The sequence below is a fragment of the Schistocerca nitens genome, chromosome 8 (genome assembly GCF_023898315.1).
Source record: "Schistocerca nitens isolate TAMUIC-IGC-003100 chromosome 8, iqSchNite1.1, whole genome shotgun sequence".
NCBI classification, from domain to species: Eukaryota; Metazoa; Arthropoda; class Insecta; order Orthoptera; family Acrididae; genus Schistocerca; species Schistocerca nitens.
The window spans coordinates 385,613,138-385,757,316 of NC_064621.1; the positions used below are offsets into that span (position 1 = coordinate 385,613,138).

A 144,179-nucleotide genomic window follows, 5' to 3' on the forward strand; every position below is an offset into this window, starting at 1 on the left:
CACAAAATTTACTTGTTCCACCTCTATCATAGACGTACTACTGCTATCTGTCCATTCCTTACCCTCTGCTCACAGTCTTCACACACCATCCTTTGCTCTCCATTCATTTCTCCTGGACACATAACTTTCCATGTTGTCATTTTTTCGCCTCTTTTCTTTACAAAAGGTGCCACTCTGGCCTTTTCCTCTACATAAAATTTTACATAATGCATATCAAAATTCCCTTACAACATACATTAAAAAAATCAATATCTACTATCATGTTCACACTCAGCTGAGAAATAATCAAAAAAGTATTATCAGTTAACAAATCATTCAATTTTACATGAATGTTACTTCATACCTAATCGCTTTGACACCCTTCCGCTGCTCCAAAGATATTTGTTGTGACTCGCTGATCTTTCAAAGTGCCGCCACGCAGTTACGCGCGTCCTCTACATGCGGCGCTGTCTGCCAGCCATGCAGCAGCCGCGCCACCTAAGCGGCCAGCCAGCCAGCGGCCGCTAGATTTGGACTCAGAGCTGATTTGAGTGTTACCGTGTACACATGTCTTACTTTGTCTACTTGCTCTGTGACTTACATGTATTGTGTCGTTTTTGAAATATGTGTGCTCAACATGACGTTGTAACAATTGGCAACGAGGTAGTGGATTTTTTCTTTTCATTGTTGACCCACAGGTTTCCATGGCTACTGTCGAGCAACTATTGCAAGGTCTCAATGAACTGCAAACGCTTCTCACATTGGTGATTCGTGATTTCGTCGTGGCATCTAATGTGGGGCATCTCTCGTCGTTGTCTATACCTCCTTTTCCTCCTTACGATGAGACGGCGGAAGATTGGTCTGATTACGAAAAACGTCTTCGACAGCACTTCTTGGCATTTCACGTCACGGATGAACAAACATGTAAGTCTCTGTTCCTTTCATGGATTTCACCTCAATTGTATCGGTTGTTGTCGCAATTGGCTCCTTTGAAAGATCCTGCGTCTTTGTCCTTTGCTGAACTGTGCTCACTTCTGTCCGTATATTTTCAAAAGCATACGCATGTGGTAGCCTCTCGTATTGCCTTTTATCGTTGTCAAAAACAACCGCATCAATCCTATCGCGCTTGGGCTGCTGAACTTCACGGCCTCAGTAGAAAGTGTCAATTTGTTACTGAAGTTCACAAAGAATCCTACGCCGATTCCATGGTACGGGATGCTATTATCTGGTCGGTGCCCAACAAAGAAGTTAGGCAACGTGTCCTTCAGTTGGCAAATCTGACTCTCGACGAAGTCCTATCCATCGCTCAGTCTTTGGAAAAATCTCGTGCCGCTGGGGTGCAAATAGAGGCGTGGGGTGACGTTGGGGAAGTACAACCTCTGTGCGCTGTTGACGAAGCGTGCGACATGTCCCCGCCGGTCGATGTGTCCGCAGTATGCTCCCATGCGCAACCTCGGCCTAACCGTAAACAAACCTCTAAGAAACTGCAGCAAAACCCACGGCAACTTCCTTAGTGTCCGCGGTGTTTTACGCAACATTCACGAGAAGATTGTGCACAACGTTGGGCCACGTGTTACGAATGCAAAAAGAAGGGTCATGTGTCATCTGTTTGCAAATCTGACCGCATACGTGACGTTCATGAACGTGACGCTGATTCTGCTTCTGTGTTGTCTGTCAATGGTACTTCTTCCCTTTCAGGGAAGTTATTCCTCACTGTCCAAATCCTTGGTCGGGATGTTCGCATGCAGGTAGATACTGGTTCTGCTGCCACTATCATTTATTCTCAGACGTATTTTCAGTTGGGTTCTCCAATCCTATCACCTGTCACTCGGCAGTTACGGACAAACAATAAACAGAAGATATCTCTCTTGGGACAATTTAATGCTGAGGTATCTTACAAATCCGACGTTTGCACTGTTCCCATATTTGTGGTCGACCAGAGTAATGCAGAGAATCTTTTTGGTTTCGATGCCTTTCGCGTTTTTGGGTTCTCCATAGATGACTCTGTCAATATTGTCTCTGATGCTATTCCTTATGCTCAACTGGATTCCTTGTCGACGACATTTTCGTCCCCGTTTTCTCCTGGGTTAGGCTGCGCTAACGATTTTGAAGCTCACATCACGCTCAAACCCACTGCTCAGCCTAAGTTTTTTCGGGCTCGGACCATTCCTGTGGCCCTTCATGATCGGGTCAAACGGGAGCTGGATCGTCTCACTACTTCCGGGGTCTTGCTTCCTGTCACTTTCAGTGAGTGGTCCTCTCCTGTCGTCGTCGTTGCTAAGCCCAATGGTAATATTTGTCTCTGTGGCAATTTCAAAGCCACTGTAAATGCTCAATGCTTCATCGACACTTATCCTATGCCCCGATCTGAAGAATTGTTCACTAAATTTGCTGGAGGCCAGTATTTTTCTAAAATTGACCTGTCAGAAGCTTGTCATCAACTTCCTCTCGACACTGCTTCCTGGCAGTTTCTGGTCCTTAACACGCCTTTCGGCCTTTATCAATATCAATGATTGCCATTCGGGGTTGCCAGCGCCCCTGCTCTCTTTCAGCGATTCTTGGAACAATATTATTGCTCCCTGTCCCTGAGTGTATCAATTACATGGATGACATTGTTGTCACTGGCTCCACCACTGAAGAACATCTTCAGAATCTCTGCACACTTTTTCATGTCTTACAGATTGCCGGTCTCAAGTGTAATCTTCAGAAATCAAAATTTTTTCAGGCATCTATCATTTACTTGGAGTTCCAACTCTCTCAGGATGATATTCATCCGCTTCATCAAACTGTCACTGCGATCGATGCCCATCCTCGCCCTACATCTGTTAAGGAACTGCATGCTTTCTTGGGGAAAATAGCATACTATCACAGGTTTTTACCGTCTGCGGCTTCAGTGGCTCAGCCGTTGCATCGCCTGTTGCATAAAAACGTGCCCTTCACTGGTCCGCGTCATGCGATGCGGCTTTCCAAAAATTGAAGACTATGCTGAAACAGGCCCTGTGCCTGGCTACTTATCGACCTGGCCAACATCTCTTTCTTGCCACGGACGCCTCTCAATACGGGGTTGGTGCAGTCCTTGCGCACCGTTTTTCTGATGGTTCTGAACAACCCATTGCTTATGCCTCCAAATCGCTCACGGATGCCCAGGGAAAATATTCTCAAATTGAAAAAGAAGCTTTGGCCATTATTTATGCTCTTCATAAGTTTGGTGTTTTTCTTTATGGATCCAATTTTCCTCGTTACGGACCACAAACAACTTGTTTCCTTGTTTCATCCATCAACGTCGCTTCCCAACAAGGCTGCACACCGCCTCCAGCAATGTGCTCTTTACTTGTCTCGTTTCAATTATGATATTCATTTCTGGCCGACAGCTCAAGATGCGAATGCTGATACCCTGTCTCGCCTTCCCATGGGTCCTGATCTGGCATTTGATAGGGATGAACTTTTGTGTTTGCACCTGGATGTTGCCGAGCTGCGGGTTGTGGACGGGTTCCCCATCACCGGGGACCGGCTGGCGATTGCTACGGGTTCTGATCCTACTCTCTCCCGGGTTTTACGCTGTATTCAGAAGGGTTGGCGAGATCGTCTGTCCGCTAAGACTTCTGATCCATTGTGGAACTACTATGCTTTGCGCTAGCCTCACGGCTAGGGATGGTGTTATCCTCATTTCCACCGACAATGCTTCGCCACGTGTTGTGGTACCTGCGTCTTTGCGGGCTTCGGTCTTGCGCCTCCTTCACCAAGGGCACTGGGGTGTCTCTCGCACAAAATCTCTGGCGCGTTGTCATGTGTACTGGCCCGGCATCGACTCTGAAATTGCACACATGGTCACTGCCTGCGGCCCTTGTGCATCACAGGCCGTCGCCCCGAAGTCATCTTTGTCACCGTGGCCTTCGCCTGAGAAGCCCTGGGAGCATATTCATGCTGACTTCGCGGGACCTTTTTTAGGTACTTATTGGCTACTCGTAATTGACGCCTACTTTAACTTTCCTTTCATTGTCCGTTGCATGTCGCCTACCACCGCGGCAACCACAAGTGCTCTTGCCTGCATTTTCTCTTTGGAAGGCCTTCCCTCTACTCTTGTTACTGATAATGGTCCACAATTTGCCTCTTCCGAATTTGCGGATTTTTGTGCTCGTCATGGCATCAGGCACATCACGGCCCCTCCGTTCCATCCACAGTCAAATGGTGAGGCTGAATGACTGGTCCGCACATTTAATGCTCAGATGAGGAAACTCCTGACTTCTTCTGCTGCTGATGATGTACTTCTCCAATTTCTGGCTTCTTACCGTTTCACCCCCCTGGGCGACCACAGCCCAGCTGAGCTCTTACATGGCCGACAGTTCCGCACGCTACTTCATCTTCTGCGGCCTTCCACCTCACAGCCGCAGGTGCCTTAGCTTGGCCAGTTCACAGCCAGCGACCTTGTATGGGTACGGGGATATGGCAGATGGCCAAAATGGAGTCCTGGCCGCATCTTAAGACACCATGGCCAATGCCTGTATGAAATCCAGACTGACATGGGTGTTGCAGTGCATCATTCGGACCAGCTTTGGCCTCATATGCTGGCATCTACATCTACATGATTACTCTGCAATTCACATTTAAGTGCTTGGCAGGGGGTTCATCGAACCACAATCATACTTTCTCCCTACCATTCCACTCCCGAACAGCGGGCGGGAAAAACGAACATTTAAACCCTTCTGTTCGAGCTCTGATTTCTCATATTTTATTTTGATGATCATTCCTACCTATGTAGGTTGGGCTCAACAAAATATTTTCGCATTCGGAAGAGACAGTTGGTGACTGAAATTTCGTAAATAGATCTCGCCGCGATGAAAAACGGCTTTGCTTTAATGACTTCCATCCCAACTCGCATATCACATCTGCCACACTCTCTCCCCTATTATGTGATAATACAAAACGAGCTGCCCTTTTCTGCACCCTTTTGATGTCCTCCGTCAATCCCATCTGGTAAGGATCCCACACCACGCAGCAATATTCCAACAGAGGACGAACAAGTGTAGTGTAAGCTGTCTCTTTAGTGGACTTGTTGCATCTTCTAAGTGTCCTGCCAATGAAACGCAACCTTTGGCTCGCCTTACCCACAATATTATCTATGTGGTCTTTCCAACTGAAGTTGTTTGTAATTTTTACACCCAGGTACTTAGTTGAATTGACAGCCTTGAGAATTGTACTATTTATCGAGTAATCGAATTCCAACGGATTTCTTTTGGAACTCATGTGGATCACCTCACACTTTTCATTATTTAGCGTCAACTGCCACCTGCCACACCATACAGCAATCTTTTCTAAATCGCTTTGCAACTGATACTGGTCTTCGGATGGCCTTACTAGACAGTAAATTACAGCATCATCTGTGAACAACCTAAGAGAACTGCTCAGATTGTCACCCAGGTCATTTATATAGATCAGGAACAGCAGAGGTTCCAGGATGCTTCCCTGGGGAACACCTGATATCAATTCAGTTTTACTCGATGATTTGCCGTCTATTACTACGAACTGCGACCTTCCTGACAGGAAATCATGAATCCAGTCGCACAACTGAGATGATACCCCATAGGCCCACAGCTTGATTAGAAGTCTCTTGTGAGGAACGGTGTCAAAAGCCTGTTCCGAATGCCGCTACACCACCTTCGGCTCTACCTGATGCTTGGGATCTTGGCATCTCTCATTACTCACAACGCAGCCCTCTCATCATCATCATCTCGGTGCCAGCACAAGAACGGACGCCACCAGCAGATGTGCCCATGCAGGAACCGGATGACCATCATCTGTCAGAGCAACTCTACTCGTCTCCTTCTCCTATGGACGCCAACACATCGCCCATGTCTCCTGTTATAACAACCGGACTTGCCGCAATGGGCAGATTGGTGCACAGGGCCCCAGCAGATTTGACCCCTACGTCACCTGTCATCTCGACCCGTTATCATTGGGGACACTTCCGTCCATACGGGAAGCCTCCTCCTCGAGACTTTACGGCCAGTCAAACAACACCTATGGATGTTAGCAATCTACGGGCCACCTCCATCAAGACCAGTGCAAAAAATTCAAAGGGGGGGAAAAGTGTTGTGACTCGCCGATCTTTCAAAGTGCCGCTGTGCAGTTACGCGCGTCCTCTACATGCAGCGCTGTCTGCCAGCCATGCAGCAGCCACGCCACCTAAGCGGCCAGCCAGCCAGCGGCCGCTAGACTTGGACTCATTGCTGATTTGACTGTTACTGTGTACACGTCTTACTTTGTCTACTTGCTCTGTGACTTACATGTATTGTGTCGTTTTTGAAATATATGTGTTCAACTTGATGTTATAACAATATTAGCACTTGATACTGGTAACATGACCATGACGGTTTTGTTTGACATGGCTTAGGAACGTTCTTGAAAAATTGCACAAATCTTTGAGCCAGTATCTATGAGTTACTCATAACCCACTCCCCTACTAATACCTTTACAATAGGATTAATGTCATCTACTGTTGGCACAGGCTCGACTTTTGATAACAAATCTTTAATTACTGTCTTTCTATCAAATTTCAGTTCACCTACTGGATTTTCAGGTGTCTCTCTTCCTACAGGCAAACACTGTACCACTCGAAGCATCCTGTCGAAAAGCAACATTCCACTACTCACCGTGAGAATCTACAAAGCAAAGCATTCTCATTATCCAGCCTTAAGGACAGTTTATATTCAGATTCCCTCAGAATGTGAATTTATACATAATATTGCTTTCCTCCAGGTGCACTGTTGCACATTGTTTCGTTTGTTCAGGTTCATTAGTCTATATCCCAGAAATATTTTCAACTTTACTCTTGTCCACTTCCTGCCAGGAGAACACAATTCTGCTATCCTAATGCACTCAGTGCCTGTTCTGTAAATAGCCTATCAATGTCACAAGTGTCATTTGCCTGAAGCTCACACAGAATTTCAGTATGTATTGAAGTACAGCTGCTGCGGTCATTCTGCATGCTGAAAAGTACCTGCACAGCTGATATGTCCGAGTGACACTCTTCAAGGTCAATGATATCTCTGTGTTGTACAGTGTTGCTGGAACACCCTGGTAACAGGACTCCTCTACCTTGTGCCACCAAGGTCACCTGTGGCGCAATGCTATTTATAGTTCTGTGATCTGTTTGACACCAATTATTACTTCAGAAATGCAGAAGTTCATTGTTTAGGTAGCGATGAACATTGATGCTCCAATGAGAAAGTGCCCTGTCTTATTGGGGGAATTTCTTGGAATCAGCATTCAGTTGTGCAAACAACCACAACTGTGACATATCAAAATAAGAGGTATTTGTCACCATCTCCTCCACAATGTCATTTTGCGAATTGGTGTTATTTTTTTCTCAATGGTATTTGTAATGTCGGAACCTCAGATCTCCTTATCTCAAACTGATCCCAAGGCGAGTCACCATTTAGTTTAATGGATCTTTTGCAATATGTTGATTACCATATACCATCTCTTCACAATGACTTTGTTTGGTCACCCAGTGTGGGAGTTTTGTTTGCTGCCATGTCCATGCATTAAGATGCACTTGCCTAAACCACCTTCCTGTGGCTGTATGTACCGATTACCTCCACCCTGCCCATGCAATCACTCCATCTTTTTGGGGAACCGTACATTTGCAGCATTGCAACCAACTCTCTCCGAATATAAAGCAGCAACATGAGTTCTACACCAATTACAAACAGTTCTGTTGACATACTCCTATCAATACATTTGATTGTTTTCCACCACTGCTTGTAGAAACTATTTATAGTTCTGTGATCTGTTTGACACCAATTATTACTTCAGAAATGCAGAAGTTCATTGTTTAGGTAGCGATGAACATTGATGCTCCAATGAGAAAGTGCCCTGTCTTATTGGGGGAATTTCTTGGAATCAGCATTCAGTTGTGCAAACAACCACAACTGTGACATATCAAAATAAGAGGTATTTGTCACCATCTCCTCCACAAAAGAAAAACGGCCATATGGCTTCATCTGTGACATTGTGCAGAAAGCATTAACCTACAGCAAGTCTCATTCATGTGCCTTGATTTCATAAGGATTTTCAGTGCCCCACAATCTCACATTGTGTTGATTAGCCATTTCAGATAAATGGAAGGTTGCTTCATCACCAAATATCATCTTGAAGCTGGTAAGTTCATCCTCAGATCCTCCCTAATTGTGATGCAGAACTGGAGGCACTGGCCATATTCTCCCAGGTTTAACTGTTGCACGAACTCCAGATGGCACAATTTGAAATGTAACAACTGTCGGAAAACCATCTACATAGTTTGCTGCAGTATATCAAGCTCGTGGCTTGTGGGGGGCATTGATTTTTTAGGAGTGCATACAAAACTTTCCCTCAGCCTTTCCATGGTTGCATCTGGCACACCTGGTTGAGTGGTACTGTTCTGTTTACAGAGACAACCACTGTTCCTAAATTGCCAATATCAATGCACAATGCTCTGTTTACATGGAAGTTCATTTCCATAATTCCTCCAGAATGCTCGCTGCAGTGTTGTAACAGATAAACATCTCGCATATTCCAACACATTGAAATTCTTTTCTTGCTTTGTCAAGGCACTGCATTAACTTGTGTGCACAATGCAAATATTTGTACATTTAATACTTTGGAAAATATAGAACTTTAAAAATGAATAAATCATTTATAGCCTTGTTCTGTATGTCAGGCAAACTATTTTGCAGTGGCATTCTTGACTTACAATTTCAACTTTAATATTTCTGTGTAAACATGAGTTCTCATGCTACTGAGCTATACGTTTGCATTTTTATCTGTTTTTAAACTGGAATTGTGAGTGTTTCAATTGACATTACTCATCTCTGTCTTTAAACTGGCATCATCTTTTTGCAATTCGGACTTGAGATTACCTAGTGTCTCAATTAACGACAACAGTAAAACATTTTACCCATCAGTCTTGATATTGGAAGACAACTGCTCTTCTGCTGGCTTTGTCATTGCTCGATTGTGATGAATGCCAGTAGGTACTGAATTGGTCAGATTGAGTACAAATGGTTCAATCTGAACTTGCTCCCCTGACAAAATGTTAGGAGATTCTACTATTGTTTCATCTCCATACTGCATCCCCGTCGAGTACATATCGGAACTAAAAGTTAATTACTAGTCAGCTCCAGCTTAATTCAATCCATATCAATAATTCCTTCAACTTCACTTGTGACAGAAATCTACTGGTTTTTTTACTGCGATTCTTTTCTGAACTGTTACCAAGTGTGCCCAACAGTTGAAAAATAATCTCAGATCTTAGCTTTCGATGACTGCTGCTCCCAGACACTCGTAGTTGCATCGACCAGTGTCTCTATGCTGGTGAGGACGCTGTCCCTCTACATGAAGCCACCAGCACATTGCTTGCCAGTTGCATCCATACCTCTCGCTGACCAAAATGCCAATCTTATCTGCACCTAGGTAAGTGCTTGGGCTGATTTCATTCTCCCTTTTCTGCCTTTAAAAGGGGTGGGCCAAAATCACCAACTGTGATTTCCCAGTGTTGCTTTCTAAACCCACAAAAGCTTAAAGAATTCACAATAGGCTTATTACTCTCTTACTCCTTCTACAGCGGTGTTCTATACTGATTTCTGGCACCGTGATGCACTAATTTGAAGCATGGTTGACTTCCACTCAGTTGCTTCTACAACATAATATGCAACAACTTGTTGGTCATTGTAAGAGGATGACTAACAGAGGGTTTTGACTGAGTTACAACACAGACCTACCTTCTGGTGCTGTCTATTTGAAGTCCAACCACAGATACTCAAGTATTGACCTACCTGTGTTATTTGTGAAGCTGTTGCTCTTGTGCTGTGCTCCCATATGTATACAACAATAGTCAGGGAGGGGTCAGTACACCATCAAAGAAGGAACCAACCAATCAGGTAAAATCAAATATATTATTGAGGCCCTTCGTCCTCCAATTTGTTTGGTGTACATACACCACAAAATTTATGCGAAACTGACAATAGTTTCCACAATACAATGAGCTTGCACAATTCTGATTAACATTTTAACTAATTATGTATATGAAGATCAATTTTTGTCTAGATTTATGTATTGCAGATCACTGTGCATTGTTCATTGAGTTGCCACTGACAGACAGGAAAATTTCAAGTGTGCAAACCTGTATGAGAAGGAAATTTAGCAAAGAAAACTTGTTAATATTTAGTAATGAGCTACACGAGAAAAAAATGGCCTTTGATCACTGTAACTCAAGTGATGAAAACTTTGAAAAATTTCTAAATAGTTGACTTGGTGTCTTTAATGAAACATTTCAATATAGACTCTGCAGCAATAGAGTAACAAAGTGGATCATCCAGAGCATACAAATCTCCAGTGTAAGGAAAAGACAACTGCTCAGAAAATTGAAATCTAATAAAGATACTAAATTCACTGACTATGGTAGACTCATAAAATTATATTTAAAAGAGTTGTCAAGGCAGCAAAACAACTGGCAAATAACAAGCTAATTTTAAACCAGAAGAATAAGACAAAGACTGTGTGGCCAGCCATTAAATCTGAGTTAGATGTCTATACAAAAGAAATTTCAAAAATTAACATTGAAGAAAACACTACTATAAGTCCGTTTCAAATACTAGAGTGCTTCAATGAATTCTTTATGAATGAAGCAAATTCTGCTGCAAGTGTGACAGATTCTCATAACAAGGTAAATCTCTTAAAAAAGTTACTAAAGCAGTAGACATCAAACTTGCAAACCCTCTAGCGCAAATAATAAATAAATGTTTTGAAGAGGGCTGTTTCCCAGAGGAACTGAAATATGTCAAAGTTAAAGCACTTTTCAAAAAGGGGTTAAGAGAGGTCATGGGAAATTATTGCCCTGTCTCAATTCTCCTAGTCATACCGGAAATATCTGAAAGACTTGCCGTTGCCCAAATCCAAACCTTCACTGAAAGATATTCTATTATTTTAAACAATCAATCTGGTTTTCAACAAGGGAAGACCATCACAGATGCAGTGAACAGTTTCATTGAGAAAATAGTACATCAGTAGACAAAAGCAATGAGGAGGCAAGAATTTTCTGTGACCTCACTAAGGTATTTGATTCTCTAAACCATCCACTGCTTATTTACAAACATGGAAAGTAAGCACAAAGGGCAATACCTTATAAAGGCTTAAATCCTACTTACCAAACAGAAAGTAAAGAGTTAGCAATTCTTTAAATGGGGCAACTGACTAGAAAAAGATATCTCAGGGTGTTCCACAAGGCTCTGTACTAGGCCCAGTCTTGTTTCTCTTCTACGTTAATGACTTACCATTACATCTCAGCTTCCCATCAGTTCTGTTAGCAGTTCTGTGTTAGGAGAAAATCAGAAACCAGAAAAACTTCCCAAATCTTTGATCAGCGCCCTCAATACCTTAAGGATCTGGTTTCAGCTACATGGGTTGAATCTAAACATATCTAAGACTTGCATGATGCAATTCAAAACCAAACAGACAAATTGTGAGGAGATTAAAATTATTCGCAACACTCAAAATCACAGAAGTAGTTGACTCAGCCCAATTCTTAGAATTAACACTGGATAAAAATTTGAGCTGTCAGGCACACATTGAGGACCCATCAAACAAACTGAGCAGCTTTACATTTGCAGTGCAAATGTTATCAACTGCAACTGACATGGACACACAAAAACTAGCATATACAAGCTACTTTGAGTCAATTATTAGGTATGTAATTTTTTGTGGTAACTCAACAAACATAGTGTGGATACTAAAAAAATAGAAAAAAATCATTCGAAATATGTGCACTGTAAATCATAAAGAACCACACTGTCCACTATTTAGAAAACTGAAATTATTATCTTTTTGTATAACAGACATGAATTATTTGAAGGAAACCATTTCATTCTCTTATCTGTAACAAGACAGAAAGAAAATTTTATGCTTCCCATGCATCACCTCATACCTTATTCACAGGGGCCTCAGTACATGAGAATGAAAATTTATAATAAATTAAAAGAGAACAAGTTAATGCAGGTGAATTTAGGTACACTTAAAAGAAAGCTATATGAGGTGCTGACACTGAAATGTTATTACTCAGTGAATGAATTCATGCAGAGCAAACTGGAAATTTGAGATGGATCTAACATGTTATGTACATGAAGAAATATAATTTTAATATTATTATTTATCTTAGTACTATTATTTATTAGTGTAAAAATCAGTGTAACTGTGTAACAAATTTTTGACATCTGTCCCGTACATAAACCAAATGGATTGAAAATGCAAGTTATGAAATAAATAAATCACAATTTCACAAGAAAAATGCTCCTTACCAGATTAGATACTTGCACCCAATTACAATTACTTTGCTGCTCAGCCCTTAGACATGAACTGTCAGAATAGTTTTGGGATCTACCAGCAGTAAGTCAGCAAATTCTCCAAGAGACAACTAGACAATAAGCATTGCTCAACTTACTGACATTCAGGTGAGTGATTATGCATGATGTGTCTTATGCTATGTTTGATTAATCTATCTCTATCTATGGCTGGTAAATTCTGTCACCAGCAAAATTATACTTTGAAGCACCAATTAAAAGAACAGTCTATGATACTGTACATATTCAGACTTAATCATCAACTGAAAAAAATACAAAGCTTATGATGTAACTAAGGTGGACTGTTATCTAACGTAGGTCTGACCTCAGGTAACCCTGAAGCGTTCTCTGCACAATGGTCTGTCACCCCTTCTTATAACTTTTTGCCCTTATGTGACATCAGGTAAGCCACTTTATAATTTTTATAGGATGTCCTACATCAGTTCCTTCATTGGAAACTCTTCTGGAACACTATCAGAAATATTTCTCCCTTAATTATTATTCTTAAAAAAAGTTTTTTTGTTTTTGTTTTTTTTTTTTGGGGGGGGGGGGGGGGACGACGACGACTATTTTTCTTTCCTTGGTTGTCCATGCCTTTGACTTGTCCACCTGCTTATTGCCAAGAGGTGTCTGCTGTCACAAATTGCCCCCACCAAGATGATTTGGAGGCCTTGGGCATTCTGTTGAGCCACCTCACATTAATTGATACCTTCAGGATCTGTGTGCTATCACAAATCCTGATTACCGTACTGAATTAAAACTGAAATATCTCATGATTTATAGCTCTGATCATCGGGCGGTTTTCACCAAATGCTTTAAAATAAATGACTGCATTCATAAACCTTGTCTTCCAACCTCTTTTTCCTGTAACCTAATTCTTATGATTTCATAAACAGATACATCAGCAATGAATGAGGTCAACAACTGTGCTTATCACTGGTGTGTCATCTCACAACGAGTCACAGATTTTCCTCAGATTTCACACAACTGTAGTACATACTCCATCAGTCCAAAAAGTTTTGGGATTGGAGCAATAAAAAATAGAGAAAAGTTAATATTGTTACTCTCCCACCAACTGAGTACAATGCACAGCATCTTCATACATCCACATGAAACTGTTGGAAAAGTCATCCTTTGAGATGATGTTCAACTCATGCATCACATTGTTTTGAATGTTGGTTATGTCATGAAAGTGTTGACTCTTCATGTGCATGTGGACCCCCCCCCCCCCTCCCCCCCAAGACAGTGTTGTGCTGAACATGTGGCCACAGATTGTCAATGTTGTTGTATCAGAAATCGCAATGGAGCAACAAGCAATGATTCAGTTTCACATTTTAATTTGTATAATGGCTACAGAGACATTTGAGGTCATGAAAAAGGCTTCAGCAATATTTGTTTACATTGTGTATATGTGTTTGAGTGGTTATTTGTTTTAAAGGAAAGGAGTTGCTTGAGAACAATGCGAAGTCAGGGTGTTCCACAAGTTGATCCAGTGAAACATTGAGAAAAACAGTGACCTCAGGTGATGCTCATCAGAAATGGTCTTTGGTACAGCTTCTCAAGGATGTCTGCAGTTGTTCAAAAACCAAAGTTTATCTGAAGAAGTGGAGAGGAGTTTCTGAAACACACTGACAATGAAACATTTGAATGTTTCAAGGAAGCAATAATTTTGCATCAGCAGGTGACTATCATTATACAAAATTTTAGTTACACACTTAAAATATATATACAGTACCTAATTTTGGTACAAGGGCTTTTGGGATGATTTGGGAAAAAAGGAGGGGGTGGGGGGCGAGACTCATACACAGTATAGGCAGACTTCTAACCTGCTGCATTAGCCAGGTGTCATAATGCCATTGCTCAATTTCATATGACACTCATCATGCTCACAAGACTTTCAGCCAAAGTATCCCTTAACCACTTGAGAAATGCATCACACTAGAGCAGCAATTGTTGCATCTAAGTACGAACTACAATTGTGCAAAAAATTAGCAAAATTGTTGTGCCACTTGAATGTATGCTTTTACTGTAAGTAATTTAACTGATTTTAGAAGTGTAGTTGAGCTTTCTAAAATTTTCTGTATAGAGAAAGGTGGCACCTTCTCTTATAAGTGCAATAGATATGTTTCAGTATCCTGTTATTATTGACAGATGGTGATTGTTCTGAAGGAATCCCCTGACTAACTTAAGTGATTGAGTGTTCATTCCAATGAGTGGTCCATCCAATCAATTGGAGGGTTTTTGGATGTGAGAAATATGTTTCCTTTACACCACATGAGCACTTAATAGGTCAAAAGTTGACCTAAATGAATCCTGCATACCTGAACAAATCTAGCACAGCTGAGGTGCAGCAGGTGACCCAGTTGTTGCCCCCTAGTTATTATTTTCCCTCCACAGCTATCTACAATTTAGTTCATAGCACTTTATGATTCAGTTTCTCTCTTTTATAGAAGTTTCTACTAACCAGGCAGTTAACTGAAGGTCACCATTTCTGTGAAACACAATGTACTGCCATCACATCCCACTATGTTTGTTAAAGGAAACCTAGAGCAAACAATTATACAGTGAGATGGTTAATTATTATTATCCACCCTAGCAAAAGAGAGTTGCAATTTTTTATGGCAAGTTGTCAGATAGTACTCTTGAAGTACACTCCACTTATTCCATGCAAGTAGCAGAGTTAATGCACTCATCTCTCTGCACCCCTCTGATACAGCCGAAGAAAAATTTTCACAAACAGGACTATGCCTTGAACTCTTCATGAAGCTATCTTTGACTACACAGCATGCCGGTAGTGACATAAGGTAGGAAGATGATTTCATTTGATAAATAGGACATGAGATTTCTATATTCAATGCTTGAAAAAAATATTTATAAGGTTTTTAAATAATTTATTATTAAGTATTGGCACCAAATATTGCAATGACAAAGATAAAAATCATTGACGGAGCATACTACTCTCCGAACATACACAATGAGTGCAAAAGCACTATCAACATGATATGCATAAGCTAATGCATAGCATTATTTTAAAAGAAAAGTGCTTCATTGTACTAATCAGATTAATAATTAATCTGACATCATGTATAAGACATCTGTTTTTGTACAAAAACTGTTTCTAAAACTTGAAACTGTACTAAGATAAATGGAATTTAAAATAACTGGGAACCTGTATCATCACAGTTCTGGCAGTGTAGCCCAAAGTTTAAGAAATACTTAGTCTGTGTACAATAACAATCATCAAAAGCTGGAAGTACTTCCTCACATAAACCTAGCAGCTTATTTATGTACATTAAAATCTTTGTAGAGATGTTAAAAATAAAAAAAAAAAAAATCATTCATTCTAATTGCATGATACTATCAAGGAATGCCACAATCAGGAATTGCTTCATTTTTTATTATTATATTTGCAGGAGATTCTCCTTCACAAAGTTCCTTTTTAATTTCTTCACCACAATCTTCCTTCTTAATTTTCTTATCTTCATGTTCTATCTTTTTTAATTTCCGTTTTACTACTCCTTTCTTGTTTTTCATTTCTTCATATAACTTCTGCATTTTTTTTACATTGCGACGTTCGACAGTCCAATCATTTTTCTCATTTTCTGAAGACAGTGTTGGGTCTTTTGTTGGGTCATACTCAGGTATTGGAATGTTCAACACTTTCATTAGCATATTCATTAGTTCATCAACATAGCAGTGAATTATTAGGTCTGCTTTTTCATCCTGGAATGGGCACATATTCATTTTAACATGAGATTTAAATGACATTACAAATGATACCAATAAGAAACATATATTTAACAAGAGTTCTCATTACAATAAAAATTAAATACAACAATTACAAGTGCAAAATAAAAAAATAATTTTATAGTGGATAAAAGTGCTGCAGAAGAATGCTGAAGATTAGATGGGTAGATCACATAACTAATGAAGATTAGCTGGGTAGATCACATAACTAACGAGGAGGTATTGAATAGAATTGGGGAGAAGAGAAATTTGTGGCACAACTTGACTAGAAGAAGGGATCGGTTGGTAGGACATGTTCTGAGGCATCAAGGGATCACCAATTTAGTATTAGAGGGCAGCGTGGAGGGTAAAAATTGTAGAGGGAGACCAAGAGATGAATACACTAAGCAAATTCAGAAGGATGTAGGTTGCAGTAGGTACTGGGAGATGAAGCAGCTTGCACAGGATAGAGTAGCATGGAGAGCTGCATCACACGTCTCTGGACTGAAGACCATAACAACAACAGTGGATAAAAAATACACTGTTTTAAACATTACCGTAACTACATGAGTAAATGTTAGTAGTTTACATCCACTTAGTTCAAAGTGACATACATTTAATGTCTTATGTATATACTGAATTTTCTCTCTTATGCAATTCATCTCTAGAAGAAGAAACTTCCCTCCCATCTTCCACCACCTTTACCCTGCTTTTCCCCCTGGGATATCTTAAATATTTTGGCCACTGCCGCTGTGTATGAAGTTCTCGCTCTAACCAGGAAAGATCCAAATCCATTGGCCAGCTAAAGGCTGGATGTTTGCTCTCTTTCGTGTTTTATCTTCTCTAGTGTCATTTTAAATAGTAATATTCACATTTCTTGTTTTCAACTCTGCTTTGACAGCATCAATCACAGCTTTCAGCTCAGTGGTCTACTTCCCTTTTTTGTATAACAGAACACACATGGAAAATCCTCACTGAGCATCCCATTCTCTTTTGCACTGCGATACACTACAATAATCCACAACTTCACAATTAGTAGAAATTCAAGCAAAAACTGGGAGAAGTAAAGATAACCACACAGTTAATACACTGAGCTGCTACACACCAATACGATTCGGAACATGTATCTTAGTTTTTAGATGATTTCCACAGAATGTGTGTTCAAGAGCTGAATACAGTGTTCAGTTTCTTTTTCATGTGCCTATCAACCACAGACACGTTTCTCGTTAATGTTAAGTGGTTGTCTTTACTCATTTGATGTCTTATTTTCTAATCAGATACTCTCATTGTCATATTAATTTGGTTTACATCTATAGTCTGCAAATCACTGTGAAGTGTGTAGCATAATGATCATTTAAATGACTCTGTGTGCACTAAAATTAACCTAATCTTGTCTTTGCAGCAGTCAGTGGTCATCAGTCAAAATAGATGTATTATCACAAACAGTAAAATCATTCAGGCAGCTCACTTCCCTCACCTGATCATACGAAATCTCAATCAAGTAATTCTTAATCTTTGCCCCCCACCCACCCGTCAATTCCATCTCAGTCTGGACTCCTTTATCACCTATCTTGCCTTGAAGATAGTAACACTGTACATTATTATGCACATACACCGTCCAGTCAAGACTGGATTAATAAAAAAAATAGAGAAAAGTTAAGATGGTAGCTTTAATGCTTTGGGTGTTCTACATTGTCTCCCCCCACTTGAGTCAATGCACAGAACATTTGTACAATTATGTGAAACTGTCATAAAAGTCCTTCTTTGGGATGTTGTTCAACACACTCTTCATATTCACTTGAATGTCAGTTATGTCATCAAAGTGAAGACACTTCATATGAATTTCTGCACTTTCATCATTTTGTGGTAGATTGATATTGACATCACCATGTCTTGCCACCTATGGTGATTTTTCCAGGAAAGAATTGTCTGCATATTGCACTTCAATCAAGTCATGGCACATGTCCATGCATTGTCACTTTTGTTTGCAAGTCAAGGTGTGCAAGACAAATTTCACACACACTTTCCTCTTCTTAAAAAAATTCTGGAGATTATCTTGAACATTCGATTAAGAGATGTTGCTCCACTGTGATTTGTGGAAAAAGATGATGACACATTACATATGTGCTTCCACTACTTCACACTGCCTGACACTGATCAAATGCACATCTCTTATTTACAGTTGTTTGTTCAAGCTGCCATCATAGTTACTGCACAAACCCTGTTTACGTGCCGGGAATAAAATCGGTCTCAGAATTATTGGACAGACATTGTATCAGACTGACTATTACCATCATAGAAGATCATTAATGTAAAATCTTAGAAAAATAAAAGTACTTGGCGAGACACTACTGTGTAATGTTGGAACAACAATTAAATGGAAATAATTTTTACGAATTCCTAAAACATCTACAAAACTTACATGTTTAGTGGGTTGTAGATTGCAGATTACAAGGCGTCCACCAAATTTCTTCGTACTGAGTGGTAAGTTTCCACTTGGAACAATCTGAAGTGTGGTTCCAAGGGTAATACTTAGATCTGCTAGGCTGTTCAATGTTCATATTAAGATCAGTAGTGTAAAATTTGGTACTACACTTTTATACATGTACATACAACTTTAAAATACTGTTACGGACATATACAATGATAGAGCTTCACTTCACTGAGTTACAGTTACTCTAATAACTTATTAGTAAACTTTATGGTGCTCCACATTTTTATTCCACAGCGTCACTTTAATATTTATATGAACTTTACTAATGCTGATCAAGTCATTTAGGCTTTTGTACCTGCTAACTCAAGTGTTAACCATAAGATTCACTATGCATCACATTGCTAATGCTATTAAAACAATGTTTTATGTTTAAATATGTTGACCCTCGTACTTTATAACAGAAACAGGATATTATGGCCTCTAAAAAGTTTAGGTAAGTTGTTCCAGGTTGTTTTCCGAAAATTTTTTGTCAAACAAATTGTAGTTACTTAAGATAAACAAATTAAAATTAAACATTATGTATACAAATGGTAGTCACCCCTGTTTCTACCCTGTTATTTTAGCAATCTGTCAGAGACAACTAAGAATGTGAGTCTTAAATACACACATCAAAAAAGCTTTGCATTACCTCGGTTCTGAGAGTTCCGGAACCTGTACGGAAAATTGGAATAGAGATCAACATAAACATCATTTCCGCCCTTTTGACTGCTCATGAAAACCACACATTACATGTTGTACCACCATACAGCGAGACCTTCAGAGGTGGTGGTCCAGATTGCTGTACACACCGGTACCTCTAATACCTAGTAGCACATCTTTTTGCATTGATGCATCCTTGTATTCGTCTTGGCATACTATCCACAAGTTCATCAAAGCACTGTTGTCCCACTTCTCAACGGCGATTTGGCATAGATACCTCAGAGTGGTTGGCGGTTCACGTCGTCCATAAACAGTGATTTTCAATCCATCCCTGGCATGTTCGATAGGGTTCATGTCTGGAGAACATGCTGGCCACTCTAGTTGAGCAATGTCGTTATCCTGTAGGAAGTAATTCACAAGATGTGCATGAAGGGTGCATGAATTGTTGTCGTATGAAGACGAATGCCTTGCCAATATGCTACCAATATGGTTGCACTATCAGTTGGAAGATAGAATCCATGTATCGTATAGCCGTTATGGTGCCTTCCATGACCACTAGCGGCATATGTCGGCCCCACGTAATGCCACCCCAAAACAGCAAGGAACCTCCACCTTGCTCCACTCGCTAGACAGTGTGTGTCTAAGGTATTTAGCCTGACCGGGTTGCCTCCAAACATGTCTCCAGAAATTGTCTCGTTGAAAGCATATGCGACACTCATCAGTAAAGAGAACGAGATGCCAATCCTGAGTGGCCCATTTGGCATGTTGTTGGGCCCATCTGTACTGCACTGCATGGTGTCATGGTTGCAAGGATGAACCTCGCCATGGACGTTGGAAGTGAAGTTGCGCAACATGCAGCCTATTGCGCACAGTTTGAGTCGTAACACAACGTCCTGTGGCTGCACGAAATGCATTATTCAACATGGTCGCGTTGCTGTCAGGGTTCCTCCGAGCCATAATCCATAAGTAGTGGTGATCCACTGCAATAGTAGCACTTGGGCGGCCTGAGCGAGGCATGCCATCGACAGTTCCTGTCTCTCTGTATCTCTTCTATGCCCGAACAGCATCACTTTGGTTCACTCCGAGATGCCTGGACACTTCCCTTGTTGAGAGCCCTTCCTGGCACAAAGTAACAATGTGGACACGATTGAACTGCAGTACTGATTGTCTAGGCATGGTTGAACTACCGACAACATGAGCCGTGAACCTCCTTCCTGGTGGAATGACTGGAACTGATCGGCTGTCGGACCCCCTCCATCTAATAGGCACTGCTCATGCATGGTTTTTTACATCTTTGGGCAGGTTTAGTGACATCTCTGAACATCAAATGGACTGTGTTTGTGATACAATATCCACAGTCAACTTCTGTCTTCTGGAGTTCTGGGAACTGGGGTGATGCAACACTTTTTTTGGTGTGTGTATAATACCAAACCTTGGTATCACCCCAAAATTAATTCCACACACAATGTGTGTGGGTGTAAAAAGCCTGTACCATCACACATAAAAACAATAGTGACAGAATTAAATGGTTTAGTTAGGTATAGGGAACTTCTGCATTCCAATGCCAAAGTGCCCGTTCAATTCCTTACTGTATGAAGTTGTAGTAATTTCATAATGAGTGGCTCAGCTGGACAACAGATTGAAAGTAAAACTATGCAGTATCATGACGTGGTGTTGGTGATTGCATTCTACTCTCTACTATATAGACCATAATACTATGGAAGGAATAACTGTTGAATTTTCAATGTTTACCAGAAACTCTGTGCTCTGGAGGAAGTTCATCAGCAGAGAAATGAAAGTGTTATCCTAAATCACAAACAAAGGGTAGTCTCTACATGTGATGTCTTTGTTATTACATGCAGTATGAAAATGTTATCCTAAATCACAAACAAGCAGTAGTCTGTATCTGTGATGTCTTTGTTATTACAAGCAGTAGACTGACAGATGTGTCGCCATCGATGAATTGACTAAGGATGAGGCAGGAATTAACTGTGAACTACACTAACGACCACGACTTCGAGTTACTTTACATTAAACAAGGAAAGCTGGGGCAGACTGGATAGTGATGCATCACATTTATCTTCCAGTGCTTTGCATTTATACCCAATCCATAAGTCAGATACTGATATGATTACGTTATTGGGGCTACAGCATATAGTTTAAAGAGTTGCTTCTCTTTTGTTAAAGTATACATTGTCTCTTGCCACATCACTGATGGTTCTTATTCTTTATGGGACCAAGTGACACGAAGTTCGATGAAAGGGGGAAACATAAGAAGGGGGAAAAGTTTAGACTTTCCTCATACAAGTTGTGACATCACCAATGCTGGGATACAATAAATATAAACTACTTATTATCACCACAGTTACAACTTCTAATGATAAATGTGACAAAAGAACAGGATAATGCAACTTGTCAGCTCTCTATGAACATAAAAAACTATTCCATATTATTCAGCTTCTCTAGAAAACCTTAATATCCTCAATCTGAATTACACATTTGGGCTGTCCTGACTATCATTTAACTTTGTGATATAATAACTGATTATTGAAACAAAGTAGATTGTAACACCTTGCAACAAACCCTTTGACCCAAACCTAAATTTATATCAAGTGAATTCCTCCTTTCCGTATACACGAGACATAATTACAACAACAGCACAACACTGCTGACTGCTTGCTGATTCCATAGACACCATAAAATCTTTCTGAAATGGTATTCCTGTAAGAAATCCACGTTTCATACTTTGAGACCAGTTTAATTCCTCACTTCATATTTTACTACCATGGATTGAAGATATAACAACAGAAGGCCATAATAGGATAACAGGTTTCATTGGTGACCTACTTATTTGGCTAGTTCTAAAATTGTTTCATGTATTAACAAAGGAAGCTGTAGTGCAATATTAAAATTAAATAAAAAAAATAGTTTTGAAAAGTAATATTTATTCAGCAGATGATGAAGGACAAAACATCTAGCTTTACACATATAACTGTAAGACAAACGCATAAGGTGAATTAACATGGGGTGATCATTAAGTCTATCTCTGATTACAAAAAATAATTATTTTTAAGGAATTATGCTAGATACAGCTGTGTGACTGATAGCATATTGTAGTTTAACTTGGAGGTTTTACAGACACATTTCTACATTTGCTAAGTTGCCTCAGTTACAGGCATTTCAACCATAGGTAGTATTTCCATAAGACGGAGCACTGTCACTCTTGAGGTAATTTGTTCACCGTTCTGGGATGAGATGGTACAACATCAGGCCCAGCATACATCATATGTAACTGCTCTTGCCTTTTTTGTGGGGGGTTACATTAAGGAAAACTGGTCCGAGCTGGTGTAGAGGTGGTGACGGAAGAGATGTTGGCAAAGACTTGGAGAGAGATTGAGTACTGCTTCTACATTATACGGGCAACAAACAAAGCACCTGTGCAACTGTCTCCATGAAGAATACTATGAGTTAAGCCACCATTTGCAATAACTCGCTTAGCTGTATTGAGCACAGTTGCTTAGAAATACATTTTAGTTATTTCAGAAATACTTTATGCTAATCTTGTAACACTTAAGTATAAATCACAACATATTAATTCACTGTAACTTCAGAAATATTACAGACTTTTAAAATCAATTTTGGAATAAGCAAGGGTATTCCTTAAAGATGAGACAGTGCAACTCAATTCTCAATCACTCTAATTTCATAAAAACTTCATTTATTTTATTTTTATAAGATGGCAGACAGGTTTGTGAAAGCAATAGTGGCCTCAAATGGGGTTGCTATCACATTACTATACATTCAAACAAATTTATTTCTTTTAAGTTAATACTATTAGAGGGTGAGCCAGAAGTTATGCAACCTTAAATTCAGAAAATTCAAATCAGCATTGAACAATGAAAACAATGAATTTTTGACAGTGTAATGCAATTGGATAGGTAAAAATCTACTCATCAAGTGGTGGGCAGAACACACACATAAAAGGAGGTTATAATTATGCAAGCTTTTGGAACCAGTGGCTCCTTCTTCAGGCAGAAGGGTTGTAGGGGAAGGAAGAGGGGTGAAGGAAAAGGACTGGAGAGGTCTAGGAAAAGCTGTAGATTTTGGAAACCGTGGGTCAGGGGAGGCTTACCAGATGGGACAAGAAGGGAAGCCCCGCCCAGTAAGTCTCTCCTGACCTGCAGTTTTGGGTGATTTTTCCAAAATCCACCCCTTTTTCTAGACCTCTCCAGTCCTTTTCCTTCACCCCTCTCCCTTCCCCATCAGCCCTTATGCCTGAAGAAGGAGCAACTGGCTCTGAAAGCTTGCCAAATTATAACCTTCTTTTATGTGTGTGTTCTGCTGCTGCTGCTTGGTGAGTAGGTTTTTTATCTATCCAAATACAAATATTTCAAAAACAAAGATGATGTGACTTACCAAACGAAAGTGCTGGCAGGTCGATAGACACACAAACAAACCCAAACATACACACAAAATTCAAGCTTTCGCAACCAACGGTTGCTTTGTCAGGAAAGAGGGAAGGAGAGGGGAAGATGAAAGGATGTGGGTTTTAAGGGAGAGGGTAAGGAGTCATTCCAATCCCGGGAGCGGAAAGACTTACCTTAGGGGGAAAAAAGGACAGGTATACACTTGCGCACACACACACACACACACACACACACACACACACACACACACACACACACACATCCATCCGCACATACACAGACACAAGCAGACATTTGTAAAGGCAAAGAGTTTGGGCAGAGATGTCAGTCAGGCGGAAGTACAGAGGCAAAGATGTTGTTGAAAGACAGGTGAGATATGAGCGGTGGCAAATTGAAATTAGCGGAGATTGAGGCCTGGCAGATAACGAGAAGAGAGGATATGCTGAAGGGCAAGTTCCCATCTCCGGAGTTCTGACAGGTTGGTGTTAGTGGGAAGTATCCAGATAAGTCGGACGGTGTAACACTGTGCCAAGATGTGCTGGCTGTGCACCAAGGCATGTTTAACCACAGGGTGATCCTCATTACCAACAAACACTGTCTGCCTGTGTCCATTCATGCGAATGGACAGTTTGTTGCTGGTCATTCCCACATAGAAAGCTTCACAGTGTAGGCAGGTCAGTTGGTAAATCACGTGGGTGCTTTCACACGTGGCTCTGCCTTTGATCGTGTACACCTTCTGGGTTACAGGACTGGAGTAGGTGGTGGTGGGAGGGTGCATGGGACAGGTTTTACACCGGGGGCGGTTACAAGGGTAGGAGCCAGAGGGTAGGGAAGGTGGTTTGGGGATTTCATAGGGATGAACTCAGAGGTTACGAAGGTTAGGTGGACGGTGGAAAGACACTCTTGGTGGAGTGGGGAGGATTTCATGAAGGATGGATCTCATTTCAGGGCAGGATTTAAGGAAGTCGTATCCCTGCTGGAGAGCCACATTCAGAGTCTGATCCAGTCCCGGAAAGTATCCTGTCCAGGGCCTCGCTGCGATGGAGCACTTCCTTTCACGCCAATCACCTGCCACCCTACGTAAGACCTCTTTCCTCAGTACCTTAGCCAGCTTCATCCTGACCCACAACTTATTCACTTTCGTAGGCCAGACATACCAACAATTAAAGGGAACAGCCATGGGTACCAGGATGGCCCTCTCGTACGCCAACCTATTCATGGGTCGCTTAGAGGAAGCCTTCTTGGTTACCCAGGCCTGCCAACCCAAAGTTTGGTACATATTTATTGATGACATCTTCATGATCTGGACTCTCAGTGAAGAAGAACTCCAGAATTTCCTCTCCAACCTCAACTGCTTTGGTTCCATCAGATTCACCTGGTCCTACTCTAAATCCCATGCCACTTTCCTTGACGTTGACCTCCACCTGTCCAATGACCAGCTTCACATGTCCGTCCACATCAAACCCACCAACAAGCAACAGTGCCTCCATTATGACAGCTGCCACCCATTCCACATCAAACGGTCCCTTACCTACAGCCTAGGTCTTCGTGGCAAATGAATCTGCTCCAGTCCGGAATCCCTGAACCATTACACCAACAACCTGAAAACAGCTTTTGCATCCTGCAACTACCCTCCCGACCTGGTACAGAAGCAAATAACCAGAGCCACTTCCTCAAACCCAGAACCTCCCACAGAAAAACCCCAAAAGTGCCCCACTTGTGACAGGATACTTTCCGGGACTGGATCAGACTCTGAATGTGGCTCTCCAGCAGGGATACGACTTCCTCAAATCCTGCCCTGAAATGAGATCCATCCTTCATGATATCCTCCCCACTCCACCAAGAGTGTCTTTCCGCCATTCACCTAACCTTCGTAACCTCTTAGTTCATCCCTATGAAATCCCCAAACCACCTTCCCTACCCTCTGGCTCCTACCCTTGTAACCGCCCCCAGTGTAAAACCTGTCCCATGCACCCTCCCACCACCACCTACTCCAGTCCTGTAACCCGGAAGGCGTACACGATCAAAGGCAGAGCCACGTGTGAAAGCACCCACGTGATTTACCAACTGACCTGCCTACACTGTGAAGCTTTCTATGTGGGAATGACCAGCAACAAACTGTCCATTCGCATGAATGGACACAGGCAGGCAGTGTTTGTTGGTAATGAGGATCACCCTGTGGTTAAACATGCTTTGGTGCACAGCCAGTACATCTTGGCACAGTGTTACACCGTCCGACTTATCTGGATACTTCCCACTAACACCAACCTGTCAGAACTCCGGAGATGGGAACTTGCCCTTCAGCATATCCTCTCTTCTCGTTATCTGCCAGGCCTCAATCTCCGCTAATTTCAATTTGCCACCGCTCATATCTCACCTGTCTTTCAACAACATCTTTGCCTCTGTACTTCCGCCTGACTGACATCTCTGCCCAAACTCTTTGCCTTTACAAATGTCTGCTTGTGTCTGTGTATGTGCGGATGGATGTGTGTGTGTGCGCGCGAGTGTATACCTGTCCTTTTTTCCCCCTAAGGTAAGTCTTTCCGCTCCCGGGATTGGAATGACTCCTTACCCTCTCCCTTAAAACCCACATCCTTTCATCTTCCCCTCTCCTTCCCTCTTTCCTGACAAAGCAACCGTTGGTTGCGAAAGCTTGAATTTTGTGTGTATGTTTGTGTTTGTTTGTGTGTCTATCGACCTGCCAGCACTTTCGTTTGGTAAGTCACATCATCTTTGTTTTTAGATATATTTTTCCCAGGTGGAATGTTTCCCTCTATTATATTCAAATACAAATATTTATTAATGTACTTATAATGTATCCACTCACAATATACATTTTCTCATAACAGATAATGGAAATATCCTGTGTGTCCTGCAACACTAGCATCAACACACTTCTTCAATTAGCTGCTACTTTTCAGATTATAGCTACAATTAGGATGAATTTCGTCTTCGATGTTGTGCTTCAGTTGGTTGTTTGTGTTAGGGTTGTTCTTATAGACATTATCCTTCAAATGTCCCCAGAGGAAAAAGTCGAAGGGAGCTAATCTGGGGCTCTAGGTGGCTGTACGTCACGTGACATGATGTGTTTCCCTAAAGAATTCAAGCAACACTATCATTGAGCTATTTGCTTGTGCACTGTTGCTCCATCTTGCTGCAGCCTGCAGTGCTGTTCAGCAGCCTCTAATAATGCTACAAATTGCATGATGATGTCCAGGTATCATTAAACTGTTACCATTTCTGAGAAAAATTGGGCCTACAATTCTTTTGGGCAAAATTGCTGCCAAATTCCAACCTCCTGTGAATGTAAAGAGGTCTCAGGGAAAATGTGAGGGTTTTCTGAACTCCAGTTTTTATCATTCTGGCTGTTTATATAGCCACCTAGATGAAACCTTGCTTTATCAGAGTAGAAAACATAATCTAACACACGAACGCTGTTGAGAATAAAATGCTAAAACCACTAACAGTAACATATTACTTTTCCTCCAACAGATTTTCAAAGTTCATGCATAACGTGAATGCAATACAGATGGAGTTTCAGCTTCTCTGTGGCTCTAAAACCACTCCCATAAGACATTTACAGTTTGCTGACACAGTTTTTGTATCAATTTTCTTCATGTACATAGCAAAGATGAGCAAGTATTTTACAATGAGGCACCACTTGACACCGAAGATCAGCTGGAATGTTCACATCCATTCACATTACCAGTTTTTCTGAAACAAGTGAGTATGCGTGCAATCCTTGATTTGTTAGGCATTCTTGTTTCAAGAAAAGCTAAAATTTTTCCTAATATTTTAAGAAATACTGTGATTTGAAGTTACTTTCAAGACGGCATTACATTTTCCTGGAGATAATATTAAGTCTCAACTTTATCTTTGATAAGGATAGAAGCTGAAGTAATGAATTAAAATTTGTGCAAAGGCCAGGACTTGAATCCGGGTCTCCTGCTTACTATAGCCCGATTCACATAGGATGGCACCTCCGCGCATAGGGGGGGAGTGGTAAGAAAGCGTGGACAGACAAGAAATGTGCATGTGTGGCAGTAGAGAGCAGGCACACAAAGTCCATACTGCCGAACTGCGTTGGTGCGTGCAACAGTCAGGCTCATTTGCCTACGGTATATCATACTATACATTCATATCTATGAGGGCAATAGTAAATATTAAAACCAATTTCAATCACTTGTCACGAGAGAAATATTAATTCGAGTCTAGACGACATTCCGTCCACAGATTTACACTGTGTGACGTCGGGAGGCGAGAGCAGCTGACACAGCTTTGTGAAGATGTACAGTAAAATTTTTCTGAAAATGATATTTGTCTAATGACAAGATCATGGAAACCGCTTGCAATAATTATCATTTATTGCGATTTGAACTGTATTATAAGTAAAAATTTAAAACATAACAAAATTAACTTTAAGCACAAACCGAAATGATTTATATTTGCTTGACAACAGTTTCTACTCAATGGAATTTTTAAAAATGTGTAAGGTGTGTCTGTGGATGTGATTGACTGTAGTTAAGTGTAATCAGTGTGCGTAAAAAAGAATTAGTGGTAGAAAAGACTAATGTAAAAAACTATTGTAAAAATGGTCAGTAAGGTGTCATATTTTTCGCTTTTAATGGGCATTATAAGTGTAAACTAGCTCATTCGACAGTACAGTGAGAGATTGCATTTATAATACATTGAACAAGCACACAATTAACCATCACCTGTGAATAACTCCAGGGAATGCTGACTGATAACACTGAAAACCACCAACATCTCTACAAGTAACAGTTCCTGTCATTTTAGGGCCTTATCTAGTTCGTGCCTTGAAAATTACAGGGGTTTACATGTCGAAATATCAGACTTCTGACTAATTTATCCAGCTGCATTCTTGCATATTATTAGAGCATACAACTTGGTGGGAGTAGCTTAACTTCTCCTTGGACAATGTGTTGAACATTATAGTCTGCATAATTCAAAGAATATAAAGTCCTAATCAAGAATGTTAGGAAGTTCTCATTCTCATTATTATGTATACAACTGATATGTTGGCACACATTTTTTAAACCACAAGTCTTTAAAATTAAGAAATATTACTTTGTTTCAAAATCTACATCGTAATACCATCGTCACTTCTGTTGCTGAACAATCTGATTGTAAATTTACAATGATATGTTCAAGGCTTATATCCATCATCACTTGCCTGTCAAATTCTTCTAAAGCTTTTCAGCATGCTGTACATACTGTGCCCACGCTACAGGTTGGGTTGTTGTCTATTGCCTCACACACAAATGATTTAGTGTATGTTATCTTGAATGTTATGCTTTTGTCTCCCACATAACCTTAATCCTTTGTCCAAATTAATTTCATGGGGCTGCACTGACAGTGACACATGGGTAAATGCAAAAATGTGTGACCCATGTACTTCCAAAGATGTCAAGCTTGTAAGTTCTGTCACATGATTTTTATAAACTAATGAGCTGCAGGAGATTGGCACGAGTCGGGTTTATACTGTGCTTAATATTTTTATTTTTCAGCCAAGGAAAGATATCCCCTTTTCTGATGTTTGTACTTGGTTTTGTCTCAATGACCGACTTCGAAGCAAGGTATGACAAGAATTATGAACCACGTCACGAAACTGACAGCGTTCATTGCTGAACATTAGTCACTGCTGTTTTTCTTACTTGTAAATACAAGTTTATTCTTAGAAACAAAACCAGAAAAAAAAGTCAGCATACAGAATAATTATCAGAGAACCTATTGCCATGAGAACTTTAAGATTGCCAGTACCATCACTCATTTTCCAGCAGTTCTTCCTGGAATGATTCTAACTGACCCATGTTTCAACAAGGTCATACACTGTTGAATTACCTCCTTCTCTTGTATCGTAAATCTTTATATAGGATGTAGTTTGTGCTGCATCTATATCACTTCTTTGAACTAAAATCTCTCTTCTTATCATATCTGGAACCAACATCTTTTAAAATTCTTTACATTGACAAAGAGCTTAAAATTGAAGCCAATTTTCTCCTGTGTAGCTGTAACAAGTTTTTGTGATGTCGGGCATTCATCATTCACATTGAGCACTTTAAAAGATTGCTGTTAAAACCACGCACTTGTGTTACAGATTCCTTACGATTTCGATGCTTTCCAGGCGACACAAAACGAACTTTTTCTATGGTTCCTACAGCTCTGACACTTTTGTTTACAATTCTCTTTACAGTTCTCTTGCTGACACCACATGGTTATGGAGTCCATTATTGTCTCTTCAGTAGGAGAACTGCTTTCAAATTCACATTTGAAAAAGTTATAAATGCGGTAAAAAATCCCCCTCGCATATTTGTGAAATACTTTACATTTATTGCCGTCATCTGACTTTTTTTTTAATCGCACTTAAAAATTACAATACAATAATTCTGTTGTTGTTATGAAGTACGGCAACAGTGCAGCATGTTAGGAGTGAGATTCTTGCTGTCTAGCTGTAACCTGCTGCCAGAATGAATATTTATTGCCTGCCAGTGGCTGGTGGAGAGGGATGTGCAAAAAGGCTGAAAATTGGACCGCCTTACTACATGACATGGACTTTCATAATTTTGTTACATTCTATCCTGGATTTTTGAGTGAAAATAGGCAAATGTGATATCCTATACACCACCCTGGCACATCTGTCTAGTACACAGAGTGTGGTGTCACCGCTAGACACCACACTTGCTAGGTGGTAGCTTAAATCGGCCGCGGTCCATTAGTACATATCGGACCCGCGTGTCGCCACTGTCAGGATCGCAGACCGAGCGCCACCACAAGGCAGGTCTCGAGAGACTTACTAGCACTCGCCCCAGTTGTACGACGACGTTGCTAGCGACTACACTGACGAAGCCTTTCTCTCATTTGCCGAGAGACAGTTAGAATAGCCTTCAGCTAAGTTAATGGCTACGACCTAGCAAGGCGCCATTTGTACCATTGCATGTACCTCAAGATAGAGTCTCACTTGTATCATCCAGAATGCTGTATACCAAAGGACAATATAAAAGTTAAGTGTTCTAGTAGCTATGTTCTTTTCTTTATCACATTCATTACGAATCTTGTTCCAGACTTAATGCCAGACGGCGTGAGTTGACGCGTGCCCTTTCGGCTACTTCACTGTGGACTGGCTGCCTAATCAGTCCACTACACAGAGGATCTAAGTTCAGGTCCTGGCCTTGGCACGAATTTTAATACATTACTTCAGCTTCTAACCTTATCAAAGATAGAGCTGAGACTCAATATGTCTCCAGGAAAATGCATTCACAATTCTGTCAGATCCATCGATCACCTACATATAAGGTACATGCAAGTAACTGGTGCTCAGCACTACCAACAGAAACTGCAACATGTAGCTTCACCAACCAATTATGACACCACAACTGCTAGGTCACTGGCATTGGCAGAAATGAAAAAACAGGGAAGTTGATGTGAAGTGTTCCAGACAAATCTGATATGTGATGAAACCGAGTGACAGACCCATCGGACACCATTTTACCAAGTGAACACGCATCATTTTGCTTGCAATTCTTGCTATATGGGGGATAAGTAGGCTGCGTGCTTGCTGATGAACAGAGTATCTAACAATAAATCGATACTTAAATATACAGCTCTAAAACTGGCAGTATACAGGGTGTTTCAGGAGGAATAGTAAATATTTTAGGAGGTGGTAGGATAGATGAATTGCAATAAAAAAACACCATATAACATGTGTGCAATTTTTATTGAGTATAGAGATAAAGCTGTTCGTATGCAACACAAACAAACTTAAAGCAAAGGCAAATGAGGCCGTTCACAATGGATTTTCAAAAATTCGACCGCCAACTTCAATGCACTTTTGACTTCTCTTGATAACACCACATGTAGCTCTTCTGAGGTCATCTTTGCGTTCTTTTATGAGGGCTGCACTATTTGTAATCTGAAGGATCAAATCAGCTCTTGTGGTTACGTTTTCTTTGTAGACTTCGCATTTCAACCATCCCCACACACAAAAATCCAAAGGGGTAAGGTCCAGGGACGTTGGTGGCCAAGAAACATGCCCATATCTACCGATCCATCTTCCGGGGAATGTTAGGTTTGGATGATGTCTCACCTGACGACTACAATGTACAGGAGCCTCATCAATCTCAATTAACACATACATTCTTGTAGCCAGAGGAATCTCTCCCAATAATGCTGGAAGCTCATTTTCAATAAAGTGTAGATAAGAGGGTCCTTTAAGACGACGTGGTAACAAAATATGCCCAATTAACTGATTGTCTATCAAACCACTTTTACAGAGAAGTGATTTGAAAATGTGTCTCCACAATGGAAGATGGGTTTTCTTCAGACTAATGATGTGAATTACAAGTGTTATTGATGCCGTCATGAGTGAAAGTGGCTTCATCAGTGAAAAGTAAAAATGGAATTACCTGGCGATTTTCAAGTATCCAATGACAAAATTCCAATCGTCTATCTTCATCTCTGATCAAAGACGTTGAATGAGCTGCAAATGATATGGATGAAACCCGTGCATATGTAATGTCCACCATACTCTTGTATGTGGAACACTGATACGTGGAGAAATTCTATGTAAGCTTGTTGAAGGACTATGTTCTACCGACTGTATAATGTCTTCTACTTCATCCACAGTTGTACATTTACAGGTTCAGATGCAATATGACTGCTGGGTACTGTACCAGTGTCACACAGTGTGTTGAATACACAAGTAAACACTCTTGACTCTGGTAGTCTGCGGTTACGAAATAGTACGCCATATTTTCTACATGTAGTAGTGGCATTTCCATTACAAAACCCATACAGAAATACCATACTGGCATATTCAGCATGTGTAAATATGTGAGACATGTTTACGTGCTACGGTCCAATAGACTTGGCCAACAAATCACAATAAAACTTCAATGGAAACTAAAGCACAACTTCACAACATGAACATCAACACTCTACTGCTGACATTTGATAAGCACACCCACAGCGACCTATAGAAACTGGTGTACCAACACACAAAATGTAAATACACTGAACTCAGCTGTATCTCTGTACTCAATGAGAATTGGACACATGTTATATGGCATTTCTATTGCAATTTCTCTATCCTACCATCTCCTAAAATATTTACCATTGCTCCTGAAACACCCTGTATTTACAATGCGCAGCCGTTATTTTTATAGGTAGGTATGTCGGTATTTACGTCTGTCGATATGTCGATACTTTTTGTCAATATATTGAGAGCCGATAATGATATTTTTTGAAATACTGATATATCGGACTCCCAATATTTCTAAAAATATCAACAGTCCTATCACGTAGCTGTGTTAGACACAATGCCAGGATGGTGGTGTGGACAACACTTATGTCAAGTAGGCAGGAGACCCGGGTTAAAGTCCCAGCCTTGGCACAAATTTTAATTCATTACTTCTGCTTCTATTCTTACATTTCAAGAATGAACACACGTTCAGCCTGGGGGAACATGTTTGCTCACACATAACTAACCCAACAGTAAATCTATTCTAGAGATAGTTGATGAATGAAGACAATACTTTCAATGAACCTTCTGTTAATTATGAAGGCTTGCTGAACAGTAATGCCTCCATTTTTTAATTCTGTTCTGAATACTGGTTGAGGTATTACATGTAATGAATATTACTCGGTCAACTTTCCCACTTCACTGATGCAACTTGCAACCCTTTGCTGCATGAGGGCTCTGAACTGTAGTGTGTGATATGACAGTGTGTAACATACTTACGTTAGTGTGTGAGAAACAGTGTGTGTAATCCCTCTGAAAACTGACAGAATGAATTAGAAGAGATTGACAGTATTTACATGGCATGTAGTTTGAAAAACTGATAGCACTCTTGATCTCCGGGACCCAAAACTTAGAATTGACTGCAGCTATTAAAATTCATCCTGTGATACTGATGAAATCTGCAAATTGGATTTGTGGCATTGAAAGGGGGCCCTTGATTTTATTTTTATCAACCCTAAGCATAGATAACTTCACAACTCAGATGGTTGGTTGCCACTTGGCCATGATTGCATAAATTCAGCACATGTTGAGAAGTCCTGAGATCATTGTGGTCCTGACCTCCTTAGCAAACATCATATGCATAATCTGTTTTAAATTATTTTTCCTGAGGACATGCAGCTATACAGTTTGACTTTTGGATAAAATATTTTGGAGATAACATGGTTCCTACTCAGATCTCCAGGTGAGGACTATGCAGGAGGGTCACCACCAGGGAAAACAAAAGTGGTGTTCTACAAGTTGGAGTGTGGAATGTCATGTGCCTTACGCTTGTGGTGCAGTTGTTCACTGCAGTGGACAGCTGTTAATGTTGCTTTTTTAACCAGTTCTGAGGCTGCAAATGCATACATGGCACAGTACCAGTAGGGATTATCCACTGGAGTGGACTGCATACATTTGCTGTCTCAGGACTGATTAAAAATGCCACAGGTTAAGTGGGCAGATAGGTTAGAGATTCGAAAAGGGATACGGACAAGTCAAAATTTAGACACACTATCTGGTCAAAAGTATTGTAATGTGGAACTGACAACCATATATCATGAGAGATAGACCTGTTAGTATAAAAGGAGGTGAGGAGAATGGTGCTGTCAGTAGAAAAAGCAGAAGCAGCAAAATAGGTTGGTCACAAGAGCTCAGTAACTTCGAACATGGTCTTGTCATTGAATGTCACCTGTATAAAAAATCCACCTGGGCTGTTTCAATCTTCTAAAGCTGCTCAAGTTGAATGTAGGTTCCACGATCTCACCACGCTATGCCATCAAGACTCATCTGCTAGCCCATGACGTCCATTCCAGAATCATCTGTTAGGAACAGCACCTGCTTCCCTGTAGAGAGTCTGCAACACAGATGTAAGTGCTGAAGCTCACAGTGTGCCAAATGGCATCCATTGGAAGTACAGTGACTTACTTAGATTGCAGCCCAAGCTACATGCTTCACGTTGGTAGCTGCACCGTGACGATTATGTATTTGTTCTCTGTGCTTCGATTTATGACTGGACTTTGTTCAGATTACTCTAATCGGATCAACTGTTAAGCAGTGCTTGTACTTTGGTGTCCATAAATAAGTATTGTGGGGTGTTTAACTGTATAGTTGTCACTACACTGGGGGGGGGGGGGGGGGAGCGGAGAGAGAGAGAGAGAGAGAGAGAGAGAGAGAGAGAGAGAGAAGGTCAGAGCACTGGAAGACCCAAGTCGAAACAAGGTCCCTAGAGTAGAGGGTGTTCCTGCAGAATAACAGAGAGCCTTGGGAGAGCCAGGTATGACAATACTGTTCCATCTGTTGTGCAGGATATGCGAGGCAGGTGAAACACCCTCAGACTTCAGGAAATATGTAATAATTCCAATTCCACAAGAGGCAGGTTCTGACAGATGTGATTATCAAATTAACAGTTTAAGAAGTCGTGAATGGAAAATACTGAAATGAATTTTTCCAGAAGAATGGAAACACTGGTACACAATGACTTCAGGGAAGATCCGTTTGGGTTTCACAGAAATGTAGGAACAAACAAGGCAATAACGACCATGTGACTTGTCTCAGTAGATAGATTAAAGACAGGTAAACATATTTTTATTACGTTTGCAGATGTAGAGAAAGATTTTGGTGGAGTTGACTAGACTACAACCTATGTAACTTTGAAGGTAGCGGGTATAAAATATAGGAAGCAATAGATTATCTATAACTTGTACAAAAACCAGACTGCAGTTTAATGTGTCAAAATACATGAAAGGGAAATAGCAGTCGAGGAAGGATCGAGACAGGATTGTTCCCTATCCTAGGCGTATGTCTGAAGTCACTGAGCTCTCCTGACCAACGCATTTTGCTACTTCTGCTTTTCTAGTGACAACACCATTTATACTAGTAGGTCTATCTCTCATGATATCTAGTTATTCAATCATTAAAAGCTGTGAAGGAAACAATTGAGAAATATGGAAAGGGAATTGAAGCTCAAGGAAAAGAAATAATAAATTGGAGGGTTGTTGATGACAAACTAATTCTGTCAGAGATGGCATAGTACTTATAAGTTAAATGGAATGGACAATGTCTTGAAAAGAGGTTATGAGATGAACCTCAACAAAAGTAAAACATGGGGTAGGTTACACGGTCGAATTAAATCAGTCGATCTGAGGAAACTAGATCAGGATATGAGACATTAAAAGTAGTAGGTGAGTTTTGCTACTTGGGAAGCAAAATAACGAATAATGGCGAAAGATGAGAGGATATAAAATGCAAAGTGAAAATGGCAAGGAAAGTATTTCTGTAAAAGAGAACTCTGTTAACACAGAATGTAAATTTAAATGCTAGGAAGTCTTTTTTGAGGGTATTTGGAGTGTTGCCCTGTATAAAAATGAAGTGTGGACAATAAAAAGAGAATAGAAGCTTTTGAAATCTGGTGCTGTAGAAGAATGCTGAATATTAGTTGGGTAGAGAGAATAACTAATGAGGAGGTACTGAACCAAAATGATGAGCACAGAAATCTATGACACATCCTGACTAGAAGAAGTTTTTGGTACCTGTTTCTCTGAATACGGGGCAGCACAATGTATAATTTCAACTGGGCATAGGCGGATCTCTTACATTACTTAATCAAAATACTTACAAACTGCTTGGCAGTCCACGACTGCTCCCTTCAAATACATGTGTGACGACTTATGATCATGCTAAACTTGACTTTTAGGAATATATGTCTTAAATGCTACTTAAAAAAAAGACAGCGGCATTTACTGTCCTCCACGCAGCTTCAAGTCAGAGCATTTTCACTTTGGATGCCTTTGATCTCTTTGGACAGAAAATACAGGACAATGTGCAACACCTGGCTTCTCACACATCTTTTACTGATGTTAATGTCTTGTTGTTGTTGTGGTCTTCAGTCCTGAGACTGGTTTGATGCAGCTCTCCATGCTACTCTATCCTGTGCAAGCTTCTTCATCTCCCAGTACCTACTGCAACCTACATCCTTCTGAATCTGCTTAGTGTATTGATCTCTTGGTCTCCCTCTACGATTTTTACCCTCCACGCTGCCCTCCAATGCTAAATTTGTAATCCCTTGATGCCTCAAAATATGTCCTACCAACCGATCCCTTCTTCTAGTCAAGTTGTGCCACAAACTTCTCTTCTCCCCAATCCTATTCAATACCTCCTCATTAGTTACGTGATCTACCCACCTTATCTTCAGCATTCTTCTGTAGCACCACATTTTGAAAGCTTCTATTCTCTTCTTGTCCAAACTGGTTATCGTCCATGTTTCACTTCCATACACGGCTACACTCCATACAAATACTTTCAGAAACGACTTCCTGACACTTAAATCTATACTCGATGTTAACAAATTTCTCTTCTTCAGAAACGATTTCCTTGCCATTGCCAGTCTACATTTTATATCCTCTCTACTTCGACCATCATCAGTTATTTTACTCCCTAAATAGCAAAACTCCTTTACTACTTTAAGTGTCTCATTTCCTAATCTAATCCCCTCAGCATCACCCGATTTAATTTGACTACATTCCATTATCCTCGTTTTGCTTTTGTTGATGTTCATCTTATATCCTCCTTTCAAGACACTGTCCATTCCGTTCAACAGCTCTCCCAAGTCCTTTGCTGTCTCTGACAGAATTACAATGTCATCGGCGAACCTCAAAGTTTTTACTTCTTCTCCATGAATTTTAATACCTACTCCGAATTTTTCTTTTGTTTCCTTTAATGTATTATGTGATGAATTTAAAATTTTAGATTATGCTGCACATATTACTATTTGCCAAGATGCATGTCCAAGTTTTATAGAGCATGCTCTGTCCCTCACACAATTCATGACAAAGTAGCAACAGAGCTACGTTGCTTACAAGGCATTTGTATTTTGCAGCCTATTACTGCAAGTCAGTGGGTGTCACCTCTCATTGTAATAAACAAACCTAATGGAGACATTATAATTTGTGTGGATTTCAAATCTACTATAAATGTCCAGACCGCATTTGACACTTTTCCTCTGCCTCATCCTGAAGATCTCATTGACAAACTTCAATCTGGTACATATTTCTCCAAAACTGATCGAAAGGATGCCTTCCTCCAGATACCAGTGGATGAAGAAACCCAACAGTTTATGGTGAACACTACTCACATTGGCCTCTTTTGTTTTCAACATTTATATACCGCAGCTCTTCTGCTTCTGCATTATTTCAAAAGTAATTAGACCATTTATTGTGTAAGGTTCCATGTTGTGCCACATATTTGGATGATATTTTCATTTCAGGAACATCGCCTGAGGATCACCTGAAAGCCTCAGAAATTTCTTTACTGTTTTGGCTTCAGCTGGTCTTAAATGTAATTGTGACAAGTGTGTAATTTTTGTTCCTGAGTTGGAATATTTGGGCCATGTGATTGATAAATCAGGCATTTGCCCAGCTCAAAAGCATTTGGACACTATTCGTTGGCTAACAGTGCCAAAGAGTGTGACTAAGCTACAGACTGTTTAGCAGAAGTTGTCTTATTACATTAAATTCATCCTCAACCCAGCTCAAATCCCTGCTCCGCACCATTGCCATCAGCAGGAGCATGGGCCATTCAATGGACAAGGAAATGTCAATGCACTTTTAAAAAACTTAAGGATGCACTTCTCAGTGACCCATGCCTCATGCCTGTCAATCTGGTGAAGCCACTTACCCTTGCAATGGACGCTCCTAATGTTGGCATAGTGGCAGTGTTGTCACACAAAGTGGGCTCCTCAGAATGACCCATTGTGTTCCCATCCAAGTTACTTACTGGGACTCAATGTAATTACAGCCAGATAAAGAAGGAGGCTCTGGCTATCATCTTTGGTGTGTCTAAATTTCACCAGTATCTCTATGGAAGACGGTTTATTGTAATCACTGACCACAAGCCATTGACTTCTTTGTTTCATCCATCCAAGAATATATTGGACTGCACAGCTCAGAAACTTCAACATTGGGCATTAAGTCTTCCAATTATAATAATGATATTGTCTATACGCCTACCACTAAGCATGAAAACGCAGATACATTTTCACGCCTGCCAGTAAGTGAAGACCTAGTTTTTGATTAATTGGAAGATTCTTGTTGTCAACTGGATTAGTCTGAACTCGAAACATTGCTGTTCTTCCTGATCAATGTTCAGATCGTTGCTTCAGCCACTGCATGTGATCTACAACTGAAATGGCTTTCTAAATTCATCCAACGTGGATGGCCAACCCACAGATTTGAGATCACAGATCCTGTTGTTTGCCGTTACTTTTGGCAACGTCAGGCATAGTCAATACAGCAAGGCATTATTCTGGTTCACTCACCAAATGGACATACTCAAGTCTTAGTTTCTCACGAGTGTCAAGCTTCTGTTTTATGCCAGCTCCACATGGGACATTGGGGTCTGGTCAAGACCAAACAGCTCACTCACAACTCTGTAATTGATTTGGACTTGATAAGCAGATTAAATGCATCACTGTGCACTGTCGTGCGTGTTTTGAGAATTTTGTAGTGCTTTGGCAATGGTGTTTCAATTGACCTCATCCTACTGTTCCACGGGAATGTATTCATATTGAATTTTGTGGGCCATTCCAGAATGCGAGATGGACGACTGTAGTGGATGCGTACAGTAGATTTCCATTCTCTGTCCCTATGCACTCCACAAGATCAATGAGCACCCTTCGTGCACTGGAGACTATTTTTTGTTAGATGGATTACCGAAAGTGATTGTTTCTGACAATGGACCTGAAGTCACTTCGGCAGAATTTCAACAGTTTTGTTCCCTCAATGGAATCAAGTAATTGACTAAGGTACCTTTTTCACCATAAAGCAATGAGGAAGCGTCTCCTAATGGCAAGCCCACAGAGCTTCTACATGGATGTCCTCGTGGTATTATTTTGAGTTTATTGTATCGCCGTACTATGCCATCTCCTCAGTAGTTTCAAAGTCCACAGAGTCTGACAAGGTGTACTTCCATGTATACAATCAGCGACGTGCCTGGGAGCCGTGCACTGTGGTCGTCGTTCATGGTCGGGCACATTACAATGTTGCATCGGCTTCTGGTCACATCTGTCGCCGGCACCAGAACCAGTTGAGGCCTCACTCGTAGGAAGATTATGGTGATACTGCTGTGAGATTTCCTTCCACAGATTACAGCCGATCACCATTCTGGCCTTTAGCAGTTCACTAAGTCGACCTTAGAGCCACAGGGCTTCAAGGCATCTCCTCCAGCCTGTCCACCCCCCCCCCCCCCCCATCCTCCTCCTCCTCCTCCTCCAGGGTGCAGTCACCTCCACACGCCTTCAAGTAGCCTTCACCAGTGGCACCAACATCTCCACTGCTGGCCCACATGAAAGTGGACGTGCTGTTGCCGGACGACACAGCCCCCATGGACCTGTACATGTAGACAATATCTCTGTTGCTGACAACCTCCAGGGACACCTAGCCTCCTGGCGCCCCAGAAGACCTGCCAGGGGTGTGCACCCTGCCGATGGTTTCCCAGTGGATGTTTCTGTTGTGTTGGCAGAAGAGCCAACACTGTGTTACTAGTGGAGGCCGAAATGCATGCGTTTTAGCTCACGCAGGCTGGTGTGAGGAGTGAAGGACTATACTGACGTGAGGTCTGGAACATGACAAGGAATTAGAATTCAGAAAGCGGACGTAATTAGTTTGATACTTAACTTTAATCCATTAATGATGAACATCGCTCTTGACGGTACATGATTCACAATATTATCTGCTCAGAATAGTAACTGAATATGGTGCCTTGCTAGATCGTAGCAAATGACGTAGCTGAAGGCTATGCTAAACTGTTGTCTCGGCAAATGAGAGCATATGTATACAGTGAGCCATCACTAGCAAAGTTGGCTGTCCAACTGGGGCGAGTGCTAGGGAGTCTCTCTTAGACTAGACCTGCCGTGTGGCGGCGCTCGGTCTGCAATCACAGAGTGGTGACACACGGGTCCGACGTATACTAACGGACTGCGGCCGATTTAAAGGCTACCACCTAGCAAGTGTGGTATCTGGCGGTGACACCACAGTTTCCTCATGTTCACATGACGAATGTCGGTGTGCGGGCTGGTGGTCACCATCCACCACAGTTCCACTGCCAGTTTCCTCATCTACATCTGGCAGCAGTGCCCCCCCCCCCCACCTCCTCCCCACCAACATTCTCCACATAGTTCTCCTACGGTAGTGCTTTGATTTGGGGAGGGAGGTGTATGGTGACAGTACTCACAACTTCAGAGAGTACCACACCACAATCAATAAGTTGCACTTGAAACACTCGTAGGGCAGCAGCTGTATGGGTTGGCAGTATAAACTATACCGAGGTCCGCCAGGGGCCGGAGCTGCCAAAACATGGGCCTCACATGTGTGGATAGCAATTGGTTTGTGCTGAGTTGTGTACAATCTCCAGTTACCGACAAGTCTACAAGCTGCAGTGTTCGTCCATCACCTTCGAGACTTCGACCTCTTAGTCGTCCAGCTCTGGATTCTACATGGGCATCACTCAGTCACAGTGAAAGGACTTTAATATTTTAGAGGACTTATTATTAAACATCTAATTGTGCTGGACATTTCACAAGAAGAAGTATCATTTAAGTTGAGTATTTCTTCATATTTAATAAATATCATTTTATTACTAATTGTTGGGAATTTTTCTGATTGAAGACAATCTATGCTTTCTTCCTACATTCCCTGCACAGAATGTTCTTCAAGCCAATAGTGAACATCTGTGGCTTCGTAATATGGCGCATTATCAGCCATAAAAATTTCACAATTATTTGGGAACATGACGTCCAAGAGTGGCTGTAAATAGTCTCCAAGTAGTGGAACATAACCATTCCCAGTCAATGATCAGTTCAGTTGGACCAGAGGACCCAATCCATTCCATGCAAACACAGTCCACACCATTATAGAGTCACCACCAATTTGCACCGTGCCTTGTAGACAACTTGGCTCTATGGCTTTGTGGGATCTGTGCCACACTGTAATCCTACCATCAGCTCTTACCAACTGAAATTGGGACTTATCTGACCACGCCAGGGTTTTCCTAGTGTCTAGAGTCCAACTGATATGATCACAAGCCCACGAGAGGCACTGAAGGCAATGTCGTGCTGTTAACAAAGGCATTCATGTCGGTTGTCTGCTGCCATAGTCTATTAACACCAAATTTCATTGTACTATTCTAATGGATACATTTGTTGTACATCTCACATTGATTTCTATGGCTATTTCACACAGTGTTGCATAACACTGACAAATCTATGCAAACACTGCAGTTCTCAGCCATTAAGTGAAGGCTGTTGGCCACTGCATTGTCCGTAGTGGGAGATAATGTCTCAAATACGGTATTCTCGGCACCCTCTTGACACTGTGGCTCTCAGTACACTGAATTCCCTAATGATTTTTGAAATGGACTGTCTCATCTGTGTAGCTCCAACTACCATCCTGTGTTCAAAGTCTGTTAATTCCTGCCGTGCGGCCATAATCATTTCGGAAATCTTTTCACATGAATCACCTGAATACAAATGACAGCTCCGCCAATGTACTGCTCTTTTATATCTTGTCTATGTGATACTACCACCATCTGTATACAAGCGTATTGCTACCAAATGACTTGTCACCTCAGTGCATAATAAAAAGTATATATTCTACCACTCCAAATTAGCATCAAAAACTGAACTTATTATCCAGCTACTAGTACTACTGCTTCTATGAATACTATTCATTTCTTGTTATTTTTTATCAGGCTCATCTTTTCTTTGCGAGCCTAATAAATCTAAACAATATTCTTGGTCAGAACCTATGCTCATTCTGCACTTATTTCCATACCCTACGATTCCCAACCCTGTGACCATTCCCGCTGTAAGACTTGCCATATGCGTTCTCCTACTACCAAATATACAGCCCTGTAATTGGCAAAACACATACTATCAAAGGGAGGGCCACCTGTGAAATGACATGTCATGTACCAGCTGTTATGTGAACACCGTTTGGCCTTTTACATTGGAATAAATATCACCACATTATCAATTAGGATGAAGGGGCTTAGAGGGTGCATACTAGCAACATACAATATTCTGTTGCAGAGCTTGCTCTGCAACATGACAGTTGTGACCTCATTACCTGTTTCACCACACATCATCCGGATTCTTCCCCCTGACACCAATTTCTCAGAACTCTGGACATGGGAACCAGAGTTACAACACTTCCTTGGTTCTGGGCACCCACCTCGCCTTAATTTACATGAATTTCTTCTGTCTGAGCATTTCTTCTCAGTAACTATTCCTTTATTCATTCCCTATGCCTTCTATTTTCTGTCCATTTTTTTCCACTCATGGCACCATCCATGATGTACAGGGCACTTAGCTTTCCACTCTTATTAACTCTAGCATGATGTTTTGTCCTTGTAATCTCAGTCTTGTTTATTACTCTAACTTTCACCTTTAAGCTCTCAGGTTTTCAAATATGCAGTGAAGTCCCCAACAATCAGACTTGTCTTCTCATCCTATCTGGTAAGTGTCTCCCAACTCGGGGTTCTGGGAAACTTTTTTGTAACCCTCTCCACTTCCTACGCCTCACTAATCCTTTTTCTTCATCCATCTTCCTTCTCTTTCAACCCTTCTGTAGAGGAAGGAGCTACTGGCTCTGAAAGCTTGCACATTTTCTTTCACTTTTAAATGTGTTTTCTCCTGCCGCTGCTTAGTGAGTGGATTTTTTTATCTGTCCAATTATTAACAACTGTAGGTTGTTTCTGCTAACAGATGTGCCCTGAAACTATCCTGCTCAACAGCCATTATTTGCTGGACACCAAGGCAATATGGCAGCATATCAGCAACTTTTCCAATGTGGACATCGATTTCGTGATTCACTGACATACTTCTGTAATTACTTACACTAATGTAGTGGATAGTCTTGAAGGCTGTTTTATCTAGTGGCCACTGAACTCGGCTGCTTTTTCTTCATATGTTGAAGACAGTAGTGATGGCACCACGCTGACATGCGCCTGAATGACTCGTGAAGTCTTCCTTGGCCTTCCTGGATACTGTTGCTGTAGTATCACCAAAGATGCAAGATGCACCAGGGTGACTCATTCGTCACCTCCTGCCCATGACTCACTGGTTCTTCATAGAGTGCACACACTTACAATTTGTACTCTGCAATGCTTACACTGCTGCAGATTCAAGTGTAGTTCACCAAATAAATAAATAAATACAGATATGTAGCATACAGACGACAAACAGTCAGGCAATACATCAGTCTGTTCAGATGGTTAAGGAATCTTAATCACTTCCTGACATTAGGGAGAAAATTGTGTGTTGTTTTGCCTGTGTTGGAAATTTATTTCGTTTTTCCATAATTGTAAAATGATATAATTATATAATTTTTTGTACTCATGCCAGTTCCAAGTATCCTATGTATTTCTGTTCCAAAGGCTTATCTCTCATCAATACACGACTCCTCTTTTCTCAATGCCCAGGTTTAATGAGCATATTTCCAAAATTACCAACAATGCATCATAAAGGTTGCACAAAAGGTGCATGTCAATCTCAGTAAAACTCTTGACTTAAGCTTCACAATCTTTAATTCATGGACCCATATTCTCACACCATATCTACAAGAGAGACAAATTAGACTGATGGTATGGCCTGATTGTTTTCAAATTAAAACTATTTCCAATTTACAATTTTGTGCATCATCTTTGACTTGTTTTTATGCCTATATGACGTGTGAGGTTATGATGTTTACCTAGGAATACATCTAAATATCTTATTACCATTCTTATTCTAGTTGTTATATTGTTTACTTTTATTTTAAGATTTCTTGATAGGTACTATTTTAGCAGTAAATACACTATGGAAGATCCTTCAAGTTCATGAAATGTATTACTACACTTGTCTTCTATAATTCTCCTTGAGTCACTACTTACGGCAAAAAAACACACTACTGTATCTGCAAATGCAATCAGTCCACTTATGTAACTGCTGTCAAAGCTAGCATATTTGCAGTATCTTTTAAATCTCTTGCCTGATTTGACAGGTCTGACCACAATTTAATGACATACCCTTACTGCAGTTCTTGACTGTTCTAATTCCACCCATGTTAAAATCACAACAGGAGTTTCAAAAGCAGCTGCTCCTTCTTTGTAATAGGAAAATAAGTCACAATTACTACTGTCAGTTCAGCAACCTAGCCATACACGCAAAAAGTGATTCCCAATATCCCACACAAAAAAAGCATTGGTATTCTTGTCACTGTCAAACATTTCTATTCTATGACGGTTTCCGCACTTTTCTACTATGAGAATATTTAATTTTAATAATCACCACCATCATCATTATTATACTTTATTTAACAAGTTCAACAAAATATAACAATTTTTACTTTAGGCCAAATTTTATCAACCGAGAACAACTTGCTATTGATTCTTATTTAATTTGAGAAACCCATATACACAATTTATGACATTGCTTAGTTAACAAATATTTTTTAAAGGAAGATTTTGTTTGTTGTCAGTGTTTCAACTGGTATGCAGCAGAGACTGAGATTAGGTTAACTTATTTGCTACAGAGTTGTATAGAGAACAGAATCTTCAAACTAAAATAAAGTAGTGCATCAGTTATTTCATTTCTTCTAAATTGATGTACCATTTGTAACAGTTCTTTTGCAAAATATTAACTATGTTACTACAAACGTTATTACCTTACAGTTATTGAAAATGATAGATATCACCACTAATACTACATAAAAAATATCACACATATAACACCAGAAACAGATAAGGGGCCAATGACTATCAAGACAATTTAAACTGTAAGCACTTCTATTAAACTTCGATAAATTTCTAAATTTAAAGCAACCTCAGGTGTTTATGTAACAACAATCTTACCAAGAGTGATAGTCAGCGAGTGCCAACTCGTCATCTGGCAGGCCATGCTCCCAATCAAGAATTGTGTCACGCATTTGTCCACGACAAATGCGCCCACCTCTTCCCCATTTGCAATCTCTTCCAGACTTCTTCTGGCCTACAGTAGCACTAGGGGCAGCAAGGACAACCTGACGTTCACATCTATCACATCGTTCCACAAAAACATTTCCATGTAGCTCAGATATGTGGGAACGTGGCAAACCCGATCGCATGTGTAGCCCATCAATATTCTGGCTCACCACATATGATATCTTCCCTGTGGAGAAAGATCAGCATATTTTCACTATATTACATTTATGCATGCTGGAAAAAAGAGGAAAAAAAGAAAATGAAGGCAGACAAATTCTAAAAATAATCTTCAGAGAACTTATCTACACCACAGCAGCCTTTCAGACCATGATAGGTAATTCTACAGGACACACAATATTTGTAAAAGAGCAGGCAAGATGATACACACAATGGTGTCAACATCTTAAAAATAAGCAGGATCTCAAATAAAAGAAAACTATGGTTTTATCCTAAGGAGATATGTAGTTAGTGAAGCCTCTCGTTGGAAAAACACACTGTCATTAGTGGCTCATTGCTGTATTCCTGGGAAAACATTGATAAAACTTAGCTGCGGCAAAGCTTTTATAATACAAATGATAAACCCAACACACAAAACAGAGTGACATCTCAAATAAAATAATAGCCTGGGCATACATGAACTGCAAGCTCAACTGTTGGCTATAGCACGTATACAGGACAACACAGTCCAAAACGAAACTGCAACCACACAAGGATAGCAAAAATATTTGCATGCAGTACGGCAACTTTTTTTTTTAACAATAGGTGATAGTTTGAGGTCTACTGATGAAAGCATGCCAGTCGAGATGCAGAAAGCAAAATCAGATCACCCAGAAAGTAAAGAAACTTTGACTGTCAAAATTTTAACAGTAAATTGCAGTATAATTTGTGAAAAGGTCTTACATTTACAGCATTCCAGGAAAGTACTCATGCTGAAATTATTCTCAGAACTGAGTGCTGGCTGAAACCTGAGGTAGAAAACTCATATATATTTAGCAAGACATGGAATGTATCCTGAAAAGACAGATTAGATGCAATAGGAGGGCAATTGACAAAAATATTGTGTCTATTGAAGTCAAAATTAAGTCAGACTGTAAAGTTCCCTAGATCCAAGTAAGAGGCCTAGGTGAACTGGAGTCAATTAACGGATGTTTTTACTGGCCACCCGACTCTACCATTACAGTTTCAGAATCATTCAATGAAAGTCTACACTCAGTAGCACAGTATTAGTTGGAAGCAACTTTAACCTACTGGGTAGAGAATTACTGTCTATGGATTTACTGCAGGTGGTACAGATGGACGATTTGTGAAATAGTTTTGAACACATTTCCCGAAAACTGTTTTGAGCAGCTAGTTCAACAGCCCACATGCAATGGAAATATTTCAGACCTTGTAGCTGCAAACAGGCCTGACCCTGCCAACAGTGTCAGTATAGAGACAGAGATTAGTGATCATGGTATCATTGCAACAAGAAATCCGTAAGACTACTGGTATAAGTATTTTTGCTAGAAAGAGCAGATGAGCAATTGTTAATATCCCACTTAGACAGTGAATTTACATCATTTACTTCCAATATGATGGATGTAGAGGAATTATGGGCAAAGTTTAAACAGATTGTAAATTGTGCTCTGGGACGTGTGTGCCCAGTAAGTGGATTGACAGAAGAGATCCACTTTGGTCTAATAACAAAACTTCGAAAATGATGATGAAACAACTGTTGCAATCTAGCTTCAAAAGAGAACTCTCAAATGACAATAGGCAAAAGTTAGTAGAAATTCATGTATCTTTGAGAAGACTGATGTGTGAAGCATACAACAACTATCACCATACCTTAGCAAAGGCTCTAGCTGAGAACCAGAGAAAATCTGGTCCTACATAAAATTGCTAAGTGTGTTGAAGGCTTCTATCCATTCGCTCGATAACCCATCTGCTGTGGCAGTAGAATAGAGCAAAAGGAGATATGCAGTTTTAAATTTTGCCTTTAAGAAATCATTCCTGCAGGAGAATCATAAAAACATACTGTCATTTGAGCATTGCACAGACTCCCGTATGGAGGACACAGTAATAAGGATAGAGAAGCAACTGAAAGTGCTGAAAACAAATAAGTGACCAGGTCTGGATAAAATACCAATTCAATTTTACAGAGAGTACTCTATGGCGTTTGCCCCTTACGTATCTTGCATTTATCATGAATTTAGTGCTCAGTGCAAGGTCCCAAGTGACAGAAAAAAGTGCAGATGTTCTTGTATGTAAGAAGGGTAAAAGAATGAACCTAGAAAATTGCAGACCAATATCCTTAACATTGGTTCCCAGCAGAATTCTTAAACATATTCTGAGTTTGAATACAATACATTTTCTTGGGATGGAAGAGCTTCCGTCCACAAATCAGCACGGATATAGAAAGCGCCATTCATGTGAAATTCAGCTTGCCATTTTCTCACACGGTATCCTGCACTCTGTGGATGAAGGGCAACAGGCATATTCCAGATTCCTAGATTTCCAGAGAGCATTTGCCATGGTGCCCCACTGCAGACTCTTCATGAAGATACAATATGGATTAGGTTCTCAGATATACGAGTGGCTCTAAGACTTCTTAAATAATGAACCCAGATATGTTATCCTTAACATCAAGTTTTCATCAGACACAAGGGTATCGTCAGGAGTACCCCAGGGAAATTAACTGATAGTTTCGATAAACCCGTGAGTACTACGGTAATGCTTCGTAAACTAAAATGGGAATACCTGGAGGCTTTTCATTAAACAATATTGAGAAAATTTAGAGAACTGGCAGTTGAAGCTGACTATAGTATGATTAAACTGCCACCAATATACATTTCATGGAAGAACCACGAAGATAAGAGAAATGAGACAATCTTTCCCCTCATTTCATTGACATATGGAATAGGAAAGGAAATGACTCTTAGCGGTACAAGGTACCCTCACCATGCACAATAAGGTGGCTTGCAGAATATGTCCGGATGGTTATAAAGTGCAACTATTCATGGAGGTCCAGCCTGGACTGTAATTATCGTATAGCAGCAAAACATGGCAGATATGCTAATGCATGAATATGAACCAATTTCTGCTGGACAAAAACTTTAGTTTCAATTGTGGTGACCAGCTGCATATCTAGCACTGTACACTGTTTATATGATGGTATGACGTCCACGCTGTCAATTGACAAGCCATAATGTGGGTGAGCAATGTAGCTATCAAGAAGACAGACCATGCACTGTTAGTGAATGGCAGCAATTATAGTGCTGCATTGAGATAGTATCACCAATTGAAAGGTCTGAGGAGGGGCTAAATGTCATTCAATGATTTAAAGAAGATGATAATGAAATTCAAAAACATACGTGAGCTTGGTGTGGCACCTGGAAGAGGAAGGCATCCAATTCTGGTGGAAGTTACTGACGCGGTTGCTGTAGCTGTAACTGACCATGAAGCATGTGCCCCGGACAGAGCTAGTGTTTGTGCAGTGTCACAAGAACTGTCCATCCCATTGTCAACAGGACAAAAAAGTTTTACAGTCTATTTTACAACGGTACTCATACAAGACCCAAACGGTGCAGTAACTGAAAACTCATGATCCACAGCAACATTCTGAATTTGCTCTTCGGTTTCTGGCAGGGATTGAAGTTGGTGGCATGTGGCCAGGCAATATTCTATGGAGTTATCTGGCACATTTTACACTACAGGGTGCAGAGAATACACAGACCTGTTGGATTTAGGGTACTGTTGAACCATGTATTAAGCATGAAGAGCCACTACCCTCAACTTACGTGGCTGCATGGTGTGGATTCACAAGCACCTTTATTCTTGTCTGTTCTTCTTTGAAGACACCCAGAGGGACTGCCAGGTGCACCGTGACATCTGCATGTTATTGAGACCTTGTGCAGCATGTGATTCCTACTTACTAAGAACACAACTGTGTGGGAACCACTGTTTTCATGCAAAATGGGGCAATTACTCATGTTGCTCACCCAGTGAAAAATCTACTTAATGCAACCTTCCATGAACGTGTTACCTCCACAGGTTTTCCAAATGCAAGGCCTGCAAGACAATTTGAACTGAATCCACATGACATTTGGCTCTGGGTATATCTAAAAGAAGATGGTTACCAGGGACATGTTTTGGTCTCTACCTGATATGAAGGCCAGTATTCAGTAACACATTGCTTAGATTCCACTGGAACTGCTGGAAGCAACTGCTGATCACACCGTTTTGCAGATGCAGCATTTTGTCGATGTCTCTGGTACTCATATTGAGCAAATTGTGTAAGTGGAAGGTAATAATAATATCAACATTATGCCTTTCTCAGTTATTTGACACTTTCTGCCCATGTCCCATTCCTAATTCATGACTTTTGAAAACATTTCTATACATATTTTTTGCATTCACAGTGCCAGATTTGCACCTGGTGACGAAAATTGGAACCATTTTTTTCTGGTGTATATCAGTTCCGCATTAATCCACTACAATATCTACCAAGTTTCACTGCAATATGATAATTACTGCCCAAGCTGAACCTCTATGGGTAGCTGCACTTTAATTATAACCACCTAGTATGTACATGTAGATGCAGATGTGCTTGAGGATGAAGGAAGGTTATAATTTAATGTCCCATTGATGATGAGCTAATATGATAAATGGATGTAAATAACATACAGACTAGGATGGGTAAGAAAACTGGCTCCCCCCTCCCCCACCACCAAAGGAACAATCCCAACATTTACCTCAACCATGGAAACCTACATGTGGATGATCTGAGGGATATCTGAACACTTTTTCTACTGAATGTGCTCCCAATGTCTTAATATGGTAACAGGTTGACACACACACATCTACAATTATATAAATACTCAGCAAATTGCTGTATAGCAGCAGAGGGTACATAAAGTCATTATTTCTCTCTCACTTTCTTATTCCACTGATGAATAGACTTTGGGAAAAATGACTGTATCCCAATATAGACACCATAATCTCTCTTCAGTTGTTCTTGTGTTTCTTCTGCTAAATATAAAATGGAGAACTGAGAAGAGTAAAGTGCTCAAATGTTGCTTCTCTAAACGTTTATAACAGCCTTTCATGAAAACATCCATAGTCTTCCTTTAAAGAATTGCCATGTAACATCACTGAGGATCTATGTAGCATTCTTGTTTTGGCTGAAATGATGGGTACAAATCTAGCAGTATGTCTCTGCATTCCTTTGGTCCCTCGTTTTAATATAACCTGAACATTTTGCAAATTTAAGGCAAGCTACTAGTCACTACACTCTTGCACATATGACAGCTGCCCTACCACCGCCACCCACAACACAACACACCATGGGAGAAGAGGGGGCCTCTAGTAGACCCACAATTAAACAACTCTGGGGAAATGTCACATATGACCTACAACAAGTCCTTAAAAGTGCTAAATACTTCTCAATACTTGTCATCTGGATTCATCTTCCCCTCCCCCAAACTGGCAACCCCCATAATTCCACCTTTTACCTGCTTTCAACATTAACCTCATTCATCTCCTTACTGTCAACAAAGTTCATGTCCAGTCACTCACAGACAAGACTGGAACTGTAGTTGAGGGTAGCTCAACTCTGTTTACAAATGTTCTTTTACGAAAAGGAAACCAGGAGTATTACTTCATCTTAATCATCATACCACTGAAAAGGTACATCACCTAGGAAGGCATTTCTGATAGGGAAGTATGGAGGGGATGAAGTCTGTGCATGTGGGGCGGCAGAGAGCACTCAAACAAAAGTCCGCTTTGCTGGACTGTGTTACTACAGACAACAATCAGGTTCATTTTCTTATGGTACATGGTATTATATGCTCAAATCTACGAGGGGATTAATACATTTTAAAACCAATTTCAATCCACTGCCTACATGAGGAAGTCTTTCTTCATGTCTCTATGTTGCATTTACTGCTCCACAGCTACAGCTACAGCTACAGCACATGACGTTGGAAGGTGAGACCAGCTGACACGCCTTTGTACAGACGTCAAGTGCAATTTTTCTCAAATCGATGATAATCTAATGGCAAGATCATGAAAACTGGTTGCTATAATAGTTGTTTATTGCAATTTGATTTGTATGATAAGTAAAAATGTAATACGCAATAAAATTAACTTCACATTCAAACTAAAATCATTACATTTGCTTGACAACTGCTTCTACTCTATGTATTTTTTTAAAATGTGTATAATGCTAGTATGGGGGTATGTTTGACTGTAGTTAAATGTAAATCATTGTACATAAAAAAGAATTACTGGCAGCAAAGACTAGTTAAAAAGACAATCATTAAAACTGTCACTATATTGCCCCCCCCCCTTTTTTTTTTTAACTGAACAAGCAAATAATTAACCATCTTCTGTGAATAACTTGAGGGAATGCTGACCGATAACACCGAAAACCACCAATATCTCGACTTGTTGGAATATTGGAGTTTTTGACAAATTTATATGGACACATTCTCGTGAGTAATTAGAGCATACAACATGCTGGGAAACGCGTAACTCCTCCTTGGGCAATATGTTGAACATTACAGTCTGCAAACTTCATAGGATACAAATTCCTAATCAATAAAGTCTAAGAAGTTCTCATATGCTATGTATACAGTTGATATGTTGACAAACAGTTTTCAAATCATGAGTCTTTAAAAGCTAGAAATATTATTACTTTACTTTGTTCCAATGTCTATATAGTGATAGCATTGTCATTGCTCTCTGAGTCCATGTTCTACCCATTTGATTCTAAATTTAAGATGATAGGTTCAAGGCTTATATTCATCTTGGTCACTTACCAAATAGTATCAAAATTCTGACAGATAACCAACAAGTATTTAAGAAGAAATTAAAAGAATTTCTGAATGACAACTCCTTCTACTCCATAGAGGAATTTTTAGATATAAATTAAGAAAAAAAGGAAAAAAACCAAACATAAAAAAATAATTAAATAAATAAAATTGTTTTATTAACTTAATTATGTTGTTAAATTAACTTAATTATGTCATGTATTGGAAAATTTGACTCGTTCCACATCATTACGAAATATCGTATTCATGATCCATGGAACTAGTATTAATCTAATCTAATCTTCACTTCACTGTCATAGTCTTCTTTCTGTAGCTTTTCAGTGTGCCGCACACACTGTGCCCACACTGAAGGAGGGATGTTTATTGCTTCATGCAAATTAATTCACTGTCTTATCTCGAATGTTTTGTTTTCTCCCCTCACATAGCACATAACCTGCACCCAAATTGACTCTGTAGGATTATACTGACAATGAAACATGTGTAAATACAAAACTGTGTGACCACATTCACGTGCAAGAAAGTCAACTTTGTATTTTTCTGTTGCGTGACTTGCAGAAATTAACAAGTTGCACAAGTTAGGCAAGAGTCTGGCTTGTATTGCATGGAATATCTTTATTTTTAAAACAGATTACAATACCAGCTTTCCTAATGTTTGTACTCCGTGTTTTCTTGCTAACATCATGGTAATTACAATGACCAACTTCCAGACAAGATATGGCACGAACTGTTCAGTGAACCACTTTCTGAAACTGAAAACTTTCGTTTCTGAATGGTAGTCACTGCTGGTTTTCTTGCAACTAATAAAAATTCACTCTCAAGAACGAAACCAGAAGAAAAGCCAGCATGAAGAATAAGTATCCCAGAACCTTTTCCTATGGGAGCTTTAAAGCTGCTAGTACCAGCACTCACTTTTTCCAGCAGGTATTTATGGTATTATTCTAATTCACTCATGTTTCATCTGATACAGTGTTCAACTAATGCCTTCTCTTGTATAGTGCATCTTTATAAGAGTTGTTGTTCGTGTGTCACCTATGTGACTTCTTTCAATTAAAAACTCTCTTCTTACCATATTTGAAACCAATGTCCTCTTAGATTCTTTGCACTGACGAAATGCTACCTTTCACGCATAACTGTAACAAGTGTTTGTGGTGTCGGTTATTCACTACTTACATAGTCCTACATTTCAAACAAGGAGCAGTTTACAATATTGTAGTCAACACCATTCATTCGTGATGCAAGTTTCTTGTGATTTCAGTGCTTTCCAAAAGACACAAAACCAAATTTTGCTGAAGTTTCTACAGCTCTGACACCTTTGTTTATTATTCTCTGTACAGGTCTCTTGCCAAACATAGGTTTGAGGTTCTTATTGCTTCTTCAAAATAACAAAAACAGGAGTCCCAGTTTCAGATTCACGTGTGAATAAGTTATGAATGCAGTAAATAAACTTCCCCACCTGCTTGTGAAGCACTTCATTTTAATCGCCGTCACAAGACATTTATTTGTATATCACACTAAAACATTTACAGATATACAATCACAGCTGTACTGCTACATGAAAGTAACATCGACATCTGAATGAATAATTCGGTCAGTCTGTTAAAGCTGTATTGTTGCGAAACACAGCAACAGCCCAGTGTGCGGCAGAGGGATTCTTGCAGTCTAGTTGTAGCTCATGGCCAACCGTTCAGAAAGAGATTGATTCTTATTGGACGCTAGCAGTTAATGGATGGGGGATGCACATAGTGGTTGAAAATAGGCTGTTTTCCTACATGATGTTGACTACAGTGTCAATGGCATTGAGAAACAGCTGAAATTGTTAAAATTGAACAAAGCCCCAGACCCAGATGGAATCCCCATCAGATTCTATACCCAATTTGCAACTGAGTTTGCCCCTCTGTTAACCCTAGGATGCATATACAGGGCCTCTGAGGCCCTTCCATGTCTTCATTTTTAAAAAATCTGTAATTTTTCGTTTGATTTCAAACTACTTTCCAGTACTCTTTCACTAACACTGTGACATTCCTCTTATCAAGTCTGAACGAGATACCTTTTTAAGTTTTTTGTATAATTCAATATGTTTACCCATACACCGTGAATGCATAAGCAGGGCTTCAGAAGCCCTCACACATTTATAAATGTTCTTTAGCCTATAGTGTCTTCAACATTTGGTTGGGAGCAGTTACTAATTCAACAATAACTGTAGTGGTATTTCCAGCAACAGGAGTGCCAACAGCAGCAATAGCTGCAGTAGTAACAGTATAACTAAAAGATAACAGACACTACTTTAACATATTGACGATGTCGGTGTATTATTAATTTTTTTGCTATCAAATGTTTTATTTTTGCATAGTATTGTTATCCTGTGCTGCTCTTGTCAGCCTCATTGTTACTGTAGTTTGTTTGTTGCTGCAAGGCCCATATTGCTACGAGTATGACTCATTTAGCGCTGCACAAGCTGCTGTTCGAGAGACACGCCTTTTGCTATGGCTTCGACACGCAAAGCAAAAGAGTCAGTACGTGCAAATGCAGCTAATTTTGAAAGTGTTGTGGCTCAGTGGTTTGAAGAAGATGATTCTTGCGAGGAATGAAATATTTTTGAAGATGTAAGTAGTGAAGAATCAGCCAATGAACCCGCAGATGTGAATATCGAGGCAGATGACAATCCTTCCGATAATATTACTTCATCAGAGCCTGAAAATGAAGAACCACCACAAAAAGAAATAGAAGACCACACATACATTAGTCGGAATGGAACGATTTGGAAATTAGATCCTCCTGCAACTTTTCGTACACCTGTCCATAATATCGCAAAGAAGGCACCTGGTCCAGCCCGTGATTTGAAAACCTGTAAACTTAGGGATGCCTGGGACTATTTCATCTCCAAGGAAATACTAGAGGAAATCATCAACTGCACAAATATTGAAGGCAGAAGAGTGGCTGCTTTACGTGGTAAAACGTGGAAAAACGTTTCGCTTGCTGAAATGAAGGGTTTTCTTGGTCTTTTACTGCTTTCTGGTGTTGAGAAGAGTTGGGATGTCCCTATTAGAGAATTATTCTTGGATAAAAAGGCAAATTCTACATATAAGGCCGCCATGTCAGTAAATAGATTCGAAGATATAAGGAGAATGATTAGATTTGATGTCAGGCGTACCCGTGAAGCTCGTTCTGCAGATGACGAACTTGCAGCTGTTCGCTATATATGGGAACTATTTCTTGACAAGTGTAGAAATAGAATGATTCCCAATGATTCGCTCACAGTTGACGAACAGCTAGTCCCATTCCGTGGAAGATGCAGCTTCACCCAGTATATGCCCTCTAAACCAGCCAAGTATGGCATAAAAATATTTTGGTTATGTGATGCTACATCTGCATACGCTTTAGACGGAATTGGTGACACGGGAAGGAAGACCCATGAACCTATTCAGAAAAATCTTGGATTGAATGTGGTGAAAGATCTTGCTAAAAGCATTGAAGGATCATCAAAAAATATTACTCTTGACAACTTCTTTACTAGTGTGCAGCTGGTAGAAGATATGCTTCAGAAGCAAATTACAGTGGTGGGAGCAATCAAACAAAATAAACCAGAAATTCCTAATGAGATGAAACCATCTGCGTCAAGAGCGAGTCATTCCTCTTTGTTTGCATTTAGCTGTGACATTACAATGGTGAGTCATGTTGCCAAAAATAAAAAGTCTGTAGTTCTGATTAGCACAATCCATCACAGCAGAAACATTGATGAAACTCATGCAAAAAAGAAACCAGATATAATAAAGTTCTATAGCTCTACGAAGGGTGGAGTAGATCAAATGGACCAGAAAATTCGTTATTACACTTGCAAGAGACAAACAAGAAGATGGCCATTTGCATTATGGATGAATATGACGGACGTCGAAGCAATGAACAGTGAAATTTTATTTACCGCCCAACATCTGACATACCATAGTGTAAGAAGTGATAAAAGGCATTTGTTCCTAATAGATTTAGCAGAGGAAATGGTAAGACCACTAATGGAACTTCATATTCAGATCCCTAATCTTCCAAAGAAAATCGTTGATGCCATGCAAAGATGTGGTGTTCAAAAAGATGTCGGATTGCCGAACCAACTACCTGTTTCAGGAAAAAGAAGAATATGCAATTATTGTCCATATAATCAACACAGGAAAATTGCTATGACATGCATTAAGTGTAAAACCAACATTTTTAAGGAACATAGTTGCGTTCTTTGTGCTTCTTGTTTGTCACATGTTGAAAACTAAGAAAAATGCAATTTTATGTGAACAATGAATAATAACTTTTTGTCAAAATATTGACTATATACATAATATTGTGAATAATTAGTATGTTTTAATTGAAGAAATTGGTTGTAATAAATGTTATAAAATGTAAACTGCAACTTATAAGTGAATTAATAATATTATTTGTATATGTTGTATGTAAATGGATGTAACTAATAAAAATTCACTCTTAGAGTTTTTAAAAAAAATTAATAACATGTTAATCAGGCCCACCAGATCCTGTTACTCTATCTTAGGAATCTTTCAATATGACAATAAATTTGACAGAAATAAATTTAACTCCATAGAGCGATTATATGAAAAGAGGAAAATTTTAAATTAAGGCAGGGCCTTAGAGGCCCTGCATATGCATTCATGTGTGTTTTCGGCACCATGCATCCTAGGGTTAACTATAATCTACCATAGATCCATCAAACAAAGAAACTGTGCTCACTAGTTGGAAGAAAGCACAGATCACACCTATCTATAAGAGGAGTAGGAGAAGTGATCCTCAAAACTAACATCCAATATCCTTGACACAGATTTGTTGTAGAATCTTAGAACACTTTCTGAGCTCAAACACAATGAGGTATCTTGAATAGAACAACCTCCTCCATGACAACCAGCATGGATTTCGAAAACATAGATCATGTGAAACCCAACTTGCACCTTTCTCACATGACATCTGAAATCCATGAATCATGGCAATAAGGTAGATGCAGTATTCTCAATTTCTGAAAAGCATTGGACTCAGCACCACACCTGCACTTATTATCAAACACACGATCACATGGCGTACATAGAGACAGGGGCAGCAAGTTATCTTGGACATCCCATGGAACTGTGTTGGATCCCTTGCTGTTCATGTTGTATATTAGTCATCGTGCGAACAATATTAACAGTAAACTCATATGATGCAGTTTCCTACAGTGAAGTACAGTCTGAACGAAGATATAAAAACAGTCAGTTACACCTTGCTAAGATTTCACAATGGTTCAATTACTGGCAGCTTGCTCTCAATGACTTGTTGTTGTTGTGGTCTTCAGTCCTGAGACTGGTTTGATGCAGCTCTCCATGCTACTCTATCCTGTGCAAGCTTCTTCATCTCCCAGTACTTACTGCAACCTACATCCTTCTGAATCTGCTTAGTGTATTCATCTCTTGGTCTCCCTCTACGATTTTTACCCTCCACGCTGCCCTCCAATGCTAAATTTGTGATTCCTTGATGCCTCAAAACATGTCCTACCAACCGATCCCTTCTTCTAGTCAAGTTGTGCCACAAACTTCTCTTCTCCCCAATCCTATTCAATACCTCCTCATTAGTTACGTGATCTACCCACCTTATCTTCAGCATTCTTCTGTAGCAGCACATTTCGAAAGCTTCTATTCTCTTCTTGTCCAAACTAGTTATCGTCCATGTTTCACTTCCATACATGGCTACACTCCATACAAATACTTTCAGAAACGACTTCCTGACACTTAAATCTATACTCGATGTTAACAAATTTCTCTTCTTCAGAAACGATTTCCTTGCCATTGCCAGTCTACATTTTATATCCTCTCTACTTCGACCATCATCAGTTATTTTACTCCCTAAATAGCAAAACTCCTTTACTACTTTAAGTGTCTCATTTCCTAATTTAATCCCCTCAGCATCACCTGATTTAATTTGACTACATTCTAATATCCTAGTTTTGCTTTTGTTGATGTTCATCTTATATCCTCCTTTCAAGACACTGTCCATTCCGTTCAACAGCTCTCCCAAGTCCTTTGCTGTCTCTGACAGAATTACAATGTCATCGGCGAACCTCAAAGTTTTTACTTCTTCTCCATGAATTTTAATACCTGCTCCGAATTTTTCTTTTGTTTCCTTTACTGCTTGCTCAATATACAGATTGAATAACATCGGGGAGAGGCTACAACCCTGTCTCACTCCTTTCCCAACCACTGCTTCCCTTTCATGCCCCTCGACTCTTATAACTGCCATCTGGTTTCTGTACAAATTGTAAATAGCCTTTCGCTCCCTGTATTTTACCCCTGCCACCTTCAGAATTTGAAAGATAGTATTCCAGTTAACGTTGTCAAAAGCTTTCTCTAAGTCTACAAATGCTAGAAACGTAGGTTTGCCTTTTCTTAATCTTTCTTCTAAGATAAGTCGTAAGGTTAGTATTGCCTCACGTGTTCCAACATTTCTACGGAATCCAAACTGATCTTCCCCGAGGTCCGCTTCTACCAGTTTTTCCATTCGTCTGTAAAGAATTCGCGTTAGTATTTTGCAGCTGTGACTTATTAAACTGATAGTTCGGAAATTTTCACATCTGTCAACACCTGCTTTCTTTGGGATTGGAATTATTATATTCTTCTTGAAGTCTGTGGGTATTTCGCCTGTCTCATACATCTTGCTCACCAGATGGTAGAGTTTTGTCATGACTGGCTCTCCCAAGGCCATCAGTAGCTCTAATGGAATGTTGTCTACTCCCAGGGCCTTGTTTCGACTCAGGTCTTTCAGTACTCTGTCAAACTCTTCACGCAGTATCTTATCTCCCGTTTCGTCTTCATCTACATCCTCTTCCATTTCCATAATATTGTCCTCAAGTACATTGCCCTTGTATAAACCCTCTATATATTCCTTCCACCTTTCTGCCTTCCCTTCTTTGCTTAGAACTGGGTTGCCATCTGAGCTCTTGATATTCATACAAGTGGTTCTCTTCTCTCCAAAGGTCTCTTTAATTTTCCTGTAGGCAGTATCTATCTTACCCCTAGTGAGACAAGCCTCTACATCCTTACATTTGTCCTCTAGCCATCCCTGCTTAGCCATTTTGCACTTCCTGTCGATCTCATTTTTGAGACGTTTGTATTCCTTTTTGCCTGCTTCATTTACTGCATTTTTATATTTTCTCCTTTCATCAATTAAATTCAATATTTCTTCTGTTACCCAAGGATTTCTATTAGCCCTCATCTTTTTACCTACTTGATCGTCTGCTGCCTTCACTACTTCATCCCTCAGAGCTACCCATTCTTCTTCTGATGTATTTCTTTCCCCCATTCCTGTCAATTGTTCCCTTATGCTTTCCCTGAAACTCTCTACAACCTCTGGTTCTTTCAGTTTATCCAGGTCCCATCTCCTTAAATTCCCACCTTTTTGCAGTTTCTTCAGTTTCAATCTGCAGTTCATAACCAATAGATTGTGGTCAGAATCCACATATGCCTCTGGAAATATCTTACAATTTAAAACCTGGTTCCTAAATCTCTGTCTTACCATTATATAATCTATCCGATACCTTTTAGTATCTCCAGGATTCTTCCAGGTATACAACCTTCTTTTATGATTCTTGAACCAAGTGTTAGTTATGATTAAGTTATGCTCTGTGCAAAATTCTACAAGGCGGCTTCCTCTTTCATTTCTTCCCCCCAATCCATATTCACCTACTATGTTTCCTTCTCTCCCTTTTCCTACTGACGAATTCCAGTCACCCATGACTATTAAATTTTCGTCTTCCTTCACTACCTGAATAATTTCTTTTATCTCGTCATACATTTCATCAATTTCTTCATCACCTGCAGAGCTAGTTGACATATAAACTTGTACTACTGTAGTGGGCGTGGGCTTCGTGTCTATCTTGGCCACAATAATGCGTTCACTATGCTGTTTGTAGTAGCTAACCCGGACTCCTATTTTTTTATTCATAATTAAACCTACTCCTGCATTACCCCTATTTGATTTCGTATTTATAGCCCTGTAATCACCAGACCAAAAGTCTTGTTCCTCCTTCCACCGAACTTCACTAATTCCCACTATATCTAACTTTAACCTATCCATTTCGCTTTTTAAATTTTCTAACCTACCTGCCCGATTAAGGGATCTGACATTCCACGCTTCGATCCGTAGAACGCCAGTTTTCTTTCTCCTGATAACGACGTCCTCCTGAGTAGTTCCCGCCCGGAGATCCGAATGGGGGACTGTTTTACCTCCGGAATATTTTACCCAAGAGGACGCCATCATCATTTAATCATACAGTAAAGCTGCATGTCCTCGGGAAAAAATACGGCTGTAGTTTCCCCTTGCTTTCAGCCGTTCGCAGTACCAGCACAGCAAGGCCGTTTTGGTTAATGTTACAAGGCCAGATCAGTCAATCATCCAGACTGTTGCCCCTGCAACTACTGAAAAGGCTGCTGCCCCTCTTCAGGAACCACATGTTTGTCTGGCCTCTCAACAGATACCGCTCCGTTGTGGTTGCACCTACGGTACGGACATCTGTATCGCTGAGGCACGCAAGCCTCCCCACCAACGGCAAGGTCCATGGTTCATGGGGGGGGGGTCTCAATGACTAGAAATGTAAAACTGTGCACTTCACAAAATGAAAAAAAAGTGTCCTATGATATAATATTAGTGAGTCACAGCTGGAATCTGTAAACTCATAAAAATATTTAGGTGTACCACTTGGTAGGGACATTAAATGGAAAGATGAAATACGTTCAGTTATGGTTAAAGCAGGTATCAGACTTTGGTTTATTGCAATGCAATCAGCCTACAAACGAGACTGCTTACAAATCACTCATGTAACCAGCCTAGAATATTTCTCAAGTGCAAGGGACCTGTGCCACATAGGACTAGCAGGAGATATTGAACATATATAGCGAGGGGCAGCACAAAAGGTAACAGGTTTGTCTGACCCATGGGAGAGTGTCAACTAAATGCTGAAAGAACTGAAACTGCTAGACTATTGAGAATGGACTGAAACTATCCCCAGAAGGTCTGCTACCAAAGTTTCAAGAACCAGCTTTAAATGATGCCTCTTACAATTTACTACAACTCTCTACATATCACTCCCATAGTGACCATCAGTATAAGATTAGTTTAATTACGGTACACAAAGAGGCATTTAAAGAATCATTTTCCCTGCCTCCAGATGCGAAAGGAATGGGAAAAAGTCCTAATAACTGGTATAGTGGGACATACCCTCTGCCGTGCACTTCACAGTGGTTCACAGAGTATAGGTGTAGATGCAGATGTAGATATAGCTGGTTACAATGTTTCCCGAGAGAGATCCTCTGCCTTAACTGACCAGCACTTCCAATTAATTGTCTACTGTCTTCCTTCCAATATCCAAGACTCTCATCACTTTCTCCACTGCCTCTCCACAGTTCCTACCCCTATTAACACCAGACTTGTTACTTGCCACTGTGTGTGCTTTGTCCCTGTACACCAGCATGTCTCATTCCCATGGCCAGCACTTCCTCTACAAGAACCCTGCTGATACCAAACCCACCTGTCTAATCCATCTGATAAAGTAAATTTGACCCATTATTATTTTTTTTTGTTTGAAGGCAAAGTCTACACACAAATCTGTGGAACTGCAACAGATACTTACAGGACACCGTTCTACACTAACTTGTTTCTGGGCTGCCTAGAGGAATCTTCTCAGCACCAAAAACCTTGTCTGGTGTAGATTAACCGACTTCATGATCTCAACCTATGACAAAGAGAGCTCAGTTCTTTCTTCCACAACCTCCCAATTCAGCAACCAACCTTCCTGGGTGTTGATTTCCATCTCTCAGATGACCTCCTTTAAAAGATCCATTTATATCAAACAGACTGAGTATGAATGGTGCCTCCATTTTTAATCAGTCACCTGTTTCCTGTTAATAGATAAGAGAAGACGAATCTGCAGTGGGAAGTGGGATTTAGCAAAATATGCTGATGACATTGTCCAAGCCTTTACAGAAAGACAATATGTTGCCTAATTTCCTGCACCATTTCTTCCATTGTCCAAAGTAGTAATTCATCAGCCATACAACCTATGCAATATCTTCATTATTAAGCCACTGTCAAACCTGCACCACCTGTGAAAGACTCAGATGCAATACCTGCCCTATGCAATCACACACTACCTTCAATCCCAGTCCAGCAACAGGCATTTTTTTTTTAGATTAGATTAGATTTACTTTCATTCCAATTGATCCGTAGTGAGGAGGTCCTCCAGGATGTGGAACATGTCAGAAAAACAACAATACATGACAAATATTTACAACTAAAACAAATAAGCTAATGTACCATTCCACAGGTCCCAAGTGGAATGATAGTCATTTTTTAATGAACACTAAGAGTCATTTTACAAATACTAATGCACTGAATTTAAAATAAAAAAGTTTTTTATTTATTTATAAGGTAATACAACTACTGTAATACTTATTTACTATGAACACATTACTGCACTGAAATGGTGCAGAAGTTAGATTATACTAACACACACACACACACACACACACACACACACACACACACACACAGACACACACACACACACACACACACACACACACACACACAAATTTTCAATGAACACATTACTGCACTGAAATTGTGCAGAAGTTATGTTGTACTTATATACCAATCAGTTGGTTTTACTAAGAAATTCATCAATGGAGTAGAAGGAGTTGGCCACCAATAAATCCTTTAGGCTTCTCTTAAACTGAATTTCATTGGTTGTTAAGCTTTTTATGGCTGCTGGCAAGTTATTGAAAATGTGTGTTCCTGAATAATGCACACCTTTTTGTACAAGACTAAGTGACTTTAAATCCTTGTGAAGATTATTCTTATTTCTACTATTGATTCCATGAAGTGAGCTGTTGGTTTGAAAAAGTGATATATTTTTAATGACAAATTTCATTAAGGAATAAATATATTGGGAAGCAGTAGTTAGTATCCCTAGTTCCCTAAACAGGCTTCTGCAGGATGTTCTTGAGTTCAAACCACATATAACTCTCACTGCACATTTTTGTGCCTGGAAAACTTTAGCTTGGCTTGATGAATTACCCCAAAAAATAATCCCATATGACATTATGGAATGAAAGTAAGCATAGTATGCCAGCTTTTTCATTTTTATATCCCCTATGTCTGACAAAATTCGCATTGCAAACAGAGATTTGTTAAGACGCTTCAGCAGTTCTGTGGTGTGCTCCTCCCAGTTGAATTTATTATCAAACTGTAATCCCAAGAATTTAACACTGTCCACTTCTTCTATCTTCTTGTCATCGTATGTTAGACATATACTCTTGGGACACCCCTTACAAGTTCTGAACTGCATGTAGTGTGTTTTTTCAAAGTTTAGTGACAAAGAATTGGCTAGGAACCAGTGATTAATGTCCACAAATATTTTATTGGCTGATCTTTCTAAGACTACACTTGATTTGCTATTTATTGCTATGTTTGTATCATCAGCAAACAAAACAAACTTGGCATCTGGTAATGTTACTGATGAAAGGTCATTGATATACACAAGAAAAATGGAACCTTGTGGGACCCCACATGTAATTAGTTCCCAGTTGGATGATGCCTGATAGCTTGATACATGTCTCTTTCCTAATAACACCCTTTGTTTCCTGCCAGAGATATAAGATTTGAACCATTTTGCAGCATTTCCTGTTATACTATAATATTTCCTGTCAGCCACTTTATATACCAAGTGTGCTGCAGTTACTGTGCAACATATAACAGGGGAATGACAAATAACAAGCTGTCTACTACAAGCATGAATGGCCTCTGCCAAACTTTGTATAACTGCATACTTTACCACCCAGTTATTGAGCAGGCTGAATACCACAACACCAATAGTTGCTTCAGTAGCCATACAATAACCCCCACCCCCAAGCATCAGAGTAGATGGGAACTGTTCCGCCAACAAATTACTTGCTCTCACATTCCCTGGCCTAACCTCCACTAGCCCCTTCTCTCTCTCTCTCTCTCTTATGTTTGCCCTCCACTTACCCTTCCTATCATTTTCCACACCATTCCTCCCTTTTATGAAACTTGTACCTACATGTCCCCCGATGTGTGCTCTGAATTGTATCTTCTCCACACATTTTTTTTCTACTGGTGCTCAGCCCCCCCCCCCCCTCCCTCTCTCTCACTCTATCTCTCGGTGTGTGTGTGTGTGTGTGTGGGGGGGGGGGGGGTGCACTTAAAAGTAGAAACAAATTGGTAGCTTGAAAGCTAGTAACATCTCTATGCTATCATATTTTTCTATGTGCTAAACTTAGTAACAAGTGAGTGTTTGCCTGCCCTCATTTCATTGTTTCATTAGTGAAATATCTATTATTGAAGAATGAAATAAGTTACACATTTTCAATATACTTGTATTTTGAACATGAATCTGTATTCTTTTCTTTTACAACCAGTGTTCGTCTGATTGTGCTGTCTCAATGCATCTTCTTCTAATATATAAAAAATTATCAGCCTTGACTGCGTGATGATACCAACATTTACCTAGGTTTCAGCCCAAGTAATTGAGCCTTCTTCAGAAGATAAACCTGATTCTATGATATGTCTACGAGGGCATGGTCTAAAAATAAAACTAAAACAGCCTGAATAGGCGTTGTCACATTTTAAAATTGTGGTACGTAAGTACTAAGTCAACACCAAGACCATGACCTCGTAGACACATTATAGACTCAGGTTTATCTTCTGAAGAAGGGTCAATTACTTGGGCTGAAACCTAGGTAAAGGTTGGTATCATTACCGCAATCGAGGCTGATAATTTCTTACATATTAGATTATCATGATTGCTGACTGGGCTGCAATGTTGAAAGTACTAACATCTCCTTCTCATGGAATGATTCAAAGCTTCAGCAATTTACCATCTTATTTTATTTCTCTATCCTCAATGGTGCTCGGTGACTCTCCTGATACCATTCAGTTTATTGTATTTGTATTCTGACAAACCACTTTATTAAATAATGTAAAATAACAGAATCCCAGGTGCATCACAAATAATCGAAAAAATGTGACATTGATATGGAAAAGAAATACTGTTCTTATCTGAATTTAATGAGCAAATCACAACCACTACACATGCGAAAAGAAGTATTTACACAGTAAGAAACACATTTTAAATCACATGTAAATGGTTAAATTGGTGAATTTTATAAAACATGTACATCAGCAGTCAATTAATAAATTTCCATTTACAACATATTTTTAGAATAAATAAATTTATAAAACAGAAGGTAGTCTGCATGCAAGGACTTAATGTATTTGGTATATACACCACCTGCCTCTGCTAACTTCACAAGTGCCATATGAGTCTTAGTTGGTATGGCATCTTTGAAAGAGATATCTTTCTCAGGCTTCAGACCTTTTGCTTCCATTGTCCACACTCCCTTAGGCCCCCTATAATAGCAAATAGTCAACTTATATTAAAAGTTCTTAAATAAATGAAGGAAGAGAATGGGATGGATGCACAAGAGTAGTAGAGCTATCTGTTGTGAAGTCACAGTACAACTGTATCACGATATTAGCATGGAGATTATGATGTACCAGTTGCCCAAATGTGTGATTTATTTAATTTAAAAACACAACATGTTTTGGGAAGACATGACCACATTTTCACTGACTGGGCATAATGGCATAATATTTTCTTTCAGTAACTTCATAATGGAATCATGTCTTTCCAAAACATGTTATGTTTTTAAGATAAATGAATCACACATTTGGAAAAATTGTGCATCATAGTATCTGTACTGAGAGTAGTAGAGAACTGAACAAAAGCGAAATGTCACAAAGTACAGAAATATTTTTAATGATTCAAGATACCTGTGTTTATTTCATTGAATTTGAATAAAAAGTTATGTATGAAGTAAAATACAGTATTCCAGGAACGAGAAACCTTATGCTTTCTAACATCTGATATTTTCATTCATCTTACCACATCTTTCTTCATTTCCATTAAAGAAACACCATATATACATTCTTTGCTCCCAGGCAGATGATAAGCTGAACTAGAATCAATACTGCCATGCTGATAATACGGGCAATCACTAAAATTATTTAATTGTATAGATGCTGAGGCTATGAGCACCAGCAGAAATGCAACCATCCATGCTGAGGTAGACAAATAAAGTGGGTCCAACTGCTCTAAATCTATACACTGAGCAGCACAGCTTTGTCATGGATAATGTCAACTCATCATCAAATGTTGCATGTGCTGGTCCTCATTAGTCAGTCACAAAAGTTGCTCATATTTTTTGCAGCCCATGGAAGTAACAACTCAACTGCTTTCTGCCACAGTCAAATGGTTTCAAATAATATAGTGAAATGAGTTTGAGCTCGAAGTTGCACGACAGTTAAACTAAGGCCCCGCCGTGAAGTTTCAAGCATAAAAGCACCTTCCCCTACATCAAAACATGCCAGAAACCACTGTCTACAATCTGACTTGTGTTTGTAAACTCTCATCACCAGTTTTGTAAAGGCCTCGTCGCTACTGCTGTGGAGGCCGAGTTTGTGAAATAGCTTCTGGTGCAGTACATCGCTAACACAATTTCTCCCTGCCACTATTACACAGCTGTGCCCCAGGGGCAGGTAACACGATAGGAGAACAGAGGTTCTACAATCCTCCTACAAATTAATAACAAAGTCACACAAATGAGTTAAAAAGGTTTACTTATCTTTGTGACTTGCTGAATGATTAAGTCTACAACACTGCTTGTAATATAACACAAAAAAGGCCCTCAATGGCTAAGTGCAAATAATCATAGGTCATTGTCACTGTACGTAGCAAATGCAATTTATAACGACTGTCTGGTCACTTCTAATTCACTAAACGACGTTCCTGTTGTGACTCGCCGATCATTCAAAGTGCCGCTGCGCAATTACGTGCGTCCTCTACATGCGGTGCTGTCTGCCAGCCATGCAGTACCTGCGCCACCTAAGCGGCCAGCCAGGCAGCGGCCGCCAGACTTGGACTCAGTGCTCATTCGAATGTTACCGTGTTCACATGTATTGCTTGTCAACTTGCTCTGTGACTTATATGTGTTGTGTCGTTCTGAAATATATGTGTTCAACTTGACGTTATAACAATTGGCGACGAGGTAGTGGATTCTTCCTTTTCACCGTTGACCCACAGGTTTCCATGGCTACTGTCGAGCAACTACTGCAAGGTCTCATTGAACAGCAAATGCTTCTCACATCGGCGATTCGCGATTTCGTCACGGCGTCAAATGCGGGGCGTTTCTCGTCGTTGGCTATACCTCCTTTTCCTCCTTACGACGAGACGGTGGAAGACTAGTCTGATTATGAAAAAGTCTTCGACAGCATTTCTTGGCATTTCATGTCACGGACGAACAAATAAGTAAGTCTCTGTTCCTTTCCTGGATTTCACCTCAAATGTATCGATTGTTGTCGCAATTGGCTCCTTTGAAAGATCCTGCGTCTTTGTCCTTTGCTGAAATGTGCTCACTTCTGTCTGTCTATTTTCAAAAGCAAACGCATGTGGTAGCCTCTTGTGTTGCCTTTTATCGTTGTCAAAAACAACCGCATCAATCCTATCGCGCTTGGGCTGCTGAACTTCATGGCCTCAGTAGAAAGTGTCAATTTGTTAATGACGTTCACAAAGAATCCTATGCCAATTCCATGGTACGGGATGCTATTATCCGGTTGGCGCCCGACAAAGAAGATAGGCAACGTGCCCTTCAGTTGGCAAATCCGACTCTAGATGAAGTCCTCTCCATCGCACAGTCTTTAGAAATTTCTCGTGCCGCTGGGGTGCAAATAGAGGCGTGGGGTGATGTCGAGGAAATACAACCTGTGTGCGCTGTTGACGACGTGTGCGGCGCGTTCCCGGAGGCAGGCGTGGCCGCAGTGTGCTCCCACGCGCAGCATCGGCCTAACCGTAAACAACCCACTAAGAAACTGCAGCAAAACCCCCGGCAACTTCCTTCATGTCCGCGGTGTTTTATGAAACATTCACGCGAGGATTGTCCCCAACGTTGAGCTGTGTGTCGCAATTGCAAAAAGAAAGGTCATGTGTCTTCCGTTTGCAAATCCGACCGCATATATGATGTTCATGAACATGACGCTGATTCTGATTCTGTGTTGTCTGTCAATTGCACTTCTTCCCTTTCAGGGAAGTTATTCCTCACTGTCCAAATCCTTGGTCGAGATGTTCGCATGCAGGTGGATACCTGTTCTGCTGCTCTGCCTCGGGCATGGATGTGTGTGATGTCCTTAGGTTAGTTAGGTTTAAGTAGTTCTAAGTTCTAGGGGACTGATGACCTCAGATGTTAAGTCCCATAGTGCTCAGAGCCTGTTCTGCTGCCACCAAAATAATTAATTTTCAGACGTATATTCAGTTGGTTTCTCCACTCCTGTCACCTGTCACTCGGCAATTATGGACGTACAATAAACAGAAGATTTCTCTCTTGGGACAGTTTAATGCCGAGGTATCTTACAAATCCGTCGTTTGCACTGTTCCCATATTTGTGGTCGACCAGAGTAACGCAGAGAATCTTTCTGGTTTCGATGCCTTTCGCGTTTTTGGGTTCTCTATAGACGACTCTGTCAATATCGTCTCTGATGCTATTCCTTATGCTCAATTGGATTCCTTGTCTACCACATTTTCGTCCCTTTTTTCTCCTGGGTTAGACCGTGCAAACGACTTTGAAGCTCATATCATGCTCAAACCCACTGCTCGGCCTAAGTTTTTTCGGGCTCGGTCCATTCCTGTGGCCCTTCGTGATCGGGTAAAACGGGAGCTGGATCGTCTCACTATTTCAGGGGTCTTGCTTCCTGTCACATCCAGTGAGTGGTCCTCTCCTGTCGTTGCTAAGCCGAATGGTGACATTCGTCTCTGTGGCGATTTCAATGCCACTGTAAATGCTCAATACATCATCGACACTTACCCTACGCCCCGACCTGAAGAACTGTTCACTAACCTTGCTGGAGGCCAGTATTTTTCTAAAATTGACCTGTCAGAAGCTTATCATCAACTTCCTCTCGACGCTGCTTCCCGGCAGTTTCTGGTCCTCAACACGCCTTTTGGCCTCTATCAATACCAACACTTGCCATTCGGGGTTGCTAGTGCCCCTGCTCTCTTTCAGCGATTCTTGGAACAATTATTGCTCCCTGTCCCTGGGTGTATCAATTACATGGACGACATTGTTGTCACTGGCCCCACCACTGAAGAACATCTACAAAATCTCCGCACACTTTTTCATGCCTTACAGACTGCCGGTCTTAAGTTTAATCTTCAGAAATCACAATTTTTTCAAGCGTATTTGGGGTTTCAACTCTCTCGGGATGGTATTCGTCCGCTTCATCAAACTGTCGCTGCGATTGATGCCCTTCCTCGACCTACATCTGTTACGGAACTGCAGGCCTTCTTGGGGAAAATAGTATACTATCACAAGTTTTTACCATCTGCGGCTTCGGTGGCTCAGCCGTTGCATCGCCTGTTGCATAAACACGTGTTCACTGGTCCGCGTCATGCGATGCGGCTTTCCAGAAATTGAAGACCATGCTGAAACAGGCCCCGTGCCTGGCTACTTATCGACCTGGCCAACATCTTGTTCTTGCCATGGACGCCTCTCAGTATGGGGTCAGTGCAGTCCTTGCGCACTGTTTTTCTGACGGTTCGTAACAACCCATTGCTTATGCCTCCAAAACACTCACGGATGCCCAACAAAAGTATTCTCAAATTGAAAAAGAAGCTTTGGCCATTATTTATGCTCTTCATAAGTTTGGTGTTTTTCTCTATGGCTCCAAATTTCATCTTGTTACAGATCACAAACCACTTGTTTCCTTGTTTCATCCATCAATGTCACTTCCCGACAAGGCTGCCCACCGCCTCCAGCGTTGGGCTCTTTACTTGTCTCGTTTCAATCATGAGATTCATTTCCGGCCGACGGCTCAACACGAAAATGCTGATGCTCTGTCTCGCCTTCCCATGGGTCCTGATCTGGCATTCGATAGGGACAAACTTTTGTGTTTCCACCTGGATGTTGCCGAGCAGTGGGTTGTGGACGGATTCCCCATCACTGGGGACCGGCTGGCGGCTGCTACGGGTTCTGACCCTACCCTCTCCCGGGTTTTACGCTGTATTCAGAAGGGTTGGGCAGATCGCCCGTCCGCTAAGACTTCTGATCCGTGCAGAACTACTACGCTTTGCGCTACCACCTCACGGCTAGGGATGGTGTTATCCTCCTTTCCACTGACAATGCTTCGCCGCATGTTGTGGTACCTGCATCTTTGCGTGCTTCAGTCTTGCGCCTCCTTCACCAAGGGCACTGGGGTGTGTCTCGCACAAAATCTCTGGTGTGCCGTCATGTGTACTGGCCTGGCATCGACTCTGAAATAGCACACATGGTCGCTGCCTGCGGCCCTTGTGCGTCACAGGCCGCTGCCCCGAAGTCATCTTTGTCACCGTGGCCTTCGCCTGAGAAGCCCTGGGAGTGCATTCATGCTGACTTTGCGGGACCCTTTTTAGGTACTTATTGGCTCCTCGTAATTGACGCCTACTCTAACTTTCCTTTCATTGTCCGTTGCACATCGCCTACCACCGCGGCAACCACAAGTGCTCTCGCCCGCATTTTTTCTTTGGAAGGCCTTCCCTCTACTCTCGTTACTGATAATGGTCCGCAATTTGCCTCTTCCGAATTTGTGGATTTTTGTGCTCGTCACAGCGTTATGCATGTCACGGCCCCGCCATTCCATCTACAGTCAAACGGTGAGGCTGAACGACTGGTCCGCGCATTTAAGGCTCAGATGCGGAAACTTCTGACATCTTCTGCTGCTGATGATTCGCTCCTCCAGTTTCTGGCGTCTTACCGTTTCACCCCCATGGGCGACCACAGCCCGGCTGAGCTTTTACATGGCCGACAGCCCCGCACTCTTCTTCATCTTCTGCGGCCTTCCACCTCACGGCCACGGGTGCCTTCACTTGGCCAGTTCACTGCCGACGACCTCGTCTGGGTACGGGGATATGGCAGGCGGCCAAAATGGAGTGCAGACCGCATCTTACGACACCGTGGGTGACGCCTGTATGGAATCCAGACAGACACAGGTGTTGCAGTGCGTCATTCGGACCAGCTTCGGCCTTGTGTGCCGGCAACGTCTGTTCCGAATGCCGCTACACCACCTTCAGCTCTACCTGACTACTCACAACGCAGCCCTCTCACCGTCATCTCGGAGCCAGCACAAGAACGGATGCCACCAGGAAACATGCCCATGCAGGAACCGGATGACTATCCTCTGTCGGAGCCAATCTACTCACCTCCTCCTACGGACGCCGACACATCGCCCATGTCTCCTGTTATATCAACTGGGCTTGCCGCAATGGGCAGATTGGTGCACAGGGCCCCAGCAGATTCGATCCCTACGTCTCCTGTCATCTCGACCCGATATCATCGGGGACACTTCCGTCCATACGGGAAGCCTCCTCCTCGAGACTTTACGGCCAGTCAAACAACGCCTATGGACGTTAGCAATCTCCAGGCCACCTCCATTAAGACCAGTGCAACAATTTCAAAGGGGGAAAAGTGTTGTGACTCGCTGATCATTCAAAATGCCGCCGCGCAATTATGTGCGTCCTCTACATGTGGCGCTGTCTGCCAGCCATGCAGCAGCTGCGCCCCCTAAGCCGCCAGCCAGGCAGCGGCCGCTAGACTTGGACTCAGTGCTCATTTGAATGTTACCGTGTTCACATGTATTGCTTTTCAACTTGCTCTGTGACTTATATGTGTTGTGTCGTTCTGAAATGTGTGTGTTCAACTTGACGTTATAGCAGTTCCCTATCTAAGTCAGCCCTGGACGATGATCTATAACCAAGTGAGTGCGAACTGCTTTTCTATCTTCTGAGTAGGCTTCTCTCTGTCTTCATACAGTCATTGGCAAACTGTACTTAGCTGGTAATTGGCCAAGGCGAAGTCGATATCTTCATCCTCAGCACTGGTAGAACTCTTGCAAGTGGTGAGTCTATGGCACTGGCATCGGCTCGCATCTTTGTGCATGTGGTGCTTTTGCCCTGGCCATGTCTTGTTCGGATGACACAGTATGTTTATTATGTGACTCATGGCTCAGCACACTGAATATCCAGATCTGACGAGGTCCATAATACTGTCACTGATTTAGGATTTTTGTTTCCATCACAACAGTTGGTAGTCAAGGGTGACACACACACACACACACACACACACACACACACACACACACACACACACACACAAATAAACAGAGCAAACAGATGTCACTTACTGACATGCCCATTAGAATGCATTATGTATGTCACTTTCTGAGCAAGAAACTTGGTGCACGGAAAAAGGCCCTCCTGGCTTGCAGTTGCTGTTTTAATAATAATAATAATTATTATTATTATTATAATTATAATTATTACTATTATTATAGTCCATAATAAGTTGACACTCTTGGTCATTGTCATTTTTTGTACATTTACAAAAATGGTATGTCACACCAATAATGAATATAAACATTAAGTAGCACATTATATACTATTATGTAAACATTTACCACCATTAACACACTGCAGCGTATAAAAGCAGAACTGTCAGTAATGGAGCACAAAAATCTTTGAGAGTGTGTAAGCATTCTTCAATTAACAACTGTTTCAATTTGCCTTTAAAAAGATTTCCATGAAGTTGCTTTATACCATGTGGCAATCTGTTATAGAATTGTCTACCAGCTTCAAGGAGACTGCAATCTGTAGCCCTTTTATTACTAAGTATCCTATGATAATCACATCTCATTTGTGTGTTGTAATTATGAACTATTCATTAGTCCTAGTTGATCATTCTCTTTTACAAACTTAATAGTCTTATGGACATACAATGAATACACAGTCAGTAAATTATAATTTTTAAAGTAGTGGGTTATCAAAAAGTCAGTATAAATTTGAAAACTTAATAAACCACGGAAAAATGTAGATAGAGAGGTAAAAATCGACACACATGCTTGGAATGACATGGGGTTTTATTAGAATAAAATTTCACAAAATGTCCGACAGATGGCACTGGACAGCAAAACATCAGTGACTGCGCATGACAATCGTGTATAAAAGGAGCTGTAATGAGAGAGACAATCAGATGCACCAGCAGTCGCAGCATGTTGATGTTGCCTGACAAGGCGCTTTTAGTGAAGCTGTATTATCAGAATGGGGAATGTGCTAGTTCAGTGTTACAATCCTACCACCATAGGAAGGGGATTCGAACGGGTAAAGGACCATTGACAAATGCAGCTGTTGCGAGAATGATTTCGAAGTTCGAAGCCACGGGTTGTTTAGATGATAGACCCCATAGTGGCCGACCGAGCACAAGGCGTAATGCTGCTGAGACAGTTCAGGAAGAAATGGAGACTGTAGCGGGTTTGTCTATGCACGGGGAAGTCAGTGCTCGTGCAGTCGCAGGGGCATTCCATACACTACTGTTTGGTTGGCACTGTGGCGTACCCTCCGATGCTATCCGTACAAAATCCATCGGCATCATGAACTGTTACCTGACGATTTAGTGAAGCGGAGGGCATTTGCGGTGTGGGCGTTTCAAGAGATGGCGGAAGATGACGATTGGTTGAGTAACGCGTTGTGGACCGACGAAGCTCATTTCACACTCCGAGGGTCTGTCAACGCCCGCAACTGCAGAATTTGGACTACCAAAAATCCTAGAACTCTCGTGGAATCTCCACTGCATGACGAGAAAGTCATGGTATGGGTTGGATTTACCACATCTACCGTTATCGGGCCTTTTTTCTTCAAGGAAATGCGTGATTCTGGTTTTGTAACTGCTACCAGGACGGGTGAGAGGTACGCTGATATGTTACAGAATCGCATCATCCCCAGCCTGGCTGATAAACACATCTGCTGGAACATACAATGTTTACGCAGGATGGTGCTCCACCCCGTATTGCTAGACGCATGAAATATCTCTTGGGCGCGTCGTTTGGTGATGATCGTGTGCTCAGCCGCCACTTTTGTCACGCTTGGCCTTCCGGGTTCCCAGACCTCAGTCCGTGTGATTATTGGCTTTGGGGTTACCTGAAGTCGCAAGTGTGTTGTGATCGACCGACATCTCTAGGGATGCTGAAAGACAACATCCGACGCCAATGCCTCACCATAACTCCGGACATGCTTTACAGTGCTGTTCACAACATTATTCCTCGACTACAGCTATTGTGGAGGAATGATGGTGGACATATTGAGCATTTCCTGTAAAGAACATCATCTTTGGTTTGTCTTACTTTGTTATGCTAATTATTGTTATTCTGATCAGATGAAGCGCCATCTGTTGGACATTTTTTGAACTTTTGTATTTTTTTTGGTTCTAATAAAACCCCATGTCATTCCAAGCATATGTGTCAATTTGTACCTCTCTATCTACATTATTCTGTGATTTATACTGACTTTTAGATCACCCGGTAGTCTTTACAGGAATGGTGTTTGGTTGTATTAGCAGTTATTCTAACTGCACTCTTTTAAAGGGATTCCACAGCTGAGAGTTTTTTATGCTGATATTACTGTTAGTATTTTACTTACATTACTATATCTTAGTTTTGAACACTGTCTCCGAGATACAAATTTAAGAAATTTAGTGCTACTCCTCTTACTTGCATTAAGTTTCTAATTTGAGTAATGGTACTGCAGCATTCACAGAATCAAAGGCCTTAGAGAAATCTAGAAAAGTCCCAATGACTGATTAATTCAACCAGTCTGTTTAGCAGTTCATGGAAAATAGTTGCTGCTGTTGTTATTGTGGATAGACATTTTTGGAAGCCTTGCCGTGGGTTGTTTAATAGAATGTTTTTACAGAAGAAAGATTACATTTGGTCTAGAACTACTCTTTCAAGCAATTTTCCAAGTGTTGAAGTCAATGATACTGGCCTCTGTTTATGTCAGTGGTTGCCCCCTTCTTATACATTGGTCATATATAATTTTGAAAGTTCACAAAAGGTTCCCTGGGCAATTGAACTGTTTATTAAATGTGTTATTGGTTTTATTAATTCATTTTTGCATTCCTGAAGTAATGTCTATGATATGTCATCCTAGTTACTAAAAGTTTTTGCTTTGAGTTTTTAGATTATTTTCATTACTTTGTATGCTGATACACTCCATCAGAAATGTGAATTACTCATTCTAACTGAGTTTATTTGTACATTTAGTTCAATATCTTCATTGCATGTTTCACTAAAATGTTGTATGAAGCCCTCACACACTGTCTTTGGCTCACTCACCAACATTCCATTTTCTTCTGGTGTGCTATATTACTCCAACTTGGATTCTCTTTATTTTTGCATTCTTTGTTTATTACATTCCATTATTTGTTTATTAACATAACTGTATTCATGTATCAGTTCAGCACAACAGTGTCCTTTTAGAGTCTTCAGTGATTTCTTGTATGATTTCTGGTATTTTGTACTTTGTTAGGAAGCACTACAATTTTGTATCTCTGAAGAGTACTTACAGGTCTTTCATATTGCAGATTTCTGGTGGAATTTTGATGTTCTTAGTCTAACCTGATTTCCATAGATTTTTTTACTGTTGGACTTGCCTGATTAACACTGGGGTTAAATATTTCATAGAAATAGCTCCACTTTATATTAATATATCATCTGACTTATATAACTTTCATTAGTCTTCGGGTGCAAGGCCCAGCTTAAGTTTATTATGATCAGTCACTATAAAGAACTATTTTGTGTTTTCAGTAGTTCTTACTATTAATTCTTCCCTTTTTAAATTTGTAACAATATAGTCAATGCAAGACTATGAATCAGGCATTATTCTGGTTTGTAATAAATTTTTATGGGTAAGGTAATAGCGATGTAACAAGTCACAATACTTAATACTATTTATATTATAGCATAAAGAGTCTATGTACACAGTCTCTTATTACTATAATCTGTTTTTTGTTTGGTATTAGTTTGACTAGAAGTTGTTCTAAATGGCAGAAAAATTCATCTACATCATTATTTGGTGGTATATGATGGCCAAAAATTATTGAGCTTTTTTGCCTAGCTTTATTTTTACTGCTGGTGATTCAAAGGCCATCTCCACAGCAAGTTCATCAATTCAATCAATATTTTCACAGTGAATGTTATTCCTAACATAGATGCCTACCTTGTGTATTTTTCTACAATATGCATTCGCAATTTTGTAATTATTTAACTTAAAACCACGAATCTCTTTGATGTTGCATCTGACTTAATACACAGTATATACGTGTGTTTTACTTTCTCCTAGGATTCAACTTGTCCTATAAGGGGTGATTAAAAACTTTCTGTTTGAGGGTGTTGCAGAATATACACACTACAGCTAGACATTCGATAATAAGCCCAACATGTGGTAATGAATAGGTCCTGGATTTTAATGACAAATCATATTTTTTACCTAATTTTGTGGTGAATTTTGCAACAATTTATAGCAAATCCAGGTACTGCAGATAAATGAATTTTTATTGTGCATATTTACATCTGCTCTATAGTCCTGATCTCTCCCCATGTTATTACCACATCTTTGGTACCTTAGAAAAGTTCTTGAAGGGCTGATGATTCCTATAGCATGAGGATGTGCAGCAGGCAGTTACGGAGTTCTTCAAACGGCAGGACACGGTGTTTTACCAAACAGGTATCTTCAACCTAGACCATTGGTAGGAATGATGGCCTCAATGCTCATAGTGATTCTGCCTGATTAGTGTACAGATTATGGACTGTACAGCTTTCGAACGGAATCTTTTTGAATGCCCCTAAAATATTATTAGTGATGTACTGGACATTCTGGAACATTACTTTACATTTTTTGTCTTCTTTGGTGTTGTCAGCGGGTGTTTTACCTTCTTTTGCACAAACTGAAGGCTGATTTACAACTAATAAAGGGATTTCAAGTTCACTAGCAAATATTCTATTTTAGTTTGATCTTTTCTTAATCCTTTTGCTTAGTTTTTCACACAAAAAAAATGCTTACCCTCATAATGCAAATGTAATACATATTCAGTGTGCATGTTTTTATCTGAATGTATCTATACCTAGAACCGAAATTTTTTTATGTCTTGAGCATAAAAATAAGCCACAAACTGGAACTCTTTTCACAAATGTTTTTCGGAACAAAAATGTATTTTGGTCGACCTTCATGAAATCACTGCTAACAGCAACTTTAGGAAAGTCTGCAAATCATTTTATACAGTCTTTTTTTGAAGGTGACTGAATATCAAAAGCTGAACAAAGTGTCTGACTGATTGATTAATTGAGAGGGGGGGTTATGGGTTATGGAACTAAACAGCAAGGTCATCAGTCCCACAATTCCTAAGTTACTTGTGGAAGAGAGGAGACCTGCTAAAAGTGGACAGACCCAGTCAGAGGGGTCAAACTATAAAACGAGGAAGTTCAAACACATACAGTAGAAGGATAAAAGGGTAGACCACATCTAAAAATTGGAAAAACAGAGGGATAAAAGAGCGGTCTTTGTATGGGGGAGTGGTCACGGGTCCCAGACTGGGAAACCACGAAGAGATGCCCCAACCATAATACCCTGCCCCTGCCCCAGGAGTAAAGCAACACCTTATATCTGAAAATAAAAACCACTTTCACGGAGGAAACTAAGGACCAGTTAATAACCCATGAATCATCTACTAATGTTAAAGACAAGGAACCTGGAAGATTATACTTAGTCCGAAGGGCCAAAAGAAGAGGACATTCCACCAATATATGGGCTAACTTCAACCTGACTCCACATCCACATTGTGAGGGTGGCTCATTATGCAAGAGAAAATAATGGGTGGGCCTAGTAAAACCAATGTGTAGATGGCATAAGACAGTGGACTCCTTCTGAGAGGAGTAGAAGGAAGAGTGCCAAATGACAGTAGTCTTGATTGTGCAGAGTTTATTACCGAGAGCAGTGGCACACCAGATGTCACTCCACTTTTGAAAAAAGAGAGATTTGATGTAGAACAGCACATCTACAGCTGGAACCATGGAAGGGAATGGGGGAATAAGTATCTGCTTGTCCAGCCCAATGGTCAACCAGTTCATTCCCTGGGATGCCCACATGACCTGGGACCCAGAGAAAGACAACTGAGCAGGTGGCACGGCCAAGGGTAGAGAGGTGGTCATAGATAGCAGAGACCAAGGGCTGATGAGAATAGCATCTGTCTATAGCCTGCCAGTTGCTCATCGAGATGGTTTGTATTACAACACTGTGGAGGGAGGCCTGAGTAACAAAATGGAGAACCCTGTTAATGGCCAGTAGCTCTCCTGTGAACACATTACATTATCCCGGCAATAAATGGTGTTCTAAGCCAAGACACATGAAAGCACATCACTCCTTATCTGTTGTCTTAGAACCATCAGTGAAGAAGATGGTAGCACTCTGGAAATCTGCAAGGATGGGACGTACAAGATGCTGGAAGACCATAGGGGTGACAGAGGCCTTAGGATCCTGGAATACGTCAGTCCTAATCTGTGGTCTATGCACCATCCAAGTGGGAGTGTAGGAAGAAATATGCGGGGCACATTCCAGTGAGTGGAGAGGGAGATCCCGACAGAGTGAAGTGAGATGCATGCCAACCAGCAATTCCACCCTCATTTGCAAAGAGGACAGGGTACATGGGATCGTCAGTGAATCAACGGACGGTAATTACCTGAGAAACCAGGAGTTGGCTCTGTCATATTTATAGAAGTGGAATCCCCGCTTCTGCGAGGACACTGTCAATGTGACTACTGTGAAATGCACCGTATTTTCAGAGTGGAAGGAGCCACTGGGTTATAAACCTGACTACAATAATCTAGTCTAGACAAAACTAAAGCACAGCAAAGATGGAGAAGAGTAGCACAGTCTGCACCCCAAGATGTAAGGGCCAGGAGGCAGGGAGAATTAAGCTTCCACATGTAGTCTTCAGGTGGCAAATATGAGGCAGCTTTTTATCAAAAATAAGGCCTAAGAAACAGGACTGTGTTACATCTAGGCACTGGTCACCTAAATGAAGTTCTGGACCAAGATGTATTGCGGGTTGATGGCAAAAATGCATAACCCTTATTTTGCAGGGAGAAAACTGGAAGCTATGGGACAGGGCTCATAGAGAGGCCTGTCAGATGGCACCTTGGAGCTGGCGCTCAGCAGATGCTATCGAGTGGGGGATGCACCAGATGCAAAAATTGTCAACATGCAATGCCAGGATGCGAGGGTAACCAGAGGCCCAACAGAGATTACAAGACCAGTGATGTCTATGAGGAAGAGTGTGACGCTTAACACAGAACCCTGTGGGATACCGTTCACCTGAATTTGAGGAGTGCTGAGTGAAGTGCCAACTTGAACACGAAAGAGTTGGTGGGACAAAAACTTGTGGGCAAAAATCGGAAGGGGGCCACAAAAGCCCTGGTCATGGAGGGTAACTAAAATGGGATGGAGCCAAGCTGTGTCGTATGCCTTATGAAGGTCAAAGAAGATGACAATAAGGTGATGGCGGTGAGTGGAAGCCTGTCGGATTGCTATTTCCAGTCTGTGTAAATGGTCAGTTGGAGATCATACTTCTCAGAAGTCATGCTGATACGGGAACAAAAGCCCCGAGATTTGAGTACCCAACATAATAGGAAGCTAAACATCCTCTCGAGCAGTTTATAAAGTATGTTTGTCACGCTAATCGGGCGCTGTCGAGAGATATTGTGTTCTTTCCGTTCTTATGGATGGGGATAACTATACTGTCTCACTACTGCAAGGGGAAGGCACTCATGAGCCAAATGCGTTTGAAGACCCCGAGTAGATGTTGCATCTGGGTAACATCCAAGTGTTGGAGCATTTGGCTGTGGATGGAATCTGGGCCTGGGGCCGTGTCACGTTAAGAAGTGTAAGAGTCTGCAAGACTTCCCTTTCAGTGAAGGGTTTATTATAGGGTTCAGCTTGGTGGGGGCTGAAACAGGATTTGGGGGAGGGGGGTGGGGGGTGTACAACTTGGCATTGCTAGAAAGGTAGCAGGATAGGAAGAGGATGCTGATGCTGTCGCAAGATGTTCTGCAAGGACCGATGGATCAGTACATAGAGTACCCTGGAGGATAAAACCCTGGACAGTTGATTGCCGCTGCTGGCCCAGAAGGCTACAGAGCTTGGAATTAACCTGCAATGAAGAGGCATACAGCCCCAGGGAGGAAACATAGCACTCCTGGCATTCCGTTCTACTCTGCTTAATAAGGCAGAAAGCCTTAGCACAGAGATCCTTAAAAGCAGTTGTGTTGCTCTGTGAAGGGTGTCATTTAAGTCATTGCAGCGCCCGTCGGCGGTCCTGGATAGCGACTGCTACGTCCTTGGTCCACCACGGTACCAGTCGACGATGAGGAGGACCTGTAGATAGGGGGATAGCAGTGCCAGCAACATGAAGAATAGTGGCAGAGAAGCCCTGCATAACTGCATCAATGTAATTCTAGACAGAGGTGCTGAAATCCACAGCAGAGAAATATAAAGGCCAACTGGCAGAAATAGCCAACTGGCCGAAATACCCAACGTGGGGGCCCATCTGCCTGGTTGCAGCAGGGGAATGATAGAATCACTGTCACAAAGATCAACATGGGGTGACCAATGTAGGGAAGCCATGGTAGCAGGTGAGGAGATTATGAGATCGATAGCAGTGAAGGTGCTATGGGCAGCACTGAAGTGGGTAGGGGAACCATCACTGAGGGGAGACAAATCAAAATCTGATAAGTTGGTCAATTAGAAGACTCCTACCTGTCAAAGTGGCACTCCCCCGCAGGGGGTGCTGTGCACTGATGTCCCCAAAGAGGGGAAGGGGATACAGGAGTGGGAATTGCTGTATTAAGGTAGACAGTTCAACGTAAGGAAGAGGTCTAACTGGAAGGAGGTAGACATTGCAAACATTGGGGTCGTTTGCACTCTGACTACTATTGCTTCCAGGTTGGTATGAAGTCACTAATGACATCGGTGCCAGCTAAAGTGCAGACCCCTCCAGATGCTATTCCGGGGCCGGCATGGTTCCAACAGAACACCCCAATAACCACAAAACATTGAAGAGCAACATAGAACGCAAAATAAAAGGAAACGAGGTGTTATATTTCTGGTAGGTAATGATAACATCCAGAAGATCATCATGTGGAAAGAGTCCAGGCTGGACATAAAGAAGCCATGGGGAGGTCATGTGACATGGTCAGTGGTCATCACTAACAAGGACACAGTGAGATCCATAAATAAGACATCAGACTCAGGTTGTGAGAGGAGATATGGCACCTCCAGGGGCACCGGAGGGGCCTTGTGCTGGGACCTGTGTATCTTCTTCTTCTTCTTCTTCTTCTTCTTCTCCTCCTCCTCTTTCATAGGTGGAGGAGGGCAGGGCACAGAGGAAGAGTAGGCTTCTGCAAAGTTTGGAACCGAAAGAGAGCGGGTAACCATGAGGCATGCAGATGATGAGTCTCGTGGCCGATTTGTGGTAATAGGCTTTCGGCCTGAGAGGCGCCGGGGAGAGGTGTCCAGGCTGGGAGCCCCATCACCGGCAGGTGCTGAAGAAGGGGGGCACTTCGTTGTCCGGGGAGGGGGAGCAGCAGCCGGAGCGGAAGGCATGGAAACTGCAGGGGAGGGAGAGGGGAGAAGAGGATTGGTCTGTGGTAAGGAAGAGGTAGGAGGAGGAAAGGATGTAACAGAGTGTTGCGGCCACATGTAGTAAGTGTTGCTTCACGCAGTGGAGAATGGCAAAACAGAGGCACGCCGGCGACGGAGATATTGTGAAGTAAGTGGCACAGATAGCCTTGCCGACAGCAGCAGTCTACCAACAAGCTGATGCAAGGATGCACACAGACCGAGTGCCGAGCGAAGCCTGGAGAGTGCTGAGTAAGGGGAAGTGAGACCATCACGCTAAGTTACGCTGCAATATACTGCGGGAGTAATAACAAAAAGCTACCACCGAGGGTAAAAAACGTCCTCCTGCCGGATATAAATAGTGGAGCGCAGTTAGCAACAGACAGGAGCCATTAGGAAGCAGTTCAGATCTGACGTGGTCCGTGTCTGAATGTTCAATCTTCGTAGGTGATGATTCCGGAAGTCTGTTCCAGCTTGCAGGAGTCATCCATTCGCCGCCAGATATCAACTTCAGCTCTGGGGGTCGGCCCGAGTTCGGTCAGCACCATGGCTGACTAACTACAGCGAGAACTTCCAGCAGGACCGGCCGCAGCGCGGTCTTGGTCACAGGTGCCGCCGGTGACTGACGCCCGGACTTCACGGCAACCCGGTCCCACGGCGCGTGGTCCGTCCATGACAGGACCTCGCGGAAATCGTGACTGACAGCTTCTCAGCCGCCGGTGCAGCAGGCGCCGGCAGCTGACCTCACGACGACGAGTTCATCTCAACCACAGGGCATCCAGGCTTCAGCGGAGCACTGGTGGCCTGAGGCTCCGAGTGCAATCAGCGGCGTGCATTGTCGGAGAATCTACACAGCAGTAGCCAGGCGGAGGGATCCGCAAGGGCTGGGCAGCGATGATGAGGGAGAAATTGTAAAGAAAGTTCAATAAATAATTGTAAAACTCCACGCAGTCTCAGTCTTTGGCGCAGCCACTGTGTCTGCTCCTAACAAGCAAAGAGAAGGCGCAACAAGTGGTGTCAGGTGCACCCATGCCACGACTTTGACTAGCACCATGTGGAGCAACCGAGAAACACCGAATAGGGTGAGTCCAGCAACTGCCTTCTCTCTATGGTTACTGTGTAGCTAGACATGTCGAGGGTAACGTTAAGGGACGTGAGAGAGTCATTTGAAAGGCCTAGCAAATCCTGTAGACTTATCGCAGTTCATGGGAATGATAGTCACGTTAACTTAGTACCATCTAAATGTGTAGTGTGTGAATTAACAAGTCACATCGCTCCTTGCGATAAATTTGTAACAAGCACTTGTGATGTGTGTGGCTTCTAGGGTCATGTAATGGGGCAATGTGGTAAGTCTAGATGGCTTGCCATTAGACATGCTACGAATTAACTTGCTTCTGGGTAATACAATTTTATTTTTGTGAGGTGAGGTATACCACATGGAAAATGCTAGACACACATGCAACCGGGACAAGTGACGCCTTAGTCGCATTGTCAGAGCAAGTTAAGAAACTGATTGAAGAATTTAAGTTGCAAAAGCAGCACATGCAGAGGATGGAGCAACAATTGCAAAATACTCAATCAGGCTCGGGAAGCGATAGTGTAGAATGCAAGGGTACTGTATTTTCCGGTATGGCAGATTGTTCAGCGGCTAATTTGATACCTTCCTTCTCAGCGGTTAATATGATACCTTCCTTCTCGGGTAAAACATCAGAGGATGTAAATGCTTTCACTGGTGACATATGTAGTACGGCTAGACTGTGAGGCTGGTTGGATGAAATGTGTTTGCAAATGGTGAGGTTGCGGTTAGTATGTTACGCAAAGACTTATGTGGTATACCATGAAGGGTTAAAGGATGCTACTATGTTCCCGGAGTTGGCTGAGGAATTATTGCAAAGGTTTAGGAAACAAAACAGTGCCAGATCTTTTAGAGAAAAATTGGGGAGGATGATGCAAAAAACGGGTGAAACGGTAGAAGAATTTTCAGACAGATTTAGGAGAACAAATGCGCACACGTATGAGTTAACTCAAAATGCGAGTGGCAATGAAGTTCTATTGAAAGAAGCAGAGAATAGAGCTTTAGAAGCATTTTTGCGAGGGGTCTCGCCAGATTTTTCACGCCGGATACGGATGGAAAATCCAAGTGACTTAGCAGCAGCATTGCGCATAGCTACACATCTGCAGGAAGTGGATAGCGCCACTAGAAGTCGCAATAACAAGAAACTTCTTCATCTTCCAAAGAGCGTTACCCTTGTGGGAAGCAAGGTCATTTTAAGGGACAATGTTGGGAACCGCAGTGTTTCAATTGTCAGAAAATAGGGCATAAGGCACGGCAGTGTAAAGCCAAAAAACGGGTTAATAATACAGCAGGTAAAAAACTGTTAAACAGAAAAGGGCGTGTTCCTGTTATTGGGAGGCATTCCCAGTAAAAAGAGGTACTCAGAGAGTGCATGAAGACGCAGATTGTAGTTTGATGGTTTGGATAAAAGATAGGTGGCGAAGACTTTTAGTGGATACTGGAGCGCATGTATCAGTTGTCAGTGTGGACCTCGTGGGCAAGAAAGGATTGGAAGCTCCGAGATACAGATTGCGCGCAGTAGGTGATAAAAAATTAGATGCACTAGGGACAGCACAGCTCAAGTTTAAGATAGGGAACGTGTGGTTCTGGGAGTAAATGGAGGTGTTGTCAACTGTGGAAAACGGATTTTCAGCGATACTTGGGTTGGACTTTCTGATTTAAACATCACGCCAAAATTGACCTTTCGCAACATACGCTGGAACTCGATGGGAACTTGCTCTCAATGGGTACAGCCATTGCAAATGTTTCAGAGTCGCAAGGTGCACCGATAGCTAAGGTGATACCAACTAAACTGCGTACAAGTGCATTAAAGGTGATTTCGTGTGACAAAGTACGAACAGGTACAGGGAAGTTGATCTGGGTACCGGTGGATGTCGATGTGCCACAGCAGGGGTTATTCTTGGTAGAACCACTACTGAGTAATGAGGTTTTAGACGAAAAGCATAGCTTTATTCATAGGAGTGTATCATGGATAATGGACATAAACGGGCAGTTTATGGTTCCAGCGAGTTTAGATAACTTCGGGCAGGATGATGTCGATCTGCCGAAGGGATTAGTAATAGCCACAGTAGAGTTAATGGATGAAGAGGACATCGATAGTTCGAGGCAAGACTATGATGTAAAGCAAACCGTCAGCACATCTGCACTTCGTGACAAGGTAAATTGTTTGAGACGAAATGATCGTTCGGGTATGGAAGCATTATTACTAAAGTATAAAGCAATGTTTGAAGCACAGGGTACGTTACCTGCTACACCAATAACACAGCATCGTATTCCGACAGGGAATCACACTCTGGTGTATTGTAAGCCATACAGACTACCAAAACAATTACGACCAGTAGTAGAGCAATTAATAGAACAACAACTGGAAGATGGGATAATCCAGCACAGTAATAGTCCTTGGTCTAGTAGCGTGGTCCTACTTCCAAAGAAGACACCGTTTTGTTGCGATTACAGACATTTGAACGAACGGACAGTGGCGGACGTATATCCAATTCCGAATATCACAGAAACGTTAGACAACCTAGGGCAGTGTAAATTTTTCTCCACTATGTATTTGCGAAGTGGTTATCACCAGATTGAAGTGTGTCTGGAGGACAGGCCAAACACAGCATTTACGATGCATTGTGGTCACTTCGAGTATAAAAGAATGCCGTTTGGACTAAAAAACGCTCCAGCAACATTTCAGAGGTTGTTGGATGGAGTCATTCGTGGGTTGAAACCAAAAAAATGCATGGTGTATCTGGATGACATTGTAGTTTTTTCAAGAGATATAGAGCAGCATGTGGAATGGTTAGAGGAGGTGTTTAAAAGATTAGATGCAGCACGACTAACATTAAGTTTGGACAAATGCCATTTTGCGCAAGCACAAGTAAATTATCTCGGGCATGTTATCAGTCAGGACGGGGTACAAACAGATCCTCGTCTCACTTCTGCAGTACGAGATTTTCCAGTTCTGCAAACGGTTAAACAACTGCAATCGTATATTGGTCTTGTGAGCTATTATCGAAAATTCATACAAGGGTTCGCAGAAATAGCGAGGCCATTTACTAAGTTGCTAAGAAAAGGTGTTACCTTCCAGTGGACGTCAGAGTGTGAGAAGGCATTTCAAGAGTTGAAACGGATACTGACATCAGATCCAGTTTTGAAGTTTCCAGACTTTTCGAAGGAGTTTATACTACAATGTGACACATCTAATCATGCTCTTGGGGTTGTACTTGGGCAAGAAATTGATGGCAAAGAACATCCGATTGCGTTCGCGTCTCGTCAACTTAACAAGGTGGAACAAAATTACTCCACGACGGAGAAGGAATTGCTAGCGGTAATATACAGGATTTCGTACTTTCGATGTTATCTGTACGCTAGAAGGTTTAAGGTTGTGATGGATCATTCAGCTCTGAAATGGTTATTAGGTCTGAAAGACCCAGCAAGTAGGCTAGTGAGATGGGCGCTGAAACTCAGTGAGTTCGATTATGAGGTGATACACAAGCCAGGTGTGAAACATGCAGTATTACACGTAACAGGGGTGACTGAAGATGAGTGGAAAACGAAACAAGCTGTGGATAGCGATTGCCAATTGTTCAGAAAGCAACCGCAGTTCCTAGTAAAGGACGGGTTACTTTGCAGGTCAACGAAATACGGCCCATGCGTCGTCGTACCAGCAGCGTTAAGATCTGAAGTTTCGCAACAGGCGCATGACCATTTTCTTTCAGGATATGGCAGGAGAAGAGCTACGGATAGGTGGAAAGGGAGAAGTTTTGGTGGAGGACACGGCATCAAGACGTGGATGAGTACATCAGGAATTGTGTGCCATGTGCACAGCGTGCGGACTTGAGCCATCAAAAGATTCAGCTTAAAAGATTACCAGAGGCAGACAGACCTTTCCAACAAATCGGAATTGATGTGTTAGGCTCATTTAATAGGAATGCATCAGGGAAAGTATATGTTAACAGTGATTGACCACTTTTCTAGGTATTTAGTCATGGTCGCATTACCAGATCAGAAAGCAAGTACAGTGGCACCAGCTTTAGTTAATAATTGGTTACTCAAGTATGGTATACCTCAGTCCTTAATCTCGGATCAGGTTACTAATTTCACGTCTGATCTGATGAAGTAACTGTGTAAGTTACTGAAGGTAAAGGAACTACAGACTAGTCCATTCCATCCACTAGCAAACAGATGAACGGAGAGAGTGCATCGCACGATCGCTAAGATGTTGAGTGACTATGTAAATAGTCAACACATCGACTGGGATGTGTACTTGCAATTCGTAACTAGTGCATATAACAGTAAGGTACATACGTCGACAGGATTGTCGCCGTACGAAGTGGTGTATGGGCGGAAGATGCCATCACCTTTAGACATGCTTCGTCCAAGGCTAGGAGCGGAGGGTGAGCATGCAAGGCAATTAGCGAAAACCATTAAGGAAGCTAACACTAAAGCGTTGGAACGACAAGAACGGATGGGAGGTACAACGAGGAAGTTGCCACAGTACAGAGTAGGCCAATGGGTGCTACTAGCTAATCCGTATGTTCCAAAAGGGAGAACCAAGAAGTTCACAAACAAGTTCCAGGGACTGTACCAGGTAGTGGAAATGACATCTCCTGTCAATGTAAAATTACAATTGCCTACCAAGACAACGGTGGTTCACGTTAGTAAAGTTAAGCCGTTCCAGGGGGTGTAGATCTGTGTATATGTACTTCTCCTTCTGGCAGAAAGCGAAAAGAAGCGCCAGAAGCAGACAGTAAATCGGGTATTAAGTATAAGTTGCATTAGAGGGATGTGTAGTTAGCAGTAATCATCATGTGTGTATTATTTTCGTGCATGGAGTAGGGTTATTTTACTAGTATTAAGGGGTAGTGATGGGAGTTTTTTTCCTTCTCTCTCCATTTTGTAGGTGACGCAGATGGGGTACAAGTGGATAGTATGGGGCGTAGTCCTCTGGCAGCTGATACAAGCTGGCTAGGTACAGGATATGCTGTTGCGAAGTGGGGTGTTGTTCGGGAAACAACGGATGTGGTCCTCATGAGTCACGAGTAGACGCTTGCCTGGCACTCAACATCCTGCAGGTAAGGAACGAGATGCGGCAGCTACAGGAGGTAGTATCGAGTGTGAAAACAGTTGCATCTAAGAATGGAATATTACGGGACGTTCAAGAAGAGTATGAGGCTTTGGATAGATCATGTAAGGAAATAAGGGAACAATTGTGCGAAGTCGTGAGCATGATTCCAGGGAGGAAAAAGAGAGTAAAGAGGGGTTGGTTGAATGCAGGTGGGAAGTTGCTGAAAACAATTTTTGGAACAGCAGATAGAGACAATATTGAGGGTTTGAACAACTCTTTAACAGTTATTCGCGACAGGGAGGAAAGCATAGGGAAGTTGGTGGATATACACACAACAGAGATACAGGGATTAGGTACAGAGTTGCTGAATGTGACATGCGTGGTGCATGGGATGGCTACAGGGTTACGAGTGTATATAGAACAAACATAGAAATTATTGAATACGGATCTGGAACAGGTGCCAATGCGATTGGTTATAGTGGAAAGAAAGCTGGAAATGGCTAAATTGCCGCGGGAACTGGTTAACAGCATTGGTGATGCATGAGTGAGGAAGGATGAATTGCAATAGGCAGTACATCACGCGTTGCACGGGCAGGTGAGTGTGACGTTGATGTCACCAGAAAAATTCAGATGGAGTCTGAAGAAGGCAGAGGGAGAGCTTCCAGAGGAGATAGAGCGTGTAGTGCCGATAATTGGAGCGAGTAAGTCACTTTTTTATGATATGTCCAGGATTAAGGTGACAATGATCTAGTTAAGATGTATGTAGAGATTAGATTTCCAGTTACTAGTGTGGGGAGACAGTATCACTGTTACACAGTGCATCCTTATCTGGTCAGATGGGAGCGCATGGGGAAGGGCGTACAGTTCAGGACATAGGAGGTTTTATTAATTTCTAAGGAGGGGGATACTCATGCTACTATGTCGAGTTTAGAGTTGAGTAGATGTCTAACGGAGTCAGTTTCCATTTGCCCATCACGGGTTGTTTTCACGGGCAAGGGGTCGTGTGAGATCCAGTTATTTAGGGCAGAAGCAGAAGCTTCGGAGTGTCAGAGAATAATAGTGAAGCCTACACCACATTTTCAGCAACCACGGAGATGGAATTACGAGACAGAGGTTTGCTAATCAACCAGACAAATTGTGAAATAGTAGGGGATTGTTTCAGTTACCAGCGACAGTCACGGGAGTCACCAAGGTTACAGATACTCATCTGACGTTGTACTGACCAGATGCGTCATTCAGCATCGCTCCAGGAGAAAATTTGACGTATATTAACAACACCTTCGATGCTACACTATTGCAAACAATAGATAAACAAGTAGATTCGAAGAAAGGTAAAATTTCAATGCAGCAATTATTAAGGCAAGTGGAGTACGATACCAAGCGGAAACATAGCACAGTGACCATTGGTATTTCAACCAGTACTATTACCGTGTTGATTGTATTTATCGGTGTGGTATATGTCTTATTAAAACAGAGGATTCAGCATGTTAATGCAAGACCGCTCCATGAGATTCCTGTAGAATGGATTACCAGTAGGGCATGAGTCAGGACAACCTGGACGTATATAGGGAAGAAGTAGAATATAGGATAGAACTAGAGTTAATGTATAGGGTAAATTTGGGGACGAATTTAATTTTTAGGTGGAGGCAGTGTTGTGGCCACATGTAGTAAGCGTTGCTTCACACAGTGGAGAATGGCAAAACAGAGGCACGCCGGAGACCAAGACGTTGCAAAGTAAGCGGCACAGATAGCCTTGCCGACAGCAGCAGTCTACCAACAAGCTGACGCAAGGACGCACACAGACCGAGCGCCGAGCGATGTCTGGAGAGTGCTGAGTAAGGGGAAGTGAGGCCAGCACGCTAAGTTACGCTGCAATATACTGCTGGAGTAATAACAAAAAGCTACCACCGAGGGTAAAAAATGTCCTCCTGCCGGATATAAATAGTGGAGCGCAGGCAGCAACAGACAGAAGCCATTAGGAAGCAGTTTGGATCTGAGGACGGACGTGGTCCGTGTCCGAATGTTCAATCTTCGTAGGTGACGATTCCGGAAGTGTGTTCCAGCTCGCAGGACTCATCCATTCGCCGCCAGATGTCAACTTCAGCTCTGGGGGTCGGCCCGAGTTCGGTCGGCACCATGGCTGACTAACTACAGCGAGAACTTCCAGCGGGACCAGCCGCAGCGCGGTCTTGGTCACAGGCGCCGCCGGGGACTGACGCCCGGACTTCACGGCAACCCGATCCCACAGCGCGTGGTCCGTCCATGACGCGACCTCGCGGACATCGCGACTGATGGCTTCCCAGCTGCCGGTGCAGCAGGTGCTGGCAGCTGACCTTGCGGCGACGAGTTCATCTCAACCACAGGACATCCTGGCTTCAGCAGAGCACTGGTGGCCTGAGGCTCTGAGTGCAATCAGCGGCGCTCGTTGCGCGCACTGTCGGAGAATCTACACAGCAGTAGCCAGGCGGAGGGATCCGCAGGGCTGAGCAGCGACGATGAGGGAGAAATTGTAAAATAGTTCAATAAATAATTGTAAAACTCCATGTCGTCTCAATCTTTGGCGCAGCCACTGTGTTTTTGCTGCTAACAAGCAGTGAGAAGGCGTAACAAGAGGCATAAGCTGAAGAAAGTCACTCTGGATTGAGTCGATCATATTTTTGGCACGACTCAGCATATGATAGGTATGGTACCGCACGCTGCGGAAGTTGATTCCCCGCCAGACGTCATGGACGTCGAAGATCCCTAGAGGTCTCTGCACCATCGCACTGTAAGCTGTGGTGGCGCGCGCATCCTGGCCCACTTTTAGTGTGAGGGCGCCACAGTGGAACACATGGTTCCAGCGGCCAATAGCGGCGCCCCCAATAGGAGTATTTGATCTCCTGCCTATTGCTCAGCCAGCGAGTCTAATCGTTGCATGAGTCTCGACACATCGCCTCGACAATAGATAGCATGTTTATTGTTCTTTGATTTCATTACTAGTGGACGTCTTGGATTCGTTTGGTTGTCTCTGTCACTCCGTTGCTCCTTGCGTGTTGTCATGGTAAGGTCTCTCCCCATCATCCATCGTTGTTTCGTGTCCGACCTTTCCGTTTGTTTGTTTGTTCACAGGCCGCTCTCTGTTTCGTCCCGCTGCACTTTCTCGGCCACCCTGCGACTGTTCTGGTCGCGGTCACAACAGGTTACAACAATAGGTGATCCAGGGACTTGTACTCTTGGATCTGCTTTCCTCTCTTGTAAGCTGGGCAATCTGGCAAGCGAGGAGTGTGGCAGTCACAGCAACTGAAACACACAGTTGGCGGAACACAGGGGAGTTGGTGTCCACAGTTGCCGCACAGCGGGCAGCCATATGCCAAAATGCAGGGACTGAAAGCACTTCATGAATGGTGGGACGTACGGCTTCACATCACATCTGTAGCACATAACTTTGACCTCCTCTGGGATGATATCTCACTCAAAATCCAGTTGTCTTTACGACCCTTCTGCACATGTTGAACAAAATGAATGTTATGTCGTTCCAGATTAGCTCGGAGCTCTTCATCAGTCTGCAGGATGAGGTCCCTATGAAAAATTGCCACCTGGAGCATATTCAGAGACTGATGAAAGGTAATAAACACTGGGACATTGCCAAGATGATCGCAAGTAGGAAGAGCTGCAGATTGGATGGCAGAAGAAGCTTTGATCAACGAGGAACGCACTTACTGACACACTCCACTTCACCAAACTTGTCCTGGACATTCTCCACAAAAAGCAATGGCTCTGTGGCAGTGAATGTGTCGCCGTCCACCCTGGTACAGATGAGGTAGTGGGGAAAGTGATTCATGCCAAGAAGGTGAGCCTGGCCCTCCTCCCAGAGTGCAACCAGGCAAGGGAAGGCTGCTGGGTCGTATGAAGCAGCATTCAATGATCCTTTACCATTCAAAGAGATGGTCGTTTGGGAATGGCCAGATCTTTGCACCTTGATAAGCTTCATGCACCAACCAACCATCTGCCCTGATACCACCCACTCTGATAGGGGGCTTTCCACTTGGGCGCTACCCCGCCGCAGCAACGGCCGACTGGCACGGCAGCCACCACCGGGAGTTCCACTGCTCCAGGATGACAAGCACCCTCTCCTTGATATACACGGGGAGCCAACAGCTCAGGTACCAGCAGTGTAATCCGTGTGTTGTCAGGGAGCTCAGCCAGATGGGCACATAACAGCCCCACCACACAGACTGGCTACATGTGCTGGTGACCTGGTGGAGCGGAGGGGGGGTGTGTGTCTATGGTAGGGAAGGACGGGCGAGGGGGGGGGGAGGGGAGGAATCCACACTGTAGATGTGGGAGTTCTTCCCCAAATGGAAAATTTAGAAGTGAAGGTCAACCCTCAAGGGAGGACCAAAATGCCAAAAAGGAGGAGAGAGAATACACAAGAGGAACAAAATTGCATGGAATACAGCAAACCAGGTGGAAAGCCAGTTCGATATAAATCACAATACCAATAGAGGGGTAGGAGGGAGCAGTGGGGAAGGAGCGAGGATGGGGAAGGAGGGGCAAGGTGAAGGAAAAGCTACCAGGGAAGGGAAAAAAGGGCTGCAATAGCTTGGAGATCCGTGAGCGCCACGCACAAACTCACGAAAGAAATGGAGCCCCCATAGGGAGGGGGGGAACAAAGCGATCTTAGGCATCATTGTTGACTTAAGCCACTACTAAAATCATAAAAAAATCATTAAACGAAAACCTTTGCAAGAAATTTCCATTTTGGCACGATACTGCAAACTAGTCAACAAGCACTTCACGTCAAGTAACTGAGACTGTGAGGAGAAACTTTTTTAAGTGTTCACTGCACACAAACTACTTTTTTAGTAATGGAGCAACCATTTTTTAAAACAGTAAGAGCCACATTTTAAAACAATAATGATGTCACATATCTATAGTGCCATCTAGTGGTCTTTTGAAATAAAAAATTTTTTTGGGAAAAAAAGGATGGTCAATTTTTTGTGACATGATTAGTCTAGTCTAGACTTGTGTTAAACAGTAAATATGGAAAATGATGGTGAATATAATATTCCTGGGAGTGAAACATGCTGTGGCATAAAAGAAGAGAAATGAATCAGTCTGTCTCCAAAGCAAAATCATTTCGATACTCAAACCAAAATGCTGCGCCTGTTATTGACTGCTGGAATTCTGAAAGGAGTGAGGTGAACAACTGTGAAGGGAAAGTCTATCATGCAGGCAATCTCTCTTATGCTGACATATTTCAATAATCTATTGTATTCTTCAGGAGATAAGAGCAAGCAAGATGCATTCTTTCTATCCTACATGGATGTCTCAGCATCAGCTAGGTATAAGATAAAACTTCATGAGGGATCCCAAGTACCAGTTTGTGCTGCTATATTTCAAAGAATAACAGGGGTATCGTTGGATCACTTAGAATGGACTGCTAGGCACTATCAAGAACATGGGACTGCACTACAGGGAAGAAGGACTGGCTCAAGAGCAATACAAGAACCTCTGCCAAATCTTTATATTGGAGAAGTATTTTACAGACGACAAGTGTGGCTCTACAACCTGGCTGTGGCAGTACATGAATGAAAAGAAGGTACTATTAACATTTTTCGATATACTTGGTCTGAAGCAGAGGCTGGAAGAGGGGCAAATGAAACTGCATGTACACTACAACATTTTCTCCTACATTATTTTGAAGACAGGACAAGAGATATTGGTAGTAGAGATGAATCTTGCTGTTTTCAGACTTGTGCACCAGCCAGAATACGAATTTTATAATGCTCTGTATGCTGTAACACAATGGAATGCAGTCCAAAGTTCTCTGAACTTGCCCACTATTTTCCTATTCGTGAACACAGTTTCATGCCACCGGATTGTGTGTTCAGTAGAGCTGAGAAGGAATACGGGAAGAAAGAAGAGATCATGTCACCTTGTGAATACAGGAATATTCTAGCAAAGTTAGGAAAGGTGCTGGTGTTGGGAGAAGCCTGGTTTTCCCATGACTTCAAACAGATTTCTAAATGTTGGATGTACAAGCAATAACTTACAGACAAACCAATGGTAAGATTCCAATACACTTTTAAAAACTATATTCCTCTGGATCAGTAGTTTTGAAGAAGAACATTACTTCAATCAGAGCCATGAAACTTGCTGCGATTACTACGAAGATAAACCATAGGAGTGCAAAAAAGGAGAGAGAAGTAACGAAGCTAATGCGCTTCCTTACCATTACTAAGGATGCAGCAAATTCTTGCAATGACACTCTCTGCAAGTGGTAAGGAATATGGTCATGACAGTCATGGAGAATTTATGAGGATGAAAAGTGCTCTGAAGTTGTGTAGAAGAAAAAAAAAAAGAAATATTATTTTAAAACTTTAATGCAAGAAATAAGCATTTAACATTCAGATATCACTGATCTAGTACGAGGATAAAGCAAGTTTTGGAGGAAGGGAGAAGGTGCTTTCTGCTTCCAGCATTTAATAAACTACAAAAAAAAAAATTATGTACATGCAAAGACTCTCTTAAGATAGATTCAAAACTGTACAAAATTTGTGTAAATTAACTGAATGTGTCTCCTGTAAAATTTTATTTTTTGCATAAAGCGAGTTTTGCAAAAATGGCCCTCAAATGGAAAACTATCCCATACCATGTCCAGAGGACCTCCTCACAAAGCTTATCCTGGGTTAATATTTTTCGAAGACAGACCATGCAAATACATATCTAGATCCCTCTGAATGAGGAGTCAGAAGGCATCATGGGTATTAACATACCCGTCGGCATATGTAAACTCAAGCACTTGCCTTTTGGGTTTCCTTCTGTTCAAGCAATCTTCCAGAGATACCAGAAACAGTTAACCATGTCCATCCCGCAAGTGGCCCGCATTATGTATTCACTAAACCAATTATGGAAGAAATGTTGCTACTCACCATATAGTGGAGATGCTGAGTCACGATAGGCACAACAAAGAGATTCACACAATTATAGCTTTCGGCCATTAAGGCCTTTGTCAGCAGTAGACACACACACACACACACACACACACACACACACACACACACACACACAAATGCAACTTGCACACACATCTGTAGCCTCAGAGAACTGAAACCACACTGCGAGCAGCAGCACCAGTGCATGATGGGAGTGGCGACTGGGTGGTGGTAAGGAAGAGGCTGGGGCGGGGAGGGGGAGGGATAGTATGGTGGGAGTGGCAAACAGTGAAGTGTTGCAGTTTAGATGAAGGGCAGGAGAGAAGGTGCGGAGGGGGGAGGGGGTAGTAAGTAGCGTAAAGGAGAGAAATAAAAAGAAATTAAAAGACTGGGTGTGACGGTGAAGTGATGGCCATGTAGTGCTGGAATGGGAACAGGGAGGGGGCTGGGTGGGTGAGGACAATGACTAATGAAGGTTGAGGCAAGGAGGGTTACGATAACATAGGACGTATTGCAGGGAAAGTTCCACCTGTGCAATTCACAAAAGCTGCTGTGGGTGGGAAGGATCCATATGGCACAGGCTGTGAAGCAGTCACTAAGATGAGGGATATCATGTTTGGCAGCATGTTCAGCAACAGGGTGGTCCACTTGTAGTTTGGCCACAGTTTGTCAGTGGCCATTCATGCGGACAGACAGCTTGTTGGTTGTCATGCCTACAAAGAACGCAGCACAGTGGTTGCAGCTTAGCTTGTAAATCACATGACTGGTTTCACAGGTAGCCCTGCCTTTGATGGGATAGGTGATGTTAATGACCAGACTGGAGTAGGTGGTGGTAGGACGATGTATGGGACAGGTCTTGCATCTAGGTCTATTACAGGGGTATGAGCCATGAGGTAAGGGTTTGGGAGCAGGGGTTGTGTGGATGGACGAGTATATTGTGTAGGTTCGGTGGACGACGGAATACCACTGTAGGAGGGGTGGGAAGGATAGTGGGCAGGACATTTCTCATTTCAGGGCACGGCGAGAGGTAATCGAAACCCTGGTGGATTGGTTGGTTAGTGGTGTTTAACGTCCCGTCGACAACGAGGTCATTAGAGACGGAGCGCAAGCTCGGGTTAGGGAAGGATGGGGAAGGAAATCGGCCGTGCCCTTTCAAAGGAACCATCCCGGCATTTGCCTGAAATGATTTAGGGAAATCACGGAAAACCTAAATCAGGATGGCCGGAGACGGGATTGAACCGTCGTCCTCCCGAATGCGAGTCCAGTGTGCTAACCACTGCGCCACCTCGCTCGGTAACCCTGGTGGAGAATGTATTTCAGTTGCTCCAGTCCCGGACGGTACTGAGTTACGAGGGGAATGCTCCTCTGTGGCCGGACTGTGGGACTTTGGGAGGTGGTGGGAGACTGGAAAGATAAGGCATGGGAGATTTGTTTTTGTACAAGGATGGGAGGATAATTATGGTCAGTGAAGGCTTCAGTGAGACCCTCGGTATTTTTTGAGAGGGACTGCTCATCATTGCAGATGCAAAGATCATGGGTGGCTGGCTGTACGGAAGGGACTTCTTGGTATTATATGGGTGGTAGCTGTCAAAGTGGAGGTATTGCTGGTGGTTAGTAGGTTTGATATGGATGGACATTCCATCCTGGATTTTCCATTGTTTAATTATAGAAGAAAGGCATTCAGTACAGGAGGATGGCTACCTATGAGCACTTTTTCACACAGCTGAAGCAAATACTACATTCAGCATCCTGCCTCAAGCCCTTTTCCCCCATAAGGTCCATTGATTTTGGCTGCAGGTGCCTCTCCATATCGCATTGGTGCAGTGCTGGCACAAAAGAACGATGACAATACTGAGCTATCAATTGCTAGTGCAGCAAAATGCTGAAACCCATTCAAAAGTATTCCTAGCAGGTAGAAAAGGATGCTTTAGCAATCATCTTTGCAGATAAGAAGTTACATGTTTAACTCTTCGGGAATAAGTTAATGCTCATTATGGCCTCAAATCACTGTTAGCACTATTTGGACCATGCTCCCTTCTTCCAGAGTGAACAGCACTGGGCATTTTTTGGCAGCTCCTATAATCATATTATTAAATATGCAAATGTGAGTGCACTGTCTTGCCTACCAGCAGGACCAGACATGACCTTTAACGAGCAGGAAATCTCATGTTTCAAAGTAGATGTGGAATGGCTACAAGCCATGGATGGCTGCTCAAATTGTTGCAGAAATAGGTAGGCACCCTATCTTATAGGACATCACACAGTACAGGTATGTGCCCCATGGGTGGCCCACATATTTTTTGAGGAATGCCAATCTGGAGCTCCAGGCCTGGGCTTGCCTCTCCCACTGTCTATTGGTCATCAACAATGTTCTCCTGCTTGATGCTGAGGCAGATATTCACCATGTCATCATCCCAATTGCGTTGCGGCCTCAAGTTTCCGTCCTAACCTTTCGCCTACTGGCCCATCCTCTGTTACCCTGGGACAGCATTCATTTGGATTTTGCAGGCTCATTTCTGTGGCCTACGTGGCTCATTATCATGGGTGCCTACACTAACTGCCCATAAGTGGTCAGTATGGCACCTACCACAACACGTGCCGTAATTTATACATTCATCCATTTCTTCCCATTAGTGGGATCTCTGAATGATCATGTCAGACAAGGGGCCTAAATTCACATTTGTGGCTTCTTCACCTCAAACGACATCAAACACCTATTTAGTCTGCTACTTCACTTGTCCTACAATGGCAAAACAGAGAGTGTGGTGCCAATGTTTAAACAGCAAATGTTAAAAACAGTGGGAACCACTACCTTCACAGATGAGTTAACAGTGTTCCTGAAGACTTACAGGACTAATCCTGTCCATGTCCACGGTCCACAGGAGCTCCTCCATGGACGGCACCTGCATACTCTCAACTTTGGATCCAGCACACTGGGTGCTATCCACTGGGAACAGTAATATGGGCATGGATGTTGGCTACAACGGTTGCTAACTGTGGGCAGTGTCTTAGGATTGTTGACACACTAAGGGGTTTGGAGAGACCCACCAATCCATCCACACCTTCCGAATGCACCGCTTTCAGTGACTCAATTAGACCTGGAAAGCCTACCTTTACCAGTCCTGCAAATGCATAGGTATAACTTTCACTCCAGAATACCCACAATAGTTCCTATGGACTCAGCCATCGATTTGGAGGTCTCAATGCAGCCTCTGCAACATCAGATACTGTTACTTCACCCCAGTATGTTTTGCCAACACCCCCCTGGTTCATCCCATCGGCTTACATACTATGGCGTCAACTGTGCCACAAGTTCACTTTCCAAAGCATCGTCCAGGGAGCTTTCAGCCCTATGCTTCAATTTCAGGGGGGAGGGATCTAGCATAATTGTCTGGCAACTATGAAAAACTGCCTGAGGTCATGGAAAATGACGGCAGCAGCTAGCACTTGTTTGGCCTTGGTTATTCTGCCATGCCGTCTATGTTGTACATTCCCTCTTGTTGTCCAACTGCTTTACCGATCATGATTATAATAAAAATACCACTGTTTTCTCAGTGTTTCTATGGCTTTACAATGGCTGTCCACCCGGCACTATATAACTGCTGCTCCACCAACCATCCTATATTGTCATTGTGACCTGAAATAACATTATTAAACACCCATGCCATCTTGACCCCACTACATTGGATACTGTTACAGTGCCAGACTGTTGCCCTAAAGTGACTGAAAAGCCTGCTCCCCTCTTCAGGAGCCGTATGTTATAGTCTTATCTCTCCACACATACCCTCCAATGTGGCAGCACAAATGATATGGCTATCTGTATCACTGAGGCATGAAACTCACCCCACCGCATTTGCAAGTCATATTAATATTTTATTCCATAATTTGTGTTCATGTTACTTTTTAGAGTAATCAATTCTAAACAAGTGGCTACACTTTTAAAAGTCAGTTCATTCCAGAATGTTAATGGAAATAACAAGGTCACTAATTGTTTGAGAAGGCCATATGCACGGTGAAGAAACTAAGAATATTCAACTAGAATACTGAATATTAGCCAAAGATACAGAAATTTCAAAAAGAAAACCTGCTTGAAACCATGAATGGCACCTATAAATTAGTGTCAAACACATTGTTGATGGAGAAAAGAATATGAAAGGTGGTAGTAGATTATTTACTTACACGTATGAAAATTCTACTCCAACTGCTCATAATTTCTGTAATCAACTTGCAATCAGTTAATAAGGGTACCCAATGGGGTCTTACAGAAAGAGAGGATCTATGGTGACTAGTGTAAAATGTTATTGGAAATATACTAAAACTGAATATGTAGTAAGTAGTCTTCTGACCAGATGCAATCTCACACACTTTTCAGTCTACACACCTGAAATCTGGAATTCCTGCTGCTGTACTTATTCCTGCACCAGTATGGACAACAACATGTTTGGCTTCTTGGATCCAAGTAGCAAGTTTGCTTACTTTTTCTGTGACTTCATCCTTGCTATCAAACTTCTGCAAAAATGAAACACATAAAAAGATAAGTAAAGCCAATATATGTTGTTAAAAAAATCACTTACCATGTATTTGCTGTATCTCTCTTTGTCAGTGCAGACTTGCTCTCGGCCTCCAATACGGGTTTCGATAATGACTCAATTTGTCTAAACAATTACTTCTCTCCTTGTCCTGGATATTTTCTCTTTTGTATGTAAAAAAGAAAAAGAAGAATAGAGATTCAAAGAAATGGAAACAAGGCACGACAGCAACTTGTGTCCTGTGCTCCTTGCTCTTACCGGGGAAAAATGCGGATGTCATTAGCTAAATATGGCAGTGAAACACAGAGTTTTCAATCCGCAGACACTTTAATGTTGTTCATCACATAATTTTCAGAAAACACAGATTTCAGTTCAACATAATGTTGCTACTATGAGATGTTTATGTTACAAAATGTTATGCAAAAAGAGAACAAATGTGCGACATAAAAACAAATCAATCAAGAGTTTGGTATGAAAGAAATATTATGTGAAATGGTACGTGATGAGTGTAAATGTATTTCAAAAAAAGGGAAAATGTAGCAAGAAAGTGTGTAACATGCTTTTCCATATGGAACTTAGCTAACATATTGAATTTTTCTTTAGACTTGTGTGAAGGTCTCTACCTGTCACCGAGCTCAAGAAAACCGATCTGATGTAGCACACTCAATGGCAATTGCGTGCACCACTGATGTAGCCAGAACGAAATATTTACAACCTTTCTCATATTTTATAAATGTTTTGAGATATCATAATGAGATTCTGTCAACTAATACCATGCAAATAGGAGAATAACTTCCTGGTAGATTAAAACTGTGTGCCAGACTGAGGCTCAAACTCGGAACCTTTGCCTTTCGCAGGCAAGGGCTCTACTGACTGAGCTATTAAGCATGACTCACAAACCATCCTCACAACTTTACTTCCGACAGTACCTCCTCTCCTCATATTGAAAGAGGAGAGTATTTTATCAAACGGTTATTATGCAAAGCTTCATTATCTCCCATGTTATTCCACTATATACAGACTTTTTCAGTGAAAGAATTTAATTTTTAAGGACCATCATTAGCTGGTGAAACAAGAAATGACATGGATTTTGGAACAACATAAGTGAAGACATACCATGTTTATTTTTGTACAGAGGATGCACTTTTTCATAAGCTACTGACCTTACATTTCCTCAGTTCCTCACTCAATAAACCATTGTTTCAGAAATCTCTCATAATTGCGGCTGTACGACATGTAAGTGAAGTCACATTATGTAAAATCTGCTGCATTTTGGCAGAAAAAGTAAATATTAGCATGGCAACAACAGAAGTGTGTAGGTTTTACTCAACATTCACCACTCATGGTGCTTCTGTGTAAGTTACAAGTGGTTAACAAGCCAAGCAAAAATAAATAGCTGTGTTTGTTGCATTTTTAGCAGAATTCTTTTTTAGATACTAACCATTGCAGAAGCGGCAGATCTTTTTGAATGGTCACCATGCAAGTGTGGGTATGGGGGGGCTTTTGCCTTGCCTTGCTGGCAACTTTATTCTGTGCAGACTCTACATCCTGTTCCTTGAAAAATACACAAAAGGGCTGACATTTTAATGGATGAGGAATTCATCTCTCTTGTGGAGAGCTTGTTTGTTAAATGAAATATAAAACTGTGAAATGTTCTATAAAATTTTATGTTGTGAAGCAGATTCTTAGTAAACTTTCTTTCTCTTTGTAAATATGTGGTTGAATGCGCAAAAAACTTACATTCTTTTAAGTTGTGCCAAGGGGGCTCTAATACTGAATCTCAAAAATTACACTTTTTAGTTGTAATACCTACGCCAGTTGTTAATTTTGTGTTGTATATCACTGCAAAGAGCATGTGGCTTTAGTTATTGATTTTACAAATGGAAGATAGGTTAGGGTTTAGTGTATGTCCCCACCCACCCTCACATATGAGAAACAATTTAGAACATACAAAGAAGAAACAAATTCAGCTGCTGATTGTCCCCATAGCACTGAATTGGTCTCAGAAAAAACTTCATATTGCTTTCAAAATTTCTGAAAACTCAGTATGACAAACAAAGAATATTTTTAAAGAAAAGAAATTCTTAGCAAAACCAACCAAGGAAAGAGAGAAGAAATTGAAACCTGAAGTAGCTGATGAATATAAATTTTTACCAAAGTAATTAACATTCTAGAGTTTTTACAGGCATAAAGGATGTTGACACTGCAGGCGAAAAGCAACGCAAAAGAAAATGGTTAATTTGACACAGTCTACACAAATTTTAAAAATGGGTATACAACAACTATATCAGGTTTTTCCACAATGGGTCCATTTCACTCCAAATCATGTGTTTTAGTATGTGATAATGGTATCTTTTCACTACATGCCTGCACCATTAGGAAAGTGAATAATGGGATGCATTGTGGGAGCTGTAGCACAGAGGTTCCATTGGGCAGGAGGGGTACCCTGGGGCTGGGGACATCACTCTTGAAACTACAAAATATGGAGCAGGAATAAGTTAATAGAGGAGCAGGAATGAAAGATCTGTGCCATGCAGGCACATTTGGATGAAGTTAGGAGAAAGCCAGCAAGGATGAAGGAAGGCAGTGGTATGTGGGATGGTTGGGAACTGACAGTTGGTCTGAAGGCTAGCACAAGGAGGATGTGGTCAGACAGTTTTGTTGGGTCTAACCAGTAACATTTCCCAGCTCCCAGAGTTGAGAGGAGAGGAAATGTGCAGCACACACTGCTCGTTAGTAGGAAGCCTAGGAATAACACTTCCATTAGGAAGAAGAGAGAACTGCTGCTAGGCAGCAGTCATGGTAGAGCTGTAGGCCCTATATTAAGTAATTAAGTCATCTGCATTTCCAACCAAAAGTGTTGGGCTGAATCAGGTGTTTGTATGTTTACAGTCTTTGTAAAAAGATTTCATGAAAAATGATCAAGTAGTGATAGGGGGTGGAGCAGAAAAGTGATTGGATAGGGACAGGGCGTACTAGATACATGGTGACCTGAGTAAGATGGCTATCTTAACTGGGAGAATCAATGTGAGCACAGTTCAGCTGTTTTGTTGAAATGATCGGCTTCATCTTGACAGTGCTGTCCAGCAAGTCAATCGAAAACTGGTGCAGGTGGGGCCTATTGGGAGACAGGACTCACTTGCATGGTCTGCACTTCAGCAGTACTGAGAAAGGGAGGTTTGTGGAGAGCATAGCCAGTGGGTGTGGGTCCACACATGGTGAAATATTCATTGTCATGTGTAGAACAAATACGCCTTTTTAGGATACATCAGAAAACAGTCTCCTCTCTCTTAAAAGTACAGAATCAGTTTGGAGATTTCTTCAACAGTTACACAAAAGATAGAATGCATCACAATGGAGTTTCCAAATGCCACTATTCTTCATCAAGATTACTAAAAAAGTACACCAGCTTGAAACTGATCACAGTCTTTGAGCAGCACAGTGATACGCTCTGTAGTGCTTGATAGCATGTGAAAATCCAACCTCTGCAAGTATGTTACAGTGCTGTAATGAATACCTTCAAAAGAAATGATGATATGCTGCCTAGAATTTTTTTTTTTTTTTGAAAATTGTGATGACAATGAAACCTTCGATTTTTATCAACAGTCTTCAACTGAGAGAACATTAATTATCACATTACTGCAAACATTGATGACTTTATTGAGGATCTTTCATCTAAATTGGAAAAACTTGTTGCACATTCTTACCCAAGTTTTGCTACGATGGTTGGTTGTTTAAGGGGGGGGGGGGGGGGGAAGGGACGACCAAACTGCTTGGTCATCAGTCCCTTGTTCCTGTAAAACAATTCCACAAGGGAAAGAATAAAACAAATGAAACTTAGTGCACAAAAATGGGAGAAAAGAAAAACCACAAGAACGACAGAAAGACAACAAACACTACAATGGACAAAATAGGACAAGAAAACACAGAGATATGCAAGAAACAGGTGGAAGAAATTAAAACAAGAGAGCAAATGACCGTGGCTGGCTGCTCACGAGAATAAAAAAGCATAAGCCAGCCACTCTGCAACACGTTAAAACCTCCAGTCTAAAAGTGTTAGGGTAGAGAACACAGAGTGACAAAGGACATGTGCCAAAACTTAGATGGAATGATAAACCACCCTCATGTATAAAACATACAATTAAATCAGCCGACGAGGCACTGTCAGCTAAAATTAACGCCAACAAGTCCCGTAATCGAAGATCACGTTGCAGGGCAGCCAAAGCAGGACAGTGCAACAGAATGTGACTCACCGTCAACCGGCCGTCGCACTGACACTGAGGTAGGTCTTCATGATGCATGAGATAGCTGTGGGTCACCCACGTGTGGCTGATGTGGAGCCAGCATAGAACCGCAGAGCCTCTGCAAGAGGCCTGCATGGAGGACTTGCGCACATTCATAGTCTCCTTCATGGCACGCATTTGTCGTGCATACCGAGGTTATGCCATTCCGTATGCTAAAGCCAAAAAACCTTTATGCCGATCTCCTAAAGTGGTTTCCATGTAGCGTGTTTGGCCAGCCCGTCAGCAAGGTCATCGCCTGTGATTCCGAGATGTCCTTGGGTCCAGACAAACACCAGTGAACAACCAGACTATTCCAGGGCATAGACAGACTTCTGGATGGTTGCTACCAAGGATGGCAAGGGTAGCAGTGGATAATAGCTTGTAAGACACTCAATAAGTCACTACATACAAGGAATGACTCATCAGAGCATGAACAGATATGCTCAAGAACACAAGATATGTTATCCAGGGGGAGCCCTATGATACCATCGGACTCCTGAAGTGTACATCCATTCATAATTCATCTAAAACTATACTGCAGGTGAAGGATTAGTTGAATTTATTTGTAGTGCTTACTACACCCCCCCAATATATTTACTCATTGTGGATTTCGTGGTTGACAGTCCTGTGAAATTTACAAAAATACACGAGTGACCTCCATTGTGACTTCAAAAATATAATTCAGGCACAGATAGGGGTACAGTTTTAAATATTTAATTCAATAACAAATAATGTCAATGGCTTATGCAGAAACACAGCATTATTTACAAATAAAATAAAAAATGCATTTACTTAATAAATGTATGATGAAGGACTTTTTAAAGATATGTACAGACCTTTTAGTGTGTATTTTTAATGCTTGATTTTTATGTATTATACAGCACGTGTTAATCCATGTATGATGTATTTTTTCACTTTGCTTTTGGTTTACTCTAATTTTGTGGTTTCGTGCGTTTGTGAGGGTGTGTGTTTTGGGACTTACGGGCACTCAACGCTGAGGTTACCAGCATCCAATTTTGTGGTTTCATTTTGCTTGAAGCTGTTTTTGCACATTAATTTTATTTTCCCTTATCACATGTTCGATTTATTGGGCCTGGTGATATAGCAGCAAAGAGCACAGCTGGAGGTCACAAAATCCCAGTCAAATCATGGAAATTTTTCAGTTTGCCTTTAACCTAGACTTCACATCTCAATGATGTAAAGATTCACCAGGAACAACTTAAGGTTCAGACTTGACATTAAACTGTATGTCCTCTTTGCCTGGTAGGACTGCTGGGGCAGGTTAGGAAGACACAAGTTGCCAAAGTGCTGTGCAGTTGAAAGACTCGAGCCACATGCAATTATTATTATATTATATTCCACGTAATTAACATGTTTATATTCTTTAACTCATTCCATTTCCTAGTGGTCCATATGCATAAAACGATAGTTGGAATATTACACTAATAAGTAAATGCCTGTATGGTCCAATAAAGGCAAGAAACTGTGACTGAATTCATCACAGAAACACATTCAAATCTTAATGAATAATCCACTATTTTAGTGATGGTTGCACAGGCCAAAAAATTCAAATTTAATTTTACTAACTTACATTTTCTTCAAAATAGTTTTACTGCCAGTGCTAACTGGTCATTCCTTGCAACTAGCCATGGAGAAACTGAGTGTGATGGCTTAGGAATGACATTTAAAAGATTATCACACAAGGAAATTTTACAGAAATCCATAGGAAATCAAATACTATCTCCATCAGATTTATTTCAGTTTTTAACATTACCAAAATGAAATTCTATTTTACTTCTGAAGACTCTGTAAATCAGATATATTCTGACTTTGCATTACACTCTGCAGAACTTCAAATACTTTATGGAATCTGAAGATTCCAAAACATTAAGCAGTTAGTTGTTTGGGGAACTTAGAAACAAAGAGGGTCAGCAGTGAGGTGGAACCCAGTTTAAAATACAATGTAAGGACTAAACTGGCATTCTTTCTCAGAGAAGAAAATCTGATCCTATGTAGCTTGTAAATATTCGAGTTCTAGAACTTCAGGATGATCAATGAACTAAAAACAACAGAACAAGATGTTACCACACAATTTTTGCACATTCTAAGATGTTTGTTGTCATACTATTTGCACAGACGATATAATATTTCCCTGTTCCTCATGTGCTTGCTGTTACTGAAGGAACTAAAACATCACCTAGAAGAACTTGCCAAGCTTGTGTTATGTCTACTGTATGATGCAGTGTTTAAAAAAAATAAAATTAAATGGAGCTTTTTAAAATCTCGATTCTTAATTAACAATATGAGACACAAGTCAGAACAGGGGTATGTTCTAAAATATTTTTCTCGTCTGGGTGTGTGAACTGTTAGAATGCAACAAACACAAAACAGAAATTTGGAAACTGGACGAATCATTTATGAGAATACTGATTTCTTAAGGAACGTATTGTAAAATGCAAAATCTAATAATTTACCGACAATTCGAAGACTATTATGCAATGGCATTAAGTAAAACTGGGCAAACGGCTTTTTCTACACAACCGGTGAAAATAAACGTACTCTTGAAAATACACTATTCAATATCTTTACCTCCGCTAATCCAAGTTTTCCTTTATTTTCATAAGGAGACAGTCCATCCGCATAATTGCACGACATGATTTTTAAAATATTTCAATCAGATGTGTATAAATAGTTGTCATGCAGTTTAAATCGCAAGTTGTCAAGCCGACATTTTTCCTTGAGGCCGCAGGCAACAATACTGAAAAAAGTTTACATTGGTCTAATACCAACATGACGATGTTCATTCTGGCATCCACTGTTACACGCAAAATTGCTTATATACGCAAATATTTTCGCGCGGATGGAAATAAACAAACGAACATAACCTACAAACAAGAACTGTAAGTATGACACAAACATAAACATATCGTTCTGTCAAAGTATAGAAACGACTTGTTTTGATCCATTAACATTTTCGCCACAAACTGATAAATTTCTGCCATTTATGTAAATTGAACAGAAGTTCTGCGCTACGATTTAAATAAGTTGATTGTTTAATGTGAAACGGAATAAGTGAACAAAAAAAAAATAAGTGAAAGGTAATAATACAATGCACTATCAACAATGGTAGGATTGTTTGTTTTTTATTTGGTTCTGTTAGTTAATCACACTCTGTAGTGTACAAAGGTAGTACCGTAAAGTGGGACAAGTCAAATGATTCAATATTTCTTGAACAACAAGGGGAGAGCAACAAACAATCCTGTCAACAATATACATAGAAGGTATACAATATTACATTCAAGGTTTCAAGAGAACCCTGCAGACAATATATATATATATATATATATATATATAGTTTATGAGGAACTGTTTCAGTGTCCTCTTGAATTTATGAGGGTTGATAATGTTCTTTTTCACATTCATTGGTAGCTTATTGTAAATTCTTATTCCACACTGAATAACTCCTCTTTGTACTATATCGAGAGTTAGTGAATCTTTGTGGAGGTTTTACTTCTGCCTTCCATCATGATCGAGGATCTTACAGTTAGTTTGGAGAAGATTTTTGTTGTTGATCACAAATAGTATAGTCACCGAGTAGATGGCACTGTAAGGCGATACTGCAACCAGCCACAAGTTTTTTAAATGATTTTAGTGTACCGTTACTAGTTTCGGGGCTGATTTCATTGTCAGAACGTAGCGTTGCCTTCTTTACAAGTTCTTCATTTATGTTTTCATGAAAAGCTCTCCTTTACACATTATAAGACACAGATTTGATTTTCTTTTACGATTCATCCAGATCAATTAAGTCAACTAATTTCCTAAATAAAAATAAAATTCTCTCTCCCTCACAGCATGGCTTCAGGAAAGGCTATTCAACTGAAAGTGCAATATTTGAATTTCTTAATGAAATCTATACTAAACTGGATGCAAGTGAGTTTGTGACAGGCATATATCTTGATTTATTTAAAGCTTTTGACGTCATTGACCATAATGCCCTACTCCAGAAGCTTGACCAATTAGGAATTAGAGGTATATCCAATGAGTGACTCAGGTCATACCTTTGTGGTCGCAAACATGTGGTTGAAGTGCAATATACTGACCATAACAAAATCAGCTACTACTATTCAGGATATGAAAATGTGAAATATGGCGTCCCTCAAGGATCAGTAGTAGGACCCATTCTGTTTCTCCTCTATGTCAATGATCTCATGTACAACAAGTATTGCCAAACTACCTCCAATTTGCAGATGATAAAAGCTTCATTATTAGTGGTAAAACAGAAGAAAAACTAAAAGACTCTGCTATCCAAACAATGAACAGTGTAGAACAGTGATTCAGCTATAACAAGCTAATTATAAACAAAGAAAAGACAGTAGCACTGAACTTCTATAATGTAAAAGGAAGACACAACCCAAACATACAAATAGAACTTAGGGACAGAGTTCTTGAAAGTGTTGACAGCACAAAATTTCTGGGACTCTGGGTCCAGAACAACACAAAATGGGAGGTACACATTGAATATTTGCAAAGAAAACTAAGCAAAACCTGTTACATGATACGGATCTTAAAAAATTGTTGCAGTAAAGCCAGCCTGTTAAATGTATACTACTCCTATGTGCAATCTGTAATTAAAATATGGCATAATCTTCTGGGGCAATGCAACAACAAATATTAAACTTTTCAGGATGCAAAAGACAATATTAAGAATTATTGAAGGGGTAAACAATATGAAATCATGAAGACCCATATTCAAAAAACTGTCAGTTCTTCCTCTTCCTTGCATTTTTATCTAAGAAACATCAGTTTTCATCAGACAATATATTGACAGACACCCAAATATCTTATTAAAACATGAAGATATACATGCACACAATACAAGGCAAAAATCTGCCCTTCATAGGAAACAGGTGAGAACATCATAGTGCCAAAAAAGCACACTACATACTGGGATAAAGGTTTACAATAATCTACCTAACCACATTAAATCAGTAGGTAAACTCTGTAGTTTTAAGGCTGAAGTAAAGGCATATTTAATTGATCATTGCTTTTACAGTCTGACAGAATACATAAAAGCCAAACAACAAAAATGAAGATGCCTTATGGATATTCTACTTTTGTATGTTGCCTGTAATGTTTGTTGTATTTATGAATCTTTGCTAAATTACTTCAATATCTAGTCCTTAGGATTGCAATACAAACTGTATTTTATCTTGTAAATACCTAACCATGTCCAATATCCTGTTATATATTCTATACATGTAGGATTTGAAGGAATAAATAAATAAACTAAACACTTGTATTTAATTCAGTTCACTGATCAGCATCGATTGTAAAGGAAAATCAACACTCTGTCTTGCAATGTGTAAGGGAGGGCTTTTCATGAAGGCAAAAATGCAAAGTGTGCAAAGAAGTCAGCTCTATTGTCTGACGATGGGCTCAGGCCCAAAACCAGTAACGCCAAAATAAAATAATTAAAAAAAGAGATTGTGGCTGGTTGCAATATTTACGAAACAGTTGCGATGTTCTCTAACCAAGACGCATTAAATGACCAGTAGATGTATTGACTTATGAATGTCAATGCCCCAAGAGTCGTGAATAGCTGCTTACAGGACGTCTGACTTGCAACACCAGAGATCACCCTTACAGCTTGTTTTTGTAGTTTCCACTTTTGCGCAATTCGCACAGGATATTGTAATACATCAGTTCAGTTCGTGGAAATATGTGAAATACAACAACTTTATTATTTCCCTGTCAACATAGGGCGAAACAGCTCTTAGCGCAAGGTATGCTGAGCTTAGTTTTGTGAGCAGGTGATCAATATGTTCATTCTAACTTAATTTATCACCTATTCGTATGCCTATAAATCTTCTACAAGAAGTTTCATTTATTTTCTGATCGCTAATACCTATTTCAAAAGCTTGAAACTTGTTATTTGCTGTCTGAAATGGTGTCAAATGTTAGTTTGAAAGGTTTGATAATAGTTTTCTTCCTTCAGATATTAAAGTTCACATTAATGTCTTACCTACTTTTAAATGTAAATTAAGAGAGTACCTAATGGGAAATTGCTTCTACTCTCTTGTTGAGTACCTGCAGATAAATCAATGTTTTTTTTTTGTAAATTGTATTGCCATTGGTATTTATATTATTAAAACTTTGTTTGAATATGTTTTGCTATAACTCATGTTAACTGCTTAAGTTAGACAATGTAATATATTTTCTTTTTCAGTAATTGTTTTGTTACTTGAGCTATACCTTTGATTTGACTTTAACTGTCAATCTTACTCATTATTTTATCGTACAGTTTTGTCATTTTATAGACATATATTATATCTGTGTTATGTAATCATGACTCATTTAATATCCTTGTGATTTATCACAATACTGACTAATGGAATATGTAATAAACAAATAAAAATAAATAAGGGTTGGGCTTTGATACCAAAGTGAGTTTTTTTTATTAATACTGGTATGTTATGTCTTACACAATTGAAAGCTTACAGTTCATCCGTAATTTCTTTTGTGAGGCTGAATATTGCTTTCTCCAAGGACAGCCCTATGCAAAAGCCAAAATTGGAGGGTGCTAGTGAGCCATTTTATGTCAAATGATAATATAGTCAACAGTTAGATACTACACGTATCTCACCAATTTTGTGTATTGGCATCATGTAGCAAGTTTTAATCTGTAAGGAAATGCTCCAGTATTCATAGGCCAGTTATATTTTTATAATGTCATTACATGTTGTAGATTAACTCTAAGGCTACATTTCTGAATGCTGTTTGTTGCACTTCATCTTCTTTGGTGAAGGAATTCAGAGTAAACACATTTAGTAACTTTGATTTTATGGCTCTGCATTGGTAACACAGTGAAGGTATTGATTTTTTTTTGCCACAGGTGAACTTTACATATGAGCAGAATCTCTTTGAACTTCCTGCCAGATTTTGAGATAGATAATCATTACGGAAATTATAAAGTGCACCTAGCATTGCAGTCGATGTTTCTCTAAAACTTTGCCAATATTGGTAATTTCACATTCTTTTAAATTTGACAAGCTCGTTTTATTACTTCTACCACAGTGTTGTGACCCATTTTGTGTATCTTGGGGGATTAGTTCCATCTCTTATTATTTTATTTAGTATAAATCTCTCAATTGTTGTCAATGCTATTTCCCTGAATTCAAGCTACATCTGGTTTATTCTTACATAGTTAGTTAAGAAGGAGTGGAGGCTGAGGCTGTCTCTCAGGAAGGTGTCAAGTGCATAACTGTCTGCTTTTTTAAGTAGATATATTTTATGTTTCTTTTTAGTCAGTTTCGATGTTACAGTGCTGAGTCTCACTACAACGACCTTGTTGTCACTAGTCCCTATATCTGCCGTGATGTTCAGGATTTTTTGTTGCTAAGAAATCTAGCACGTTATCACAACCATTTACACATTGAGTTGTCTGCTGAATTAACTGCTCAAAATAATTTTCGGAGAAAATATTTAATACAATTTCGGACGAAATTTTGTGCATACCATTGACGTTGAACATCTATTTTCGCCAATATATCGATTCATCAACAACTACAACTGTATTTTAAAGGATCTTCATGTTTTCTTACAATCTTTGAGAAACTGTATCACCTGCATCATACAGTTGTAAAACGAACCGTTGTAAATTTATTCTGAATGTCTAGTGTAACCTACCCACACTAATTCACATTAACTATCTACTTCAGTTTCACTGCTACAAGATAGTAGCAAGAAACACGCCATCACCAATTATATTTGTAGCTGCCTCCTGTGTTACCCTTGATCTATTAAGTGTAACACAATTCCCGCCATCCCAATGCACAAGTCGAGGGATATATGGCTTACACAGTTGCATTAACAACTGAGCATCTGATTCAAAACCTCCATTGGGCTCTGACAAAGGTCAGCAACTGGTCCTATCGATGATGCTGCAGATGGTGAGTTCTGTCTTCATCTTGCAAGTGCGAGTCGCAGGCTTTACCATTTCAGATAGCCGCCAGAAACCAGGGAGAATCTGTTCCAATCTAAAGTAACATACATCACTAGTAGCGACATGAGCCACCAACTGTCGTTGACTGTACCCTGTACTCTTCATGGCATCAGGAAGAACCTGTTTCATATCTGGGAGGACTCTCCCAGTATGCACACAGAGTGCACACTGGACATCTTTCCCTCTTTAGCGCCATGTCCCAAGGGGCCTCATTACACATCTAACACGGTAGTTACCAACTAAGTAATCCAGCATATGTAAATGCCTGAATCTTGCAGGCTGAGAGGCTTCCTCTGAAACAATACAAGCGATTGCATTTGACCCTGGATCTTTATCAGTCACAAACAGCACCTGAAAGCTATTTGCCAGACGAATGGGAGAGGCCTTTTCATTGGCCTCTGGAAAGTCGTTCAATGCCTACCACATCTTGGAACGCTGTACCACTCGACCATGGTTGAGTGGTCAACTTAGTGCAGGTAATAACTGTGCTGGTCACAGTAGTGGACTGATTGGGGGACACCTGGGATGAGCTGGATGACCCTTGCATCCACACATCTGGCTCCCCACAGTGACGCCATTGGCAACAGTATCAAGCTATATGACTGAAACCAGCAACACCTAAAACTATGAGCGAAGTGTCACCAAATCATTTTGTGCCAAGACACAGCAATCACAGTCCCTATTCATAATAAATACGGCAGAACTATACCCTGGACAGTTATTAAGGAGGAGGATATTAGTGTTTAACATCCCGTCGACAACGAGGTCATTAGAGACGGAGCGCAAGCTCAGGTGAGGGAAGGATGGGGAAGGAAATCGGCCGTGCCCTTTCAAAGGAACCATCCCGGCAATTGCCTGAAGCGATTTAGGGAAATCATGGAAAACCTAAATCAGGATGGCCAGAGACGGGATTGAACCGTCGTCCTCCCGAATGGACAGTTATTAAAACACACAACGCCTAGCAGTTAAACAAACGTGTGATAAACACAAGTATCAAACTACTAAGCATGCAGGTCAATGCAAATAAGTCGTTTCTAGTCGGAAGCTCATAAATTAGCTCACAAACAGATGATGTACCCCCCCCCCCTCTGGTGCTGCAGGAATGGAAGGTGGAGGCTAACTAAGGTGTCTTACTGCTGTACAAACAAAACCAAACAAATGACTGTGGTGTTATCAGTACAGCAACAGAACTATACACGAAACAGTTATTAAAATGCAGAACTGTATCTAGCAAATACAAAAACACACAATACACTTAAGAATTAAACTACTAAGTACACATATAAATGCAATTATATCACTTCTAGATGGAAGCTTGTAAAATAGTTCACAAACGAATGAAGTACTCTCCTGTGGTGCTACAGGAATAGAAACTGCCAGTTAAGCAGGGTGTCTTACAACTGAATTGACTGTTCGAACAAAAACAAGAAAATGACTGTGGTAGTGTCAGTACAGGTGTCAGACCTATGCACTGTCGTGATCAGAAATGAGCTGTATTTACTGTCTTCAAACTTTCTAGAAAGTTCTGTGACATAATTACCGTAGTTGTCATCTCTGTGTGCTCGGAGATTCGATTCGATAGTCTCCGCCACTGTCCATTTAACTGAAAACTCATCACTTGAGGATGCTGTTGGGTACAAGTAGACTTTACCCATGTAGAAAGGTGAGTTACACTTGTGAACTCACATATTCACTCTCCTTTCTACATGAGTCACGTCTACTTTTACCCAACAACAGACTCAAGTGACGAGTTTTCAGTTAAATTGGCAGTGGCGGAGACTACCGAGTCGAATATATATATATATCCACTGCTCGTGGTCTCGCGGTAGCATTCTCGCTTCCTGAGCACGGGTTCGACTCCTGGTGGGGTCAGGGATTTTCCCTGCCTTGAGATGAGTGGGTGTTGTTGTGTCATCTTAATCATCACCATTCATCCCCATTATTTTATATATATATATATATATATATATATATATATATATATACCCCTAACAACTATTTGTAAGCAAAATGTTTAATTTATCTTACAGCATTCTTCTTAAGTTCCAACATCCGTTTTCTAGCATAGCATACAATAGCCAAGTAAACTATGGATGCAGCCATAATAAACAGTTAGCACTGTTTCAGCATTTCAAACGATCTTAGAGCATTATTAATATGCAATAGCACTTGCTTAACTTTTCCTTAAACTTTTCTATGTGTTTTCCCCACCTTTAATGTTCATCCACCCATAATCCTGACAATTCTATATGATTAATTAGCTGGATCTGGCTGTTGCCTAATGTAACCTTTACATTGATTCTAGTTTTATTTTTTTATATGGCTGAAATTGATCCTCACATTTTCTGTTCATTAAACATTAGACAGATATCTTTATATAACTTTTTTGTTACTACTACTATTTTTTTCAGTTTTCTGCTGCAGGTCCTGATCATTCATTCCTTTCACAGAGAAGCTGTCATTGTCTGCAAATAAAACAGTATTTGCTATTGAAAATAATAATGGACCCAATACCGAACCTGTCAGCACCCTATAAACTTTTCACAATCAGAATAGTACACTTTACATTCCTGGCAGCTTTCAACTCTTTCTTTCCTATTAGATAAATGTGAACACCATGGACATTATAATTTCATAGTTTTAAAAGTAGTAAATCATGATAAGCTCAAAAACTTCGGAAAGGTTCTAAAACAAACCATAATTTAATTCACTATCATCTACAGCTCTGAAAACAAGGTTTAAGAAACTGGTCCATTTCCACCAAATTCCTTTTGTGAAACCATTCTGTGCATTAATGAGAACTTTGTTTTTGTTTTGAAATCAGGTAATCTCTCTTTATAACACAACACTTTATATAAGCACATTTCCATGCACGATACTAAGTAAGACCACTCAGGAGACACCACCCTAACAAAACACTGTCTGTGTAAACACTGTCCATGTGAATGAGGGGCTTTGTGTGGTCCAGTGATGTGGTTGGGTAAATACTGGCTATTGACAGGGCCTGCCAATCCAGGCAGGGCTTCACAAAAGATCCAGACAAGCAATGTCTAACAATGTCCTGCTTGTTGCTCTTTCCATTCCACCTTCTGTGACTGTGTGGTAGCAGGCACACTCCCCTAATGTGGCAGTGGAAGATCCTTGGCAACGAGGACAATAATGATGCACTTAGGCCTTACTGCAGAGGGATGGATAATGTTTTGTTGTCAGGGTGAAGCTAAGTTATCTAAATGACAATGTCATGAAATAAAAACTTAGCAGGTTTCTAGGCCATGAGGTGGCAGCTCCACCAGGACATCCTGGGCCTTAGATTGATGACTCACACCACCAAAAAATTAAGATCACAGAAACTAAAAGGAGAAATAACTGGGTGGATCATAAAGATGTGACCTTTGGCTTGAAAATGGAAAACCCTTAGTGAATTTTGGAATGTAAGAATTTTGAGAGTCACAGGAAGACTAATACAAGTTGGAAAGGATATGATAACTATGGATATGTGGGACTAAGTGAAATTGTGTGGTCAGAATATGGAGAAATCCAAACAAAAAATGATGGATTGCTGATGTATGTAGGGCAAACAGGTGGAGATACAATGTCGAGGAGTAGAACTCATATTATCTGCAAAAAAAGAAAGAGAGAAAGCTTACTAGAAGAAAGCGTAATCAAGTGGGAGCCAGTCTCAGTTAGAACAATAACTGCACAATTTAAAACAAATGTGTGGAACATCACTGTAACCCAGAGCCATAAACCTGCAGAGATGGCTGAAAGAGAGTTAAAAGATGCATTTTGCACAGGGGTGAATTGAGTCCTTAAACATACTATTTGCAGAGATATAAAAATTAGAATGGGAGAGTTCAGTATCAGAGTAGGTTCAGAAAATGAAGACCTTGAGCACACAGTGGATGTCCTTGACATTGGGAACAGAAATGTACATGGAGAACTCTTGACAGATATGTGTTCTGAACATGACTCTCAAGTGAACATCCCCAAATATCAATAAACAATTTTGATTAAATATGGTGGGTGTATAGAGGGGGCAAAATAATGGAATACGTTTTTCTTGTTTGCTTCCCATTTCACTTGTATGAGGTAAAAAACACCACAAAAGGTAATTTGGCAGTTTAGGTTTAGAGGGAATTTCTTCAAAATGATGATATACAGAAATTATTTTTCATATGGAAGTTGATAAGTTCTTGAAAACTGAACAATCAACTTTTTTAATAATTTAAAATTTTGCAAAATAACCCTCCAACATTAATTAATTTTGAAAGAGGAAAACTTCTGTTACAACCTAAAGTAAAGAAGTTTTCAAGTCTCATGCATTCCTGTGTAGTAAAGCTAGTTTCTGAAATATCATTTCAGGAAAATAAGCTTTGCATAATGTGCTGTCAGAATATTTTCGAGATATATAATTAAAATATCTAAACATTCATTACTATTCTTATTATTTATTTTACTTATATTTGTTTTAAGTTTTACATTGTAATATTACATTCATGATTTTTGTTTCTTAGTTTGCTGTTTCATATACATATACTATATTTTGTTAACTGAAAAAATTAGTGACTTATTGTTATGATAGAAAATAATTACAATAATGGTAACGTTTAATGGAAAGCTTAAAACATAATTTTTTACCCCTTGCACATAAAATGAACGATTGAGCAGGATTTAAGATTGTCACGGATGATCTGTAACTGTCTTGATTTTTATCAGGAATATTTCAGTACATTTGCAAGCCTTGATTAAGAGAACTGATTGTGTACTAATAGATGCAGATTGATTATATTGCTTCTCAAGTGGAGATTGACATCATAATCATTCAACAGAACTAAGTGTTAAAGTCTTATAAAGTTCTTCGAACATCAAAAGCTGTATATGTCCACGGCTTTACCTGGTCATCAAGTCCTCTGGGATCACCGAATGAGCAAGTTAATTGTCCTCAGGTATGGTGCTATAACTGGTTCTTTCACAGAGGCCACTGTAAGAATCTAACAATTACACAGATATTTCTCCATCACTAGGAAAGGAAACATCTTTCAAAATATTTTTTGACCTGGTCTGATGTTTGTTTACCAGATTTCTATGCTACCAAAAGGACATTTGTGGCTTCAAAAAGAACTACTCGAAAGCTTGGACTATAGTCACCATTAGTATTTTTTAAATCTACTAAAAGGCGGATGGTCAGCATGAAAAAAACCGTTTTGAGTGTCGTACCTGTGGACAAGAAACATCTGGTGATCCCAAAGGGCTTGATGGCACAGGTACAGACATGGAACATATACAGCTTTCAGTGTTCCAATAACTTTGTGAGAAGATTTTCAGATCTAGTTCTGTTGAATAATGATAATGTCAACCTGCAGTTGAGAAACAATATAGTAGAGCTGCAGTCAATAGTACATAATCAATTCTCTTCACCAAGGCTTGCCAGTGCACTGAAATAAGCCTGATACAAATCAGGATATTTAGAGAATCACCTATGACAATTTAAATCCAGCTGTGTTTTGTTTTATAGTGTCTTCTCCATCTGATACATAATGTGAGGAAGTTTCTTCCATTTTGCATGCATCATGTAAAAATAGTTGCGTTTTAAGCATTTCCTTACAGATTATCATTGTCGTAATTATTAATGAGTTACTTGTTATTTTCAAGTAACAAAATACATGCATGTGAAACATTGAACTAAAAAACAAAAGACCATAAATGTAAAATACAAATATAAAATATAAAACAAATATAAGTAAAATAATTAGAATAATAATGAATGTTTAGATATTTTGACTAGATATGTTCAAAATTTCTGACAGCACAATGTGTACAGATTATTTTCCAAAAATGGTATTTCAGAAACTGGCTTTATTACACAACGATGTATGTGGCTTGAGAACTTCTTTAATTCATCTTATAATAAAAATTTTCAGTTTTCAATATTAATTAATGGTAGTTGGTTATTCTGGAAAATTTCAAATTGCTACAAAAGTTGATTATATAGTTTTCAAGAACATTAATTACAAATCAATTTTTGTTTGAAAAACATTTTTATATGTTATTGTTTAGAAGATATTTCTTCTAAATCTAAAATGCCAAATTTACTTTTGGGATATTTTACACCATAAAAGTGAAGTTGGGCACAAACATAAAACGTTTTGTGCTATTTTTCCCCCTCTACACAGCTGTTAAGTTTTAACAAGATCATTTGTTAAGAATTGGTTAAGAATTTTCAACAGTCATCAGATATTTTAACTCTACCCAATTTTAATTCAGTAATTGTGAAATGTCAGCTATCTTTATTGCATCAAAATATCCGGGGACTGAGAAATAAAATTAATGAATTAACTATCTGCATAGATGAATTAGAGTTTTCAAACCCAGCTGACATAATCTGCCTCTCTGAACATTATGTGACCACTGGTATAGAACTTTTAAGTGTTACAGGGTTTAGGTTAGCACGTCACTTTAGTAGATCAGAAATGGAGAAAGGAGGAGTTGCCACATTAATCAGGAACTGTCATAAATTTAAGAACATAGACATTCATAAATGTTGCCTAGAAGAGCATATGGAAGCATGTGCAACAGAAGTAGAATTTCACAAAAAACCTTCATAATATTAAGTGTATATCGAGCACCTGCAGGTAACTTTCATCTGTTCATAAACCACCTTGAAGCTGTACTGGACCATTTAATAACCAAAAACAAAGAAATAGTGGTTGCTGGTGATTTCGATGTAGATTTCCTTAAAGACTCCCCCAATAAGAACTTGTTTGAGTTAGTAACACTATCATTCAACTTAATTCCCACTGTAAAGTTCCCCACTAGGGTAGCCAATTGCTCATAAACAGCCATTGATAATATCTTTATAGAAAAGTCCAATGAACAAAGTTATATTACAAAACCAATAGTCAATGGCCTCTCAGACCATGACATGCAGTTCCTTCTGATAAATGTTAATACTGAACAGGATATAAAATCTGTTAAATTTGAGCTCAAGAAGGTAATCAAGAAGTCAAAAATTGATTATTTTAGGACACTCCTCAGAGAAATTCACTGGACTGATGTTTACAGTGCTCATGGCATGAATGAAAAATATAACACTTTTGCTAAAAAAGTGCTTACCTTATTCGAACACTGTTTTCCCGCAAAACTTACCAAGGTTAGAGCAAAGTCTACAAAGAAGCCGTGGATTACTCAAGGAAAAGGAGTATCTTGTAAAACAAAAAGAAAACTGTTTCCGTCAATCTGAAACAGTTCCGATGTTGATGCTATAGCACATTACAAGAAATACTGCAAAATATTAAAGACTGTAATACGGACGTCAAAGCAAATATATCAGATAACAAAATAAAGACAATATGGGATACAGTGAAGGAGGATACTGGTAGAACCAGACATGAAGAGGAACAAATAGCATTAAGAGTAAATGATACTTTGGTGACAGATGTGTATAGTGTTGCAGGACTTTTTAACAAACATTTTATAACTGTTACTGAAAAGATGGGGTTGTCAGGTTCGGTAGATGCTGCTATGGAATATCTCAGACCAGACATTTCAAGTAACTTCCATAATATGAATTTGACCCTCACTACCCCAGTAGAAATAATGTCCATCATAAAATCCTTAAAATGAAAAACATCCAGTGGATATGATGAAATATCAACAAAGTTAATTAAAGAATGTGATTCTGAGCTAAGTAACACTTTAAGCTATCTGTGTAACCAGTCGTTTATCAGTGGAATATTTCCTGATCGGTTGAAATATGCTGAAGTTAAGCCACTGTTTAAGAAGGGAGATAAAGAAATAGCATCAAATTTCCGTCCAATTTCACTGTTGTCAGCATTCTCAAAAATTTTAGAAAAAGTAATGTACAGTCGGCTTTATAACCATCTTATCTCAAATAACATACTGTCAAAGTCACAGTTTGGATTTCTAAAAGGTTCTGATATTGAGAAGGCTATCTACACTTACAGTGAAAATGTGCTTAATTCATTAGTCAAAAAAATTGCAGGTAACTGGTATATTTTGTGATCTGTCAAAGGCATTTGACTGTGTAAATCACAATATCCTTTTAAGTAAATTAGAATATTATAGTGTAACAGGAAATGCTGCGAAATGGTTCAAATCTTATATCTCTGGCAGGAAACAAAGGGTGTTATTAGGAAAGAGAAATGTATCAAGCTATCAGGCATCATCCGACTGGGAACTAATTACATGTGGGGTCCCACAAGGTTCCATTTTGGGGCCCTTACTTTTTCTTGTGTATATCAATGACCTTTCATCAGTAACATTACCAAATGCCAAGTTCGTTTTGTTTGCCGATGATACAAACATTGCGATAAATAGCAAATCAAGTGTAGTCTTAGAAAGATCAGCTAATAAAATATTTGTGGACATTAATCACTGGTTCCTAGCCAATTCTTTGTCACTAAACTTTGAAAAAACACACTACATGCAATACAGAACTCGTAAGGGGTGTCCCACGAGTATATGTCTAACATACGATGACAATAAGATAGAAGAAGTGGACAGTGTTAAATTCTTGGGATTACAGCTTGATAATAAATTCAATTGGGAGGAGCACAGCACAGAACTGCTGAAGCGTCTTAACAAATCTCTATTTGCAAAGCGAATTGTGTCATACATAGGGGATATAACAATGAAAAAGCTGGCATACTATGCTTACTTTCATTCCATAATGTCATACGGGATTGTTTTTTGGTGTAATTCATCAAGCCAAGCTAAAGTTTTCTGGGCACAAAAACGTGCAGTGAGAGTTATATTTGGTGTGAAGTCAAGAACATTCTTCAGAAGCCTGTTTAGGGAACTAGGGATACTAGCTACTGCTTCCCAATATATTTATTCCTTAATTAAATTTGTCATTAAAAATATATTACTTTTTCAAACCAACAGCTCAATTCATGGAATTAATACTAGAAATAAGAATAATCTTCACAAGGATTTAAACTCACTTAGTCTTGCACAAAAAGGTGTGCATTATTCAGGAACGCACATTTTCAATAACTTGCCAGCAGCCATAAAAAGCTTAACAACCAATGAAATTCAGTTTAAGAGAAGCATAACGGATTAATTGGTGACCAACTCCTTCTACTCCATTGATGAATTTCTCAGTAAAACCAACTGATTTATATATATATATATATATATATATATATATATATACATACAATATAATTTCTGCACAATTTCAGTGCAGTAATGTGTTCATTGTAAATTTGTCTGTGTGTGTGTGTGTGTGTGTGTGTGTGTGTGTGTGTGTGTAAGTATGTAAGTATAATCTAACTTCTGTACCATGTCAGTGCAGTAATGTGTTCATTGTAAATAAGTATTATAGTAGTTGTATTACATGTTTATTACCTTATAAATAAATAAAAAACTTTTTTTATTTTAAATTCAGTGCATTAGTATCTGTAAAATCACTTTTTCATATAGTGTTCATTATAAAATGACGATCATTCCAGTTGGGACCTGTGGAATGATACATTAGCTTATTTGTTTGAGTTGTAAATATTTGTCATGTACTGTTGTATTTCTGACATGTTCTACATCGTGGAGGACCTCCTCACTACGGATCAATTGGAATGAACGTAAATCTAATCTAATCTAATCTAACTTCAGAATGTTCCCATGCTAGTCTTTTGAGGTATACCATTCCCACACCACAACTGCCACAAAATAACATGGCTCTCGTCAGATTGTGTTACTCTAAATCAAATTAGCCTCATAGCTCTTCGCTGCAAGTTTCGACACTCTATGTTAATTGTGAGGAATGTAGAAAAATTGATGCTGGAGGTGAGGAACCGAAGTAGATTGACAAAAACTTAAAGAAAGTTATCGAGATGTTAAAGAGAACTTCTTACGATTTAAGAAACATCAAAGAGAAAAATGGATTCGATGAAACATGGCATGAAATTAACCACATGAAGGAACTAAAAGAACAGTTATATCTTTGCAAGACAAGAGTGCAGAAAATCGAAGTGTATAAAGAACACACTGAGACACATAAAAATGTGAAAATAGGATCAAAGAGAGGTAAAAGGAAATGGACAGATGATTAGGCACAGTTAGTAGAGGAGGCAGCAAGACAGGGGAATATAAAAGAGTTGTACAACATTACCAAATGGCTGTCAAGTGAGAATTTTAGATGTGAAGTGAGAATTTTAGATAAGAAGAACCAGTTAAGAGAAAGAGTGATGTGATGGCTATAATCCAACAGGCACAGTTCCAGAGATGTGAGGAGCATTTTAAGGAACTATTAAATCATGATTTCAACCAAGAGGAACAGCAGAGAGATGTTACAGAGGAAGTCGAGGATGTTCAAAATATAAATCTGCAGTGTCCCACAACTGACGAAATTGAGATTGATTTGAGAATCTTAAAGTACAAAGGCTTCATGGCTAGACAGCTCTGGCTCAAACAGAAATCCCTAAAGGAGTGAAAAATGGGTTGATGGTGGAGTTCCCTAAAACGAGAAACCTATCAAATAACTGGTGTGGTATTACATTGCTGTCTGAGCTCAGTAAGGTGCTCAACAAAATTATCTAAAGTGGGATAAAAGATCCACTTTAACATGGACTGCGTAAAGAACTCGCCAGTTTTTGGGCATAACGAAGCTTTGTTGATGTTGTTCACACTTTTAGGACCATCTTAGAGCAAAGAAAACAATACAAGCAAATATGTAACTGGGCTCATGATCTTATAAAGGCCTTTGACTCTGTGAAACATCAAATACAGTGACATGTGTTGTGGAACTATGTTGTACACACAACAATGGAAATCTCACAGAGTCAATAGAGATGACAACTAGTGTTCGGCAGGAATGTATTTTGTCATCAACACACATCTTTATTTCAGTTATGATAAGAATCACAGCTGACAGGAGAAGAGGAATACAATGGGGAATCCATTAGCTGCCAGGGATTTGGACTTCACGCAGACGGTTGACAGGTTTGAGAGTTAAATTAAACTCTCAGAGAAAAGAAGCAGAGCTTGCTCGTGTCAAGGTAAATGAAGCTAAAACAAAGGAAAGGAGAGTAAATCCTGGATGCTTGGAATAGCCTCTGTTTGTAGGGGAGCAGCAGATGGAGACTACCAACTCACTCTTGCACCTGAGTAGTGTGGAGACAGACGATGGCAGAGTTCCTGGTGTGAACTGCAAAAAGAAGGAAAATTCTGCCTTCATACAAATGTATCCACTATGACGGAACAGAAATATATATGCAGAACCAAAATTCGTATTTCTAATATAAATATGAATGAAGCTCCGCTGTATCAGATAATTTAAAATAGTCGTAAGCTGACTCTGCATTGTCTTTGCTCATTGAAAGTTCTTGGAGTACTCACTTAAGTTTCGTTTGCGCATGTTGGCACCATCTTGCAATTTTCATTATATCATTATTCTGAATTTTAACAATAATTCAATATTCATGAATTTGCTTTTCTTATTTCTAGTAGTCGGTTCCTTTGACCATATTATTTGATTTACAAAACGATTTGCAATTCATTTAGATGTTAATAACGACTCAGTTGTTGATTTATCTGATGACACAGCAATCGAACTAAAGATGCTGTATTGCAAACCAATTTAGTATTAAAATCGAGCCTGTATTTTTTTGCTAATGCTGTCCATCTTTCATATTAATGCAGACTGTACCTATGGCTTGAACAGTTAACTTTCACATTACTCACCAACAGATAGGTCATTTAATTGAGATAGCGATCAGGAATAATAATTTCTTTCTGCATTGGCAGTAACTTTAGAAATATTAAGTCTGAGTTTTATAGAAAATTTAAACACTAATATCAGATTGCAAAAGTTCAGAGTTTTCTGTTAAAATGGTTATCTCTCTTAATTAATTTCTCTGCTGCTCAAATTGCAAAGCAATATTAAATAAAATAAATCACACAATTTACACAATAGGACAGCACGTTCTGTCTTAGTACATGACACAATATCTTCAGTTTCTGTATTGAGTTAGTGTGACTGTAAAATTTGTATTACAACATTATTGTAACTATAATATTTTATGATTTTGTGTTTCATGTAATCATTCCAATACACATGTAAAGGTAATGTAATAATGCAAAACCTCCAGTGACAAAGGAAATAATGCCTATCAGAGCAGTGGAACAGAGAAATAAAGGTCTATTTTTATCCCACTATGTCACTCTGCTAGGCAAGTTCAAAGTTCAGTGTGTGGAATTATTTACAGATCAATGAGGGCAACAGTTACGAACTTAGAGGATCTATCATGTTCAAGATGATTGACTCTTTGTTTGACACTTACAATATAGCTATTGCGAGTTTGTTTTAGTAACAAATATTTCATTGTTAAAAGCTGGAACTTCATTTTACAATAATGCAGTCAAAGTTTTCTGTCATTGTTGCTGTGTGTAGGAAGTGACAATTTCTTTACAAATTTTAATTATTCGATTGTATGGTTGAGATCGCAAAAGAAAATAACTATGTAATCTGATGAGCATATTGATATTGGCTCAGCTACCGATGGCGACAAATTCGTCGATCCAGTGGTGATGGTTCTCAAAATGCACAATGTCTTCTGCTAGGCGAGATTTGTCAGACGTAGACGCAAATGTCATCAAACATTAAGTTATTGCCCCTAAACTTGCTAAAGAACTAGCCAATAACCAAGAAGCTGCTGCTAAAAAATTAGGCGATGAGCAGAATGCTCTGAAATCTCACATTACATAACGTACAGAGATCGGCTGACGAAATAAGAACCATATGTTTGGCACAATCTATGCTAAGTGAAAACGTTCAGCAGCTGTCTGCTAGAGTAAATGAACTAGCTGCCAAACAAGGAACAATAATAACTGAATAATTAGAGGTACATAGTCAGAAGTTTTATTGCCAGTTCGGCTGTAGCGGTTATACAGCTAAGTACTGACAAAGTTATTTACACACTGTTATACAGTTATTAAATTTAATAGTTTTCAGCGGTGTTTCGAGCTGATAATGGCGAAATAACTATTTAATAAACTTTTGAAGACGTTCGCTCGTGTGTTTTTTTTAGAGTTTTCTGTGTGTTGAAGTCGTTTAGTAAATTTCGTGCTTTAGTTTTCAGCTGACGTTTCTTATTATTTCCAGTAAAATATTTCAGTAAAATTCTGATTCAGTGTTTTAACTTCGTTGAGTGTTCCAGTGGCTGCTTGATTTTTTGTTTTAGCTAATAATTTTGTGAAGTTTTGTTGGTACTGGTATGAACTGTGGTGTAATAGTATTAATAGAAGTAGTTGCTTTCTTAGTAGACAGGGAATTTCGTGACCGCTTTTGTTAGTTGTATAAATAGTTCTACTGGTGTAACTGAACTTAGGTAACGTAGACGTATAGATTTTTTCAGTAACTGTAAAAGTTTACCATGAGTGAGAAGTGTCGTAAGTTTGTGAGTAGTGGGTTACTGTGTGGGACTTGTTCAAAGTATTTTCATTGGGGGGGATGCAGTTGGAAAGTCAATGGGCGTTTTAGCGTGATCCTCTCCTGGGAATGCAGAATCTGTAGTAGAATTAAGTTGATAGAGGAGCAGGGGCATAAGATCTGTGCCCTTAGGTGCAGTTACAGCGCGCAAAGGAGGAACTAGATAGGTTGAGAAGGGTCAAGGGAGTTGGGGAATGGGAACTGGCAGTTGGCAAGAAGGTATTCAGACAGTTATACTTTGCATCTGCATGTATACAATAGATTTGACCAACTATCAGAGTTGGGTGGAGAGGAGTCTCTTGTAGCTGTAGATGTAGGGAACATGTAGCAGTCCTCAGCAGTTAGGAGGCCTAGGTTAGTTGTAAAGTCTAACAGAAAGAACAAGATTCTGCTGATAGTAGTTCGCACAGTAGAGGTGTGGGCTAGCAGTTCTAGGAAGTGTTGGGGAGTGAGTACCAGTTCACCAGCATTGTGAAGCCTGCTGCAGCGTTTGTTCAGGTGACTGACAGCATAGGGGAGTTATGTAGGAATTTTACGAAGGAGTGTCAAGTAGTGATAGTGGGTGGAACAGGGAACAGTCGTGATAGGGATGTGGAATATGATATAGGTGGTTACCTGGTAAAGATAGCTTCTCAAACTGGTGGCACCAATGTGCATTTCAAGCAACTGTTTCAGCATCATGATCGGTCTCATCTTAATGAAGCAGTTAGTTGCATTAACATGGGGCTGGAGAGGGCGCTGATGGCAGAGGGCATGGGTCACATTTCAGTGGTGCCAGTTGGGTCTATCAGTAGATCGGGTTTCACTTGGCATGGCCTGTACCTCAATAGGTAAGGGAAGGGGAGGATGGCAAAGCTTATAGGTGACCATGTAGTGGGTGGTGGTGGGATCACTCAAGGATAAATTCCTGTAGTAGCTGGTGTTAGAGCTGTACCTTTTTTTGGATTGAAGTCAGCTGGTGGGTATAACTGCTTAAAGGAAGTCCCTCTAACTAAGGGCTCACCTTCAGAGGACATCATGTTTTCAAGTAGAGAAGGAATTAGCATATTTCATCAAAATGTAAGAGGTATTAGAGATAAAGTGAATGAAGTGCTTATAGAAGTTGACTCTGAAATTATTGGTATATCAGAGCATCACTTAAATAAATTGACAATTCAGAGGTATCCTTTACCAGGATACAGATTAGCTGGCTGTTTTTCAGGAAGTTCCTTGCAGGGTGGGGGAGTGGCTACACACATAAAAAACAGTATTCCATTTGAGTCCATAGACATATTGCGGCACTGCACTGAACAGATATTTGAATGTTGTGCAGGGGCAGTTGAATTTAGTGAAACTGAACTTCTGATTGTTGTTGTTTATAGGTGCTTCAAGTCTGACTACATTTGGAGCATTTCTGCTCAAACTAAAGAGGGTTCTTGATTCACTCTGTAGGAAGTACCAGAAATTAGTTATATGTGGTGACTTCAACATAAATTTCGTATATGATGGTGCAAGAAAAATGATGTTGGTAGATCTCCTAAATTCATGTGATCTGACCCAGACTGTGTTTTTTTCCAACTAGAGTGCAGGGGAACACTAGCACAGCCATAGACAGTATTTTTATTCATTCTTCATTGTTAGATGGGCATTCTGTTAGTAAAAGGGTGAATTGCCTTTCTGACCATGATGCACAAATTTTAACACTAAAAGGCTTTTGTATTCATGGAAATGTCACATATAATTACAAACTATGTACGAAAGTTAATCCAGCAGAAATAGAGAGTTTTTTAAACCTTGTCAAGGAACAATAGTGGCAGGATGTTTACAGTGCCGATAACATAGATGATAAATATAATGCTTTCCTTAACAAAATGGTTCAAATGGCTCTGAGCACTATGGGACTCAACTGCCGAGGTCATTAGTCCCCTAGAACTTAGAACTAGTTAAACCTAACTAACCTAAGGACATCACAAACATCCATGCCCGAGGCAGGATTCGAACCTGCGACTGTAACGGTCTTGCGGTTCCAGACTGCAGCGCCTTTAACCGCACGGCCACTTCGGCCGGCGGTTTCCTTAACACATTTCTCATGCTCTTTGAGACTTCTTTCCATTAGAACATTTTAAATGGGGTACTAGCATTAATAGCCGGCCGAAGTGGCCGTGCGGTTAAAGGCGCTGCAGTCTGGAACCGCAAGACCGCTACGGTCGCAGGTTCGAATCCTGCCTCGGGCATGGATGTTAGTGATGTCCTTAGGTTAGTTAGGTTTCACTAGTTCTAAGTTCTAGGGGACTAATAACCTCAGCAGTTGAGTCCCATAGTGCTCAGAGCCATTTGAACTAGCATTAATAGGCAGCCCACGTGGCTGACTAGTGGGATAAGGATATCGTGTAGAACAAAGTGGGAATTATACCAAAATGTTAGAAGTAGTCACAATCAAGCTACAGTAGCCCAATACAAACGCTATTGTAAGGTGCTTAAAATGTTATTAGGAAGGCAAAGAGTATGTGGTATGCAAATAGAATAGCTAATTCACAGGATAAAATTAAAACCTAATGGTCAGTTGTGAAGGACGTGTGTGATCAGCAGCACAAGGTCAATGATATAAAGTCATTTTGTAGTAAAAATAATTCTGTTATTGATTAATCAGATATATGTACAGTATTTAACAATCATTTTCTGAGCATTGCTCGTGAATTAAATAAAAATTTAGTTTCTACAGGGAATCATATAACTTTCTTGGCAAATGCCTTTCTGAGATTGAGGTCTGAAATACTCCTCTGGGATACAGACAAGGGTGAGAATGAGTCAATAATTAATTCACTGAAGACTAAGAACTCTCGTGGATATGATTTAGTACCTAGCAGAGTATTAAAACACTGTGTAGCATATGTTAGCCCTGTACTTAGTAATATTTGTAATTTTACCTTTAGGAATAGTCAGTTTCCTGAACAATTAAAGTACTCACTAGTAAAGACGCTTTATAAAAAGGGAGAAAGGGATAATGTAAACATTTTTAGACCTATTAATATGCCATCAGGGTTTACAAAAGTTAGTGAAAAGGCTGTGTATGTAGAATAATTGATCGTTTTATATCTCATAATTTGCTATCAAATGTACAGTTCGGCTTTAGAAGTTGTTTAACAACTGAAAATGTTATATTCTCTTTTCTCTGAGGCTTAAGCAAAATGTTTCGATCACTAGGCATATTTTTTGATTTAACTAAGGCGTTTGATTTTATCACAAAATATTGCTCCAGAAGTTGGACCATTACGGAATACGGGGAGTAGCTCACAATTGGTTCACCTCTTACTTTAGCAACAGACAGCAAAAGGTCATTATTCACAATGTTGAGAATGGTTGTGTCATGGGGTCTGAGTGGGGTGCAGGCAAGTGCGGGGGGGGGGGGGGTGCCCCAGGGATCGGTGTTGGGGCCACTCCTGTTCCACTCCTGTTCCATATTTATATAAATGATATGCCCTCTAGTATTGTGGGTAACTGTAAAATATTTCAGTTTGCTGATGACACTAGCTTGGTAGTAAAGGATGTTCTGTCCAACACTGGCCCAGTTTCAAATAGTGCATTTCATAACCTGTGATCATGGTATGTCGAAAAGAAACTAACGTTAAATCACGGTAAGACTCAGTTTTTACAGTTTCTAACATGCAATTCATCAAAACCTGACCTTTTAATTTCACAGAATGGGCATGTGATCAGTGAAACTGAACCGTTCAGATTTCTAGGTGTTCAGATAGATAGTAAACTGTTGTGGAAAGCCCATGTTCAGGATTCTTGTTCAAAGACTTAATGCTGCAATTTTTACTATTCGAACGGTATCTGAAGTTAGTGATCTTTCGACACGAAAATCAGTCTGCTTTGCTTATTTTCATTCACTTATGTCGTATGGTATTATATTCTGGCGTAACTCTTCCCATTCTAAAAGAATATTTTTAGCTCAGAAACGGGAGGTTTGGGCAATAAGTGGCGTAAGTTCACGAACCTCTTGTCGACCCCTGTTCCCAAGTCTGGGTATTTTGACATTGGCCTCTCAATATATATATATATATATATATATATATATATATATATATATATATATATATATTACTTACTGGCATTTCTTGTTAACAATATTAGCTTATTCCCAAGAATATGCAGCTTTCACTCAGTTAATACCTGGCAGAAATCTAACTTGCATTTGGATCGGACTTCCTTAACTCTTGTACAGAAAGCTGTGCAGTAGACTGCTGCATCCATTTTCAAAAAGCTACCGCTCGAATTCAAACATCTTAGCAGTAATCCACGCGCTTTCAAATCGAAATTGAAGAGCATAAAGTTGCTCTGCAGCCTATTAAAACTGGAACATCACCCAAACATACAAGTTTGGTTATACTGATAAAAACTGAATTAGGTCATATTAAATCAATTTTGGGACAAAACGTGGATGATTTAGTAATGGAGATGCAGCTCAGGTGAATGATCTGAGAAAAGAATTATACAAAGTTGACGATATAGTTCGAGCTACACTGTCAGTTGGATGCACATCAGCTGATGTGCACTACAACAACATACTTCAATCTGATAGGCAACAACAACCTAATCAGGGTAAATGATCCAGTCATCTAATGATGTATCTGAAGTTGTGGGGGTGGCATCAGTTCTTTCTCCAGTTTTACTGAAAGGTTAATCAATTATAGTCTTTCCATATAAAAAAAGACTTGCGCCTGTTGTGCTTATATAATGTTTTAGGGATGAATCTCCTAAACATGGTTAGATCTACAAAGGTTAGATTTTACACTTTTTCTCCCAGGGAGAGCTGCCGTATGGGCGGCAGAAACAGCAGAAATTTGTCAAACATATGAGCAGTTCGAAAGAGCATTTCTTTTGAAGTAATTGAACTGCAGTATCTAAGAAATACTCAGGAAGAAAGTATTTCGCCCTAAAGCTTTAAGCCAGTGCCAAGGGAGTTTTGGGAGTACTTTGAGAAACACCTTGATAAGGTGTTGGGATGTATCCACATAACATACTCATAGTCCCATTGCTGATAGAATTCAGGGAGATTCACAAACCAAAGACAAACCTAGAAGACTGTGCCTTCACTAGATGCCATAGATCTTATACAAGAAGACTCGAGTTTGAAATCAGTTAGTGTGGTGAGTCAGTCGGCACCAGTAGGCAACAAGAGTGACCAATACAACCAAACGAATGAGTCTCATGTTAATTACGTATGTTGCTCCACAAACAGCATTGTCTGGCAAGGCATGGACAATGTAAAATTCCAGCACTATCATCTGTATAACATAAAAGAATACGACAAGACCGTCGTTTTAATCCTGGATACCAACCTAACCATACTAACCAATGGACTAACAACCACACTAACCAATAGCACCGTGTTCAGTGAAACAATTTGTCACAGAATGCCCATAATCAATGTAAACATCCTTTTCCAGTGCAGTATAGCCAATCTGGTCAAAACAGGCATAATCAAAATAAACTCATCAATGTGGTTGAGGTGGCTGAGAAAGGTTAGCCGAGCACACTGACGGTGGTGAACTAGAAGTGGCCCCATTTTGCCCTCAGGTGTTGGTCATGGAATGGTGTGGGGGCAGTAACAATAATAAAGCACCCCTCCTGCGATATAACTGTGAGGCAGACATCAGGGACAAGATGCATTCTGATTTCAATAAATGCAGTGAACAGCATAAGGCTGTAACACACTCTCATGTGAATGCTGTTGTTGGCAAAATACCAGCTATTATAGCAATTGATACTGGAGTTGCGGTGAATGTGGTTTCCACTAACTTGTTTAGTTGAATTGCTGGTGCATATTTGTAGGATTTCGAGAGCCTTAGGCACAAGATTGCACAGTGTTATGATACAAACCATCTTGCTGCTGTGAAGGGAATGGAACCATACAGTAATGTTCCTAGTTGCAGAAGGCCTCGTAGAGCATTGTGTCTTGGACACAGAGTTCCTGAGAGAGAATGATGCATCAGTCGACCATTTCACAGCTAAATGCTACTTAAAGATTAATGGGGAGAATATTTTCATAGATTTGTTGCTAACTGAGAACTATGGCAGACATTGGCAAGGTTTAAAAATTAAACTGGTTAGGAGTGAAATTCTGCACTTGAGCAGTCAGCATCCTAGCAAATTAGGTGTTCCTTGTACCGAGAAATACAATACTAATAAGCTGGTTGAATCGAAATCTCTCACAGCAGAACAGCAAGCTGAATTAAGCAGCCCACTATTGCAATATATGGCATTCAAAAAAAGGCCAGGCACTGTTTGTGGGTATGAATACCACACGGAAGTCATTCCTGATAAAACATGTTGCCATACCATCCCCTCCATTCAGTGTGTGAAATGACCCATAGTGTCTAAGGAAATTCATAAAATGTTGTAATACGAAGAGAAAGTAAGGCAAGCTCTCATGAACCTTACAGAAAGAGTCCATCAAACAAAAAGTACTTCTATGAAAAGCTTCTTGTAACTCAGAAATTTCATGAGGGTGATGTATATCTAACAAAAGCTACGCTAAGTCTTCACTTATAAAGAAAATGAACAAGAAATAGCATCTTATGTTTGTGGAGCCATATGATATTATTTGGATCCCACATCCAGGGCACTATTTGTTGGCTTATCCAAGACTACATAAAATTAAGGGATTAGACTTTGGGGCGATAACGGATCAGGAGGTATCACAAATTGTAACTGTATCATCCAAAACAGAACCTCTCGAACCTCGACTGGGCTAGAACCGACCATGTTCAACCACTCAGACTGACAATACAATGACACATCTCCCCTAAATTTATCGCTTCCGAAAATTTTAAGTTACTTGGAACTAGGAAAACTCTACTTTTCTTCAATCTGTCTGAAAATAACATTTACACATGCAAGTAACTACCCAAAAACTATAACAATACGAATGATCTCCCATTAGTCCAAATAAAAGCAGATTACCACTGATAAAATATTCTCGTAAACAAACTGAACAATTCTGATATGTTTCTACCCACTAACGCAATGATGGTTTATGCGTAATGCCCTAAATGCATCGGCAGAGAACAATAATTTGTACAAGTTTAAGTGCAGAGCAACACATAGGCAAACATAGGTGAACACTTATGGACATCAATACAGAAATCACTGGCAGTTGAAAGCAAATGAAAAGTAACCAAAACTGTTTAACTCTTATCTCATTAGTATTAGTAACTACTGTTTGCAAAATTGACTGTATCAGATGTTAATAGGCTTGCAAAGTTATTATGGTTATGAAAAGAAATAATTAAAGGAATGAAACCAAGTTTTAACTATTGTTCTCAATGTTACTGAAAATAAAGCTGAATAGTATTACAATATAACGATCTACAATTAGGTAAGGTGAATCACCAAGAAAAGTTATTGTTGTTCCTATACAAAGAGTTTTTACTTCACTGACTAGAATGATGTAGTTTGCAGTGTCTCTCATCTAACGGTCCTTCGAAAGAGTTTTCACTTAGATGATGCTGCTGGCGAGTCGTCGACATCCGCGTCCTTAATCCACGATCTTTGAGTGTGTAATCCAATAATTATTGCCGTCTCGCTGATCTTGATCATGAGCGCCAGTTGTGAATGTAACAGGTACACTCGGTGTTTCAAATGGTTCAAATGGTACTGAGCACTATGGGATTTAACATCTGAGGTCATCAGTCCCCTATAACTTAAAACTACTTAAACCTCACTAACCTAAGGACATCACACACATCCATGTCCAAGGCAGGATTTGAGCCTGAGACCGTAGCGGTCCCGCGGTTCCAGACCGAAGCGCCTAGAACCGCTCGACCACACCGGCCGGCACGCTCGGTGATTCACTCTGCATATCTGCATACAACGATGAAAATAAAACACGCTTCTTTCCATTAGCGCGTTACGTAACCTGACGTCATTATGTTTGTCACACAATTTAACCACAGTTTTCAGATTTATGGTTTACGTTCGTGACGGGGCACTTTTCACAGTATATCTGTCCGCACTTTCGAAATTAAATGAAGACGACTGTACTGTAGATCGTTAGGCCGTGATTTAAACAGAACAATATGCACAGTGCGCAATTGCCTACGTAACCTCTTGAATCTCGCGGCGATTAGCACACCGAAAATTCACTATTATAATTCTCCATGTCAACAAACGACTCATGTGTTGCCATATTTTCTCTTTCATTGTATAATCCATGTATGCACTAAAGAGTTTGAACTGTGTACAACCGAAAACATCTTTACGGTGCGCAGATAGTTTACCTGTCTGCATATCAAAGTTTTATGTTTAATGAGCCAGAACACAGTTCCGGCAAATGGGCAACGCAACACATAAAGTCATTAGTTCGTTAATCATCTACATCTACACATAACTCCGCAAGCCACCTAATGGTGTGTGGCGGAGGGTACTTTCGGTATCACTATCTGATCCCTCCAACGCTGTTCCACTCGCGAATGGTGCGTGAGAAGAATGATTGTCGGTAAGCCTCTGTATTGGCTCTAATTTCTCGAATTTTCTCCTCGTCGTCAATACGCAAGATGTATGTGGGGGGAAGTAATATGTTGTCTGACTCCTCCTGAAAAGTGCTGTCCTGAAATTTCTATAGTAAATCTCTCCGTGATGCACAACGTCTCTCTTGCAACGTCTGCCGGTGTAGTTTGTTTACCATCTCCGTAACGCTCTCTCCCCGGATAAATTATCCCGTGACGAAACGCGCGTCTCTTCGTTGGAATTTTTCTGTCTCCTCTATCAGTCCTATTTGATGGGGATCCCAGATAGATGAACAACACTCAAGAATCGGGCGAACAAGCGGCTTATAAGCCACTTCTTTCGTGGATGAGTTACATTTTCTTAAGATTCTTCTAATGAATCTGGGTCTGGTGTCTGCTTCTCCCGTTATCTGTTTTATGTGGTCCTTCCACTTAAGGTCCTTCTGGATAGTTACGCCTAGATATTTTACGGTAGACGCTGTCTCCAGCTGATTGTCATCAATAGTGTAGCTGTACAGTAGTGGATTTCTTTTCCTATGTATTTACGTTGAGGATCAACTACAAGAACCTGCACCATTCATCAATACTCTGCAGGTCGTTCTGCAAATTCTTACGATCTTGTGGCGTTGCTACTACTAGACAACTGCATCATCTGCGAATAGCCTTAAAGAGAATCAGACGCTTTCTACTAGATCATTTATATATACACATCAAAAAAAGTTTTGCATCACCCCATTTCCCAGAACTCCTGAAGATAGGCGTTGACTGTGGATATTGTATCACAGACACAGTCCCTTTGACTGTTCAGAGATGTCACTAAAGCTGCCCAAAGATGTAAACAACCATGCATGAGCAGCGCCTATTAGACGGAGGGGCTCCGACAGCCGATCAGTTCCAGTCATTCCACTAAGAAGGAGGTACACGGCTCGTGTTGTCTGTAGTCTAAACGTGCCTACACGGTCAGTACCGCGGTTCGATCGCGTCCACATTGTTACTTTGTGCCAGGAAGGGCTCTCAACAAGGGAAGTGTCCAGGCATCTCGGAGTGAACCAAAGCGATGTTGTTCGGACACGGAGGAGATACAGAGAGATGGGAACTGTCAACGCCATGGCTCGCTCAGGCCACCCAAGGGCTACTACTGCAATGGATGACAGCTACCTACGGATTATGGCTGGGAGGAACCCTGGCAGTAACACCACCGTGTTGAATAATGCATTTCGTGCAGCCACAGGACGTTGTGTTATGACTCAAACTGTGCGCAATAGGTTATATGATGCACAACTTTACTCCCGACATCCATGGCGAAGTCCATCTTTGCAACCATGACACCACACACTGTGGTAGAGATGGGCCCAACAACATGCCAAATGGACCACTCAGGATTGACATCACGTTCTCTTCACTGATGAGTGTCACATGTGCCTTCAACCAGACAATCGTCGGAGGCGTGTTTGGAGGCAACCCTTTCAGGCTGAACGCCTTAGGCACACTGTCCAACGAGTGGAGCAAAGTGGTAGTTACCTGCTGTTTTCGGGTGGCATTAGGTGGGGCCGACGTACGCCGTTGGTGGTCCTGGAAGGAGCAGTAACGGCTGTAGGATACGTGAATGCCATCCTACGACCGATAGTGCAATCATATTGGCAGCATATTGGCGAGGCATTCGTCTTCATGGACGACAATTAGCGCACCCATCGTTCACATCTTGTGGATGACTTCCTTCAGGATAAAGACGTCGCTCGAATAGAGTGGCCAGCATGTTCTCTAGACATAAACCCTATCGAACATGCCTGGGGTAGATTGAAAAGCGCTGTTTATGGACGACGTGACCCACCAACCACTCCAAGGGCTCTACATCGAATCACCGCTGAGGAGTGGGACAATCTGGACCAACAGTGCCTTAATGAACTTGTGGATAGTATGCCACGACGAATGCAGGCATGCATCAATGCAAGAGGACGGGTATTAGAGGTACCGGTATGTACAGTAATCTGGACCACCACCTCTGAAGGTCTCGCTGTATGGTGGTACAACATGCAGTGAGATGCCCTGCTAATCCCTCAGGACAGGACAGATAGTATAAATTGTGGAAAGGGGCCAAAATAAGGGGCTGTCAGTTACAGTTGAACATATAACTTTATTATCTGATCAAATATTACAAGAGCCCAAAAGAATTCTTTTTTTTTTTTAAACACACAGCTTTACTCTTTGGGACTTAATTACCGGCTGAAAGCCACTTTAATTTAAAAACGGCTGAAGGCCAATAACTTAAAACGCAAGCATAATCAGAAATTTAAAAGGCAAGCCTTATCTTAAAACAGTTCTTTAGTTAGGCTGAAGTAAACAAGTTAAATTCAAATCGGTTGGAAGCCTAACACTTAAAACTCCATAACATTATAATTTTATTTAAATACCAAAGGCCTTACATGAAACAGTTCTTTAATTTAGGCTGAAGGCCTTAAGAGCAAACAACTCAAACTCAAAATCGGCTGAAGGCCCAAGATTTAAAATTGAACAACATTAAAATTTTTAAAATGCCAAAGGGCTTACGTGAAACAGTACTTTAAACTAGGCTGAAGGCCTGAAGAGCAAAACAACTATAATTTTTTTTAAATCGGCCAGATGTCATACAAGTACAAACAACAAGAACAAATTAAAAAAATAGGGCAGTACACCCAAGGGCGCTCAGACGTTCGAGGGTCGGCCTGGAACTGAGACACTAACGCTCGCTTAGGTGAGACAGGCAGCTGGGCCAACCATTCCCGATCCGAAGACAACCCAATCGACTGACAGTCAACAGACGAATGATCAACATCAGTTCCGCTCCACACTTGCACCAAAACTCAAACGATGCTAACAACAGAGACTGTGGAACAACAATAAGAACGGATCACAGACAACCCATAAGCGGTGAACGACCCACATACACGTCGTGTAATCAGACGATCGACCAAATGGCCAAGCAATGTCGTTGCCACTCAAAAGTGTGTGTCGGCAATCGTCGGGAGAGTGATGGCTATCCTGTCCTTCCTCGCTACTCCACGACAACCGACCAGAGCTAGTACGCCGGAAACATTTAAATTAACTTGTCAGCCAGACTCACATAAACTACACACAGTTTCACGAACACTTGCACGAAGAACTCGACGATGCTAACGACAGTGACTGTGCAATAACATGGACGTATCACGAGTCGGCACACACAGCCAACAGCCGGACAAATATGCGTCGTCCGACAAGACGACCGACCGACGATCAACCAAAGTCGTCCCCACTCAAATCATGTGTGTCGGCAATCATCGGCGAGTGATGGCTATCCGCACCTCCCTGGCGCTGCATGCCCCACTCATGCTACAACGCGTCTGCGCCAACCAACTAACTGCTACACATAAGCATGGAGACAGCACTAAAATAACTGGGCAGTGAAGATCACAGACTACACACAATTTCACAAACACTTGGACGAAGAACGTGACCAAATCTAAAAGCAGTGTCTGTGCAATCACCGGGACGAGGTACGAGTTGAGACACACACCGCCAACCCATAAGCGATCGGAGAGCAAATACACGTCGTCTGGTAAGACGACCAACCGACGATCAACCAAGACCGTCCCCACTCAAGCCATGTGTGCCGGCAACGTTCGGGCGAGTCGTGGCTATCCTAACCTCACTGCCGCTCCAACCCGAGCGAACTTCTGCCCGATTCCCGTCGGTATCAGGGATTTTCTCTGCCTCGTGATGACTGGGTGTTGTGTGATGTCCTTAGGTTAGTTAGGTTTAAGCAGTTCTAAGTTCTAGGGGACTGATGACCATAGATGTTAAGTCCCATAGTTCTCAGAGCCATTTTTGAACTTCTGCCACGTCCCAGCTGTCCCGACTGCCAGGTCCGAACCCCACTGCTGGCGCGTTCCAACTGACTTCACTGCCCGGTCCGAACTGCCCTGCTGGCGCGTTCAACTCGTTGGACGACACACGACGATCAGGAAGTAATAGGAGCCCAGCAAAAATAATACGGCAGGGCCTATATCGATAAGCGCTGCTGCTGCCGCTCACGGGCAGGCAAGGCAGCAACTCAGTGACACCAGTAATTGAAAATTAACATAACGAGATGGCAGTACAGTAAAAACAGGGTGTTAAATAGGAGATGACTTGAACACGAGCCACGCACGGCTCATGCAGTGCGTGGTTTTCATGTCAAATGCCTCACTGAAATCGAGGAATGCGGCGGATCTCATGGAGGAACAGAGCGAGCTTAGTTTCGTAGGATCTCTGTTTGCGGAACCCATGTTGATTTTTATAGAGGAGATGTTCATCTTCCAAGAACGTCATAATTCTCGAGCATAAAACATGTTCCATAATTGTATAACAGATTGACGTCAACGATATAGGTCTACGATTGTGTGGATCTGTCTTACGGCCTTTCTCAAAAAGGGGAATTATCTGCGCTTTTTTCCAGTCGTTAGGTACCTTTCGTTGCTCAAGCGATCTACGACAAATTACTGGTAGAAGGGGCGCAAGTTCTTTCGCATAATATTTATAAAATCTTGTAGGTATCTCATCTGGCCCTGAAGCCTTTCCACTACTAAGCGATTATAGCCCTGAAGCCTTTCCACTACTAAGCGACTATAGCTGCTTTTCAGTTCCGCAATCGGTTATCTTAATATGTGCCATTTCGATGTTCGTATGACGATTTAAAGGAGGGACAGTGTTACGATCTTCCGCGATGAAACAATTTCGGAAGACCGAATTCAGTATTTCTGCTTTCTCTCTGTTATCTTCCGTTTCGGTGCCGGTGTGGTCGCTGAGAGAATGAATGGATGATTTTGACCCACTTACTGATTTTACATATGACCAAAATCTCTTGCGGTTTCTACTCAGGTCGGTTGACATCGTCTTACTTTCAAAATCATTGAACGCTTCTCTCATTGCTTTCCTTAGGCTCATTTTAACTTCGTTCAGCTTTTGTTTGTCAGTTACTTCTCATGAATCTGAGATAAAGTGCTCTTTGTTTACGTAGCGCCTTTCTAACATGGCTATTAAACCATGGTGGATCTTTCCCATCCCTTAAAAACTTGTTCGGAACATACTTGTCAAGGGCATATTGAACGATGCCTTTGAATTTTTTCCATTTGTTCTCCACCTCTTCGTCCTCAGCACCAAATATTTGATGCAGACTGCTGAAATATTCTGAAATTTGTATCCTGTCACCCTTGCTGAGCAAATATATCTTCCTACCTTTCTTAACATTCCTTGTAGGACCCATCGTCATAGATGCTGTCACAGCCTTGTGATCACTGACACCTTCCTCTACATTAACTACACATTAAGACCATAAATGTACACTGTCCAAACACTGACATTTTTCACCGGACAGAACACGATGTGTAGCAGTATGTATGCGGTACGACAGACACTTCCCTATGTTCTTCTCATTGTCGACACTTTGTTGATGCCTTCTCTTTCCTCCTGTCGATATGACACTACATTGTGCATACACTTCACTTCACGTAACACTTTCGAAGATTCTGATTACATCGATTTAGAGCTTTATACAAAATCACAATTTCATATTACTCAGTCCATATAAAATGAATTCAAGTAACATATTAGCAAATAACAACACCAGCATAACTGAAAATGACAATAACATTCATAAAAATTACATGTGTAAACAGGAACATAATTCTACTAAGAATTAAATTTATAAACTCATTCTGAAATAACCTTTTCAATGTATGATGAAGATAAAGAAGGAAAGAAGTGAAAGAAAATAAAGTAAAAAGGAAAAAAAATGTATATAAGCCTGTAGTGTTATCTTTACACTCTAGACAAATGTTTAGAAAGATGTAGTCAATATGATGTGCATACATGTATTTAGGATATTTTCTGTATCAGATAATTAAGAAATTTTGCTTCTATGTATACATTTAAACATAGTTTAGTATCCAAGTATGCAATGGGAATGCTAAATGTGCACTCATTTTAGACTGTATATATTATGTGCTTATGCAATATTTTGTATCCACTGTATGCAAATGAATGGATGTTGGCTACAACCATCTCCCCAGTAAGGAGGGCCAATCTTGTACATGAGCTGCATAGAAATTAAGATAGGTTGTATATTTCATGCATTTTTTGATACAGGTCTTTTATTTATGTGTATAGTTGTATATCAATAAGTGGTGTAAGAGCCTTTTATAATCAGAAATTATTAGTTTCACAAGCTAATAAGTAATACTTGTAACTTTTTTCTTTTCTACACAGTGAAAGCAGTGTAATTTTTAAGTAACTTTTGCACTGAGTTATGATTGTATATGCCGCATTAAAATTAAAAGCAGTCACGCCATAGCAATGGCTAAAAAACAGAACATTGTATCAACAGCAGTTGGGTGTCTCCATCTTAGATAAAAAGTAAATGTCATTCCTAGGAATGTTAAAAGACTTCACTAATAAGAGTGAATATGCTAAAAATATTTACTTATTCATGGTCCTAGTTATAAGAAAACAACCCCTGAATGGTCACTGAACACTCTAGGTGAACATGACTCACATTAGGAAATATTCTGATCTTCTTTGAGATCGTGCTTTATTGTTACTTTTCCGAGTTTGCTAGAGTTTGATTCCCTTAGATCTGCTGATCGTTAAAAGCGAGCAAAGATGTCCCCTGTCAAAAACAGACAGTTATCTCTGACACAGTCTAGACTATGGTATGTATAAAAAATGTGTATGTGAGATTTGGGCGAGTGTGTGAGATAATAATAAAAAATAATTCCTAACGGAGGTACAGTAAATGAATTAAAGTGTGTACTCTTAGATGAAATATGTATAACACAAGAGTACTGATGGTTGCACTTGGAGACACTAAATATTTGATCAATGGGTGCAGTGAAAAAGAAAAACTTTGTAGTATTACAATTGTTATGTTACTGTAAATGTGTGGTGGAATTTGCTTATGTGCTGTATGCAGGAGGTGGTGTGAAACCTAAATTATGGTGGACTGAATTGAATGGTTTTAGACAGCAAGATTTTTTTCACAAGTGTTCAGAAATATGATTTCTTACGTTTACTTTTATTTGCAACCAATGGGCATGAAATTACATCAAAAGCTTCAGAGATTGACAATATGGCAGAGACTGACGATTCAAGTACCATTCCAATTTTTTCGTCCTTTGCAATACTCAGACAGTGTAATGATTTATCTTGTTCTGAAGGAAATTCTTCATTAATTATTAATAGCTGCTTGTGTTATTGAACCACATTTTACGTGACAGATACACAATGTTTGTGTGTCTATATATTCGTTTTATACAATGTGATGAAGAGTTAGCGGCCAAAGTGTAAGGTTATATCACCATGGAAATGCTCAGGACAGCTTAACAGCGGCTAGAGTAGTCGCCAATCGTCTCATCAGACATGGAGTACATGAAACATAACATTTTTATATTTGTAACTTATAACAACTAAGATTACCTGGAATATATTCAATATTAGTTCATGGGAACAGACATATAAAAAAATTGAGAAACAAATTTCATATTTAACGCTTTAACAGTTCTTAAATGGATCCACTGGGGAAGACAGTGTTTAGTCACGCTCTCCTAGAGATTCAAAGATCACTCAGGCATACTTTTCTTGTAACTATTGTCGGTGTCCACGTTAATGGCCACTGGCTTTGCAGCTCACGAGCGATGCTGCGCTGTCAACTTGGCTGAAAGTGTATATACAGAATCTACGTTATGGACAGCTGCAAGCGATAGCAGAAGTTTAATCTACCTCGCTACAGTCTGGTTCTTTATGCGCTACAAACTGTTTTGTGATAAATTTATTATATGTACCTAGTAAGTATGAGATACACGTTATAGAATGGGATGTGTATCCCATCCCTAATGACATGAAGTGAAATCAGTGATACAGATTCTCGCACTGCAGAATGGATTCTATAATAAACAGCAACTTAAAGAACGGGCTACACCTTCGATTGCCTTTTACTTTATTAACGAAAAGGCAAAAGAATCAATTCTAAGATATCTACAGCAGGATGAACAGCATTTTAAACTACGTACATCGTACTCCAGTCAGAATAGCGAGATAAGTAAAATAAAATTTTCATTACAGAAACATTACTGTCAGAACCACTTTTTACTGCACAGACTGCTTGACAAGAAGGTAAATGTTCCATGAAAATTACGAAATAAATTTACATTCCATTCATAACTTTTTATTCATGTTTTACTGTCACTGCCTTCAGAACTAGACTCGCTGGATGTGGGTACCAGACTGACAATTAACGAATCTATTATTTCATCCCTAATAACGTCTTTGCGGTAATTTTCTTCTTGCAATTTGTAAATGTAGCATTTGCACGCTTCCCAGTCATCGACTGTGATTTTGATTGTTGCTTCACGGGTCAGTCTTTCAGTTTGGGCTACTTTAAATGTAGTGTTTTTATCTGCCACATGTGCCTACACCATTTCTATTGGATTATAATTACAATAAGGATATACTCGTATCACCCTGTGACCATGTTGCAGAATTATGTAATCAATTTCATATTTTTTACAGCTGTCTTTGAAATCTTAATGAGCTCCAACAGCTCTGCTCTGGTTTGTGTTTCAAAACGTTGTATATTATTAATTCACAGCCATGAAAGCACATCATTTTTTGTTGTGTTTGTAGTAGGAGGCCTGTTGAGAATAACAGAGTGATACCTTGCATTTCCACAACAATGAAAGGATCTGCATGCAAATAGGCCAACAGCTGATTCTCAAACCAAGTTTCCCCACTCATTTCGAAATGGTAATTAGAATTGGTTTTCGATTCTGATCGGAATACAAGTGTTCTTTGAGGCACAAATCCGCCAGCAGCGGAACTGGACTGACAAATTATAAGACGCTCTCCTTTTCCCAATGGATCTTTCAAGCCGCCTTTTCCCTTCTACTGTGGTTTTGCTTTATCCAAGTCTCTTGCAAATAATACACAGTTGATTTCCTTTTGATCTGACTTCGCGAGTTGTTCTTAGACATGTCGCCCTAACAGCAGCAATACCACTACATACCACTAAAATTTCTGTCCCTCATTAGATTTTACATATTTAAATCGTTATCCCTTAGCTCATGAGGTATGTTTCCTATAATGTATAATACGAGGTGGGATCTCTGTCAACCCTATGTTAAACCGAGTTTTAAGGAGCAAATCATTTGAAATTTTTAGGTACTTATGTAACGTTTAGTTTTAAAATTACTGAAATGTTGTTTAAATACGCCCTTATGAACTGATTTCACTAAATAAAACCTATAGTATTTTACTTTTTATCACACAAAACAACAAACTTATGTGCAGTGTTTTAAATAGAGCACATAAGTAAACTGTCAGTGTACTAAAATTTAATTTCTGAAAAGTTGTACTATCTCTGTACCAATTAAATTTTCACAATAACTGAATTCAGAATTTTAAAATTCCAGATAAAAATTGCTCTCGATAAGTACATGAAGGAAGTCTACAAAACTGACATTCAGTTCTGGGATCTAAATTTTTCTTTTCACCATTCAGAGCATATTTCATTTAAACTAAGATATTATGTGTTTTATTGGAGAAATGGGAAGGCCTCAATCACAGTTCATCTGAATTCTGCCTTTGAATGACACTCCGCTTGGAGAACTGCGATCACTGACTATTGTAAAATCGTCGACTTTTTCGTATGTTTCGTGATCTATATGACTAACACCTTCTCCATCCGTCGACTAACAGTTTCATCGAACTTAGGATCATGAAGGATGATACATTCCTGCGAAGTAACTTTGTGCTATACTGAAAAAAAAAAGGTATGTTGTTCACAAGGTGCGGTCTAGGAGACCCCAACACATCTCAGTAACGTGTGTTAAAAACAAACAAAGAAAGCAATAATGCAAACGACAGCATAACATTGTAGGACTGTGGGGGGATGAGGCGGGGGGGGGGGGGGGGGCAGGGATACAGATGCATTCGGCCAGGACTGAGCTTGGCAAGTGAATTCGAAAATATTCACACAGTCTGAGGGACCATACCTCGTTAGTTAAGGGATATTATTTGGATTGACTTTGCATTTCCTTCGAAGTCAGTAGCTTCACACATAACTGTGACCACTTTTGCTGCCATGGGGAACTCACCTTTTCATAAAATTCGACAACCCTCCAATGTAAAACATCTTGATATAAGTCGTCGATTCTTGTTAACAGCTTTGGCATGCCGTTTCTTTCCTGGAGACCGAAATTCCTCATTTCCTTTTACATACTGAAACAGCTTGAACATCAGTACCATCACAGCTCACT

At 40.5% G+C, this 144,179-nt stretch overlaps 1 protein-coding gene across 2 annotated transcripts; it reads right to left on the minus strand.

The window, feature by feature from the left end:
• Positions 1-13,704: 13,704 nt before the first annotated feature.
• LOC126198588 (NAD-dependent protein deacetylase Sirt6) lies at positions 13,705-106,836 on the minus strand. Of its 2 annotated transcripts, none has more exons than XM_049935037.1 (6): positions 106,524-106,835; positions 99,504-99,631; positions 65,779-65,897; positions 45,535-45,829; positions 18,499-18,622; positions 13,705-13,978 (listed from the first exon to the last, which is right to left on the minus strand). In XM_049935037.1, exons 1-6 carry the CDS (start codon positions 106,587-106,589, stop codon positions 13,943-13,945), a joined length of 768 nt encoding a protein of 255 aa, XP_049790994.1. In that variant the 5' UTR covers positions 106,590-106,835; the 3' UTR covers positions 13,705-13,942. The 2 variants fall into 2 exon arrangements, with proteins under 2 accessions (XP_049790994.1, XP_049790993.1); XM_049935036.1 differs by lacking the exon at positions 13,705-13,978 and adding an exon at positions 15,294-16,073 and having other exon boundaries at positions 106,524-106,836.
• Between the last annotated feature and the right edge of the window lie 37,343 nt (positions 106,837-144,179).

Excerpts from the sequence above, each read along its gene's own strand:
- LOC126198588 (XM_049935036.1), bottom strand. The coding sequence starts at position 106,589 with ATGTCGTGCAATTATGCGGATGGACTGTCTCCTTATGAAAATAAAGGA. Across the intron at positions 65,898-99,503 it reads GCAGGAATTCCAGATTTCAG|GGGGCCTAAGGGAGTGTGGA; the intron begins GTGTGTAGACTG and ends TTGCTATTATAG. Across the intron at positions 18,623-45,534 it reads CTCGCTGACTATCACTCTTG|CCTAGCAGATCTAAGTATTA; the intron begins GTAAGATTGTTG and ends AACATTGAACAG.